General features: G+C 48.3%; 3 protein-coding genes across 6 annotated transcripts; 1 reads left to right on the top strand and 2 right to left on the bottom strand.

Moving 5' to 3' along the window:
* Positions 1-24,084: 24,084 nt before the first annotated feature.
* Positions 24,085-49,914, bottom strand: C11H19orf12 (chromosome 11 C19orf12 homolog). Of its 3 annotated transcripts, none has more exons than XM_083165347.1 (3): positions 49,487-49,914; positions 30,566-30,730; positions 24,085-27,834 (listed from the first exon to the last, which is right to left on the bottom strand). In XM_083165347.1, exons 2-3 carry the CDS (start codon positions 30,723-30,725, stop codon positions 27,569-27,571), a joined length of 426 nt encoding a protein of 141 aa, XP_083021473.1. In that variant the 5' UTR covers positions 30,726-30,730; positions 49,487-49,914; the 3' UTR covers positions 24,085-27,568. The 3 variants fall into 3 exon arrangements, with proteins under 3 accessions (XP_083021473.1, XP_083021472.1, XP_083021474.1); XM_083165346.1 differs by having other exon boundaries at positions 49,537-49,903; XM_083165348.1 differs by having other exon boundaries at positions 49,492-49,510.
* A 4,991-nt stretch (positions 49,915-54,905) lies between these two features.
* LOC146046052 (uncharacterized protein F13E9.13, mitochondrial-like) lies at positions 54,906-66,314 on the bottom strand. Of its 2 annotated transcripts, none has more exons than XM_083165222.1 (7): positions 66,266-66,314; positions 61,238-61,314; positions 61,076-61,158; positions 59,642-59,822; positions 57,176-57,326; positions 55,573-55,700; positions 54,906-55,441 (listed from the first exon to the last, which is right to left on the bottom strand). In XM_083165222.1, the coding sequence occupies exons 2-7, from the start codon at positions 61,308-61,310 to the stop codon at positions 55,251-55,253; spliced, it is 807 nt and encodes a 268-aa protein (XP_083021348.1). In that variant the 5' UTR covers positions 61,311-61,314; positions 66,266-66,314; the 3' UTR covers positions 54,906-55,250. The 2 variants fall into 2 exon arrangements, with proteins under 2 accessions (XP_083021348.1, XP_083021347.1); XM_083165221.1 differs by having other exon boundaries at positions 66,212-66,289.
* Positions 66,315-66,545: 231 nt separating this feature from the next.
* On the top strand, positions 66,546-76,333 carry CCNE1 (cyclin E1). Its single transcript, XM_083165223.1, has 12 exons — positions 66,546-66,632; positions 66,931-66,982; positions 67,073-67,166; positions 67,249-67,317; positions 67,995-68,146; positions 70,545-70,680; positions 71,980-72,126; positions 72,341-72,436; positions 73,354-73,488; positions 73,578-73,689; positions 73,981-74,141; positions 75,463-76,333. Exons 2-12 carry the CDS (start codon positions 66,969-66,971, stop codon positions 75,580-75,582), a joined length of 1,236 nt encoding a protein of 411 aa, XP_083021349.1. The 5' UTR covers positions 66,546-66,632; positions 66,931-66,968; the 3' UTR covers positions 75,583-76,333.
* Positions 76,334-144,179: the final 67,846 nt, after the last annotated feature.

The following is a 144,179-nucleotide window of genomic DNA, read 5'->3' as shown; positions in this document are numbered from 1 at the left end:
CACTTCCAGTCCCCCCCCCCCCCCACCAGTAAAACAGCAGCACTTCCAGTACCCCCCTCCAGTAGAACAGCAGCACTTCCAGTACCCCCCACCCATTCTCCAGTAGAAAAGCAGCACTTCCAGTAACCCACCCCCACCCCGTAGAATAGCTGCACTTTCAGTACCCTCCATTAGGACAGCAGCACTTCCAGTACCCCCTCCATTAGGACAGCAGCACTTCCAGTACCCCCAGTAGAACAACAGCAATTCCATTAACCCCCCCCCCCCCAGTAGGACAGCAGTCCTTTTAGTACCCCCAGTAGAACCGCAGCAATTCCAGTACCCCCTACCTCCAGTACCCCAGTAGAGCAGCAGCACTTCAAGTACCCCCTCAGTGGAACAGCAGCACTTCCAGTACCCCCCCCCCCCCCTTAGTGGAACAGCAGCACCCCAGTATGCGATAAATGAGTGAGTATGCGATCATTGAGACAAAAGACATTGCCACCCATGTGCAAGGAGTTTGGTTTCAAATGCGCCAAAACCGACTCATCTGCCACAGCTCACTGCGATGAAAGAGCGTCTCATTTGTCTGCATCTTCCGCTTATGCAAATATGGTCTCTCGCTTTGCCCACTCACTTTGCCTACTACGCTCGCCAATACCTCGATCGATCTCACATGTGCAATTTGGACATAGAAGTTCATCAATGTGTACAGTATCCTACTTTACTTCTCACCGGCCAATTGTACATAGGCTAGCTATTTCTGACAAACAATTCATATTGAACTATGTGTTTAATTCATTATCCGGTACCCTAACAAGACAGACATGTCTTACAATTTCTTCCTATACTGTCAATTTCTAGGAGGCATTAGAGAAATGGTAGACAGAATATGATTGGTTGCTATGGGCAACATCACCTCTTTTCATTTATTTACCTTTAGAACCCAGTCCTGCAATGTTTGTAGTGCAGTGTTAGCAGTAGGATGGGTCTTTATAAAGGGCTCGGTGATGCTCTCCCATCGGGAGTGGCTTTTTTGCCATGTCTGATCAATGTCTTCACAGCTATAGCTGCCCCAGCTACCTGTTAATGCACAGACTGCTGGTAGAAGGATAGCCTGCCCAGGCTATCGGCCAGATTCTCTAAACTTCAAAAGTGATAAAATGGAGAGTGATAAACAGCCAGCCAATCAGCTCCTACCTGCCATGTCACAGACTGTGTTTGAAAAATCTCAGGCAGGAGCTGATTGGCTGGCTGTTTATCACTCTCCATTTTATCACTTTTGAAGTTTAGAGAATCTGGCCCTATAGCTGGTTATATCAGGGTTTTTATTACCCTGAAACACATTGCAAGCTTCCTCAGCACACAATATCTCACCTCCTATTAAGGCGCCTGTCTTTTTTTGCTGGCAGCTACTCTCTGGTCTGGTGCGCTGACTGATCCACAACTATGGGTGGGATGTGGTAAGGGAAAAATGCTGTAAAAATCCCATTATTAGGGTTTTTACCATATTTTGATATGCAGGAAATCCCGCAAGCCGGGTTTTCGCTGCGGGGGTATTGCCAGCAAAAGATGGCAATACCCCATAGAAGCCTATTGGCTTCTTATCGTGACCCACGCCGCCCCACAAAGCCGCATGATGCCTTCCCCCTCAGTGACATCCTCCTCCCTAGCCCCTACATCCCCTTCCGGGTGCAGGGAGGAGGAGGTGGAGCCTTCCCCGCAGCAGCCGGATAAGGGAGGAGGGGGAACTGCCGGGGACCCGCTGCTACATCGCCGGCGCAACGCAAAGGGCAGCTCTTAACACAAGAACTGTCCTTTGTAATAATTATTACATATGTTAGTGCATATGTGCTAATTATCTATGCGAAAGCCAGCAATGTGCGTCAGAGGTGGGCTACGGATGATAGTGCATCCCACCCTAAGAGAAACTGGTACCACAGGGCAAGGGACACTTCAAGAGAGGAGGAGGCCTGTTTGCAGCCTCCTTCGGCCGGCCCCCCTCCTCTCTCTCCCGGCTGCAGAAAATACATGGTGTGGCCCAGGGACCCATTATATATATGCCACTGCAACACAACCCTTCCACCCCTTATACAGAAAGCTGTGGCCTCAGCTCTACTAAAATCACTGTGGCAGTGATGGCTTCAGGTGTTGGACCTGCAGTTTGCTTGCATTCAAAGCTGTAATAAAACACATTTAAACATGCTTCCACCCAGGTGTTCTATCTACAAGCAACAGACAATGGATGCAGTGCCGGATTAAGCCTTCGAGGGGCCGGGGCACTTTGGCAGTATAACCTTGGTCAATGGGTAACTGCAGAGGGGGATTAATATTATGTTTTTATTTTTATATATATATATATATATATATATATATATATATATATATATATATATATATATATATATATATATATTAAAATACAAGAAGAAAATGAAGTGCACAAAAAAAAAAAACCTTTAAAATGTCCACAAATGTAAATGTCTTTAACCCAAAATAGGGTGTCGTTTTTAATAAGCACTCTGGGATCGTTTAGCCCGGCAGCTCCACCAATACCTGAATTCCACAGGTAACAGAAGATCTAGAAAATAAATGAACAGGAGCGCTTCATAGTGCAGATATCAAAATGACATGTTTTTATTCCTTTAAAATCCACGCAGTAAAAGTACAAGGTCACGTACCACAGCAGGCGGTTTAACAGAGCCGCAATGTTAACAGCTTAGTGTATCCCTGAGGACAAGTTGATAGCGGCTGGGCTCATCTATTCCGTGAACAAGTAGCAAGATGACGACGCCAGGCCACGACCCTGCGCGTTTCGTCACTAGGACTTCATCAGAGGGCCTAGTGACGCCTAGTTTATTCTTTGTTCTACTCCTGATGAAAATTGTTTTATTACAATTGAAACGTTGAGAAATGCAACACCGCTGCGTGTCTGGTTTATTGAATACCTGTGACTGCCGCCGTGTTGAAGGTGTATATATGTCCAGCCATAGGCGCTCTATTAAACAAGCTTTTGAAAAAGGTCCAGTGGCCAGCCGGTGGCAAGGCACGTTTTGGAAGCCCGCCACACTATGCCTATGCTACGCTATATGATCATCGATCATATACCGGCATCTGTACGCAGGGGTGGTTATTTCTTCTTCTTTTGCATTATCACTTTATGTTTTTTTGCAACAAACAGTTACTTATTGTGCTATTTATTGATGGGGATTGTTATCATAAACATTTCCTGTTTATCATTGTTGCCATGGTGATTTGGGTCTGTTCTCATGCCCTGTGCGGCGTGGCGACGCTGACGCAGCTTAGTGTGCGACGGCGCTACTGATGTCGTCGCCCCGCCAGCGGGAATGGGCACGAACACTCTGATTTGGTGGGCGCACAAGGTGGTATGTATACATATTGCATTATTGTGTATGTCTGTTTATATCCTGATGACCCCTGTGCCCCCCCTTTAATCTGGCCCTGAATGGACGCATGCAGGAAGATGAAACGTTTGTCTAGAGAGGATGTGTGGCTTAATGCTGCACATAATTATAAGCCACAAAAGTACCGGTAAGAAGTCATGTGCATTTCATTACTTCCGTAGCTGAATCACCACGGTAGAACTGTCAGAATTGTGCCTCACATTTACAGATAGTCTAGAAATAAGGAGCCCATTTATAAACAAGTTTTAGCTATTTAAAACTCATTTTGTATGATAAATGGTGATCCAGCCAATCAGCTCCCCACTGTAATAAATAAAATAAAAATATATAAATAAAATGTAAACATGATGGTTGGAGCCAGTGGCGGTTTTTACCTATGGGCTGCAGTCAGGTAAAACCTGCCACTTTGTGAAACCAGATGCAGTCTGTGATCCTGCACTGGCTTCACTGTGACTGGCAGTGACTTCCTATTAGAAGTCCGACCAGTAGCGCACGCAGGGGGGTTTCTGAGTACCTAAAAAACCCCCCAGAAGTCTAAGGGCCCTAGGCTGAAAGCTGAGGGTCCCCTCTTTCCCTGGGTACAAGAATTTTAAAAATCGGCCCTTGGGAACCAGAGATATCTGACTTCAAAGCAGTGGTCCCCATCCAAGCCTGTTCATTGCTCTTCCCAGTCAGATATTTCAGGTTCTGTCTGACTTAGAGGTATATTCCAAAAGCTGGGACTCTCCCTCTTTGATGGACACTAGCAGCTTGTCTCTACTGTTCCCAGAACCAGAGATATCAGCCTTCCAGCAGCTGGTTACTACTCCAGCTCCACACACCTGGTATGTAGTTTTATATACTAGTTGGCAGATTGCTCTGCCTCCTGAACTCTGATCCCCTAGTCCCAAGCACCATTTGGTAAGAGGGATTCTCTAGTTTTTAATTCCATTAAAATCTAAGAAATCTATTTTCGGGAACTGGAGATATCGGCAGTCAAGCAAGCTGTCCTCCCACCAGAAAATTATGAATAATAAGCCCACTCCACTATATATATTTATTATTATTTATATACATTTGGTCTATCTATAATACTTTAACTGACCCGGCTTTGCTCCACCCCTCTGGAAACCCCCTTCTGAAAATCCTGCGTTTGCCCCTGGACCTGCCAGTCACCCAAGATAGTCCTATTGGGAGGTGGTCCCGCCCTCCGGGATGCCTCTATGGGCTGCTACGGCTGAAGCCCATAAAAATGGGTTCTGGACAGGGCCGGCGCCACCACTAGGCAAATCTAGGCATTTGCCTAGGGCGCCGGCCACTGGAGGGCGGCATTTCGCCCCCCCCCCCCCCCCCCCCCGTGCCACGGGGGTACTTGTCCTGCGGCTGTGTATAAAGCTTGCGGCGGCAGCGGGGGGTCCCTGCAGTCAATAAGAAATAGAGCGCTATCCGCCTAGCTACGCGGAAGCGCTTCTGTTGTGGAAACACTGGCCGCACGGCGCACGCTGATTGGCGCGCTCGTTATTTCTTGACTGCAGGGACCCCCGTTGCTGCTGCTGCAAGCTTTATATACACAGCCGCAGGACAGGTACACCCCCCCCCCCCCCCCCCCCGGCACCTGGGCGCCCCCACCCCGACTCGCCTGGGGCGCTCCGGTGCCTTGCACCGGCCCTGGTTCTGGAGAGTTCTGGATCTGTGAAAAAGCTTCCATGGACTGTTGCTAAAGCAGCCCATAGAGACTGGGGACCAGCGCATGCGCTGTACCAAAGAAGCTACTGCGCATGAACCAGTTCCGCAACTGCGATGCGAGTTAGGACAGGCAGGTGCCGGCATCGAGGACCAGCGGGCACCGAAGGCTGTGACCAGCAGCGGCATCGGGGGGAGGTGGGGGTGACATCATGGCCAGCAGCAGCCGCCCTCCTCCACAGAGGTAAGAACCACCACTGGTTGGAGCTGATTGGCTGGGGTGCCATTTATCATATGCAAGTTTTAAATAGCTAAAACTGATGGTTAAAACCCTATGGAACAAATTTAGTAAGATGTGTATTTTACTTCACATGGAATGTTGCTATGGGTAACCAATCAGAATCTACTTATTTATTTAGCACCCTCTAGAACAGGCATTCCCAACCATGGTCCTCAAGGCACACCAACAGTGCAGGTGTTAGTGATATCCAGGCTTCAGCACAAATGGTTTAATGAGAATCCCTCAGATACTAATTAAGTCACCTGTGCTCAAGCCTGGATATCTTCAAAACCTGCACTGTTGGTGTGCCTTGAGGACCGTGGTTGGGAATGCCTGCTCTAGAAGATAGTAGACAGGATCTGATTGGTTGCCCATAGCAACATTGCATGTGACGTAGAATAAACATCTTAGGAAATTTCCCCCTATGCTTGTTGTCTGAAATGTTTTTTGATTAACACACTCAGAAAATTTCTGTTGAGAAAGTGCCGTCTGTGAGATCCCGTTATTCTCCAAGATTCAAGAGAGTCAGTTACGGACAGTCCAGATAGGAACCTGCTGACTTGACGGTCTGTCCAGCTTTGAACCTTCTGCCAAATACTCTATAATAAAGATATATTGAAAAAAAAAAAAACATCTTACGTTGCCTGGCCTTAAATACAAATGTGTATGCTATTAATGAATTTACAGTATACCACAAGAAAGAAACCAGTTGTTGGTGAAAGCTGGATCACAGCTGACAAAGATAACCAAGAAATGTAAATTCAGCATAATGCAAGGAAACTCCTTCAATGCTACATATGTACTTGTCCTCTACAGAATGACTACTCTATTGTTTGTTGAAGTGCACCACCCCATGCATGCAGGAGGAAGCCATTTTGTTGTGGGCTTAATAAATATCAAAAGTGTCTCAGTGATGTTATTAGTCCTTAATGAATTCATAGGTTGCATCTACATGAACATTGCTTGCTGGGCCCCGCTCTCAAAAATACAGAGCAAAGGTCCATACTATGCAATTGCAATCTGATGCGGCATGTGGAGGAGAATTTGCTGGTGGTCTAGACCAGCGAGTGACCAGAGATTACTGGGCCCTTACCTCTAGGAATGACAGTAGCTGAACTTCCTAAAGTTTCCATACTAGTGTCCTTAGCAGACCCATGCCACTAGTAGCTCTTAGTAGCTACTGACCAACAACCCCCCCAGTGTCGGAACTTATGAGTGGTTGGCCCAGGTGCAAAACTACATTTTTGGGCCTTCCTTTTCTTCTCCAATATGCCACACAGCAGTTGGCGTCAGCAGCAGGCCCCTTAGTCCTCAGGGGCCCTGGTGCATTGCACCTGCTGCACCAATGGTAGTTCCGCCTCTGACCCCCCCCACCTACTTCAAGTAGGTAAGAGTCAGACGCCCCTTCAGCTTCAGGCTATCATTTATCAAGTACATTCTATACAACGAAACCCTGATGCGGTTTGCTTTCTATGAGCATCTTTGTACTCTATTCATGCCAAATTAAAAAAAAATACTTCCCAGGACAAGACGGGATAGGTGAGAGGGATGGGGTGGGGCATAGTGAATGACATCATTGCAGCCCCACCCTCTGTAATGTTTTCCCAGGTTTTCCAGCTTTGCGTAACTGGGTACGAGAGCAACAGACGCGTTTCGCTCTGAATCGCATAATTGCTATCCCTTGTTCGGCCAATGTCATTGGGAGGGCAGCGGGGTGAGTGTAGTGTTTGGGAAAGAGACCAACCTTTACAGGAGCTGGGAAAGCTGTTTCTTTCTTTTTTCTTTTTTTTTTACCAATAATAGATTTTTGTGGTTGTAATATAACTTGTGTTTATTTGTGTTTGAAATAACCCAACAGAATAATATTAATAAAAAAATATATTACACAGTTTTACGCAGTTTTATTACCACATGGAAGAGGGAGGTAAACAAACCAAATCTTCGTAACTCTCCATTATATTTGCTCAGTGTCATTGGTCCCGGCAGCGCCTGATTTTGCATATTCTAATTTAAAGCTGCTGACTTGGAGAAATAAGTCTAATTTTGAATTTCCGCGCTTTGCAATTATTTACAATGTGCTCAGTGTTTCATTGTTTGCGCTTTGCAGACATGCTGGGACTTGTAGTTCTACTGCAGCTGGCTTGTCACAAGTGGTTAAGGAGTAACTCTCGCCTTCAAAGGCCAAACCCAGACCTATTTTTACAGTAATCTTATCTGGATGACCTCCAAAATGTGCAAACGGGGTGTTACATACTGACAAAGGCCAGTTTATATCGGCTAAGCCAGTGTCCCGCAGAGAATCAGCCGATCCACCGCCTCTGGTTGAAATTCAGCCACATGACATGAGATTATGGCCTTATGTAATACGCCGCATAATGTTGCATAAGGCCCAATAAACATCGCTAGTTAGTAATTATTATTATTTAACCCTGTTATAGTATAAAGGGCAGTCAAAACTTCAGCAGTGTCTACGTAGTCACCAAATGGTCAACATGCATTAAGTCGACACAAGCAAGAGGTTGCTGTTGAAATGATCGACGCATTACAAAGTTAACTTTTTTATGTTTTTTTTTGTGTCAATTTGTAGATTTTAACACTTGGGACTCAAATACGTGCGCCACTTCACTCACCATGTTTCCGGCATACTCTACCCTATGCTGCGCCACTTCACTCGCCATGTTTCCGGCATACTCTATCATATGCTGCGCCACTTCATTTACCATGTTTCCGGCATACTCTACCATATGCTACGCCACTTCACTCGCCATGTTTCCGGCATACTCTACCATATGCTGCGCCACTTCACTCGCCATGTTTCAGGCATACTCTATGCTTCAGTCATACTCTACCATATGCTGCGCCGCTTCACTCGCCATGTTTCAGGCATACTCTACCATATGCTGCGCCGCTTCACTCGCCATGTTTCAGGCATACCCTACCATATGCTGCGCCGCTTCACTCGCCATGTTTCAGGCATACTCTACCATATACTGCGTCGCTACACTCTCCATGTTTCAGGCATACTCTACCATATGCTGCGCCGCTTCACTCGCCATGTTTCAGGCATACTCTACCATATGCTGCGCTGCTTCACTCGCCATGTTTCCGGCATACTCTACCATATGCTGCGCCACTTCACTCGCCATGTTTCAGGCATACTCTACCATATGCTGCACCGCTTCACTCGCCATGTTTCAGGCATACTCTACCATATGCTGCGCCGCTTCACTCGCCATGTTTCAGGCATACTCTGCCATATGTGGCGCCGCTTCACTCGCCATGTTTCAGGCATACTCTACCATATGCTGCGCCGCTCACTCGCCATGTTTCAGGCATACTCTACCATATGCTGCGCCGCTTCACTCGCCATGTTTCAGGCATACTCTACCATATGCTGCGCCGCTTCACTCGCCATGTTTCAGGCATACTCTACCATATGCTGCGCCGCTCACTCGCCATGTTTCAGGCATACTCTACCATATGCTGCGCCGCTTCACTCGCCATGTTTCAGGCATACTCTACCATATGCTGCGCCGCTTCACTCGCCATGTTTCAGGCATACTCTGCCATATGCTGCGCCGCTCACTCGCCATGTTTCAGGCATACTCTACCATATGCTGCGCCGCTCACTCGCCATGTTTCAGGCATACTCTACCATATACTGCGCCGCTTCACTCGCCATGTTTCAGGCATACTCTACCATATGCTGCGCCGCTTCACTCGCCATGTTTCAGGCATACCCTACCCTATGCTGCGCCGCTCACTCGCCATGTTTCAGGCATACTCTACCATATGCTGCGCCGCTTCACTCGCCATGTTTCAGGCATACTCTACCATATGCTGTGCCGCTCACTCGCCATGTTTCAGGCATACTCTACCATATGCTGCGCCGCTTCACTCGCCATGTTTCAGGCATACTCTGCCATATGCTGCGCCGCTTTACTCGCCATGTTTTCAGGCATACTCTACCATATGCTGCGCCGCTTCACTCGCCATGTTTCAGGCATACTCTACCATATGCTGCGCCGCTCACTCGCCATGTTTCAGGCATACTCTACCATATGCTGCGCCGCTCCACTCGCCATGTTTCAGGCATACTCTGCCATATGCTGCGCCGCTTCACTCGCCATGTTTTCAGGCATACTCTACCATATGCTGCGCCGCTTCACTCGCCATGTTTCAGGCATACTCTACCATATGCTGCGCCGCTTCACTCGCCATGTTTTCAGGCATACTCTACCATATGCTGCGCCGCTTCACTCGCCATGTTTCAGGCATACTCTGCCATATGCTGCGCCGCTTCACTCGCCATGTTTTCAGGCATACTCTACCATATGCTGCGCCGCTCATCTGTAAATTAACATTACAAACATGGTTTAATCGCATCGCATGCATCCAAGTGCACATTGCATAGCAAGCTGGAAGAAAAATTGTATAGAACCATTGTACAGTCAAAAACGCATAGCACAGTAAAATTGATGCATCTGTGGGCACCTTAAAGGAGATAAAGCAACAGCCAATCAACTCCCAACTGTCTTTTTCAAACACAGCTGATTGGCTGGTGCTTTATCTCCTTTTACCTTTTCTCTGCTTTATTTCCATTTTATCTCTTCTCCAAGCTTAATAAATCTGCCCCTTTATCACCCTTGCATTTATCTCTTGTTAAGTCTTAATACATCTGCCCCAATGCATGCTATCTCAGTGTTTTGGTATTTTTTATACGTGTCGTTGACTAAAGGTATTATCATATGCTCATTTCTGAGAAATGTGCCCAGGGCACCTGTATCCACAGCAACAGCTTCAATTGTAATTGCGTTTAAAGGGTTCCCCACACCTGTTAGATTGTTAATTTGTGGGTCTTAATTTCTCTATTGCTTCCTACAATACAGAATAAGATTGGTTGATATGGGCAACATCACCTTTTTTCAATTCTAGAACCTTTGGTAAATGTACAGCTTAATTTAGGATAACAGCATACCCTCCAACGTGACCCATTCTATTAGGTAAAAAGTGCTGCTCCTGGACTTCCTTGCCAGTGGCAGTTACAGATGTGAGCCTGCAGCACAGTCCAACATTCAAAAAGGGGAGCCACATCTACTGCCACCACAAACATCACTGTCCTGGGCTCACTGACAGTTGATGTGACCCCCCCCCCCCTCTTTGAATATTGGACTGTGCTGTAGTACAACCTCTGTAACTGCCACTGGCAGGGAAGTCCAGGAACAGGGCATTTTGTACCTAATGGAATGGGTCATGTTCAGTGGCGTAACTATAGCCCCGCAGCCCCCGCGGTGGCAGGGAGGCGCTGAGAAGGTGTGGGCACCTTCTCAGCGCCTCCCCACCACCGTGGGGTCTGCAGGGCTATGGTTCCCCGCTGCCGTCTGCCCCTGCCACCGGCGCTTCTGTCTGCGGGTCCCGGCTCCTGCTTCTAATAAAAAACAACCCCCACCCCATGCGGCACTTCTGTCAGGTCCCGGCTCTCCTGGGTCCTGCTGCTAATAAAAACTCTCAGACTGACTCTCAGAAAATGGCTGCCCCCACACAGCAGACCATTTTTAAGGTTGCTAGAAGAGGCCGCCGCCTCCTCTGGCATCCTCAAATACTGTCTGCATTATGGGGGTAGTCATTTGTTAACTCTATGGGGGGGGTTGTTAACCCTACTGGGGGGGGTTTCGCCCGAATTTGCGGGGGCGCAAATTTAATAGCTACGCCACTGGTCATGTTGAGGGTATGTAACAGTGGAGCTATGGAATAGTATAGGGGTGTATGAAGCACTGGTCGCACCCACACAGCACTGACCACACCTCCACCGCTCTGGCCACACCCACACAGGTTATCCGCTTCAGCCTAAGGGCGAGATGTATCAAACTGAAAATGCGGTAAAACCCCAGTTTTACCGCATTTTCCTATGTATCAAAACCCGGCCGCACCGATATCGCATTGTAGGGTATCCCCACCTTTGGGTGGCGATACTCTATAGAAGCCTATGAGCTTCTTTTCGCCGCCCGACGCAAACCCACCGCCTCGCCGACCCCCCCTCTGGCTTACCTTCCTGAAAGGTCCTCCTGGGCCCCGGAGGGTAAACCCCTCCTCCTCCTAGTGAAGCAGACGGACGTCCTTCCGGCTGCAGTAGGGAGGAGGAGGCGCCGGGGACAGCCTGCTTAGCTGTCCCTGGCGTGAGGGGAGCAGGAGGCGGCAGGAAGGTGACAGAGACCCCCCGCACACCACAGTACAGGTATCGCGGGGGACCTCTGTCACCGCACCGCGATGCCAGCCGCATATGTTAGTACATATGCAGTAGCATCGCGGCGGGCGGCGAAGGGCGGGATGTATTTTAATACATCCCGCCCTAAGGCCCATGTGACCCTTGTTCTGGCCCCTTGTGGTAAATGTGACATTCATGTTACTGGCAGACGGTTGCAGTACATGATGTGCAGATAGAATGATGTAAGGCTATTGGTAGAAATACCAGATTTACCTGCTCAGGTAGTGACAGCACAAATAGTCACATACAGCTTGCTTATATAACATGAACTGTCCACAAATGAACACACTGGTTCCTGTCTAACCACAGGGAATTCTAAGGGCTGTGCCAACGGAAATGCAACTCTGGGATATTCCAGAGGCTGGCAGGAAAACATTAGGGCAAACAGGGATGGCACTACTATTAGGCAGCTGCCTATGGGTTTCAGAATCTGGGAGGCATCACTGACTATCACAGAATGAAGGATTTACCACATTTACCAATAACCAGCTAATAAAGTGGGGTACTTGTTTCCTAGCACGGCCACAATCGCGGGCATCGGGTGTCATTTTTAGTGGTCTGCGACGCGACCGACGCGATGCCCCCGATTTTCCCATTGAAATGCATTGAAAAAAGTCAGAATCGCGCCGGTCGCGTCGTATGCGGCTAAAAAAGGCTTAAATGGTCCAGACGCGATGCCCCCGATTTCCCATAGGAAACAATGTTAAATGCCTCAATTTACCCGCGATGCCCCCGATTTCCCATAGGAAACAATGTTAAATGGCTCAATTTCACCAAATCCTCATAGGGAACAATGGTAAATGGGCCAGAAACCCCCCAAAACACCCCTGAACAGTGAAATGTCCCCACAAAAGTAGTTTACGCCACCCCACGTTCACCGCGAACCCGAAGCGTGGCGAGCGGCGGCGGTACGCGTCCTCCGACCTTTTCATACCCCCACTATCCACGTCGGCGTGGAGTTGAGAATAGAATAGTGTGGCGAACGCAGCGATCCACCGAGCCCGAAGCGTGGCGGCACCCGATTTGTGCATCGTACGATGATCGCATCGCATGCCATGTACCCGATGGCATGCGATGCGATACGATTTTGACCCCCTATACGATGAAAAATCGTATAAGCACCCTAATGGGTGCTTACAGTGTTAAATGCACCCCCACGCCACCCCCCCACTATAAACGTGAACCCGAAGCGTGGCGAGCGCAGCGGTACGCGTCCTACGACCTTTTCATACCCCCACTATCCACGTCGGCGTGAAGTTGAGAATAGATTAGTGTGGCGAGCGCAGCAAGCCACCGAGCCCGAAGCGTGGGGAGGGGACGCGGATACCTTCACAGGTAAACGCGTCCCTTCGCGGGCTTCACAGGTATCCACGTGCGCTCGCCACGCTTCGGGCTCGGTGGCTCGCTGCGCTTGCCACACTATTCTATTCTCAACTCCACGCCGACGTGGATAGTGGGGGTATGAAAAGGTCGGAGGACGCGTACCGCTGCGCTCGCCACGCTTCGGGTTCGCGTTGATCGTGGGGTGGCGTAAACTACTTTTGGGGGGACATTTCACTGTTCAGGGGTGTTTTGGGGGGTTTCTGGCCCATTTACCATTGTTCCCTATGATGATTTGGGTAAATTGAGCCATTTAACATTGTTTCCTATGGGAAATCGGGGGCATCGCGGGTAAATTGAGGCTTTTAACATTGTTTCCTATGGGGAAATTGCGGGCATCGCGTCGGTACCATCGCACCCGATTTTTTCTCGCGATGCCCACGATCATGATCGTTGTGGCCGTGCTAGGAAACAAGTACCTAAAGTTGCATTTTTTACCTGGTCTGATGCAATTAAGAGGGACATGAATTGAACCATCTAATAAGGTCTGGCATTATTGTATACACTGTTCAGGATAAAAGATAGCTAGAAGTAAATTTACTAAAGCTTCTAAAATATAAAAAGGTGATGTTGCCAATAGCAACCAGCTTCTTTTACACATTACAACAGGTAGAGCCCCTCATATACATTACACCAGGTAGAACTCCCGTCCCCCGTTACACATTACACCAGGTAGAACGGATTCAGTATTAAATCCCGGCGGTCGGGATCCCGGCGTTCAAAATCCCGACGCCGGAATCCTGAAATCCCAAAATCCCGACAAGGGGGGGTTGCCCCCCCTTACGGGCTTGCTGCGCTCGCCACGCAGCGGGCCTGGTGCCTCGCTACGCTCGGCACACTAATTTATTCTCCCTCCGAGGGTGTCGTGGGAGAAAGTGTCGGGATTTCGGCGGTCGGGATTTCGGCGGTCGGGATTCCGGCGTTGGGATTTTGAATGCCGGGATCCTGACCGCCGGGATTTACACTGCATCCCGGTAGAACCCCCTTATACACAATACACCAGGTAGAGACCCTTTTATATATAACACAGGTAGATCCCCCTTTACACATTAAACATTTACACATCCTAACCAGTCACCAACACGTCATCTGAGATGATATAATTGTCCCACAGACAGATTTCCCTGAGGAGAACCTCTGGTGTAAAAGGTATAATACTGAAGTATTTTAGTTGTTTCTGAACCCTAAAGTGGGTGACAGAGGAAATAAGAGAGCGCTGATTGTGCACTGCGTTGTACTAGGAAGCAATTTGCACTCTCTGAGATATAGGAAATGTCCAGGTGCCCCTTACACTATGATGCACACTGCACACGCTGACAAGTTGCACAATAAATACGTAGATCTGCTGAGCCGTGTGGTTTTGCAGGGAATTGGCCGGCGTTATATTTGTCACAAGACGCAGCCCTGTAAAAGAGATTTCTGGTAGTTTGGCTCAATGTTTGGGCCCCAGGCCAGGTCACAGTTACTCTGGGAATATAGGGGCAGCCCCCTCCTGAAACAACAACATATTGTAACAGCCGGCAAAGCAACACAGATGAATCCCACAGAGGTCTGAACAGAATAGAAATAGTTATAACTCCGTTGCCATATAAAGGCAGGAGATCAGAGGTCAATCAACCCATAATAACAGGCACGCAGTTCTACGATAACTTGTAATATCCATATCATCATCATCAGACTTTTATTCCTTATAGTAATGCATTGCTACTGCGTAATACACATGGCGCTACAAGGGTTGAACAAGACATAGCCTCTTTACGCCGTCTATAGACATTAAACATTGGTATTAAATAGGTAAACCTGGAATGCTATCTGTATTGTATACCTGTCTCTGGGATTATCCCTGTATTGTATTTCTGTTTCAGGAATGCGCTATGCATTGTATATGAGTTTCTAGAATGCCCTTTTGAGTATTGGTCACTATGGGGGAAATTTACTAAAGGAAATTTGTAAAAAAATAGGTGTATTTGTATCCAGAAATACACTTATTTTTGACATTTACTATCCCGAAAGTACGGCAATTCGTATTCGTATTGATAGCACATCAATACGAATACGAATTGCCGTATTTTCGGGATAGTAAATGTCAAAAATGAGTGTATTTCTAGATACAAATACACCTATTTTTTTACAAATTTCCTTTAGTAAATTTCCCCCTATGGTTTTAAGTTTTTTAGCTATCTGAAATGCTGCCCTTATTGTATTTCAGTCCTTGGAATACTGTAGTGTATTGTACTATGAAATGCTCACTGTATTGTGTGTCAGTCACTTTGATGCTCTCTATATTGTATACCAGTCCCTGGAAAGCTCTCTGTATTGTATATTGATTTTGGGATTTTTTTTTTATATTGCTCGAGGGAATACGCTGCATATTGTATATTTTCTGGAATGCTAAGTGAAATGTATATCGTTCTCTGGAATGCTCCATGTATTGTATATTTACTTCTGGAATGTACACTACAGTCTGTCACTGGGATTCTCCCACTGTTTTGTGTAGGTTCTTAAATTCCTGGTGTTGTTGCTACTGCATACATGACCACTGGTGGAGTGTGGGCTGTTACTGTGTACTTAGCCTAGGACGGCCAGCTCACCAAATCTGGCCTTGCACAGGATGTACAAATAAATATAGGATAGAATAAGTAACAGGTGGCATGGTAGTGCTGCGGAATAACCAGGCGCAGGTGAAATATTGTTCCTTTGTACGGCGCTGCAAAACACTTGTGGCGCCTTATAAATAAAATAATAATAATAATAATAATAAGGCATCAGATTTATCGCATCATTTCTTCCTGCACAGCCAATAGTTGCTCAATCGCAGTTCTTGGTATGTGGCAGAGAACACAAGCTGAAACGAGCACAATATTGACACAGTATGATTCATGTCACATGTATAATATGCATTAGTCCAGGACGATTGTAGGAACATTAAACAGATCGGAGGAATGTGATAATGAAATAGAGGATACGTTTGCATGAGACTTATAAGGGCAGATGTACTAAGCCTCTCTGAGAGATCAAGAGTCATAATGTTCCATCCAATCAGCTTCTGTTGTTTTTAAAACACACCGAAAAGGGGGCATGGCATCGTATGGAGGGAGATAAGGAGGAGAGAGATAATGTTCCATCCAATTAGCTCCTGGTTTTCTTTTTTAAACTGCAACAAGGGGGCGTGACATGGAGAGAAATAAAATTGCATCCAATAATCTCCAGGGTTAAAAAAAAAAACACAGTAAAAAGGGGTGTGTCGTTGTATGGAGAGAGATAAAGTTTGATCCAATCAGCTCCTGTTATATTTAAATAAGCTTTGCCGGAGGGCGGTGGCCTCGTAGTCCACACCCCGTGCGGCACCCGGGTCCTGTCACTGAGGACGAGACAGCATTTTCTAGCACATGGTAAAACAGTTGACATAAATGTAACGCTACCCTCGCCATACGTCGGGCACGGTGCCACTTGGAGCTCGACTCTCTCTCTATGGGACCAATTCAGAACTGATCGCACAGGACAGAATTCATCTCCCTCCCTGATGATAGGGGTCTGCGCATGCAGATAGTCACTCATGGGCAAGTGCAAACTCCCACAGCGAACGCCTTGAGCAGGTTTTACACTCGCCAGGGCGTTTGCAGATTGGTGGACAGGCAGGGGGCAGTCCATGCCCACGAAAACGGTGGGCGCACCTATAGAAACGCTGAGCGTTCACGGACCCAGATCTCATACCCGCTCGGGGTGGGCGGCTGATATCACATGACGTCAGCGCCTGCCCCCATTTCGGCCATTACCAAGTCCAGGCTTACTTTTATCTGCAAAGGAAGGAAAAAATCAGTCGATGGTGAGCGGCCATCGAATGATCTTTCCTCTGTGCAGCCGAATGATAGCGTACAGATCCGCTCGCATTGTGTCACGGGCATTTGGTCGGCGGTGGGGCGGCATTTACCTGCTCACTAGGCACACAAAATCAACACAAAAATGTAAAGCAGCGCTTGGACTGAATGATTACTATATAACCCAAGCATTCCAATAAAGCATAATTTTATAGCACATTAAAATGTACAAACTAACATTTGAAGAAATACATTGAAATATCACAAATCCAAAGATCGTGTGCAATTGGGATTGTGAATGGAGCTAGAAGAAAGAGAACGTAAAATCTGCACTGAAATGGACTGAATGTCCCATTTGGTGGAGTCCCGCACGAGTTTTGTAATCCTGGATCCCGCTGGAGGTGCGTGTCCTAATGGCTCTAGGTGTATATTTACCAAGTCCAGACAGCCTCAGGTTTCCAATGGCAAGGTACTTCCAGATGGTGGGTCAGTCGTAGATCCTTGTAGCAATGAATCCTGAGTCACCAACGCGTTTCGCTGAACACAGTCAGCTTTAACAAGGTGTCTCAATGGTGTACTAATCCACATATTTATACCTAACTTCCTGTTGGACCATTTGCATATTAGATTGATTCACTTGATTAATAAAGCTCATAATAAAATGACATACTCAGAGACAGAATCACACTTGATAACTAATATAGACAATCACAAAAATTACAAATATGAGACAAATTGATTAAGAAAGAATGCCTAGAAATATCGGTACTTGTGGGGCTCGCTACGCTATCTAAAATCAACTACATGCCAACGTGGATAGTGGAGGTACGAACTATCCACGTTGGCATGGAGTTTACAGCCCCGCAGCTGGACACAGATGCACGCCGCCATGCTGGCGCCATGAAACTACACAAGTACCAAAATATCTTCACAAACCCGATTACTTCCAGGTTAATCCCGGATTATGTGAACAGACTATACTTAAACTGTCTTTTCGGTGTATAAATTTAATATTCCCCCATATTAGTAAAAAACCTCCTGGAGGGATTCCAGTTCACTCTTATAGACTTTGAATTATAACACTTCATATCTAGTTTATTTTTATTGATATTGATAATATCGGATACCGGAAGTGACATTCCATTAGTGAGACCGGTCACAACACTTCCTGTCTGTCTCCAACATGTAAGACGCAGAAGTGTAGCTGGTTTGCGTTCCAATTAGGAGGTCGGGCAGTCCGCATCCTGTCCACTTCCTCTGAATGGAACGCGGAAGTCCAGTTGAAAACTTGTATATCCCGCGTTTCAACCAAAGAAATATGTGTAGCTGTTTTGGGATGTACGCATATGGTAATGAGCCCAAACAGCCCTTCACGCCCCTCTCCACCCCCTGTACGGATTGTTCTGACCGATCGTTTTCTGGACAGAATTCACGCCATATTCGGACGTGCGTGGCTTTCACACAAGCGCAGAAACACCTCTGCACATGCGCAAACACAACATCGGCCGTCCGACTCAATCAGAATTAGGGCCTTTATCCGCAAACTAGCTGAGGATGTCTGGACTTGGTAAATATACAACTAGAGCCATTAGGACACGCACCTCCAGCGGGATCCAGGATTACAAAACTCCTGCAGGACTCCACCAAATGGGACATTCAGTCCTTTTCAGTGCAGGTTTTACGTTCTCTTTCTTGTAGCTCCATTCACAATCCCAATTGCACACGATGTTAGGATTTGTGATATTTTAATGTATTTCTTCACATTTTAGTTTGTTCATTTTAATGTGCTATAAAATTATGCTTTATTGATTCGCTTGGGTTATATAGTAATCATTTAGTTCAAGCGCTGCTTTACATTTTGTGTTGTTTTTGTATCTTTGTTCTTTGGATCTGTGACTACTCCCTATAAGCAGCAGCTGAGATTAAGCAACTCATCATAAGCGCTCCAGTACTGACATCTTGTCAGTTCCCCTTTTTTTCCTTTTTTTTTTTTTCCATCAATAGATTTTTATTGGTGCAGAAAATTTATATGGGGTACAAAAAGAAAGAGGGGACATTCAAAGAAAAGAGAGGGGAGGGAGGGGGGGGGGGACATGGATAGCAAACGTAAGGGGGGTACAAATTAGAAATAAGTCATAACATATCACTGCGCAGAGTGACCCATGAAAACGGCATGAATGAGAACAATACAACACATGCAATAATTTTTATTATACAATACTGCCCTAAAGCCCATAGTTGGTGGACTCTCAGTCATACGAAGTGGAGGGAGCAGAGCTGTGGGACTGAACTTGGACTGGGGAGGCATCAGGAGGTTCAATCAGACTGAACTGTGGTGAACTCGGGGTAGTATCAGGGGGGAGGTAACCGGCACCATCTCCCTCCGAGGTGTATATGAACCAAGGCAGCCAGCGGGAGTGTGGGGGGGAGGGTCTGGCGGAGAGGGGTAGGGCATTGGTTTCCATAAGGTAATGGTGGTTAGTCTTCAGGATAACCTTAAGGAGGGATGGGGGGGGGGGGTTGCTTCCATTGCTGTGCCAAATTAGCTTGAGCAGCAATGAGAAAATATCCTAGGACATATGTTTTCTGTGTCGGGACATCCTGGGGATAGATATGAAACAGGGCGATACAAGGAGAGGGAGTGATAGGCGTCTGGAGGACTGTGGAGGCTAAGTTAAAGACCTCCTCCCAGTACTCCCGGAGTTTTGGGCAGGACCAAAAGATGTGGTATATGTTCCCTACACAGCCGCATTGCCTCCAGCACTTGTTAGAACAAGAAGGCCAAAAGGTATGGATGCGGTCAGGGGTTAGGTAAAGTCTATTAACGAGTTTGATATGCATCTCGGTGTGATTTAGGCAGCGGGACATTGTGTAGGAAGATAAAAATATTTGACGCCACTGGGCGGGCGACAGTGGTCCGCCAAGGTCCACCTCCCACTTCCTATGGGCTGAGGTTTTGGAAAATTCAGGAGGGGTCACCAAGACTTATATCCCCCTTAGAGTGCACCATGTTGGGCCTAGCGAGAGCTACTTGAGAGAGTGCATTTGGGGGGGGGAATAATTATGGAAGCTGGTTTTCCACCAGTGAGCAAGTTGCAGATAGTGGTAGTATTCCAATTTGGGGAGAGAGAATTGGTGTTCGAGGGAGGTGAAGGGGGTCACAGTTTGGGCTTCCAGGATATCACCTAGGGAGTTAATCCCACAGGCTCTCCAGATCGTCAGTCGGAGGTTGGGTATCAATTTTGCCACCGTGGTGATAGGCAAGGTGGCAATGAGGGAGTTCGGAGGGGGGAGCGTGGCAGTAAGTTGGTCCCACATGTGGAGGGAAGCTTTTGTGGATGGGAGCAGATTCGGGAGGGTGGGCCTAACATGTTTCGGGATCTTGAGGTCTGATAGAGGGATAAGGGGGGAGCGGGTTTGTTCGATGGTCACCCATGCCCTAGGGGAAGTAGGGTCAGTGTAGTGTTTAAATGGGGCTAGTAGGCATGCTGCTTGATATTGGAACAGGTCGGGGAGGTCAAGTCCCCCGAAGGCTCTTGGGATTGACATCCTGGTGCGAGCCATAGCCGGCGGTTTCGCTGCCCAGACATATTTTGTCAGGATGGAAGTGGCAAGTTGTAAAGACTTTTTAGGGAAGACATAGGGGATGGTACGAAACAGATACATTAATTTAGGGAGTAACGACATCTTAAAAGCTGCCATGCGTCCCAACCAGGAGATTTCAAATGATAGCCAGGATTTGGATAGGGCCGCAAGGGAGGTGAGGAGGGGGATAGGTTGACATCTTAGACGTTTGCCATGAGGGGTGTGATGTGAATGCCAAGGTATTTTATCGATTCGGTTTGCCAATTGTATTTGTATGTGGCTTTCAGTTGAGGCAGTGAGTTGGTGATGTTTATCGGGAGGGCATCAGTATTATTAGTGTTGAGCTTATAGTATGAGGCTGCGCTATATGAGGTCAGCGTTGAGTGAAGAAACTGAAGGGAGATAGTGGGGTTGGTCACAAAAAGAAGTACGTCGTCTGCAAATAGACTAAGTTTATGGTTAATGGATCCTGTTTGCAGACCTGGGAGGTTTGGGTTATTGCGAATGGAGATGGCCAAAGGTTCTATGGAAAGAACACAAATTAACGGAGAGAGGGGGCAGCCCTGTCTGGTACCGTTTGAGATCTTAAACGGGTCAGAAACAAAGCCGTTGGTGAACAGCCGGGCCGACGGGGAGCCATATAAAGACAGGATTGATGTAAGAATCCGATCCCTGAAGCCAAAGCGTGACAACACCTCCTCCATATATTTCCAATTTAATCTATCAAATGCTTTTTCAGCATCTAAAGATAGGAGGAGGAGGTCCTGCCCCTTTTTTTCCTTTTGAGCATCACAAGACACGCAGCCTAGCGAGCAAGTCTGAATGGGTTGGGAAAGTATCAACAAGCTGGTTTATATGTAATACTCCATAAACTGCAGTGAAACTTATTGAGGATTACTAAGTTTTTCCGTTTAGTGGGGATGGGTTTGGCGTCCCCGGCAGGGGTTAATTATAAAAATGCTAATTTGAGATTTAAAAAAAAAAGGAAACTGAGCCCCTCATCTGCTGCGCTCATGAAGAGAGCAGAAGACATCAGCTCGTAAATGACAAAGAAACAGATGGCTGTGTTTTATAAACAGTGCGCGGACTTTCCTGGGGGCGGCGACCATGCTGCGGTCGGCGCTTTCTGCCCGTTTCCAAGGCGATGACTGTAGCACGCAATCAGCTTGGGCACGTAACAGCTGGGAGACTATTTAGGAGCTGTCTGTTCGCAGCGCCGGAGCTGGGATCACACTGCGGATTGCTGCAGGCAGATGCTCCGCAGGCAGAGACCAGCGCATGATAAATGTTTGCAGATTGCATTTTCATGGAAACTTTGTTTTTATTTGTGTGTCGTTCACAAGGGAAGAGACTTCCGACACATACTGGAAGAACCCAGATATCAATTTTAACCTTTCGGATACTGGTGCTAATTACATGTTCATGTAATACTAGACTAGATTTTACTCCATGTTGAGGGACGGGAGTTTCTGCGCTGATTGGTGCGATTTCGGGGTCGGTAGAACACATTAAAAAAATATAAAAAATTTGGTATATTAGTATTGACTTTGTTAACAATGTGTTTTTGTGGCAATAATGTCAACTTTTTTTTTTATTAGGAAATTGAAATAAATTCCTCGGAATTGGCTTCCCTATGCGTGATTGGCAAATGTGACCGTAATTACAGCAAAGTCTATTACACATGTGTGACAATGTTGCTTCATTTTACAATATTTCACAAAGCGAATATCGGGCCTTATTCAGGTTTGTTACCAAAGCAAAAAAGCACACAGCTGAGCAAAACCAGGATGCACTGCAGGCAGGACTGGTGTAACAAAGAAGGGCAACTAAACTGGTGCATGGCCTACATCACAAAACGTACCAGGGAAGACTAAAAGATCTTAATATGTATACTTTGGAGCAGAGAAGGAAAAGGGGGGACATGATAGAAACTTTCAAATATATCAAGGGCTTTAACAAGGTACAGGTGGGAGACATTCTTCACAGGAAGAGGAGCAGCAGAACACGAGGACATGCACTGACACTAGAGGGAGGAAGATTCAGGGGAAATTTGAGGAAGAATTAGATAAGTAGTAGATGAGTGGAATAGCCTCCCATCAGAGGTGGTAGAGGCAAATACAGTAGTACAATTTAAACATGCTTGGGATAGGCATATTGATATCCTTAAAGAAATAAGGATCAAATAGGGTTTGAGGTAACATTTTTAAAAAAGGGGCAGACTAGATGGGCCAAGTGGTTCTTATCTGCCGTCGCATCCTATGTTTCTATGCAACATGTCCAGAGAGATTTAGGGCTACATTTGCTAAGCTGGGAGTCTATTAAAGATGGGATGTTGCCCATAGCAACCATATTCTACTTCTTAAATATTTTGCACCTTCTAGAAGATAGATAGGATAAGATTGGTTGCTATGGGCAACATTCCATCTTCAATAGAACTCCCATTTCCCACACACAGAGCAATATGATGATTGCTGGCAATATATTGCTCAGTGTTTCCTTTTCATCAGCGACCAGAGATGGTTGCTGATAAAATAAGATACTGCTGGGGGAAGCCTCAAGGGGACACAGCTGTTTGCCGGGAAGCCACTGGTCGCAGGGGCATACTCCTGCAACCATTACAGGGCTGGTCATGGGAACACACTCCTGGTAACAGTTGCCCCGTACGCATGGGGATATGGTCGCTCAGTCGACCATATCACCGGTGATTCTTGCTAGAATCGCACAGTGTGTACGGGGCATAAGAGGCGGAGGCCGTCACTCCAGTAAGGCCCCCCTTATAGACTAGGCCGAGGTATCGCATGCGCTTACGCAGCAAGTGACCCTGCAGCTCCCCAGTGGCTGGATAACATGCGATATATTGTATGTGTGCTTTCAAATATGATCTATCACATACGATCCAAGCACGGGCTGTGGATCCGATAAATCTATAGTACAAGACATATGATCTCTGGCTCAGATCTAATGCAAACGGAACTGTGCATTGGATCGGAATCAGAGTTGAAACACGTGCGATTTGACACTTCATTTGATTTGTCGTTCTGATCCGTCGGAATAAATTGCCCTAGTGTACGGCCAGCTTCGTCTCAGTCACCAGAGGCACCACACCATTTTGCGCAGTGCACCCCTTAATGTTGCTTCCTATATTGAGACAATACAGGACTTATGGAGCCGACACACGGGGTGATTTCAGGGCATTTTCAAAGTGATCTTATTTACAAAATGCCCCTACATCGTTTCGTGTTTAGGGTCCATAGTAATAGAGATGCGCAGCCCGCACGTCGCTATCACCCGGCGATAAAAATCCAGCATGCTGGATAAGTCTAGTGACATGGCCGGTCAGGGCCAGTGTTCTCACCGGAGAACACTGACCATGACAGATCGCTGAGCACACAGCGCTGACACATCTCTGTATGCTGAGCAATCTAGCATTGCTCAGAACATCTGCCCGTGTGTAGGCCCCTTTACTATGCGCCTATCAAATCCTGGTTGATCCCGCATGATACAGAACGAGTGGCAACCCTAACACACAACTCTACGTCACCCACACACATAAATTGTGATTTTATACTATAAATAGAGAGAAATTGGAAATGAACGGTCATTATAATTTCATCTGATTTATGAAGCTTTTTAAGTGCCGATCACAAAACCATTTTCGTTAGTCAACCACACATAAACAATTTTCTTTAAACTGCATTTATTGATTTATCAAATGATACAAAACAACATTATTCACCAAACATCATAAAATAAAATATATTTTCTACCAGTATATCTAAAGCACAAAAAAAAATAAAAAATCAATTTATGACATTCTTGGTTGAGACAAAAAATAATACAGAGGTCAACAGCAAACCTGAGTCTACATGAGTCAAAAAATGAGAACTGAATTATTTGTATTGCCCAACTGATAACATGCATTTGCAAATCAATATATCATTATGTTTTATTCTGCTGCCTTCTGTTTGAAATACAGGACTTACTAAAGCTGCGTTTAAATACAACTGCTTCTAATGAAAGGACCAGTGAACCGATTCACTTTGCTAAACTGCAGTAATATATTTTTTTGCAATAAAATCTCACCACATTGGCCAATAACGTGGATATAGATGATGTATAAAAATATAGTTTAAATTGCTCATGTACCATCCCGCAAAAGACAAAAGTTAATTTAATCTAGCAGAACCAACCAGACTGATATATCGTTCCCATGGGGATGCCTGGTATGCATAGTCAAAACGATTGTGTCTAATAGAGCACGCGCTTCAATGGATCGAGATGGAAATTTGGGGGACTGCAAATGTATATAAAAATTGAATACACAATTGGTCTCTTAAAGGCAATTAAAAACAAATCAGTATGACCAGAGTTTAGCACCAGTCCCAATTCGTTCATTATCAAGACCATTGCACAATGACTTCTAAACCTGGGGTCAATCCCTAAAGAGTTTGCACCTACAATTCCCAAAGAACAAGTAGCAGAGTACTAATTCCAGCGAGCGGGTAAACGCCACCCTGCATATGTGGTCTTTAGATAATTTGCAGTCGTGCAAATGGGTCTGAACCAGGCCCAAGCTGTGATCACACCGTTCAGACCAGATTCTGTTAATGAATAGCAAAAGGAATTCCTGTATTTCAGTCATAAGGCAGAATAAAATGTAATGGTGATTTCCAAATGATTTATTGAGGGGAATTGAAATAAATATGGATAAAGCAGCATTCTCATCAACAATACTTCAACGTTACCTGCCTATAACTTCACAGTCTAATTAGTGACCCCCAAATCATCCTCGTCATCGGCAACTCTACCCAAGATTGTAGTCACTGTATTTTGGTTATACTGATATGTATGTAGGGATTTGCACGTGACGCATGGGTTTGTAGGACACAGACAAACTTCAGGCAGAAAGCTTCTAAATCCTAAATGAAGACAATGTGCTAATTATGATTTGTAAACGATGATCAGATGGTTTGTGCTTGTACAAAGGCAGAATTTCCCAAACTCAGTCCTCAAAGCACCCAAGGTTGCAAGGATATCCATGTTCATGCACAGATAATACAATCAAACTGACTGAGGTGCTAGTGAAGTCACCTGTGACATCCTGAAGCCCTGGATTGTTAGGGTGGTGGAATGCAGAGTTTGGGAACCACAGCGCTAAAGGAATATGGGGGCGGGGTAGGGGGGGGGGCAGCATCACTCAATCACACAGTATAAAAGTTCCAGCTCTATTGGGTGGATGTACAGGCAGATCTGGTATTCCGTAGGTTAAAGCACAGTAGGTTATGGGAATATTTATATTGTCACATAAGTATATTGGTAACGTGCGGAGAAGACTTTAAAGGCTCAACCATGGGGACTATATGGTTTTAGGACTGACATTTATTATGCTCAGGGCCATGGTCATGTATACATAGATATACCAGAGGCATCGTCTGACCGGTCAGTGTATCCCAAGTGTCCTGATCAGTGACTGGACTGTGGCACTAGTGTGGGATCATGTGACGGTGATACATGGCAGTGTATTTTATTTGGTTTATATGAATTTGAGCAAGCTGGGTGTTTGAGTGATATCACATCAGGAGAGAGGCGCCTGGGTGCGTGAATAGTGTGGGACCTACAAGGCAAGTCCGCTATCAGAGTGCAAAGCTTGCTCCTGGCTGGCTGTCCCCAAGCCTCACCTCTCTCCTGCTGGGTGTGTGGGCTGGAGGACGACGGGCCAGGAAGACGCAATCGCTCATAAATGGCTCTGTGGGTTCAATAATTTCTCCAGAGTGAATGGGCTTCTGGGGGGGAACATCAACATTCATTTTGCGACCTCCATAGGAGTACAAAGTGCACCCGGGCGATGGGTTCTCCTGGACCACAGGTTCTCAGACTCGGTCCTCAGGACCCTACACAGTGCATGGTTTGCAGGTCTCCTCAAAGAATCAAGTGAAATAATTAGCTCCACCTGTGGATCTTTTAAAATGTGTCAGTGAGTAATGAATGCACCTGCACACCTGTCGGGTGACCTGGAAAATGTGAACTGTAAGGGTTCCTGAGGACCGAATTTGAGAACCACTGTCCAGGACTGATCACCAAGGACACGGTGTGCTGTCAGTGATGCAGTCTGGGAACTAAAATTTCCAGTTATTTAAAAACAAAAAGGAAAATATCTATTTAGCACATTAGCACCCAAACAAAAGGATCAACAATATCAACCGGCCCCTCACTATAGGTGTAGTTAGATGAAGGGTAGGTCAGTAGAAGCACCAAATCCCCCTCTCAGGCCACACCTTACCCAGCAACCCTCTGCAGAGGTAGCCCTGACCCACAGGCCAGAGGTGGCAAAACAAGATTTTTTTTGTGGCCCCTTTCCAGCCATAACCTATCCCACAGGCACTAATGTTTGAATTGTATTAATAGCATTGGACCTTAACTTAACCTAATCCCCCTCTGGAGGCAGCCATTTTTGTTATCTCAGGCAATTATCAGAGTGAGAGATATCTGGGAACCAGCCAGTGATTTCCTAGAGGAATGCCAAAAAACAATAGTCTTTAGACACTGGTTGCTGAGGAAACCCTGACATCATTGAGGCACTAATAGGATTGGTTCATATAAAAAAAAGGAGGGCACTGGGCCACAACATGGCCGCCTTATCCACATAGCAGATAATGGCTGAACTTCAAAACAAGTTTTCTTTTTTTTGTTTGTTTTCCTCAAAACTTTTTTTCATTGATGAATATTATTACATTAACCTTATCAGTTTATATTCAAATGTCTTTAATAAGAAATTTTACGAACCATAATCGATTCTAGGGGTTCAATGAAGGCAGAGATTACTGCGTAGTATCCATGATTTATGAATTAATTGCACTTTTTAATTTGTCAGTTATACAGAATTGCATATATATAGTATTGGCTACTACTCTGCTCCGGACACAACGTCTGTTTGGCAGGGTAAATAATTGTTGCAGGTGTTTGGAGGGATATAAGTGCATTCTGGGAAATAAGTGTCAGTATTAAGTCATTATGGTCAGTTTCTGTTCTAAACTTTCTACAGCAACTTCCGTCTAAAGAGCACGTTACAAGGACATCAGTCAGCCTTGAGCTTATGCTCTCCTTATATATTTCCGCACAGCTAGAGCTTCAGCCCCCAGTACAAGTGCGGTAATGAGATCGGATTAGCAGTAGTCTAGTCTCCATACTGGATTTCTGATTTCAGCTCGTTAGTCACAAAGCCGATGAGCGCTGCTGCCACCTTCTGCTGTAAAGCGGCATTGCCTGTTACAAGCATGACCAGCTGTGTTGCATCAGTCCAGTCCAGATTTCGGATAATTGCGTAGACGGAGTCACAGAGCTGCTGCTGCTGCATGGACGGCATCTCCAAGAGAATCTGAGGAATAGGCTTAAACTGTCCGCTCGACATCCAAGCCCCCATCATTCCCCCAACCGCACCTCCTAGAAAAGAGTATACCAGCAGGAAATGGGTTAATAGGGCATTAATAACAAACCAGGCGATATTATAGACGTTATCGCTCACTTTGGCCCTTCTGAGTGATAGCATTTATAATATAGCTTAGGGCGTACGCTCAATATAGTTAACGTTACACCCCCCCCCCCCCCCCGTACATGCAGTTCAAATATCGTTTAGTGTGTGTGCACTTTAGCCTTCGCCTGGGAGCTCCGACGATATCATTAATCATTAACAACGGAGCTTATTATCTAGTGTAGGCATGTTCAACCTGCCGCCCTCCAGCTGTTGTGAAACTACAAGTCCCATCATGCCTTGCCACAGTTTTGCAATTAGGGAATGCGAAAACTATGGCAAGGCATGCTGGGATGTGTAGTTTCACAACAGCTGGAGGGCCATAGTTTGGATATGCCTGGTTTAGTGCATTAGGCATCACTCCTTGTGGGGAAATAAGTAAAGCCCCATACACACCAGACTAGGTATTCCCAACCTCGCTCCTCAAGGGCACACTAATACCCCTTTGACATTGCAAATACCGGGTTGAACCTATTATTTGAACACGGGTCCGTCCCGGGAGCGACCCGGAATTTGCAGTGTGTAGCTGCTCAAGGAGACCCGGCTTATTGCCAGGTCGCTGACGTCATCCGGGGGGCGGGATGGAGCAGTGGCACGTCAGACGGTGGCAGAACTGAAGTGACACTGCTGCTTTCTTCCATAGAAGGGAACTGGACCCAGTTTACCTGTTCACACTGCCCAGCAAACTGTGTCCAACCTGGGAATAACACCTTTTTTATCTCGGGTCAGATTGCCGGGTTGCTGGACCTGAGATATTCGAAAGGGCCCTTTCACACCACACACCGACCCAGGTCGACCAGGCACTGACCCGGATTATTTGTGTGGTGTGAAACGGGTATAACAGTGCGGGTTTTAGTGATATCTAGGCTTCAGCACAGGTGTTTAAATCAAAATAGCTGAAGTACTAATTAAGTCACCTGTGCAGAAGCCTGGATATCACTAAAACCTGGACCATTAAGGTACGTCCACACAGTGTGTACCATCGATTTATCTGTGAACGCCGTAATTCACAGATGTATCGTGTCGCTGTGCAACACCAATGATTAGGGGTCTGTACATGCGCGGATTTCATACCTCCTCCTTGGCGAAGAGCAACGAATGGAATATAATGGAAATCACTTATTTATCAAAGCCTACCAGCACCCCCTTAGGGGTCATGGATGGCCCACCCGAGTGAATGCAATGGTAGGGGCCCACTGAAAGGTGGAAACACCCCACTGAAAGGATTTCATCTACCGCCTAATGGTGCCAGGCAGGTGACACGGGTATCATATTGGCTGGTGCGAGGGCTCTCCCCCAACCCACTCACTCCGCAAATGCAGAGTAAGGTGAAGCAGGATGGCTCCTAACTGTCCCTGCAGTGGGGAACAAGTCCTGACAGAGTGAGGTAGTGTCCCAGTTTGGGGGCTGCCCTGCCAATATCGCTTACTCTCTCTGCTACCTGTAATTGCCGTTTGTCTGGAATGTTTTGGGCGCTGCCCTCATCTGTAGACACCGCGGTCCCCACAGTACAACCAAAGGCCCGAGGCAGAAAAGAGTATAGGCAGCAGCACAGAGGAAATAACATAGGGTTGACTTTCTAGACAAGAGAACCTTTTGTGGATATATGGTTTCCCAATAAACCCTCCCTTCCCTTGGAAGCTTGGAGAAGGTGGGTCCCAGGTGTGTGGAGAGGGTTACCGCAAAGCCATCTCTATGTACTATTTGCATCTTTCCCAATCTGGTGCTTCCTATTGGACAATTGTCTAGATAGGCCGCATGTTCACACTGGTTTATGAAATACAATAGACACGCCAGGTGGAGCACTCATTGGCTGAATCATCTGACTTCTGTCAAGGGCCCTTGGAAAAGGTTAGTGGATATCAGTAAAACAAAACTAAGCAACCATCCCAGCAGACCTGGGGTTACACATGTGAAATAACTTGTGAGAATGTAAATGTTTGATCAGTATCCGGTAAATAGTAATCTTTAGCGAAACACACTGTGCACTGCAATCAGACACAGCATACCTCCCAACCGTCCCGGATTCGGCGGGACATTCACGATTTACGGCCGATGTCCCGTCGTCCCGGTACTGCTTACCGCAGTCCCGGCTTCCCGAGACGGTTGGGAGATATAAACCACGCCCCCATGCTCTCTAGGACGTCACTGTGCCTCCAGCGTATGTGCGCAAGCTGCTGGGCGGTCACAGTGATGTCCTCTTCCTATCCAGCAGCTGCCATCTCTGCGCGGAGTGGAGCATCCGAGCATGAAGTCCTGCAGAGCCAGCGAGCGGTAAGTACGGACAGACGGGCGGGCGGGGGGGGGGTTGGTTGGTGTGTGTGGGGGGGGGGAATTGCCAGTGTCTCCTAAGAAGCGACGAGGCTGAAGTTATATTACGACGAGCGGTGAAAATGGGGCGTGGGCGGATTTCGCGTCACCCCGTGAGGCCACGCCCCCTTTCCACGAGACCACGCCCCTTTTCGACCTCCCAACTTCAAAAGTTGGGAGGTATGGACACAGCACTCCGGCAAAATGAGGTACCTCTGCGTACAATGGAAGCATGTGCAGCACCCACTAAGGTAACACATAGGTGTAGATGAAGAGTGCTGAGAACCTAAGGGTTCAGGCACCAATCTCAAGTCATTAAAAGTTGGATATTACCTGCTGCTATTCCGATAGGTCCTCCCACCAAGCCCCCGAGGAAGGCTCCAGCTCCTGCGACCACGGCCCCCCTCGCAGAGTGTTTCACAGCAGCTTTCATCTTCTGCTTGTCAGAAATGTGGCACAAAAGGTGCATAATGTCCTCCAGGTATATCGGCATCTTTACTGGGACAGGAGAAATAAAACAGGTGTGATACAGGATAAGAAGGAAACCTCCACAAGGATAACTTTATCATTGTTCCACCCTTCATCCCTGTATAGGTGCAAGGGAGAGGGGGACTGATTTTTGTTTTTCTCAGATTTCCTTCCAGACCTTTCCACAGGGCTGGGAGTGCCACCCAATTTTCAGGAGCATGCTGGCCGTACCGGGAGGCAGTAATGGGTGAGATAGAGGTTAGGGCTAGCAATACGCACTGCCTGAAGCAACAGAGGAATGCAGTAACGCGTCAGGATGTCAACGGCAGATCCAGAAATCGCTGCCAGAGCCGCTGTGGCAGGTAAGTCACCCCTAGACCTCTAGGTCATTTTGTCAACATTCTAAATCGTGTCGACTTCATCAGTATCGACAAGATGAATGTTGACACAGATGACGTTGACATGCCAAGCACATCAACGTTAAAGCCAAGATTCTCATGTTGATAGAAATATAGCATAAGCGGTGGGAATACTGGAATAGCTAATCACTGGTTAATGCACATGCGCAAACCCGGACCATCGGGACTGGGGCCAAATTCGGATTGCTACGAGCGATGCTGCATCGGCCCCTTTATTAATAAGAAGGGCAACAGGTGTTTGATCTCTGTGAGTTCATCTTTTTTATTGACTTTGTCTCATGTGACAGTTACTATATATGTGACATATGTTATGTAGGTTTCCTGCTTCCCTGTTATCGTGGTTTGGCTTATACTCATTAACCACCTGTTTTGGCTGTTGTGGTTTATTATATACACTGCCGCCACTCCCAGCAAGGCTGTAGGGTGTAGCGGACATGCCTTTACCGGCACAATGTATTGCAGCACTAGAACTATAAAACAGTGGTCATATATTTTTTATGAAATATATATTTTTTGTTTCCAGGTGTTTACTAATGCTGGGTACACACCAGGACGACTAGGGCCCGATCCCCTCAATCTAGATCCAATTCCGACCAATTGGATGTAGATTGTGTGCTGATTGGGCCCTTTTCTGTCCTAGTGTGGACCGATACCGATCCGATGCGCGGTCCCGCGGGTCGGTCGTTATTGAGATCCTACCTGCTGCAGGTAGGATCTGAATGACGACCATACAGCCGGGTGCGGGTCGCCATCGGATCGGACCCGCTCACGATGCACATCGTGAGCGGGTCGTGCCCCCCCGCGTCACCGTGAGCGGGTCGGACGAGACACTGACGACCCGCTCACGATGCACGTCGTGGTGTGTACCCTGCATAACTAGTAGGTTACAAAAACATTATTCAGCATTGAGTTACATAGGACACCACAATAATATTCGCCTCGTATCCATGCTGATACTCTCAGCCTGGTTTCTACCATCCGAAATGCTCTGTACTGCTAGCGACATTCTAGTATTCTGACTATATGTACATCATTTCTTGCTCCCCCTTACGCTTACATGTAACAAAATGAAACAATAAGAGTAATCACAAGGCTGAAGTTCAATTTGTGCAATAATTATTGCAAGATAATTCTGTTCCCGATGCATCACTCAATGATGTCTCCCAGGAGATTGTCAGAGTGTGCCCAAGTGCAATTAAATAGGTGTGTCCCGTGAGGCATGCTTTAAAATAGGATTTTAATACCTACCGGTACATCCTTTTCTCTTATGGGATACAGGGAAGTCGTTCAAGACGATGGGGAAAAGAGGATATTTGTTGGAGACAGGCACATATAAAACTTTATACAGGGTGTACTGGCTCCTCCCCTCTGCTCCCCTCCCATCTAGCCAGTTAATAGAAAACTGTGGAAAGGAGAAGAACAATATGAGAGGAATATGTGTAATATTTAACGTGGTGAGATTCATCCAGCACACCCAGACATAACTTTCAACAAACCAGAGGCCACTGTAGCGAACACAGAACACGTGGAAGCCTCAGGGCCTTATGAATAGGTCAACTATTGACAACATTTGTAAATCTTTTGTGTCCCAACTGGGACAACTTGATAAGAAATGTCACCTAAGTGACAACATACACTCGTGAATAACTGAGATACACGAGGTGAATGATAAAGGTTACCTTGGTAACCTCCACCCTTGTGACCCCAAGGGGACACAGGGTAATGGAAGAACCCAGTAGTGGTCCACGGCTCACCTGAGTGAGACAGGCAGAAACTCCGCACAGAGGCGGGCGCCCTGTATCCCATAAGAACTCAGAGAAAAGGATTTACCGGTAGGTATTAAAATCCTATTTTCTCTTACATTCTTATGGGATACAGGGAAGTCGTTCAAGACGATGGGGATATACCAAAGACATCAGAACGGGCGGGATTGTGCGGAGATTGCCGCAGCACCGCTTGCCCAAACTGAGTATCCTCAGTGGCCAAAGCGTCAAATTTGTAAAATTTTACAAAGGTATGTTGACCTGACCATGTAGCGGCCCTACACAATTGTAAGGCCAACACTCCTCGGGCAGCCGCCCAGGAGGTCCCCACTGAAAGAGTTGAGTGGGCTTTCACCCCAGCAGGCATAGGAAGCTTCGCCACCACATAAGCCTGTTTAATGGTTGCACAGATCCAGCGTGCAATAGACTGCTTGGAAGCAGGATGCCCGATTTTTTGGGCATCATATAAGACAAAAAGTCCTTCAGTCTTACGAATTCTTGCCGTTCTCCGGATATAAACAAGGAGAACCCGAACCACATCCAAGGATGTCGGAACCTCAGACTGAGGGCCACTAGCATGAACCACAATTGCCTGGTTCAAGTGGAATGCCGAAACCACCTTAGGGAGAAAACGCGGATTAGTGCGTAATTCTGCCCTGTCTTCATAGAAGATCAGATAAGGGCTCTTGCAGGTTAACGCCCTCAGCTCAGAGACCCGCCTAGCCAAAGCTAAGGCTAATAAGACCACGTAAGATGTTTCAAATCTATTTCCTCCAGTGGTTCGAACCAGGAGGATCGCAGGAACATCAGAACAACATCCCAGTCCCATGGTGGAGTAGGGGCTACAAAAGGAGGCTGTATGTGCAAGACGCCTTGAAGTAATGTATGCACTTCAGGGATATTAGCCACCTTCAAAGAGCCTAACCTTAGGCCCAGATCCAAGCCAGATTGAAGAAATATGAGGCATCGTTCAAGTTTAAACTCCGCTGGAGCAAACTTCCATTGTTCACACCATCCTACATATCTCCTCCAAATATGGCGATAATGTGCTGCCGTGACCGGCTTCCTAGCACTCGTCATGGTCTTGATGACAGATGTGTGAAATCCTTTCTCTGTTAGGATCTGCCGCTCAAGGTAGGCATCCTTCACATCCAAAGATGCCAAGAACTCCCCTTCCTCCGTCTATCACGGCCCGCAAGGACTCCATCTTGAACTTGGTTACAGTCAAGAATGGGTTCAGGGATTTTAGGTTCAGTATTGGGCGAACCGACCCGTCAAGTTTTGGGACTACAAATAAATTTGAATAATAACCCTGCCCCCTTTCTAGGGGAGGGATCGGGGTTATTACTCTGGCCTGCACCAGTTTTTGGATTGCTTGCTGTAATACCATTCGGTCCACTGGAGACGTTGAAAGGCCTGATTTTAAAACCTGTGAGGTGGTTGTTTTGCAAACTGCAGCTTGTAGCCGTGCAAAATAAGACCCCATACCCAAGAATTGAGGCACGAGGCTTCCCAAACATGGCCGGAGAACGCCAGTCTGGCACCCACCTCGACCGGAGCTATTGGTGGAGCCCCACCGTCATGCTGCAGGTTTACTTGCAGCTGCCCCGGATGGCCGCTCTGTGGTGGCCGAAGCAGAAGGCTTCCTGAATTTAGCTCTGAAGCCTCTGGCTGCATTTGAACCACCCCTGGCTTTTGGGCGAAATTTGCCAGTCCGAAAGGACTGCTGGGCGTGAGAAGGAAAAGGACGCTTGGGCGCCTGTGGGGTCGAGGGCAGGAAGGTGGACTTCCCTTAAAAGTATTCTCCAAGTCAGTCTGCTCAGGGAAGACAACCTGCTGTTTTTTCTGAGTGGCAAAGAAAGAATCCCCTTCAGAGGACGCAGCTATGGGATGGTCAAGCACCTCACTGATTGCCATAATTAATGGCTCTGTGCCCCGGAGTAGTGACTGTGAAGCATCAGACTCCTCATCCTCCATGTCTGCTTCTTCATCCTCATCCTCGTCCTCTGCACCAGACTCAGGGGTTTGGGAGGGTGCACCTCTCTTACGAGACACCCCAGGAGTAGGAGTTATAATATCAACTCTAGCAGAAAGGATTGCAAGCTCCCTCTGCATACTCTGGGTCTGTGCTGCTGTAGCAGCTAACTGTGTAGTTACAGTTTCTAGCATGGATTTCATCCCTGCTGCCCAGGCAGGCTCCTGTGAGCTGTCCTGTGTGCTACTTTGCTGTCCTGAAAGCTGTGGGGGAACCCCACTACTTTGAGGGGAAATGCATGGCCCACAAGTAACTTGAGAGGAAGAAGCAGGCACAAACTTATCACTGCACACATACATGTATGTTTCCTCACCACTGTGACAAACAAACAATCTGCCCCCACACACAGAGCCAACACAGTGGATATGCAGTGTGATTTAGACCCAGATAATTACTATGTGTAGTACTATCTGCACAGTCTGTAGCTTAACAAGCTAGTGGGGTAGTGTACAGAGGGTAATGGAGGGGACCAATACACCATACAACCTTAGCTCTCCAATTTTAAGAGCTGGTATACAGTACAGTAATCTAACAGTACTTTGCAGTGTATGCAGGCAAGTGCACAAGTACACAAGCGCTGAAAACCTGATGCTGTCGCTGCTAGCAGATTCCCTCCGTTCCAAACCGCTGAGGAGTGTCTGGAGCAGTACAATGGCGTTTCCAGGGAAGAAGCAGGAAGCAGGTTTTGGCACCCTCACAGAGCTATGGTCCCGCTCTGGGTAAGCTCCGCCCAGCGTAATGGCGCCGGAGCTTACCTGCATTTTTATACTGGGACTGACATCGAAAAATGTCCAACCCATGGTAAACTGCCCTGGCCAGTACAGAAGGCAGTACCCTGTCCCAGTGTAGGCAGGGGGTTGCGCAGTCCCTGTGCAGGGCACCGCCGATACCGCCGCCGCCATCTTGCCGCACCCCGGGGTAGTACTCAACACACGACGTCTTCAGATTGGACTTGGGGTGTGCAGCATGCCAGGGGTATGCGCACTGCAGAGCAATGCCCGCGGTAACATCACCCACGCAGGACAGTGGTCCTGTGGCAGGGACAGCTCGGTACTATGAAGTGGCCTGCAGCTGAAACCTTCCCCCAGTCTCCCACGACGCAGGACTGCTGTTGAATTCAAAACAGCAGCCCCAAAATATTAAAGAAAATAAACAGAAGACAAACTCTCTGGAGCTCTTCCTGATGCGTGCTTCTCCTGAGGCACATTTCTTAAACTGACTAGAGGGAGGGGAGCAGAGGGGAGGAGCCAGTACACCCTGTATAAAGTTTTATATGTGCCTGTCTCCTACGGATACCCTCTTTTCCCCATCGTCTTGAACGACTTCCCTGTATCCCATAAGAATGTAAGAGAAATAAAGTTTATGAATACAAGGGGCCTGCTTCAGATGTAGCAGTTAAGTGCATGCGCCCCATAATTATCTGCGGACTGCTCATGCGCGTATAGAAAGCATCTGTGATCACACAGGGAGATGAGCATTCTGAGTGATGTTAGAATGTTCGGAATGCTCAGCACACAGCACGGCACAGCAATGTGCTGCTGAGTGATCTGGAAGGGCCAGTGTTCTGCGGTGAGAACTTGGCCCTGAACCTGGCTTAGGGCTCCGCATCACTATTGCTATGGCCCCTACACACGGAGCAATGTTGGGGCATTTTCTAAGCAATCTAATGAGACTGTTTACAAAATGCCCAGGGATTGCTACGTGTGTAAGGCCCCAATAGGCTGAAAGAGGGGGTGTGGCACTAGGGGAAGGGTTAGGCTGTGCGGGAGGTCATGGTTAGGTACGGTTAGACACTAGGGGGATGGTAACAATTAGGCTATGGGAGGGGGTAGTTAGCACTATGGGTAGGGATGACCCATAGTGAAGCTGTGGGAGGGGATGGTTAGGTTTAGGCACTAGGGAAAGGGTTAGCCCGTGGGGGGCGATACTTTCCCAGCCCCCTTCAAGATTCTAATCATCGGGATGCCACTGTTGGTCGTCTGACTGCTGGTATCCCTGGCCACCCATAAATACAATTGAGCTTGCAAGTTGCCTCTCATTCCCATATGATATAACACATTTATAACAGTTTACCTGCTCTGCCCCCTCATAGCCAGGCCCGGTGCAAGGTCTTCCAGCATTTTAGGCAAAGCTTCAGCTCACTGCTTCATCCACACACCAATACCACCACCCGCTACACACCAATACTACCCCCTAACACACCTAACCACCACAAGCACACCAATATCACTACCCACACACCAATACCACCACCCGCTACACACCAATACTACCCCCTAACACACCTAACCACCACAAGCACACCAATACCACCACCACCTGCACACCAATACCCGCACACCAATACCCACTGTACAGTTCCACAGCTGGAAGTGGTGTCTTAAAGTTAAGGCCCCCATACATTAGGCCGACTTGTCCTAGGGACAAGTCGGACCCAATTTACCTGCGAGCCGCCCGGCAGCTCCCCGGGAGGCTCACATACAATTTGGCACTTGATGTGCCATTTTTTACATGGGATAAATCGCATGCGATTTATTCCATGTAAAAAAAAAACCCGGGAAGCTGCAGGGCGGTGAGTAGTAGTGGGGGCGGGCAGCGGCGGCGGAGGGGGCGGGCATCGGCGGCCAGCGGTGGTGGGGGCGGGCGGCGGGTGCGGTGAGCGCTGCTGACCTGGCCGGGCAGTGTACTTACGCATAGCAGCAGCGGGGACGGGACGCGTAGTGGCGGCTATTAGATTTTTAAAATATTTGTCAAATGACCGGCCGCTCTCTGATTGGCCGGAGAGCTCTCAGCCAATCAGAGAGCGGCCGGTCATTTGACAAGTATTTTAAAAATATAATAGCCGCCACTGCGCTGCCCGTCCCCGCTGCTGCTATGTATGAATGGGCAGCCTGTGATTGGCTGAGCGCTCTCTCAGCCAATTGCTGACTGGCTGAGAGAGCGCTCAGCCAATCACAGGCCGCCCATTCATTGTATGGGCTTTTTTTTTTAATTCCGTACTGACAGCTCCCGCCGGCTCCCCCTGCCCGGCTCTATGCCGCCTGTGTCCCCCGCAGCGTCCCCAGCCCCCCCTGCTCCCTCTACCGCCGCGCCGCCCCACTAGGTCCCAAGTCGGGTGGTCGGACGTGCAGCAGGTCCGACCACCCGACGCAGATCCGATGCGCACGGGACCGCGCATCGGATCTGAGGGGACATCAAAACTAGCCGATTTTGGTCCGATTTCGGCCAGATCCGACTGATCTGGCTGAAATCTGACCAAAATCGGCTAGTGTATGGGGGCTTTTAGACAAGGGTGCAAAATGTGTCCTCCTTACATTCCACCAACGACAGCCTGCTACATTCTTTCCCTTTAACACACCCACACCACCAGGCTGCCACCCTATACCCCTAACACACCCACACCACCAGCCTGCCACCCCCTAACACACCCACACCACTAGCCTGCCACCCTCTACCACCTAACACACCCACACCACCAGCCTGCCACCCTCTACCCCTAACACACCCACACCACCAGCCTGCCACCCTCTACCCCCTAACACCACAAGCCTGCCACCCTCTACCCCCTAACACACCCACACCACCAGCCTGCCATCCTCTACCCCCTAACACACCCTCACCACCAGCCTGCCACCCTCTGCCCCCTAACACACCCACACCACCAGCCTGCCACCCTCTACCATCAGCCTGCCACCCCCTAACACACCCACACCACCAGCCTGCCACCCTCTACCCCCTAACACAGCCACACCACCAGCCTGCCACCTTCTACCACACCCACACCACCAGCCTGCCACCCTCTACCCCCTAACACACCCACACCACCAGCCTGCCAGCCACTACCCCCTAACACACCCTCACCACCAACCTGCCACCCTCTACCCCCTAACACACCCACACCACCAGCCTGCCACCCTCTACCCCCTAACACACCCACATCATCAGCCTGCCACCTTCTACCCCCTAACACACCCACACCACCAGGCTGCCACCCTCTACCACACCCATACCACCAGCCTGCCACCTTCATCCCCCTAACACACCCACACCATCAGCCTGCCACCTTCTACCCCCTAACACACCCACACCACCAGCCTGCCACTCTTTACCCCCTAACACACCCACACCACCAGCCTGCCACCCTCTACCCCCTAACACACCCACACCACCAGCCTGCCACCCTCTACCCCCTAACACACCCACACCATCAGCCTGCCACCTTCTACCCCCTAACACACCCACACCGCCAGCCTGCCACTCTCTACCCCCTAACACACCCACACCACCAGCCTGTCACCCTCTACCCCCTAACACACCCTCACCACCAGCCTGCCACCCTCTACCCCCTAACACACCCACACCACCAGCCTGCCACCCTCTACCCCCTAACACACCCACACCATCAGCCTGCCACCTTCTACCCCCTAACACACCCACACCGCCAGCCTGCCACTCTCTACCCCCTAACACACCCACACCACCAGCCTGTCACCTTCTACCCCCTAACACACCCACACCACCAGCCTGCCACCCTCTACCCCCTAACACACCCACACCACCAGCCTGTCACCCTCTACCCCCTAACACACCCACACCACCAGCCTGCCACCTTCTACCCCCTAACACACCCACACCACCAGGCTGCCACCCTCTACCACACCCACACCACCAGCCTGCCACCCTCTACCACACCCACACCACCAGCCTGTCACCTTCTACCCCCTAACACACCCACACCATCAGCCTGCCACCTTCTACCCCCTAACACACTTACACCACCAGCCTGCCACTCTCTACCCCCTAACACACCCACACCACCAGCCTGTCACCTTCTACCCCCTTACACACCCACACCACCAGCCTGCCACCCCCTAACACACCCACACCACCAGCCTGCCACCCTCTACCCCCTAACACCCCCACACCCCCAGCCTGCCACCCTCTACCCCCTAACACACCCTCACCACCAGCCTGCCACCCTCTACCCCCTAACACACCCACACCACCAGCCTGCCACCCTCTACCCCCTAACACACCCACACCACCAGCCTGTCACCTTCTACCCCCTAACACACCCACACCACCAGCCTTCCACCCCCTAACACACCCACACCACCAGCCTGCCACCCTCTACCCCCTAACACACCCACACCACCAGCCTGCCACCCTCTACCCCCTAACACACCCACACCACCAGCCTGCCACCCTCTACCCCCTAACACACCCACACCACCAGCCTGCCACCCTCTACCCCCTAACACACCCACACCACCAGCCTGCCACCCTCTACCCCCTAACACACCCACACCACCAGCCTGCCACCCTCTACCCCCTAACACACCCACACCACCAGCCTGCCACCCTCTACCCCCTAACACACCCACACCACCAGCCTGCCATCTTCTACCCCCTAACACACCCACACCACCAGGCTGCCACCCTCTACCACACCCACACCACCAGCCTGCCACCCTCTACCCCCTAACACACCCACACCACCAGCCTGCCACCCTCTACCCCCTAACACACCCACACCACCAGCCTGTCACCTTCTACCCCCTAACACACCCACACCACCAGCCTGTCACCTTCTACCCCCTAACACACCCACACCACCAGACTGCCACGCTCTACCACACCCACACCCTGCCACCTTCTACCCCCTAACATACCCACACCACCAATCTGCCACCCTCTACCCCCTAACACACCCATACCACCAGCCTGCCACACTCTAATACACCCACAGCCTGCCATCCTCTACCCCCGAATACACCCACACCACCAGGCTGCCACCCTCTGCCACACCCACACCACCAGCCTGCCACCCTCTACCACACCCACACCACCAGCCTGCCACCTTCTACCCCCTAACACACCCACACCATCAGCCTGCCACCTTCTACCCCCTAACACACCCACACCACCAGCCTGCCACTCTCTACCCCCTAACACACCCACACCACCAGCCTGTCACCTTCTACCCCCTAACACACCCACACCACCAGCCTGCCACCCCCAAACACACCCACACCACCAGCCTGCCAGCCTCTACCCCCTAACACACCCACACCTTCAGCCTGCCACCTTCTACCCCCTAACACACCCACACCGCCAGCCTGTCACATTCTATTCCCTAACACACCCACACCACCAGCCTGCCACCCCCTAAGACACCCACACCACTAGCCTGCCACCCTCTACCCCCTAACACACACACACACACCACCAGCCGCCCAACCTCTACCCCCTAACACACCCACACCACCAGCCTGCCACCTTCTACCCACTAACACACCCACACCACCAGGCTGCCACCCTCTACCACACCCACACCACCAGCCTGCCACCTTCTACCCCCTAACACACCCACACCACCAGGCTGCCACCCTCTACCACACCACTAGCCTGCCACCCTCTACCACCTAACACACCCACACCACCAGCCTGCCACCCTCTACCCCCTAACACACCCACACCACCAGCCTGTCACCTTCTACCCCCTAACACACCCACACCACCAGGCTGCCACCCTCTACCACACCCACACCCTGCCACCTTCTACCCCCTAACACACCCACACCACCAATCTGCCACCCTCTACCCCCTAACACACCCATACCACCAGCCTGCCACCCTCTAATACACCCACAGCCTGCCATCCTTTACCCCCGAATACACCCACACCACCAGCCTGCCACCCTCTAACACACCCACACCACCAGCCTGCCACCCTCTACCCCCTAACACACCCACACCCCCAGCCTGCCACCCCCTAACACACCCTCAACACCAGCCTGCCACCCTCTACCCCTAACACACTAACACCACCAGCTGCCCAACCTCTACCCCCTAACACACCCACACCGCCAGCCTGCCACTCTCTACCCCCTAACACACCCACACCATCAGCCTGCCACCCCCTAACACACCCACACCACCAGCCTGCCACCATCTACCCCCTAACACACCCACACCACCAGCCTGCCACCCTCTACCCCCTAACACACCCACACCACCAGGCTGTCACCCTCTACCACACCCACACCACCAGCCTGCCACCTTCTACCCCATAACACACCCACACCACCAGGCTGCCACACCCACACCGCCACCCTCTACCCCCTAACACACCCACACCACCAGCCTGCCACCCTCTACCCCCTAACACACCCACACCACCAGCCTAACACACCCACACCACCAGGCTGCCACCCTCTTCCACACCCTGCCACCTTCTACCCCCTAACACACCCACACCACAAATCTGCCACCCTCTACCCCCTAACACACCCATACCACCAGCCTGCCACACTCTAATACACCCACAGCCTGCCATCCTCTAACCCCGAATACACCCACACCACCAGGCTGCCACCCTCTGCCACACCCACACCACCAGCCTGCCACCCTCTACCACACCCACACCACCAGCCAGCCACCCTCTACCACACCCACACCACCAGCCTGTCACCTTCTACCCCCTAACACACCCACACCATCAGCCTGCCACCTTCTACCCCCTAACACACCCACACCACCAGCCTGCCACTCTCTACCCCCTAACACACCCACACCACCAGCCTGTCACCTTCTACCCCCTAACACACCCACACCACCAGCCTGCCACCCCCTAACACACCCACACCACCAGCCTGCCATCCTCTACCCCCTAACACACCCACACCACCAGCCTGCCACCTTCTACCCCCTAACACACCCACACCACCAGGCTGCCACCCCCTAACACACCCACACCACCAGCCTGTCACCTTCTACCCCCTAACACACCCACACCACCAGCCTGTCACCTTCTACCCCCTAACACACCCACACCACCAGACTGCCACGCTCTACCACACCCACACCCTGCCACCTTCTACCCCCTAACATACCCACACCACCAATCTGCCACCCTCTACCCCCTAACACACCCATACCACCAGCCTGCCACACTCTAATACACCCACAGCCTGCCATCCTCTACCCCCGAATACACCCACACCACCAGGCTGCCACCCTCTGCCACACCCACACCACCAGCCTGCCACCCTCTACCACACCCACACCACCAGCCTGCCACCTTCTACCCCCTAACACACCCACACCATCAGCCTGCCACCTTCTACCCCCTAACACACCCACACCACCAGCCTGCCACTCTCTACCCCCTAACACACCCACACCACCAGTCTGTCACCTTCTACCCCCTAACACACCCACACCACCAGCCTGCCACCCCCAAACACACCCACACCACCAGCCTGCCATCCTCTACCCCCTAACACACCCACACCTTCAGCCTGCCACCTTCTACCCCCTAACACACCCACACCGCCAGCCTGTCACATTCTATTCCCTAACACACCCACACCGCCAGCCTGCCACTCTCTACCCCCTAACACACCCACACCACCAGCCTGTCACCTTCTACCCCCTAACACACCCACACCATCAGCCTGCCACCCCCTAACACACCCACACCACCAGCCTGCCACCATCTACCCCCTAACACACCCACACCACCAGCCTGCCACCCTCTACCCCCTAACACACCCACACCACCAGGCTGCCACCCTCTACCACACCCACACCACCAGCCTGCCACCTTCTACCCCATAACACACCCACACCACCAGCCTAACACACCCACACCACCAGGCTGCCACCCTCTTCCACACCCTGCCACCTTCTACCCCCTAACACACCCACACCACAAATCTGCCACCCTCTACCCCCTAACACACCCATACCACCAGCCTGCCACACTCTAATACACCCACAGCCTGCCATCCTCTAACCCCGAATACACCCACACCACCAGGCTGCCACCCTCTGCCACACCCACACCACCAGCCTGCCACCCTCTACCACACCCACACCACCAGCCTGCCACCCTCTACCACACCCACACCACCAGCCTGTCACCTTCTACCCCCTAACACACCCACACCATCAGCCTGCCACCTTCTACCCCCTAACACACCCACACCACCAGCCTGCCACTCTCTACCCCCTAACACACCCACACCACCAGCCTGTCACCTTCTACCCCCTAACACACCCACACCACCAGCCTGCCACCCCCTAACACACCCACACCACCAGCCTGCCATCCTCTACCCCCTAACACACCCACACCTTCAGCCTGCCACCTTCTACCCCCTAACACACCCACACCGCCAGCCTGTCACATTCTATTCCCTAACACACCCACACCACCAGCCTGCCACCCCCTAAGACACCCACACCACTAGCCTGCCACCCTCTACCCCCTAACACACCCACACCACCAGCCTGCCACCCTCTACCCCCTAACACACCCACACCACCAGCCTAACACACCCACACCACCAGGCTGCCACCCTCTTCCACACCCTGCCACCTTCTACCCCCTAACACACCCACACCACCAATCTGCCACCCTCTACCCCCTAACACACCCATACCACCAGCCTGCCACCCTCTAATACACCCACACCAACAGCCTGCCATCCTCTACCCCTGAATACACCCACACCACCAGCCTGCCACCCTCTAATACACCCACACCACCAGCCTGCCACCATCTACCCTCTAACACACCCACACCACCTTCCCTGTGACTGTTATTGCCAATCCACTTCTGCTCCTGTTGTCTGCAAGTGTGTGAGCAGGGTGCTATTACTCATTTTACCATTTGCGGCCAACTGTAAGGTGCCGCGGAATATGCTGAAACGGGATGCAGTCAAAATCCCGACATTTAAAATCACAACATTTAACATCCCGACAAGGTCAAAATACTGACATATAGAATGTACAGGTGAAATAGTCAACATGACTTTTGGTCAACAGGTCGCGAGGTCGACATGGGTTTTTTTCACTGTTTTTTGAGTCGACATGTGCCGACAGGCGGTATTTCATGCCCTACCATCCACTAGGGCGTGGTGGGAGAATAAAATAGTGTGCCGAGCGCAGCATCGCGAGTGAAGGGAGCGATGCGAGGGGCTGCGGTTCACTTCCGACTGTGTCGACATTCGGGTCAAAAACCAGTGAAAAAACCCATGTCGACCTCGCGACCTTTCGAACAAAAGTCATGTTCACTTTTTCACCTGTACATTCTATATGTCGGTATTTTGACCTTGTCGGGATTTTAAATGTCAGGATTTTGTCCTTGTCGGGATTTTGACCGTCGGGATTTCATACCAAATCCGCTGAAACTATACTACTAGAGGTTAATAATGCAGCATATATCGCTCACCTCTATAGGTTAAGAATATATTAGCTGCAATTATTTAGTTATTTATTTACAGTTTATTATATAGCGCAGCAGATTCCGTTGCGCTTTACAATAGTAGACAGTGATAGAACAAACTGGGTAACAACAGACAGACTTGGAGGTAGGAGGGCCCTGCTGCAAGCTTACAATCTATAGTGACATAGGAGGGAAACACAAGGACAGGCACCAGTAATAGCATAGCAGTCCCACCAAGTTACAAGTCCAGAAGGGAAGCTAAATAATACATAAGTGCCTCAGAGGGTTATGCGTGTAGAACTTAAATATGATAGGGTTGCCTGAAGAGGTGAGTTTTCAGGGAACACTTGTGTGAGATACGGTCGTATTTTGGATATGTTTTTTAGATGCATTTAACATGATTTGAAGACAGATTGAATGTGGGGAAGAAAGGACAGTTCAGAGTCGAGGATGACCCCTAAGCAACGAGCTTGTGGGGTAGGGTAGATTGTCGAGTTGTCAACAGCGATGGAGATATCAGGATGGTAACTGTTCTTAGTTGGCGGGAATATAAGTAATTCCATTTTGGAAATATTGAGTTTGAGTTGGCGAGAAGACATCCAAAATGAGATCGCAGAGACATTCAGAGACTCGGCCCAAAACCACTGGTGACAACTCTGGGGTTGATAGATAGATTTGAGTATCATCCGCATACAAGTGATACTGAAATCCGAAAGAGCTGATTAGTTTGCCAAGAGAGGAAGTATAGATTGAGAAAAGCAGAGGACCTAAGACTGAGCCTTGCGGAACTCCAACTGACAGGTAGTGAAGAGGAAGTAGAGTCAGAGAAGTGAACACTGAAAGAGCGATCAGATAGGTAAGATGTGAACCAGGAAAGGGCTGTATCATTAAGACCTAGGGAGTGTAGTGTTTGTAGGAGAAGAGTGTGATCCACAGTGTCAAATGCAGCAGAAAGATCTAGAAGAATAAGTAGTGAGTAATGGCCTTTAGACATAGCAATTACCAGATCATTCAACACTTTAGTCAGTGCTGTCTCAGTGGAGAGTTATGGTGGGCATACATCAACCCGATTTGGACCGATTTCTGCCGATTGCGATCAATCGGTCCGATAAATCGGCCCAAATCGGTTCTTCATGACATGGGGTCGGGTCCGATGCGCGGTCCCGTGCGTATCGGACCCGGCCCCAGGGGTCGGACCGGCGGAACATCCGATGTAGGTCAGTCGGGGCGGTGAGGAGCAGTGGGGGGGCGGCTGGGGAGGAAGAAGCAGTGGGGCAGCAGCGCGTTACCAGATTGGGGCGGGCGGCGGTGACCATCAGTGACAGTGTCACTCTCCACTGTCCAGCGCTAGCGGGCGGGCAGCCGCGGCTATTACATCTTTAAAATAACGTGTCAAATGACTGCCCGGCTAATGATTGGCTGAGATAGAGCACTCTCAGCCAATCAGCGGCCGCGAAGGGAGGCCACTGATTGGCTGAGAGTGCTCTATCTCAGCCAATCATTAGACGGGCAGTCATTTGACACGTTATTTTAAAGATGTAATAGCCGCGGCTGCCCGCCCGCTAGCGCTGGACAGTGGAGAGTGACACTGTCACTGATGGTCACCGCCGCCCGCCCCAATCTGGTAACGCGCTGCTGCCCCACTGCTTCTTCCTCCCCAGACGCCCGCCCCCACTGCTCCTCACCGCCCTGCAGCTCACTGATATTTTTTATACATGTGATAAATCGCATGCGATTTATCACATGAAAAATGGCACATCAAAGTCCTCATCGTAGGTGAGCCTCCCGGGGAGCTGCCGGGCGGCTCGGAGGAGAATAGGGTCCGACTTGTCCTTAGGACAAGTCGGCTCTATGTATGGGGGCCTTTAGGGTCAGAATTGTGTTTTTTTCAGAATGGGAGTAATCACTGAATGTTTGAGCAGAGAAGGAAAAGTACCAGTAGCAAGAGAGAGATTGCAGATTTTAATTAAGGTTGGAATAAGCACAGGAGATAGATTTTTAATGACTTGTGCAGGTACTGGATCAAGATGGGAGTAGAGTAGGAGAATAAGAAGAGTGTGGATACTTCCTTTTCATTTGTGGGCTCAAATGAAGAGAAAGTGCCAGAGAGTTCACGTGGGGAAGAAAGAGGGTTAGAGATTGTGGAAGAGCATACCATTTTTATATCGGATGTTATCTATCCTGTCCTTAAAGTAGGAGGCAAGTTCTTGTGCACTGATGGTAGCTGGTGGGGGAGGAGGTGGGGGGTACAGAAGAGATTTAATTGTGTTAAAAAGTGGCTTAGGGTTGGTGGCAGAAGAAGAGATGAGAGATTGGTAGTATGTTTGTTTGGCAGTGTCCAAAGCATTGCAGTAGGAGTGGTAGCTACAATGTATCAGTTCTATGATAATAAACAGGACACAATAATAGTTACAATGTATTAGTGCTCTCCTCAATATAATAGAACAGTGCAACTAGTATAGTTACATTACAGTGTATCAGTCATGTATCCTGCATGATATTACGTATATAACAGAACAGTATAAACTAGTATAGATACATTGTACTGTATTTCTCTCCCCTATAATATTACAGTATATAATATAACACTATATAGTATAGTTACATTGTACTGTACAGGTTGAGTACCCCTTATCCAAATATCCGTTATCCAAATAATTCCGAAAACCATAGCCTCCAAAATATATTTATTTTTTGCTAAAAGCCTACTGGCTTCATCTGTAACTGGCACTAAATATGTGCAAGGACATGATTGCTTGGCATTCAACTTCAGTGTCCGAGATAGTACACAAACTTTGTTTCATGTTTTAAAACCTTGTTTCATGCACAAATAAAATATATTTGTGTGTATTTCATGTGCTTATACAACATAAATGAAAGATACCTTAAGATACCTCATTCAAACTCATAAAAATATTCCAAATACGGAATAATCCGTTATCCAAAATTCTTCTGGTCCCGAGCATTTTGGATAAGGGATACTCAACCTGGATCTCTCTCCCCTATGATATAACAGTATATATATATATATATATATATATATATATATATATATATATATATATATATATAATGTCCAGTCGGCGGCACTCCCCAAATAAAGATATTCTCATAGGCAGAATTCAACGTTTCGAACCTTTTTATTAGCGGTTCTTCATCAGGATGTACATCCTGATGAAGAACCGCTAATAAAAAGGTTCGAAACGTTGAATTCTGCCTATGAGAATATCTTTATTTGGGGAGTGCCGCCGACTGGACCTATATGCTGACCCTGAGGGGTTATGGATGGCACCCTGACTTATTTGATTGGTTGAGGAAGTGCTGCTCTCATCTGGACATATATATATATATATATATATATATATATATATATATGCAATGTAACTATACTATATACTGATATATATATATATATAATATATATATATATATATATATATATATATATATATCAGTATATAGTATAGTTACATTGCACTGTATCTCTCTCCCCTATAATATTACACTATATATAGTATAGTTACATTGCACTGTATCTATCTTCCCCATAATAGAACAGTATATAATATAACAGTATATAGTATAGTTACATTGCACTGTACCTCTCACCCTATAATATTACAGTATATAACATTATATAGTATAGTTACATTGCACTGTATCTCTCTCTCCTATATTACAGTATATAATAACATTATATAGTATAGTTACATTGCACTGTATCTCTCCCCTATAATAGAACAGTACATATAGTATAGTTACATTGCACTGTATCTCTCTTCCCCATAATAGAAGAGTATATAACAGTATATCGTATAGTTACATTGCACTGTATTTCTCCCCCTTTAATACAACAGTATATAGTGTAGTTACATTGCACTATCTCTCTCCCCTATAATATTACAGTATATAATATAAAAGGTATATAGTATAGTTACATTACACTGTACCTCTCACCCTATATTACAGTATATAACATTATATAGTATAGTTACATTACACTGTATCTCTCACCCTATAATATTACAGTATATAACATTATATAGTATAGTTACATTGCACTGTATCTCTCTCTCCTATATTACAGTATATAATAACATTATATAGTATAGTTACATTGCACTGTATCTCTCCCCTATAATAGAACAGTACATATAGTATAGTTACATTGCACTGTATCTCTCCCCTATAATAGAACATTACATATAGTATAGTTACATTTCACTGTATTTCTCCCCCTTTAATACAACAGTATATAGTGTAGTTACATTACACTGTATCTCTCTCCCCTATAATATTACAGTATATAATATAAAAGGTATATAGTATAGTTACATTACACTGTATCTCTCTCCCCTATAACAGTATATATAGTATATAGTTACAATGAAGTGTATCTCCCCTCTTGTAAGTCCCCCTCAGTCACTCTCCAACTTGGCAGGTGACAGTTGCACAGCTCAGCCCATGTGATAGATCAAGGGGACGGGGCACCGCGGTATAAGATTCCATTGGCGGTCAGCTGGTCACATGTTAATGACATAGATGTCGGAGCGCAAATATGATGTCACCGGCCGGGACCGCTGCGCATGCGCTCTTCAGTCCGGGACACCTGAACCCCGAGTTCCTCCTGCAGGAGCAGCGGCGGTCCAGTTTCGGTTTCCGTTCACCCATACGACGCACCCGGCATTTCCTCAGTTATCGTGTGCTTGCGGCGGGCAGGGTAGTGATGTTGCCAGGGCCGCTGCTGCCGCGGGGGAGCACGTGACTGCCAACCTGCCTGTTGACTCTTTGTTGTACGCCGCCGCCCGTACAGAAGTTTCTATGTCACCTGCTGCTGCTGTCTCCTGTGTTGTACATTATCTGGGACACACTTGCCATTATTATCTGTTGCTCTGGAGGGAATGTGCACAAAGTAGTGTTCCCCACCTGTAATTCAGTAGATTTGTGTTGATCCCATGCTTTTGCACCTGAGTCAGATACAGCAATGCTAATTTGTGACCAGTGACGTGCGGTGAGGTCATTGCCTGGGGAGGACAGTCCTGTAGTGATAGCCACGTCTGTCAGCATGTCCCACTCAGACCACCCCAGCAGCAACGGGGTTAATTTCCATAGCCTGGCTGGAAATGAAGCGTCTGGGATGGAAGGCACAGGGTAGTCTCATACGTACATTTCTCTGTTTAAAGCACTGCAGGTGTCTGAGTCCCCCGAATTAACCCCGTTGCTGCTGGGGTGGTCTGAGTGGGACATGCTGACAGATGCGGCTGTGGCTATCACTACAGGACCCCCCCCCCGCCGCCGGTACACGCGCGTCGAATTAACCCCGTTGCTGCTGGGGTGGTCTGAGTGGGACATGCTGACAGATGCGGCTGTGGCTATCACTACAGGACCCCCCCCCCCCCCCCCCCGGTACACGCGCGTCGAATTAACCCCGTTGCTGCTGGGGTGGTCTGAGTGGGACATGCTGACAGACGTGGCTGTGGCTATCACTACAGGACCCCCCGCCGCCGGTACACGCGCGCCCCACCTGCCCTCCCTCCACCCGGCGAACTCACCTGTCTTCTCGGCGGTGACGGCGGCTGGTCCTCTCCACGGCGGTGACGGCGGCAGTCCATCTTCCAACAGGCGCCGGACTCCCCGCTGCCCGCGCCCTGCTGCATCGTCTCACGGGTCCTGCATGTGTGATTGGACAGCGGATCCAGCACTGGATCTGCTGGCCCAATCACATCTGGGGGAGTGCGTTTATACTGGTGCCGCTGTCATTGCGGCACCAGTATAAGTGCCGCTTCCCCATTCATTTTCAATGGGCTTTTACAGCCCATTGCTGCACCCTTCCCACCCCTTCCCGCCCCCCGCTGCCCGGTGTTTCAATGTAAACAGCGGGAGGCACCTCTCCCGCTGCCTCCCACCCTCACATGCAGCAGTGTAAGAGGGTGGGAGGCAGCCTGAGAGGGAGAAATGATGAAAATAATAAAAGAAGATATATAAATATCTTCTTTTTATTATTTTCATCATTATGACAGGGGAGGCTCTGCCTCCCCTGCCTGCACGTCCCTGTTTGTGACTTATACCCCTTTCACATCGCACTTTTAAAACGGTATATTGCCGTTTTTTTCCCTTTTTAAAACGTTTAAGGGTGCACTGTGAATGCACCACAGGCAATTTACCGTTTTAAATTAACTGGCATTTCGAACCGTGTAAAAAGCAGAGTCCTACACGGTTCCTTGCCGTTTTTTGTGCAATGTGAATGTGTACAGTTTGTCTGAAACGGTATTTCAGGCAAACAACACAAGCACAAGCACTGATATCCACTCACTCGGCACTTACTTCCCAGTGATGAACTCCAGCTTTACTCCAGCTTTTCTCCAGCTTTACTCCGTCGAGACTTGGCAGCAACAGCAGCCGGAGGTGAGAGGACACACTCCTCCTCCCAGCAGCAGCAAGGGGACAACCGCAGCCTGTGCCCGGCCAGCCTCCGCTCCCTCTGTCATCCCCCTAGTAGCTGCGTTTTCACCTTGCTGCCTTTGAAGTGGGAGCGCTCCATCTAAAATCACCGTAGCACTTTCACCTCACTTGCACACTCTCCTCCCCCCCCGTGCTGCCGCCGCCGCCGCCACATCGCACATCCCCCCGCCCCCCGTGAAGATACTCAGCGGCAGCAGCAGCACGGCCACCGGCAGCAAAAGGAGGTGAGTGTACACTCTCCTCCCCCCCCGTGCTGCCGCCGCCGCCACATCGCACATCCCCCCGCCCCCCGTGAAGATACTCAGCGGCAGCAGCAGCACGGCCACCGGCAGCAAAAGGAGGTGAGTGTACACTCTCCTCCCCCCCGTGCTGCCGCCGCCGCCACATCGCACATCCCCCCGCCCCCCGTGAAGATACTCAGCGGCAGCAGCAGCACGGCCACCGGCAGCAAAAGGAGGTGAGTGTACACTCTCCTCCCCCCCGTGCTGCCGCCGCCGCCACATCGCACATCCCCCCGCCACCCGTGGAGATACTGCCCATGGAGCAGGTGAGCGCCGGGGAGCCCCCCCCCCGCCTAGGGCGCTCCGGTGCTTAGCACCGGCCCTGCCCAGCACAGGTATCCGGTCACATAATGACAGGCAATGGTCACACTCTGCATTGAAACGTGTTCAGAATGAAACGTTTCAACTGCAATGTGAATGACCTGAAACCTGCATTTAAAACGGTAATGTGGCCACTATTAAGGCTCTGACCCGTTTTAATTACCGGTTTAAAATACCGGTTTTTAAAACGGGTCTGCGATGTGAAAGTGGTATAAGGTGCCAATTTTTTACTGCTTACATATACAATGCGATCTGGGCGGAATATTACCGCTCAGGATCGTATTGTAATATGCGATCACTCAGCTGGGCGCCTGTGCATGAGTGTTTAGAATGAATGACGGTAGCCCAGGGACCCACTGCAATGCTGTCTGATGTTGATACATCGGGCAGCATCGAATCCCCCATAGAAACCTATAGGGGTGTACACATGGTGCAGTGTACTTTCTATTCAATCCCGATCGTATTGCTTGGTGTTTGATGAGGCTATATAGTACAGATCTGTACTATATAGTCTTGCCTGCACAGTGTAGTTTTCTATTTAATTTCAATGCCGTGGGGCTGGGCATCAGGATCGAATAGAAATTGAACACTTTAACCACTTGAGTGCTATTCCTGGAAATTTTCCAGGCTCAGCTGCGCTGCCGCAGCGGCCTGTCCCGGAAAATTTCTGCGGCAGGGCCCGGGAGCTCCGTCGTATAATGAGCGACGGTGGGGTGGCCCTACGCTCTGTGGTGGGTTTTGCTGGAGCAGTACAAACCTGCCCTGGTAGGTTTATCCTGCCCCAGAAAAACCAACCACTCAAGGGGTTAAAATAGAACTGTGTGTACACCACATATGGGGATGTGGCCAGTGGCGGTACAGGAGGGATTGGAGATTCCTGCTAAGGTCCCACCTGATACTTTCAGGTGATAATATTTGCGGCTAACCCCCCAAACAGGGATTTAGCAGCAAATATAAAATTATAAATGGTCCCCTAAATGTGAATGGAGCTACACACTACTTCCCTTGTGTACATCCACATTTAGCATCTGCACGCTGTAATAGTTGTCAGTGTATCTATATACACTGCCGTCAGTAGCAGCAGCCTTATGGTACTGGAGGTGCAGTCCGGGCCAGCAACAGAAAACTTAGGCCCCATCCCATCGTGTGGCTCACTCAGCCACGCCCCCATTGTGTGTCTCATGCCCCTTTGAGACAGCACTTAAAAAACGGTATTTTGCAGTTTTTTTTACGGATTTAAAACGGTAATCTGTGCGGTCTGAAAAGTGCATAACCCATTTACCTTTTTAAACAGGTTTTCCTATGGGGAAGCCATTTTCCGAAAGTCACAGCAGGAGCCGGGATCCGCAGCGCAGAAGGTACTGGCCTCACGGGGGGTTTCTTAAACACATTGGGGGGGGGGGGGGGGGGGCTCCAGGGGGTGAAATGCCTATGAATATTTAATGAGCGCTCATTAAATATTCACATTCACTGCATTGGGTCCGCTCACTGGCTGGGTCCTAAATACCAGTTCAGACCCGCAAAAATACCGGGTCTGAGCGGGTAGGACCCTCCAATTTAACCGTTTAGCATAAACTGCTTTTCGTATGGGGGCAGCCATTTTCCGAAAGTCACTTTTTTTTTATAAGCAGCGGGAACCGGGATCTGCAACGCAGGAGGCCCATAGTGCTTACACCTTGGATATATACGGGTTTGGTATGATTCACCGACTACCTGGTCTCAGACAGCGCAACAAAGCCCCTTGCGGGCTCGCTGCGCTCGCCAGGCTGCCTCTATTCTATTCTCCCTCTATTCTATTCTCCCTCTATGGGGGTCGTGGACCCCCATGAGGGAAAAAAGCCGACGGCCGTCGGGAACCCGGCCGTCAGTGTTTTAACAGTTGGGATCCCGACGTCGGGTTAATGACTGTCGGGACCCCGTCCGGCACCCGTATATACAGTACATTTTATTGATCAGATTCTGGTCAGAATCCTCAAAATCAATTACAAATATAGTCCAGTGTATTGCAGACTGGGATGACCAGGGAATGACATCACCTACCTGCCAGGCCTGCTCTGACCCCTCACATGGGGTTATTTTGGTACAGAATGTTCTGCTGTTTGCATTTACTGGATATTGGAGCTGTCCATAGTGTGCAGGCTGTCAGACACATCAGTCATCCAGGGAGTGACAGGAAGCCACGTGTTTCCCTGCAGTGACAATACTTCAGTGCTGTCCGCTTCCATCAGAATTTGACAGAAAACACTAAATGCAGTTGTCTGGTGTAAAATGAGCTTCAAAGTGACTTTCCGACACAAAAATGTGTGCCCTAAACTAGTATATTTTGTCCAATATGAGTCAGTGTACGGTGGAATGTGTGCGCATTTGAGAAAAATGTATGTTACACTGGCCGAATTTCCAGCTGTTGTGGAACCACACATCCCAGCATGCCGTGCCAGTTTTGCTGTAGGGCATGCTATCGTGTAGTTCCGCAGCAGCTGGAGGTCGCACATTGAATACTCCTGCATTGCATCAGTCATTTCTTGGTACAAGCATAGGCATTCTGTTAGGTTAGACTGATCGGCTCTTACGTGTATATAGATTTTCTAAACTTCTAAAACTAAAATGCAGCGGTGTTGCCCATAGCAACCATATTTTAGTTATTATTTCTCTTTCATCCTAGAAAATGAATCCCCACCATAGAACATAAAAACAGACACAATATTCAGGTTTACTTTCCTGCTTATAAATCGAATAAATAGAAACAATAAAGAGATTATACAGTAGTCCCGGTAAGGGCAGGGGTGGCAGATCACAGTGTAGTAATTCCAGTGTAGTAATTCAGCCCTTATCTGGGCAGTGCCCTTATGTTTTCGTTCTGAATTGTTAATGCTGTGCCATCCTGTGTGTTTGTATAACACCATCTTGTACCCCCGATGCCACCATTATGAAGGCCTTCTGTGGTGTAAAGATATATATCATAATATAAGTGGAAGACTGATTGGCAGTGGGAGCCGGGATGGGGGCTCTGTACGGAGAACGTTCTCATCCTACGCTCACGTTCTCAGCTTATTGATCTTCTCCATAAACAACACGACTTTATCATAATCCACATTGCCTCTCCAATCACCGCCCTTTTTAAAATAGGACCCGATGATTAAGGCACTGGCATCAACGTATTTTTCCACATTTTCCAATGTGACCCCAGATCCGATAAGTATTGGTATTCGGACGGAGCGCTGAACCTCTAGGACAAGGAGAACAACAGTGGTTAGAACAATCCTGCTCAATATATACACTGTATATCTTCTGTTGCCACAGGGTTCCATACTGGATGACAATTATAGTGCACGGTCTGTTACATGTATTCTATTATACCTCTGAGCTCTCTTGGATCGGCCTCTTGTCCTGTAGCGACTCCTGTCAGTATAACACCATCTGCTAGGAAGAATTCTGCCGCTTTTGCGGTTTCGGACACAGAAACATCTGCGGTTAACGCGTGGGAGCTGAGGGCAACAACATTCATTCACTTAGGTTGTAATAGGCAGCTTCTTAGTCATGTCTTTGCACAAGTTTTCAATTCGTTAAACACTGAGGGGTAGATGTATTAAGCCTGGTGAAGTGATAAAGTGGAAGGTAATAAAACACCAGCCAATCAACTCCTAACTCATTTTTTAAACACAGCTGATTGGCTGGTGCATTATCACCTTCCACTTTATCAGGCTTAATACATCTGCTCCTGAGTGCCATGAAGCTCACTACGCACATTAAAAGCAGCAATATAAGAGGGGCTTATTAGTTCTGCCTGAAATTCCGATAATCACGCAAAGAGTAGATACTGTATGAGGCCCACAATATTGGCAAATGTATGCAATCCTGGACACATTATAGCGATTCGAAGATACTGATCAATGAACTCCAGCTCATGTGTTTCGGCCAGTTTTGGTTTTCATCAGAGAAAACATAAGCCTATACGATCACATCACATTACCTAACTTCTACGTAATATAATTCTGTAGTTGTATGAATATATTATATAAGGCAAAAGTGTCAGGATAATATAGCAGCCACATACATTATTTATAAGCTACTGATGGGAGGTGTTAAATTGCTCAGCCAAGAAGAACAATCTGCCCATCATCAACAGCGCACATGTTGCACTAGGAGTCAGCCACCGGCTAAAACAGGGAATGTGACCTGTGGCAGTCCATGCTACACATCCCAGCATGCCCTGCAGCAGCTTTGCAGTCAGGCCATGCTAACACTGATACAGGGCCTGCGGTGATGCCCCGCGTTGTCTATCTTTGCACCTGATAAGAGCATATGCGTCCAGGTATATCGTGGCAGCATTTTTACGGAACCAGCCTTACGGTAGGCGATCTGTATTGCACTCTCCGCCCCTACTTATATAATGCGGTCTCTCCTGTCCTATGACATCACACATAACTATAAGCGACAATAAATTAAACTAGTATTACCAAATGCTAACAATGCCCGGCTTGCAGCCCTTTGTTCTCCAGGCCACAGTGTTTCGAATTTTGGAGGGGAACCAGGATTGCCCCAACAGTCACCATGCTGTCATTGGGCAAGCAGCGGAATATTGGAGCTTGTCCAATCAGAAGTACCCTTGCAAGTGTGGAGTCTAGGCACATCAAATCTAGCAGGGCTATGCTGGGAGATGTATTAAGCCTGGTGAAGTGATAAAGTGTATGGTGATAATGTAGCAGCCAATCAGCTAATATCTGTCATGTTACAGGCTGGGTTTAAAAATTAGTTAGGAGCTGATTGGTTGGTGTGTTATCACCACCCACTTTATCACTTCACCAGGCTTAATACTTCTGTTTGAAAAAGGACAGTTAGAAGCTGACTGGTCAGTTTAATCCATCGTCCCCATTTTATGGTTGTGTTAGATAATGAGGATAAAGACCAAAATGATCGAGCCCTGTAAGTAAATAACAGATCTGGGGAAGCACACACTTACCTGTGCTTCTTTTTAATATCAGCAAAGATCTGAATGTGCTCGGCGCCGACTGACTTGCGAAACCTCAGCAGATCCCCTGCACAGGCGTTCACGATGCCTTCGTCAGCCACATGGGAGAAGACAAAGCCCTCGGCTCGGATGAAGTCCAGGCCTGCACCACACAACACACATCACTGTGACTATTACTTAACCCTACACTCTGTCCCATTGCCTCTGCCTGCTGTAACGCTACACATAGGAAGTGCGGTGTCTCTCTACATGAACAGGAGAGCCATCTGCTGGCCAGACCAAGCTACTGCCAGCTGAAAATTCTGTAAGACCCAACTGTACAGTGCTATGAAATATGTGTGCGCTATATAAATACTGTTAATAATCGCTTTTCGGACTTTTGGATAAGATCAAGTGTAGATACCCATGAAAGCTGGTGGGATTGAGGGCACCCCCAGTAGGGGATGGGCCATTACGTGATCCTCTGGCCAAGAGGCCGTCAGCCAGAAGCCTGAGGTGCTATGTGTTGGCTCCTGAGCCTGGGGTACCTGAGCATGCACTGATGTTGGGCACCACCTGTGCATTCCTATGGCATTTTGTACTGCCCTTTGTTTTTCAGGCTGCACTATTATTCCCTCAGCATTTCGTCCAACCTCCGGGCTGGGGCATATTTATTTCACATTTTTGTATACACTCCCCCCCCCCCCCCCCAGTGGGCATGGCTCCCAGAGATGAATTTCGAACTTGAAGATGTGGGTCTGTTTCCCTTGTGTTGTAGGCTTTATCAGTTTAATGATGCCTAATTGCAATCTCCTACTGCTGCAAAACTTACCAAATGGGTGTAAGTGGGATTTAAGTGTCTGTGACATGTTCCCGCATAGACCTGATGCATATGCTACGGTTGCCAACCGGAAAGCATCTTAACTCCACAGATGGCTGTTGAGACATTCTGCTGCCCAGGTGACAAGAGGGGGCGTGGTCACATCTGAAAGGCGTGGCCTTCCCAATTAGAAAAGAATGAATGGGAAATACTATATACACACTGCAGAGGGGGGACATTTCTCTTTCTCTACAGCTCTGCGTATAATAGCACCTATCCCTCCTTCATCAGCTCCCATGGCTTTGCAGATGGATGGAAATGACACTATTCGTGCATGCGGTCTGCATCTTGCACCAGAGTCTTATAAAGCTAAATCTACGCACGGACTGAGCCGCACGGACAGACCACTGCATGGTTATGCAATGCCGTCACAGAAACTTTAATGTGTCTGTTACAAGCCCATCTGAAGTTTGGCTGACTGCAATTCTTTAGTACATATTACACATTTCTCCTACAGCTGGTCCTTGCATGTATGTGCGTATTTGGCATATTATCTCCCCTTCCACCTTACCCTCTGCTGTACATGTATCATCACCATAACCCAAGCATTGCTCTATTCATACAAACATTTACAGGATTGAGGTCAGACCAGAGAAACGGGTTCTTTAAGCGAATTAGAGACAATCAGTTTAGTTTTAGGTTGAGTCCAAAACAGACAAGCTCTTGACCATGAACTGTGGCAATGAAGTTATGTGTCTGGACCTGATCGGTATATGTGGGTGGGATTGTGTTCTGTAAATATAGAGACTTTTCAAATCAACACCCCTCAACACCCCTGGTATGTCTTGTTCTAAGGGGTGTGCTTCTGTAAAGTTCACCATTTTTTCCCCCCGATATGGCTTAACCCCTTGAGTGGTGGGGTTTTGCTGGGACAGGACAAACCTATCAGGGCAGGTTTATCCTGCCCCAGCAAAACCCACCACAGGAAGTTATAAGCCCCCCCTCCCTCACCTCTGCTCCGGCATTAGTACGTTCAGCAATGACGTTGGCGGCAGGCTGGGGGATGTTCGCGGCGGCTCGGGAGGACTCAGGTGCCTGAGCGCTCCCGAGCCGCGCCGACCATACCCGAGCCTGTCGCTGACGTCACTGTAAGATGAGTGACGGCTGGCTGGCGGGTCAGGGGTGCTCCCGAGTGCCGATCACCGGAGCAAAGGTGATGGGGGGGGACTCCATGGTTGTAACGGGGGTTGGCTCTAGAGGTGCTGCGCCAGTGGTGCACACCTGGACACCACTGGCGCGCACCTATTGTATATTAGTGGTATGCCCGGAAATTTTCCGGGACAGCCCGCTGCACCACTCAAGGGTTAATAAATATGGAATCAGCTGTCTCAACCTCCCCACCTGCGTAGTTATCGGTCCACAGCACTAACTGGACCCTGTGGAAGTGGACTGGCCGACAAATACTGTACAGCATGGCTGAAGTAGAACAGACTTGAAGCCTGACGCTGATGGCAGCCGCCCGCCCCGAGCAGGCATCGTCACGCCTGGACAGATCTTGCAAGCAGCAATGGGTGCATCACTCTTGCATACCCATGAGTGACAGACGCACAGGTTAGGGAGGGATGCAGAAGACATTGGTGCTGTCCAGTGGAACTTACCTGCTGCAAGGGCCACCGCCAGCGCCTGCTGATTGGCACAAGCCAGCACCTGAACCCCTAGAGGGAGGCCAGGACAAGTCTGCCGGACAGCAGCACATATAGCTGCCATTGCCGCCGTAATCTCCGGTCCAACGTGAAGGCCGTACGGGATGTCATTCATGTTCTCTACTATTAGGCCGTCCTGACAACAGACAAAGCACCGGAATCAGCAGTTTCTGTAACAATCCAAAGTGCATGTCACTGGCTGTACAAAGTCACGGTCACAGCCCCGGTGCAGGACAGGGGCTCAGCAAACAGATCCAGACTGAGCTCAGTGCCTTTCTATGGACCGTCTAACCCAGAGTGTGACTGGGGCTTTCGCCTTATCCTCACACGGCCTGAGATAAGGGTCATCAGGCTGCAATGGGGACTCATAGCTGTAATCATTGTTTAACCCTTACAGCAGTAGAACTGGGTATGAGTATGTCGGAGAGATACCTTGGGCCTAATTCAGACCTGATCGCACAACTGCATATGTGCAGCGGCCAGCGATTAGGAAGATGTCAGGCCACTATAGTTGAATCCCCCCTTGCAAATTAATGTGCACACTGTGCTCACCGCACACATCGGCGACACTCCCACAAACCGGCCAGTTACCACCCTCAGACGCCAGCTTCCTGTCAATCACCTTGGGAACGGCCAGCAAAGGGAAAAAAAGAAGCAGGATTCCTTCACTAGGTGTCACGCACATGCATTGCGGCACGCACACAATATTAGGGATATGGTTGCATCGATAGTAACAAACTATGTGATGGATGACCATTGATAGTTTTACCTATCGATGGTCATTCATTCTCTTTGACTGACTGGCCCGTGGTCCAATCAGTATGTGGGGGCAGGGCTTCAGGGTTATCAGGGGGTGGAGCTATGCTGTGTCCCGGCACCTTGAAAAAAAGAAAACATCGGTTTTGCTGTGCCATTGATGGAGGGAAACCATTAATGGCAAAACTATTCAACATCAGCCATAAGCCATCTATGATTTCAAATTATCCATGGTCAATGGCCATCCCTAGTTTGTATTAGGCCACTTGTTCCTAATATTAGGGTAATATAGAACACTTATAAAGGTCACATACCAGAAAGTGTTATAAGTATTAGGGCGACATGTACTAAGCCTGGACAAGTGATAAAATGGAGAGTGATAAACCACCAACCAATCAGCTCCTGTCATTTTTCAAACACAGTCTGTAACATGGCAGTTTCGAGCTGATTGGCTGGTGGTTTATCACTTTCCATTTTATCACTTTTTAAGCTTAGTACATCTGGCCCTTATTCTGATTTATACTAGGCATAAGCATCCGGTATCTCTCAGGCAGTTTAGTGAACTACAAGGCCCAGCATGCCATGCATATGGAGGATCCATCATTCCTGCTGATTATATGCATTAACCCTTACAATGCCAGCTTTCCTGTAGACTTCGGCTTCCCGGCAAGCCTCCTCCAGAATCTGTGCCACCGGCAGCACCGAGCGTGGCGTGCCTAAATAGTCCACAGAAAAGGAGGATAAGTCGGACAATAGTGCTGATGTTATTGATTGGTAATACAGACCTGCACCTACCGGGCAATGCTTTCAGGTGCACCATGCCAATCACAGCCGACTTCACACTTCCAAAGAGCTGCAGAAACTTCATGGCACTAAAAGAAAAGACTAATTAGGAACTGACAAAAAATCCAGGGGGAGGGGGGCTACCACTACACATCCCAGCATGCCCTGCCACAGTTTCAGCATGGCCTATTAGTAAAACTGCAGCAAAGCATGCTGGGATGTGTAGTTCCACAGCAGCTGGAGGACTACATGTTGAATATCCCTGCATTAGAAGCCTTTCCTGCAGTGATTATGTCAGTAACGTCAGCTGAGCGGCCGTCCCTTAACCATAGTGAGGGGAGTTGGGGCACTGGTATCATCGTCAGCACCACACGTGTACATAATGCCCATGCACACTGGGACGAGGAGGGAGGCTGCACTACAGCAGGATGACTGACATAAGGACATCACCACACAACCACTGCAACACACAGAAACGTTTCCACCCCTTGATGGAACCTGAGTTGTTTGGCATCTTATTTACAGTTCCTATACAGTGGAGTTCAAGCAACACTTTGCTGTTATCAGCCATTTCAGCGAGAGATTACAGCGACTATCCAACCTGGGTGGGGCACATGCTGAGGCCTCACTCAACACACTTTATCCTGCCAGGCCTCACCCTCTGATAATCCTGACGGTCTACCCCAGACTCCTTTCCAGTGTCGTTTTACACTTATCCCAGACTGCATAAAAAAACACTCAAAAATGGGTGAGGAGCATCAATTGACATGGCTATATGACTAGGCCTCTACTCTGACAGGCCCTGGCCGCATGGAAACACGGCCACCCTGAGTAACCTAAGGGACACCGATTACGGATGGCCATCAAGGATTCAAAATCATCGTTTTCAATGACCGATGTAGAAAAGTTTTGCCATTCATTGGGAGAAACAGAGGGTTTCCCTCCATCAATGTCAAAGCATAACACAATAGTTGTTTTTTTCTTAGCCCCTATAACTCCACCCCAACACCCGTAAAGCTCCACCCCCAGGTTCTGATTGGCCCAAGGGGTCACGCAGTCAAATAAAAGAGATGGCCATCGATAGTTAAATCCATTATTGGTCATATATCACATTGTATGCTACCAACAATGGTGGTTTGCACTATCGCCATCGATGGCAATAGTGTTGATGGCCATCACTAACACTGATGTACATGCAGGGAATTACATGCTGTATATAGGTGCAGTGACAGATACAGTGTCACGCCAACCCATGTTGCTAATATTCTCCCTATAGGAAATGCCTGACACGTGGCTGTCTGTCTTTCTAGGCCAGACGGTCTTTGTTGCCTGCAAACACTGAAGGTGGACATTTTGTGACCATTGCAATGGACTTGAACTTAAATTAAGGCATACGAGGGCACAAGGTAGCTAGGGACAGCTTTTGATTACACCCGTGTGGGCAAAATGCTTCTAGAACACTAATCAGACCACACAACTAGATAACATGAACACTTAAGATCCCCCCCCCCCCCCCCCCCCCCCCCCCCCCCCCGCCTACACCCATTATACCCCTTTTCCACAAGGTTGGATCAAGGTTTTGCACATGGTTCCAACCCAGGTCCAAACCCATTTAAACTGCTCGCTTGACCCAGATTATTCTTTGGGTCAGTCCTTTGGGACAAGCAAAGAAAGAATTTAGGGCCTTATTTTGGTTCATTCTTTCTGACAAAATCCTTCTTAGATGGACAAAACCATGTGCACTGCAGGGGGGGGCAGATGTAACATGTGCAGATAGAATTATATTTGGGTGAGTAATTTTGTTTCTGTGCAGGGAAAATACTGACTGCTTTATTTTTACACTGCAATATAGATCTCACTTTGAAGTAAAACCCCACCCAAATCTAATTCTCTCTGCACATGTTACATCTGCCCCACCTGCAGTGCACATGGTTTTGCCCATCTAAGAAGGATTTTGTCAGAAAGAATGAACCAAAATAAGGCCCTTAGGGGGTTATTCTAGTCCATTCTTTCTGACAAAATCCTTCTTAGATGGACAAAACCATGTGCACTGCGGGTGGGGCAGATGTAACTTGTGCAGAGAGAATTAGATTTGGGTGGGGTTTTTCTTCAAAGTGAGATCTATATTGAAGTGTAAAATCATGCAGTCAGTATTTTCCCTGCACAGAAACAAAATAACTCACCCAAATCTAATTCTCTCTGCACATGTTACATCTACCCCCCTGCAGTGCACATGGTTTTGTCCATCTAAGAAGGATTTTGTCAGAAAGAATGAACTAGAATAAACCCCTTAGTGAGGAATATAATCAGGCAGGGGCTGAGATTCTAAATAAAGCAGCTGCTTAATGAGGGGGTAGTCAGTCCCCGGAAAAATATATACAATCACGTAAAAAGCATGTAAGCAGCGCTGATCACATATACATAAACAATTATTGTCGCAAGTGTTGGATAATAGGTAATAATTCTTTACTGATATACACAGTTAATATACACAAAGTATACAACAATCAGAATAAAGGTAAAAATAGTAAAACCACTTTCTCAGGAAGCGAGTTGGGGAATTTGATAATAGCCCATGTGGAAATAAGTCACAGATGTAAGTGCACTTTACCAATTAGTATAGACCAGGGCTGGGCAACACCGGCCCTCCAGATGTTAATGAACTACACATCCCAGCATGCCTCGCATCAGTTTCAGCATGGCCACATAGCAAAACTAATGCAAAGCATCCTGGGATGTGTAGTTCATTAACATCTGGAGGGCCGGTGTTGCCCAGCCCTGGTATAGACCACCGCTGGCTGGTGGACTCCGGTCCCCAAGTGATTGCAGTCCGCACTAAATATACGGAGCTCCTTGGCCGCCGCTGGAGGTAGATGGATAAAGCTGCAGTTGGCAGTGAAACGCGTTAGGTGCCTTCCCTAAACCCTCAGGATCTAACTTTGGGATATACAAGCCTTTGTGCACAATTCAGAAACTCTACTCCGGTTTTATCGGAGGACGCAAGTCCAACTGACGGGCACTTATTCCATCTACCTCCACCGGCGGCCAAGGAGCTCCTTATATTTAGTGAGGACTGCAATCACTTGGGGACCGAGTCCACCAGCCAGCGGTGGTCTATACTAATTGGTAAAGTGCACTTACATCTGTATTTCCACATGGGCTTTTATCAAATTCCCCAACTCGCTTCCTGAGAAAGTGAAAGTGGATTTAATCATTCTATTCTTTTTATTCCTATTTTTACGTTTATTCTGATTGTTGTATACTTTATGTGTATTAACTGTGTATATCAGTAAAGATTTATTACCTATTATCCTTTGGGTCAAGCGCCTTTGATCTGGGGAACCCTAGGATTTAAGCAGGACCAGGATCAGATGATCCAGGCCCATCATTACCCCTTTTACACACAGTTTTTGACCAGGGTTAATCCAGGAATACAACTAGGAAGGAGGAGCAGTGTTAACAGATAACCCAGGTTGTCTGACCTGACCAAAATTGAGAGATCTGGCAGAGGAGAAACCCGGTTCGGGACGCGATGTGAAAGGGGTATTACACTGCGCTGTTACCCAGGACCTTCCCAGATTATGACTCTGGAGGCTACCTGGCTAGGATTCCCAGGTAACTAGACACACACAAACACTTGTGCGGGCACATGCAGACACCTGGACACGGACACACACACAGTGATACAGAAGGACATACACAGGGGTTCACATTCACACATGGATAAACACACAGGGATACATATTCACACACACATATTGGGCGGTATTCAATGCTCTTTGGCGAGCAGTGCCGATAGCTCGCCGGTCACTATTCAACCGATCCCCCTACACTCGCTGTGGAATGACAAGTGCGGCCTTCAAAACGGCGAGGCTTGTGGCTAAATGCAGCCGGCTCGCTGCATTAGCGGTGAACCTTGCCTTTGGGGGAATCCTCGCCGTCCTGACGGAGAGAAGTCCCCCGGAACGTTGAATAGGGCAAGCGGCCAGCACAGGGGTTAAACGGAGGTTCCCACCGAAAACAAGCCACCCTTGCCACAGACCCCCCTCGCTGGCGGCATTGAATACCGTCCATAGGGATACATAGAGACACACATACAGGGAGGGTATGGGTCATCCCAATTTAGGTCGACAGGTCAACACAAGCATTAGGTCAACAATGGGAAGGTCAAAAGGTCGACATGAGTTATTCATGTTTTTGTCCCGAATATCAACATGGACAAACCGCTGTGTACCGCTGCGCTCTCCATGCTTTTGCGCACGGTGTCTGGCTGCGCTCGGAACACTATTTTATTCTCCCACCATGCCATAGCGGATGGTACGTCATGAAATACCACCTGCCAGCACGTGTTGGCTCAAAAAAAAAAAAAAGTGAAAAACTGATGTCGAAGCTAATACTTGTGTCGACCTTAACAATGTCAACCTTCAGTGGTGTATTCAATGCATGTCGACCTAGTGACACTGGGCTAGATTCTCTAAGCTTCAAAAGTGATAAAATGGAGAGTGATAAACAGCCAGCCTATCAGCTCCTACCTGCCATGTCACAGACTGTGTTTGAAAAATGTCAGACAGGAGCTGATTGGCTGGCTGTTTATCACTCTCCCGTACCTCACAACTTCTGTAGCTGGGAGGTCGGGCCGCGCATGCTCCCGAAAAGGGGGCGCGACCTCGAGAAAAGGGGGTGTGGCCTCGCAGGATTACGCGTCCTCCTGCCACAGCGTCTATTCATGGCAGGCTGGGGGGGCTCCCAACTGTCCCCCCCACCGCGGGACAATAGCGGCCCCGGGCGGTGGGGGGGGACGTTCCCGCGGTAAGCGGGACAGTTGTGAGGTATGCTCTCCATTTTATCACTTTTGAAGCTTAGAGAATCTGGCCCATATCCCCACAGGGATACACTCTGACACACACAGTCAGGGGACTATATTCACAAAGAAGGACACACACGTTGAAAAACAGTGTCAGTGACACTGTTAGCTTCCTTCCTCACCCCCCGGGTCCCGAGTCCCGAGTCCGACAGCGGCTTCGTAATATTTTCACTCACCAGGCTCCAGCGCCTCACGTGCCCGCGCTTCCGGCTGACACATTCTCCCGCCCTCCGTCGCCCGGCCCCGCCTATCACCAGGAGGCCGCGCCCCGCAGCAGTAGGCCCCGCCCTGGGCGCCAGTCCCGCCCTCCTCTCCTCGCTCCCCAGTCCCGGCTGGCGGCGGCTGCAGCAGTGCTTATAACCGGGCTGGCGGCGGCGGTGGGGGATCGCTGCACACACACACGGGCCGGAGCACTATACCACAGCTCCGTCACCTCCCCGCCAGCTGAGGCATGAGGCTCCAGTGCCTCTGACCTCCCCCCTGTATATAGGATTACCCCCCCATATACCTGGCTGTGCTGCCCCCTCCCGGCCACTCTCCAGGGTAAGTGTCTGCTGCCATAGGGGATCCCCCTGCTCCTGCAGTCGGGATTAACCCCTCACACGCTGCAGCCCTGACTGGGACACAGCAGTGTAGGGGTTAATGTCCCTGGGGACAGTATCCGGGGTGGTAGGTGAGCATGGGGGTTGCCCTAGGACCAGGCTGGGGGATGGAAAGCACCTCCCCCACCTACCCACCTCCTGTGCGGCCATTTCCCAAACCTTGGCCCTCATTCATTGTAGGGGGGCTCTCATTCCAAATGTCTGCCCCTCACCCTGCTCTCATCTTCTCTCCATTCCAGCTGCTGCACCCCAACCTTCAGCCCCAGGAGCCCCTGACATGCCCATTATGAGGTAGGTACTGCCAGGCAGGGTGGCAGCCCCATTGCACCCACCCACCCCCTGCAATATCTCTATATAATGTGCATTTTCCTGTATATGCAGCAATTGCAGAGCCCAAAGCCAGCAGCAGGCACAGAGGGACAGGGCAGAGAGCTGTGCCCCGCACTGCAGGAAGAGAAAGGCAGATGTAGCCATTGTAAGTCAGCACAAAGGGCCATGTGTGGGGTGGGAGCTGGGCTGCAGACCCCATACTCACCATTATCCTTATACTTCTGCAGTTTCTGCCTGACCCAGATGAGAGCCTGGAGCTTATTGAGATGACCAAGAAGAAGCAGTGTGAGCACAGGGTAAGTATTGCTAATGCCTGAAATACTCTGTTACGCTGACTTTATCAGTGTGTACTGTGGGTTGCAGATTTGCATGGGTACAAATGTTTCTCTGGTAGTATATTGACCTGTGTGCCTAGAAAATCCAATTGCATTTTGTGTATTATCCAGCTCGCTGTATGTGTGCAGGTTGCAGTAGTGAGGCTTGGGCCTGCCCTATGTCTAGTAACTCTCAGCCTGTTCTATGACTATATAAGGTTTAAGCCTGTGTGTTATTATTATAAGGTAACCTAATTAGTGCTAGGACAAATGTGCTGCTATTGTGTGAGTAGGGATCTGTTATACAATGCAAATGTGGGTTTTAATCACCTGATGAGTTTCGTATGTGACCAAACTGCACCGTTCTTCACAGATCACTGTTATTGGGGTCCCATATGGATAGACCAGGCCTCCCGGCCACTTAGGGGAATGTATCTTTCTCTCTGGGCAGTGGGCTGGCTAAAACCTGAATTCCACCCTACTCAGTCATTTGGAAGGGGGCAGCAGTTCCCTGCTCTTCCTGTTACAATGCTAATCAACACTTCAATCAAGTGTGAAATGCTAATTCATCTTCTAGGGAGTAAAACTACGGAAGACTGTTTATTTGCTGTTTTTATGTCTGTTCAGACGACTCCAATAATCTCTCAACTCCCTTCTAGGCGATTCTGAACAGTGAGCGTGTGTACAAGAGTCTCTACAAGTCTATTCCTACACCGGAGAAGGAGGAAGAGCTGCCGGCAGCCGCAATGTACCCGGAATATGCCCGCCTGAAGTTCCCGTCTAGCACCGCTTCTCCTCTGCCACAGCTGAGGTAACTCGTCATTGGAGGGATCTTGTTATCTTTACACCTGTAATCTATCAATATACAACACGCTACACAGTCCGTCATTCGCCACTGCAATTTGTTTACAGGTTCTTATATAGCGCAGCATATTCCGTTGCGCTTTACAATTGGAAACTGATCAGACAAACTGGGTAGTAACAGACCGATATAGAGGTAGGAGGGCCCTGCTCACAAACTTACAATCATCCAGCAGCCGTGCAGCACTTTAGGTGGAACGTTGCAATAGGTTACATGTGTAAATGATTTGGCGACAGTACCGAGGTTACATGATGTATCATTTAGTGCAGGGGTGAAAAACTAGTGGACTTCCTGCTGTTGTGGGACTACACATCCCAGCATGCCCTGACACAGTTTTAGCACTCTGTAATGGGAAATCTGTGGCAAGGAATGCTGGGATGTGTAGTTCCATAAAAGCTGGAGCGCAGCTCGTTTGACACTTTTGAAGTTTGTATCCACCTTAACACCATAAAGGTCTTCATGCCTTCTTTGTGGTGATTTTTGTGCACCCTGCAGTATTTTTATAAATACCTATAAACCTTTTTCAAGGTGTTTTGGCGCACCCGGGGCCCAATTCAGAACTGTTTGGCTGCATATATTCAACTTTTTTCAACAACTTATGGTGGAGGCAGGGGGCACTTTGGCTGGATGCACCCCTCTCCCTCATCGGAGGAGGTGAGTGGCATGTCAGGGGACTGGATGAGTTTAGCAGTGTCAGCATTTCCAGATGCACCCCGCCCCCTGCTGCACTGACAGCTTGCTAAACTCCTCTGATGTGAGCGACTCTCAGCTCTTCCAGCCACGTTCTGTCCCCTGCTGCTTTCAGCCTGTCAGGAGGGCGGCAGTGCCTCCGGTACTGCTGCTTAGAAACTTAATGCCACCAGTAGTGCACCTTTCACAATGCACCCAAAAGTGCCACTTAAATTTTGTTGCCCGGCATCCGCTGCCTTTACTGCTGCTGTGATGTGCTGCAGTGATAGGGAGCGGAGGCAGCTTCCATCTTTATGGTGGCAGGAAGGTTAGTGCGGAAACAGACTGCTGGCTGGGAATGCTGCCCCTACTCTGGCCCGCACTGGTTCCTACCGCCTGTGCACACTAGCAATGGTTCCTCCTGCTCAGAGGCTCCACCAGTCTATGTACAGGGAGGGGGGCAGCGCACTCACGTTGGGCACATCATTAAAAAAAATAAGAGCCGGCCGCTGCTGACACTGTTGTGGGCGTGCCCCAAATACGGAGGAGCTAGGCTTCCTTCTCCCAAGCTCTGCATTCACACACGCTGGCCGACTGTTTTAACAGGGAGCTGGTAAACAGACAGGGCACGATTTGCCCTGCTGAAACAGCCTAGCGTGAATACGAAGTAGGTAAGTGCCAAATACACGGCCACCCAAATTCCCGTGCTACACTGCAAGCGGATGTGTATGCTTACACATTAACTCGCATGCAGGCGCACAGATTTTAAGTAAGCCAGGACTTTTCATTTGAAAGGGTCCCAGGATATTGGGGGGGGGGGGGGGGTTGGCACTGACATCATGGGACGTCGACAGCCTGCCCTGAGCAGACAGGGGCATGCCTGTGCTCTGACAGGCCCAGAGTTTTCTATGGGCATGCCTAGTGTTTCTAAAGCGCTTGCTGCGGGGGTTTGCACATGCTCATTATCGTGTTGGCACAGACCCACACCATCGGTGTTCGAATTCTGACCTTTGGGAACAGGTCTTAGTTGGGCCCACTGGGGCTAATGCACCGCAGGCAAGGTTATTGGAGAACTGGTTAATAAAGGTGTAGTAAGTGCGTGTGTGACATCTTATCTTGCGTACAGATATCGGCACACTCATTGTTGCTGCCCCACGGCCGCTTCAGCCTGTTTGTTGCGCCTGTGGAGCAGAAGTGTTACACAATCACCGGTCAATGCGTTTCGCAGCGCTCGAGTGAAATGGATACACGAGGGTGGCAGGATCAAGCCATGTATGTTGCTCGTAGCAATTAGCGTGGCAGCGATGATTGTGGCTAAATCTGAGTCTCTGGCCGCGCCCCCCCCCCCCTCCCCTCCTTGTTTAATAGTAAATATGAATTTCCTTGCTAGATAAACATGTGCTTCAGGCTGTGAAATACTCCAGCAAGTTTCTGCTCTCTAAAAATGGAAAACTTTTTTTTTTTTTTTGTCCTATGTTAATTGTGGTGTAGTCCCCTTTACCGCTCTATCGCCATAGTAACAGTCTGGGCTTTGCATCAAATCTCATAAAAATGCAGTATGAAAGGCTGGCACGGTAAATGAGGCCTAATAATCCTGACTTTCATTAACGACACCACAAACTCCTAGAGATCCCTGCACTCTGCTCACTGCATCTGTTCCCATCTGTGACTCTTGCAGCTGGGCCAATCAGGATGACGTCTGGCGGAACATGCTTCATAAAGACCGGACCTATCCCAGGGATAAGAATCTGTTCCGGAGGCATCCCGCGCTGCAGCAGAGCATGAGGGGTATACTGCTGGACTGGCTCATGGAGGTTGGTTAAGTGTCCATTGGCCATGCTGTATCTGTTCTTAGATAACATGATTAAACCGCTTGCGTGGCGTTCTGTGAGATATTTAGTTTAACACCTGAATCTTGTGCTTTTTATGGTGTGTACACACGTTGTGCCTTAAGATCCTATCCACGATCTGATCAGATAGGATCGTGGATAGGATCTTAAGGCACATCCGATTTGCATCCTATCTTGACTATATAGTGCAGATCTGCACTATATAGACAGGGCAGCCAAGACTTTCTGGCTTCCGATACGTGAACGCGGATCGGGATCGCAAGGGTTAAAACTCATGTGATCTGCATCCGATGTTGATCCGATGCCGACTATATCGTCAACATCGGAAAGGAAATCGGACAGTGTGTACACAGCATTAGTCCTGTTCTCCTGAGTGAGTGCAGTTGTTGGCTAGGAAGTTTTGTGGTGTTTATTAGGGCAGTTAAATGTCCTATATGATGCTTGCAATGCATGGCTGAAAAGCACGGAAGGAATCTTGGGTATGCGTCTGTTTTATAAGTTGAGGAGGCAGAACATTCCAGGTTATTTGGGATGACCAGGTTTTAAATTGAGCATGGTACTTGGGTATCTTGTATAGATCACCTTTAAAGGGGAGTACACACTACAAGATATTCATTAACAAGATGATTGTGCATATCCTTCAGTAGCATGACTGTGCGCTCCCACAGATAACTTACAATAACCCTTATCTGAACATGATATGGAATCTGACAATATCAGTGGGTGCATGTTCAGCGCGGACCTGGTGACCTCACTGGATGATATCATTTGGGGGGAGGCGGCATCTGAGCTATGAGCGGGTTGATGGAGATGGTCAGAGCTTTTGTCTTGCTTATGTTGTGTTCATTGAAGTGGGAGCTGCCATGTGCCTGCTCCAGTGTCAATGAAATGTCCATAACCCCACTGACCGAGGATTCCACCATTGGCCCAATAGCTGGATATTTGCTGACCTTCTCTTGGCAATATTCTACTGTTGCCAACTTTACTGATCTAGTAGTAATTAAACCTTGTGCAGTTAGGTTAGTGGTGTACTGGATGTAGCTGAAAGCAGTTCTCTGTGTACTGCCCTAGAGAACGTGTTGATGCTATATAACCATACCATGAAGAGGCAGATGGTTGCATGGAGACTCTAGAACGCTATCCTGAGGGGGTTGCCTCTTGCGCAGTACAGGGGAGAACCCACGGTACCTCCTGCTTATTGTCTCCCGTAAATTACTTGCCAGCCCCGGTTTTGCCTTACAGCTGTTCTCTTTTCTGTTTCAGGTTTGTGAAGTCTATAAGCTGCACCGTGAGACCTTCTATCTGGCACAAGACCTCTTTGACCGCTTTATGGCCACCCAAGAAAACGTCATGAAGAGCCGTCTGCAGCTCATTGGGATCAGCTCCTTATTCATTGCTGCAAAGCTGGAGGTGTGTAATCCTGTCCGCTTGCATGGTCTCCTCCAGTGTAGGTGGCCATTTTGTTGGCTACACGAAGCACCCCAGCTGGATTACTATAGGACCAGTTAGTAGTTGATCATTCAACTACTAACTGGTCCTATAGTAATCTAGGTGGGGTTCTTTAGTATCAAGCTTTATAAGACCTTTGTGGTGGTTTAACTCTGTAAAACATTTTTCATTCCAGGAAATTTACCCTCCCAAACTTCATCAGTTCGCCTACATTACGGATAGTGCCTGTACGGAGGAGGAGATTATGAGCATGGAGCTGATTATCGTGAAGGTAGAGGAGCAGCGATGTAACGGATACTTGAGCTGGTTTTTACTATAACCTTTACTATTATCACATATTGGGCAGATGTACTAAACCTTGGAGAGATACAGTATCGGCTAATCTGGACATTGTGCCATGGTACAGGCTATTTTAGCAAAATGACAGTGATAGTGTCACACACAGCCTGTAACATGGCATGAAGCCATGATTGGTTGACTGGTACTTCTGGTATCTGTAATGGTGCCCCATACACTTGTGTGATCAGATGCAATTTCCCATCTCACCCGATCCCCTCTTAAGTGCTTTTTTTTTTTTTTTTCTCTTCAGCACCCGATGTTGCATGCCACCTGTGATGACAAATTGGCTGGTGGCAAAGGGGCTGATGTATTAAGCCTGGAGAACCTGGAGATAAAGCACCAGCCAATGAACTGTCTGAAACAGACAGTTGGGAGTTGATTGGCTGGTGCTTTACCTCCTTTCACTTTATCTATAGTTTATCGATTCTCCAGGCTTAATAAATCTACCCCAGAATTTGAAGGAAAAAATCTCAAGACCAGGCAAGCCACTGGATGAGCTTTCTCAGCCAATCAGAAGGCTACCCAGTCTTTTGAAAATTGTTTTCAAATTCTGCCTGCCTGCCGCCAGCTCTGCTACACTGCAGGTGGTTAAACCACATGTGATTGCACATGCCATGTGATATATAATGTGCAGCAATGCAAGAATCAACCGGTGGGCCCGCACATCGTATCGGTTGACACATGCGATTTGTCTATCGCATGCCATATCTCACATGTAAGGGCACCATAAGTCTTGGTACATCTGCTCCAGTCACATATGTGAAGTCTTCTGTTCTATAGGTTGTAATGTGATCTTTCCCTGTGACCTTGATTTGTGTGGTCTCCTAACCCATGCCATGTTCTGTCTAGGCACTTAAGTGGTGTTTAACTCCAATGACCATGATCGCATGGCTGAATGTCTACCTACAAGTCGCCTACATCAAAGAGCTGCAGCAATTCCTGCGCCCACAGTACCCTCAGCAGACCTACATACAAGTGGTAGAGGTACGATGCAACTCGCGGGTCTGACCTTCTCTTTTTTTATTTAATGTTTGTATGTCAGCCTACACAGACTAACTCAGCTCTCATTCTAGCTGTTGGACTTGTGCGTCCTGGACATTGGGTGTCTGGAATATCCATACAGCATGGTGGCTGCCTCTGCGCTATACCACTTCTCCAACGCGGAGCTGGTGGAAAAGGTGTCCGGTACGTCTGTTATGTGGCAGAAAGCTATAACATAGAGTAACCAGGAACTTCACTAATCCAGATGTAATGATTCCATCCAGCGGCGGCTGCAGTGCTGACAATAGCACATATGAACCTATTGTGCTAGTACTGTATGTAGCATGTGCAAGCAGGTTGTCATGGAGCGGTTGCTGTGCGGCACCTGGGAACACACACACACACACACACACATTTCTAGATGTAACAATCTACTGTTATTGGGAGTGTGGCTTGTGACACACCTGATGCTGACTTGCAATCATTTACCTGCAGGCTATGAATGGAAGGAACTTGAAGGCTGCATTAAACATCTGGTGCCTTTTGCGATGGCCATAAGGGATACAGGCAAGCAAACAAAATTAAAGTACTTCAAAGGTGTGGAGCCGGAGGACATGCACAATATCCAGACACACACGGGCAGCTTGGAGCTTCTGGTAAGAGCCTTTAACTGCGTATATCCTGGATAACCTCAATGGGTATAGGTCATTGGGTCGACCAATTTTAGGTCGAAGTGCCTAACTAGACGGGGTTGGCAGGTCAACACAAGCATTAGGGCAACAATGGCTAGGTCGACTGTCAAAAGGTGAACATGAGTTTCTTCACCCCCTCTTATGTCCTGAATGTGTAAATTGTCAGTCGCATGGCTTTCTCTGCTCTCCATGCTTTGGGCACAGCGCCTCCCTACGCTTAGAACACTATTTTATTCTGGTAGTGTGTAAAATACTACCTGATGTCAAAAAACAAATGAATAAATCATGTCAACCCAATGATCGAATACCACATCAATCCACCCAGATCCCTGCTCTGTTTAACCCTGTCCCCCTCTTTCCACTGCTATGTACCGTATAGCTATGCTTGCCCTTTCCAGATTGCGACCACACACACACACACACACACACACACACACACACACACACACACACACACTCTACCAACCATCTTTTATAGAAGCAGTCACACTAGATATTCTGGTATTTTGGGGCTCATGTCTGTAATAAGATCATGCTTGGCAAACTAACTATAACTATAGCGAAGGACTGTTCTGCTCACACAGGCCTGCCATGCTGATTTCTGTTCCGAACTGAGGCTCTTCAGCTGTTCTGAAGCCATAGGTGCAAGTACGGATGGTGTAATGGTTAGCATTACTGCCTCACAGCGCTGAGGTCATGGGTTCGATTCCCACCATGGCTCTAACTGTGCGGAGTTTGTATATTCTCCCCGCACTTGCGTGGGTTTCCTCCGGGTACTCCGGTTTCCTCCCACAATCCAAAAATATACTGGTAGGTGAATTGGCTCCAGACAAATTATCCCTTGAACGTCTGTGTGCGTGCACATGTGGTAGGGAATATAGATTGTAAGCTCCACTGGGGCAGGGACTGATGTGAATGTTCAAATATTCTCAGTAAAGCGCTGCGGAATATGTGTGGGCTATATAAAACTTAATAATAAAAATAGTTTTAGTAAAACTGTAGCAGGGCATACTGGGACTTGTAGTTACACAACAGCTGGGGAGCCACAGGTTGTCCTGCTATATATGATAAAGAACTAGCACATAGCAGAGTGAGCGGAACCGGCGTTCCTATGTAACATAGTCCATTACATCCCCATATGAAACAGATGCATTTATATTTATATCACATGCCAGTGTAATCTGTGGCAGGCAATTGGGTGTGGGATGGGTTAGCTGTATATGGTAAAATGAAATCTATGGGCCGGTATTCCAGTCATGTTCCAATATTTCTGTTTTTATTTTAGGAAAAGGCTCAAATAAAGAGAGAATTGTTGGAGGAACAGCATCGGGTCTCTCCGGTACCAAGTGGCGTCCTGACGCCCCCACAGAGTGACAAGAAGCTAAGGATTCCTGACTCGGACTGATGTTGCCATGGATTGGACTAATGATTTGGCAGCAGATGCCATACAGATTGGCAAGGCATACGCTTTACAAACTTTCCGGGTGTTGCCCGCCCCAGCGCACGTCTTCTGTCAAATCAAACTCTACTTTTATTGTATTTTAACAAACGGCGATGGAAAAGCCCGAGTTCTATTTTGTTGCTGCTATGAAAATGCTGCTCGATGCCAAGGAAAGCGAGGGTTTAGGGGGGGGTCACTACTCTGCGGTCCTGCTGGGGTGTCTGTCAGTGTGCAATCTCTCCTATCTCTGTTTTTACAATCTGTCCCTGTCATTTTTTTTTTCTTTTTATAAACTTTTCTAGAGATGCTGCTATATCTTTTAAATAAAGACGCTGTCTTGGAGACTGCAACGTTTTAAAGAAAAAAATCTAAAATGAAGAGCTTTTCTGTGTTTGGCGGGTTTGGATCCGTACCTGCGGAAGTTTAATGGATTCAGTGGCCACTGAAACATCATGGATAGGACCCAATGGACTTGGTGTAATTTTTGTCCGTGTCCTGTGACTCTCGCCTCAGTGTTCATGTCGACATTTAAAAAAAAAAAAAAAAAACAGACACTGTCAGTCTACTGCATCCCATTGGCACAGTATTTGATTCTCCCAGCATGCCCTAGTGGATGGTAAGGAATGAAATACCACCTGTTACATGTTCTCCCAACCTGTTCATTCCCCCACTTGCCACGTCGGCTTGGAGTTGATTTTATAAAGTGTGGCGAGTGGACGCAGATTACACATCACGTAATCCGCATCCCCTCGCGGGGCTTGCCACACTTTATAAAAGCAACTCCGCCCACGTGGATAGTGGGGGTATGAACAGGTCTGAAGGACACTTAACACGTCCCCCCGCGGAGCTTACTGCCCTCACCACACTTCGGTCTGCCGTGGATACTGGGGGTGTTTTATGAACACATTCACACCTGTCATGTCAGGCAGGTTAAAATGGTCAATGGTTCCCGCACAATGTAATTAGTGCTGACTGACTACTAACTGCGTAAGCTCCGGTTAGCCATGAACGGGTGGTAACATGACCCTGATACTGACAGGGCCGCTGACCGCGGGAACACTGCTGATTCTGACAGGGATGCTGCGTTGACTACGTAACTGCCGCTGTGAAACTACACAAGTACCCAGTATTATAGTCCTATTCTATTTCTGCTTGGTTAGTAAGGTAAACTACCTGTGTTTGTTTTTTTTGAGAGGGGAAAAAAAAGTGACACGCGTGTCGACCTATTGACTTTTTTTTTTTTTTTTTTAGACTGACTGCGTCACGTATATATAGGCAAAACCATTGTTAGTGGCTTCCCATCACAAACTATGTGGACAAACAATCCTGTCTCTCACCACATAACTGATTATTAAGGTGACCTAGAAACATAATTTACTTTACTTTAATATTTTTTTTTCCTGAATTGCTCCATAAGAAAGTTCTGGCATAGGGGTGCCATGAAAGCAACTGATACTCTATTGTGCTATTATTGGAATAAGGTTCTCAATGCTATGCTGTTTGTGCACACGTTTCACCTCAGATCAATTTTATATGTCGCCTGTAATTGGTAAAATGCTTGATGCCTTTCTAAGGCTGTGTTACTTACTACAGTGCTTTACTGTACTAGTTCATAGGCCAATGTGTTGCTGGCAGACTTGTTTACTACAGTGAGGACCCTAATACAGAGGGGGGGGGGGGTAGGGGGTTACTCTTTATACAGGCGGCACTAGTTACGGACTCCTGTGCTATCTGCACAAATAGTAAGGCTTGTGCATAAGGGAAAGGCCTTGTGCCACAGTTTCCAGAAGTGTGTTGGTGTATATAAACAGTGCTAGTATTACAATAAGTGTAATAATGAGGTGTAAGAGATGGAATTGTACAGCTTGGAATTGTGCTTAAAGGAGTATATGGGGCTACTGCCTTGGCACCAGTTGGAAAGCTGCCCTTATACTTGGGTCAAAGTGACTACATCTATGTAGTAACTGTGCTATCAGCTGACCAGGATCCAGATGACTCAGACTCTAGTTAGATCAGGGGTGGGGAACCTTTGGCCCCTCCAGCTGCTGTTCAACACATCCCAGCATGCACTGCTAAAACTGTTGCAGGGCATGCTTGGATGTGTAGTTCAAGAACAGCTGGAGGGCCGAAAGTTCCCCATCCCTGAGGTGGATGGTCAATAGTGACACAAGTTTTTTCATTTTAATCAAATCCCCCATGTGTTTGGACTATTTCATGCTTAACCATCCTGGTGGACCTTGAATGGGAATTAGCCTGAAGCCAGACGACAGAACGTGCTATACTAATTGGATGTCGACATTGACATCAAAAGCAAAACACTTATGTCAATTGTCGTGTTGACCTATTGACTCAAACTGAAGCATGGGCCTAATTCAGTTTGGCTCGCTAAGAAGTGGTTGTTCGCTGCCTAGCGAGCGCATAAATGCCACCCGACTGAACGCATGCCCCACCCCTCCTGCAAGGGGATGTTCACGCGAAAACACCCCATTGCATGCGGCCAAAATGGGGAGAGAAATCATATGATGGTAATAAGTAAAAGGGGACAGGCGCTGATGTCATGTGATGTTATCTGCCTGCCCCAAGCCAGCATTGGCCCTCCTGTGTTCCCTGCACTTGGCGTTACCTTGCTGCTGCCCCCTACACACCCCTGGCCCTCCCATGCCCACAGCGAACAGAGCAGCTGAAGACGTTCGCTGCGGGGGTATGCACATGTGCAAACCCCGACCATCGGGTGTGAGTTTGGTCCGCAACGAGCTGTTTGTGAGCTGTACCCCAACCCCTAGAACCTGTGCCTTCAATAATGGTGTATACCTGATGCACAGCCATCCAGGACACCACTGTGGCAGGAAAATAATGAAATTGAAATCGTCATGTGCAACATTTAACACTAAGGTCACGTTCTTAAACAGTCATATTAAACTACTTTAGGCTTATATTCCATTTAGTATTCACAGTCATTCAGTGAAATGCAAGAGGGTCCAAGTTTGTGGCGGGCCAGGAGAGCCTGTATTTTTAAAGTGGCAATCATTAACCAGGCAGAACCAACCTGGCTTTCCCTTGTAAATGATTGCCCTTATATCCTGGACCTCGGCAAACTTATTATGGGTCATTGGATAGACCACAATTTAGGTCAACGTGCAACATATCGACTGAAGGTCGACAGGGCTTAGGTCAACACCTGAAATAGGTTGACATGGCTATGGTCGACAGGGTTGAAATGTCAACACTAGCATTAGGTCAATAATGGCAAGGTCAAAAGGTCGACATTTTTTTCCCCCGCCTACTTTTTGTTCTGAATGTCGACATGGACACGTCTAAGTCGGCACTATGCTGTAGTGGATGGTAGGGCATGAGATACCGCCTGTTGGCACATGTTGGCTCAAATCAAAGTGAAAACTCATGTTGACCTTTTGACTGCCGACCTTGCCATTGTCAACCTAATGCTTGTGTCGACATTCCAACCCTGTTGACCTTAGCCATGTCGACCACTTTCCAGTGTCGACCTAAGCCCTGTCAACCTTCAGTGGTTGGCCCAATGTATGTTGACCTAAATAGGGTTGAACTAGTACCGGTTTCCCTAAATCGTCCCCTATTACATCTCACTCAGGGGTGAATTTATGAAGCTTGGAGAAGTGTTATCTATCCCCATAAAGAACGTTATGAGCAGGGTGATAATGGTTCAGCCAATCAGCTACAATATGTAAATTGACAGGTAAGAGCTGATTGGCTGAACCATTATCACCTTGCTCATTTATTTAATGTGCACTAACACAATGGCCCTTATTCAGATCTGAGCTCAGTACAAATTTGTTCTCAAAATGGGGCAAAACCATGCTGCACGGCAGGTGGGTCAGATGTAACATGTGCAGAGATAGTTAGATTTGTGTGAGTTATTTTGTTTCTGTGCAGGGTAAATACCATCTGCATTATTTATAGACTGCAATTTAGATTTCAGTTTCAACACACCCCACCCAAATGTAACTGTCTGCACATGTTACATCTGCCCCATCTACAGTGCACATGGTTTTGCCCATTTTGAGAACAAACTTGCACTGCGATCAGATCTGAATAAGGGCCAATGCGTGATGTATTTATGTGTTATGCTGCAAAACGCAGGATGTTCAGTTGATCTTTAGTTTGTTTTGATGTAATGCGTATGTCTAAGCGGTTACACCTTTAGATGTGTCTACGCTTTTGCTTGTGGTGGTGAGAAATGTCTGCGCTGACGTTGTACCCGTTGATTAACTAAGCTGACGTGTGGCTTATTGTTCTGCGCTGTTTTCTTAATAGAGCTCTTAATCTTCTGAGAAGGTAATTAACACAGAAACAGCGCGCTAGGACCATCCTTCATGCATGTTGCTCGTGGTTTTTTTTTTCTAGGTAGATGTCACCATTAACCTTTGACCTGTAATGTGACAGAACTCGGATGCATGTAGCGACCTGGGGAATTATGGAACCGTTTCATTACAAAGAGCGATTGCTGGGATAGTCGCCGTCTTATTGACTCTGGGTGCGCGCTCCGATGTTAGACAGGGAGTATAATCACTCGGCTGCAGAATTAATGCAGCATCGCTTCCGCCTTGCCTCCTCTGACCTGTCCGATTATTATCTGTCAGACGCTGACGCTGATTTATCTGCGCTGCTGCTGATACATCGGCATGGAAAACAATGCAAGATATGTTCAGGTATCGTTCAATATGTATTTCATAACTAGCCACCAAAACTAAATATTAAATATTCTTTAAGGGGTTGTGTAAATGTAGCAGCATGGGAACTGTTATACCAGAGGGCAGTGTTGGTGCCTCTACCAGGCAGGGGTGTGACATAAAAAAAAAAGGGAATGTGGATTGCGCTAAATTGATGGCAGAACAAGGTTAATAGTAAAAGTAAAAATTATTTAGTTCATACATATAAGGCTGCTTCCAGTTATTGTAACATCACCTTGATGAGAGTCCACAGTTGGTAATAGAAGGGGGAGAAATGGATGGTGGAATGTTCCTCCAGACTATTTGGTGTGGTGTCCCTTGCAGAGCTTCCTCCAAGCAATTGGTGGGGGTGGCGTTCCTCCCGGTTAAAATATCTGAAGCTGTGGGTAATCCACTGGGTGACCAGGGTTGGTACTTTAGAGAGGTGGCTTGCCTTTAAATTGGTGGTACCATACTCCGGTGTCACAGGAAAGGATGATAGTGGTCTGGTTCTCCGTTTGGCTCTCAAGTGGAATTTCCCAAGAGTGGTGGGTGATGTCTGGAACAGCAGTGAAGGGGGTGGAGTGGCTGTTTGCCTGTTCCAACACGTTTCGCTGCTGGGTGCAGTTTTTCCAAGGTAGGTGTACCTTGAAAAAGCTGCACCCATTAGTCACCAACCAATAACATGATCCTGGAGCCAGTCCCTGCCATGTCTAAAAAATTACATGATTGCAAATGTGATCACTTTACTTCTCCATTCATTACTTCTTCATGTATCCATTAATCAGACTGTGTATGTGAGAGTGGACCGTATTGTGTGTGTGTGTGGGGATCCCAGGTATCCCTCTCCTGGGAAGTTTTGTAGCCCCTCCCATTATGTCTAAATGCCCAGAGGGAATGGCGATCCTGAAGCCTTGGTTCCCCAGAAGTTTGCCGGTACAGTACCGTTTTTTAACAGTCTGTACCGGCAAATCCAGTATGTACCGAATGTACCGATTTTTCAATCACAGCGGGTGCGCCGTGAAATCATTTCTGGAGCTCCCGGGCCCCGCTCCGGCGTGTGCTGCTTGGTCCGCCGTCTCTCCCCTCCCTCCCGTTCCCATGAGTGCATTGCGGGCCGGGCCGCGCCGGCACCGCGCACTCAGGGGGAAGGCGGCAGGCCGTCTCTGCCCTCACTGTTTGTCTGGACGCCAATCTCTGTGGGGGAGAGGGGTGCGGTGGGCAGCTGAGCCGCGGCACGCATGAGGGGTTATCCATCCCACAGATCCGACTTCACAGCGGACCGTCCAAAGCCTCAGCCGGTGCCACACATCACCTACAGCGCAGAGCAAGTAGGTGGCTCTGCTCAGCAGGCTGCACTTTGAAAATCACTCCAGTCTTGTCTATCCAGGCCTGCAGCTCATGTTACATGTGGTTTGGTGGGCTGCTGGCATATTAAATAAGTATACTTATTTATTAACTAAGTATATTTTATTTAATATACTTAGTTAATAAATAAGTAAACTTATTTAATATGCCAGCAGCCCACCAAACCACATGTGACATGAGCTGTATCAGGTGCTGTGGCAGGGTGGCTGGGGACATGACCACGCCCACTTTTACTCAAGGACACACCCACTTTACCCATGGTCAGGCCCCTTCCTAAATGTGTACCGATTTCTGCCCTTCAAATGTTGGAGGGTATGCAACTACTCAACATTGTGACCATGATTCTTCCACTGCATAAGGGATTTTATGAAGACTGGAAATGGGGATCCTTTTTTCCTGTAGGAACCAAAATGTGTAAGCCAAAAGATCGATATGAGATCACCGATTGGCAAACTCTAAGTCGGCTAGACTACCCCATTGGAGCTTTGCTTCCTGGGTGCTAGTCCCTCCCCCCAGGACCGGCCAATCACTGTATTACAGATGGAAGTTCTAGACTTCAAACAGGCTCAGCAACTAGATGACCTCCCCTGATGTGACCTTGCTCCTGGCCTGATGTTCTACAAGCAGAAGAGACCACGCAGGAAACAAATGCTGCATATGTGAAACCTGGCGCATCAGTCTCCTTATTCTATACAATAGAAAAGGAGGAGGATACTGTGGTGTTATGTAATAGGTTGTGAGAATACAGCCGGCCAACCATGTCTCAGGTCACAGTGGCAGCATGTGATATCATGCAGCAGCCACAGCCCTCCAACAGAACGGTTTGGACACGCCTGCATTGGCAATGACCCAGGACGCTCCTTCGGCACACTCTGCTGGTTGCATTTCAGGGCTCGTGCATGCGTAGAAGTGCGGAAATCACCAAATAGTGATTTCCGCACTTCAGTATAGTAAGTTGAATCGGGCCCTAAATACAGTGACCAACCGTGACACTGAAGAAAGTCAAATCATCCTTGAACTTTTTAAGAGCAGCCTATGTATTGAGGAATCCGGTACAGGAAGCCACGCCCCTACTCATGAGGCCTTGCCCCTACTCTCACGACCACTCCTCCTTTTTGCAGCACACGCCTTGTCTGCAGAGGTAGATATGCTGCAGGTACTCTCTAATATTTAAAACTCAAAGTTAAATAATCCATAACGGCAAATCCAACGTTAAGACATTTGATGTTTTGATCCCCTAAGGATCCTTATTAACCACTTAAGTGGTATGCCCGGGCTCAGCTGTGCTGCCGCAGCGGGCTGTCCCGGAAAATTTCCGGGCATACCACTATGTAGGAGGTGCGCGCCAGTGGTGCCTCCATCGGAGCACCACTGGCACAGTACCTTTAGGGGTCCCCCCCCCTCCGTCACCCCCACCCCTCCTATTGTTCCCCCCGGGTCCCTCTGCTCCGGAGTACCCGGCGATTGTACGCCGGAGCTCCCCCGCTGCCAGCCGACAATCATCCTTCTGTAGTGACGTAGGTGGCAGGCTCAGGGCGGCTCGGCGGGACTCGTGAGAGTTCAGGCACCCGAGTCCCCCCGAGCCGCCACGAAACATCCCCGAGCCTGCCGCCTGTCTGATAACTGACAGACTGCTGGGGAGCTCCGGCGTGGCGTACTAACGCCGGAGCGAAGGTGAGGGGGGTGGAGAGGATGGCGACGGCTTCTTATGATCTGTGGTGGGTTTTGCTGGGGCAGGACAAACCTTCCCTGGTAGGTTTGTCCTGCCCTAGCAAAACACACCAATCAAGGGTTTAAGAACCAACAGGAAGAAACACCGGGTTTTACAGCCTTAAATCCTGGACTGTCACGGTACCTTGAGAACCAAGGGCCTGATTCAGACTTGATCGCTCATCTGCAAAGTTGTAGAGTAGATAACCTCCACCCAGACAGAATGAAGAATGCCCTGTGCAAATCTTATGCTGCCCATACACTAGGGCGATATGCATACAATCCTTCTATTTCAACCGCATCTGTGCAATAAATCGAAGGATTGTATGTTGCACATAATATTAATTGAATTGCATGAGTGAATGCATATTGTTAACCACATGTGATTGCTTGCAATGTGATTGGTGGCGGGTTAGGGGAGCGGGGGGCCGGAGAGCATCAGTGGTGGAGTGCATCGCTGTGAAGGAGTCCTGGCGGCAGGGCTCAGCGGTGGCAGCAGAATTTGAAAAAAACTGTTTAAAATATTGTGCGACTGAGAGAGCTGAGAGAGCTGCGAGACCTCTGATTGGCCTAGTGTTTTAAATTGTTCTTTTTTCAGAGCTACTTCACAGCACTGTGCTCCACAGCCCTCTTCCAGCACCTGATAGATGGCATGTGGCATCGGGTGCTGGAAGAGGAAACTAGGATGCGATCGGATGCAATTGCAATGTTGCATTGCATCCGATTGCATAAGTGTATGGACACCATAAGAATAAATTGCAAAATCATTGCAGATCGCCATCCACCCCCAAATCCATACGCAATTCCGGAACCAATGGATGATTTTCTCAGTCTGTGCAAGTGTGCTTAAATCTGACCCTTCCACAACTTCGCGAAGGAGCCAGGCTGATCGCGGCCAGCGCTAATGTCACACCACTCGCTGAAAACACCTGGTCGCGCCTGCGTTCTCTCTGATACTTCCAGAAAACGTCCGGCTTCCTGTCAGTCAGACTGCAGGGGGATTGCGGTTATGAGCGATCCACATTTTCTGCCGCTATTTCCTCTCGTACAGTACGCATTAACCTATACCATTTAGAGGAGGCAGTAGGGTAAAGTGCTGATGCAATGTGAGACTAGGGGCCGATGTAATGGCAAGTACCAGAGCCAGATATGCACACAATATATGAGCCATGGGGTACATACCAGCATTATACACATGTGCAGCAGTATACACTGCTGGAGATTCGCTGAGTTTTGATAAAAGATGTAAAAGGTAGCCAGGTGAGGCACTGCCTCACCTACCATAGACTTTCTAATCCAGAGTTTTGACTATAAAAATCATTAGAATAATAAAAATAATACATTTTTTATATATTCTTTGTATTTTTGACATACTTTATAAATTCAAAACTCCGGAATATACGTTAGCATGACAGGAAAGGCTGTGCCTCACCTGCCTCACCCCACCGCACACCACTGTTAAATAGCCAGTGGTGGGTACATCTTACGTGCCTAGGGGTGCCACCTTGTGGGGGGGATGCCAAGGTAGGCCGTCCACCACCTGCACCGGAGCTGTGAAAAGGTAGTAAGTGTCGATTTGCATGCATGAGGTAAACTAAAGGGGGCTGTCTAATAATAGTTTGCCTAGGGACTTCTTGAGCCCCAAATTCGCCTCGGAGGCCAGGCTGTATATTATAATTACATGTGTGAGTGCAACTCTCTCTCTTCCATCTGGCAGAAGACGGGGCGTCACTAGGAATTATTCTAAGAAGCTATTTGTGGCTTATCCATTGGCGGTTATTATGTACAAGGAAGGGCTGGCTTATATACCGGCAGAATCACTTCACTTCTAATTTGTATTTGTATAGTTCCGTGAGGTCACGCGTCTCACTTTGTATAGACTTGTTGCCGGGGAAACCGTGCCCAATTTGGGAGCAGCTGTCGAGAGGGAGATTCTTTGGCAAAATGACAATAACCATTCAGAGACTTGTGATCAGCAGGTGTTACCTCCCGCTTCAAAGGGAGTCACGCGGGGTACTGCAACTTCCCGAATCACTGCTGTCTGCCCAGAGTAACTTCCATGTATCTGTCTGTCTGTCTGTCTATCTATCTATCTTTTAACGTAACTTCCATGTATGTATGTATGTATGTATGTATGTATGTATCTATCTATCTATCTATCTATCTATCTATCTATCTAACATAACTTCCATGTATGTATGTATGTATGTATGTAGATATCTATCTATCTATCTATCTAAACTTTTATCTATCTATCTCATACTTGCCTACTTTTGAAAACTAGTTTCAGGGAGATTATAGTTGGTAGAAGAATTTAGCAAAGCGCCTCATTGAGCGGGTGTGTCATGCTCCTCCCAAAGGGCGTGTCTAGTTCCATATATTGTGAAAAGAGATTGTGAACGTGGCACCTAGAAGCAGGGACGTGCAGTCAGGGGAGGCAGGGGAGGCAGTGCCTCACCTGTCATAAATGATTAAAAGAAAATTACAAAACTATTTATAACACATATAGTGTGTTATAAATATCTTAATTTTCTTTTATTATTTATGAGGTGGCACACTGTGGGAGTCTAGGAGGCAGCGGGAGCTGTGCCTCCCGCTGACAATTGGAAAATGTCAGCAGCGGGGGGCAGGACTAAGCCGCGGGAAGAAAACAGGCTGAAAAGCCCATTAAAAATCAATGAGAAAGCGGCATCTACACATCTGCCTCAGTGACAGGGACGCAACTAGAGCTCCGGCATCAGCATTTCAGGGTGGCCTTATTCACCTCCCTCCTGCCGCCACCGTGGCACCCGGCTGCCGCCGCTGCTAGAGCCCTAGCTCACCTCTATCCTCCCGCCGCCGCGTGACAGGCTCCCCTGCATAGGCGTGCGCACGGGGGGGTGCACAGGCACCTCCTAAAGAACAGAAGTGGCCAGCCGCCATAGATGGGGTCGAGAACGAGAAGTAATGTCCTGCGCTAGACGCCGGGGCACTTGTCCCCCAGTGGCAGCTGTTACAGCCGCCGGGGTGGGCTGTGACAGCAGACAGCTGACTTCCATGTGCGAAGTTTCAGCCTGCGCAGGGAGCTGTTAAACAGCAGCACGCATGCTGCAATGAATGAGATGGAAGTCACGGCAGTCGGGGTACTTTACCTTCTCTGCCCACCCCACTGCCTATCTACTGCATCCCGCACGCCTGCTACCTGCCGCCCACCCCATCTTCCGGTTGCTGTCTGCCCAGAGTCCAGGGTTAGGTAAGGGGCAGATATATATATATATATATATGTCAATGCCTTAAGTGTCTTAATGTAAGTATTAAAGTGTAAAAAAAGTCCTACAACGGACTGTGTATGATTTCTGGCTGTGTGCACTCTTTCATAAGTGTACATCTATATGGACCAGTGTAATGTGCTGCCAAAGTGAGGAAACAATTTTTTTTTTTAAACTTTAAAACCACACAAATGTGTAACTACTTGATTCTCCCCTGTCTTTTGATATGTGGTTAGCTTATACTGTACTGTAAGTAATTATATAGGAACATGTTCACATTACTAATGTGCTGTCTCATAAAGTCTCAAGGGAGCACCTTGTTGGGCTGTGCTCCGGATTGCTTTCCAGGAGTGGGATATATGTTGTACAATATCATACCACGATGAGAGTGGGGAATATATATCTATATATATATATATATATAGATATAGATATAGATAGATATAGATAGATATAGATATATATAGATATATATTATGTAAGTACCATACAGGGGGGACAGGGGTACAGAGAAGTGAAAAAGGGATAGGGAGACAGAAAGGAGAAGGGACGGAGGACAGGGGGTTGGAGAGGTGCAGGAGGGACAGGGGGATGGAGAGGTGCATGTGGGGCAGAGGGATGGAGAGGTGCACAGAGGACGAAGAGGTACATGGGGGACATATAGGTGCAAGGAGGATGGAGAGAGCTACTGAGGGACATAGAGACAGAGAGGTGTAGGTGCAGGGGGATCGGGGTCAGAGAGGTACAGGTAGCACAGGGGCCGGGGAGGTTCATGGGGGATGGAGAGGTACAGAGAAGGGGGAAGTGAGAGATGTAAGGGTGACAGGGGAACGGAGAGGTGGATATAAGTTGAGAGTAAGAGGTGACATGATGGAGAAGTACAGGGGAACAGGGAGGTGCAGGGTTACAAGGAGATAGAGAGGTACAAGGAAGGAGGAAATGAGAGGATAGGAGGACAGAGAGATGTAGGGAAGGAGGGAGAGGTCACGGGAATGGAGAAATGCAGGGAAGGATGAAGTGAGAGGTGCATCCAGTCCCAGTGTGCCCAGTCTTCTGCCCCAGTATGTCAATAGCAAGTGCACTGCTACTGTGCTACAGCCCTGTTTGTGCTGTCCCAGAGTCCACCTGAGCCCTCCAAGCATGTCATCCCCCATGGCATGAAGGCCCTAGTATCGAACATTAACGCCCTGGCATCAAGCATGAAACCCCTAGCAATTAACATGTAGGTAAACTATTCTTATATAGCATCATATGTAATAGCCATTACGGTGTGTCGTAGAATATGTAATGGGCATTATGACGTGTGGCATAGTGTGTAATGGGCATCACATGTGTCAAATAATGTGTAATGGGCATCAGTTTTTGGCATAATGTGTACTGGGCATCATGGTGTGTGGCATAATGTGTAATGAGCATCATTGTGTGAGGTGTAATGGGCATCATGGTGTGAGGTATAATGGGTATGATGGTCTGAGGCGTAAAGTGTAATTGGCACCATGGTGTAATGGGCATTACGGTGTGTGAGATAATGGCATAATGGGCATTACGGTGTGTGGCATAATGTGTAGTGGGCATTACAGTGTGTAGCATAATGTGTCATTACGGTGTTATATATTTTATAGGACTCATTCATATTTCACAAAAGTGCCTGCCTCACCTGACAATAAGCTCACCGCACGTCACTGTACGGCACACTTTGCATCACCCCTGGACTAATACAGCACACTTGGCAGCACCCCATGAACAGGGGCTGATTGGGGATTAAAACCAGCCCAGGAAATATGCATGCCTCCCAACATCGGGTGTATTTAAAAAAGGGACCTATTGCGCCCCTAAGGCGTGCCCGTTTTTTGGGGGGTGTGGCCTAGTGGTATGGGTGCGTGGTCTATTTAAGCAAGGTCACACCCCATTTTTGCCACTGTGGGGGCATGGGTCGCGGCTCTCTGAGCTACTGGCTATGTGCCCAGCCCATCAGGCTGCAGAATAGATGCTGGGGAGAAGGGACGAAGGTGGCAGAGGAAACAGGGTGAGAGGAGGAACGAAGGTGGCGGAGTAAGCAGGGTGGGAGGAGGGTCGAAGGTGGCAGAGGAAGCAGGTTGGGAGGGGGATGCAGGGTGCAGAGGACTTTGTGGAGGAGATGGGAGCATAAACATACTGAGCTACCATCAAGTCCAGCAGTGGCAAGAAATGGACATCCCACAAAGGCCCGGCGGCGGCTGGGAAGGGACCGGGAGCACCCCACCTGAGCGCCTGGTGGCGGCAAGGAAGGGACCCTGGTGCACCCCACCTGGGTGCCAGGTGGCGTAAGGGAAGAGATACAGGTGCTCTCTGTTGGGGCACTCAGCGGCAGCTGGAAGAGACACAGGCGCTTCCCCCGCTTGGGCGCCCAGCAGCAGCTGGAAGACACCCGGGTGCAGCGGTTTAGGATAGAAGCAGCTCACTGGCCCACATAGAGCACTGTGTGTGTGTGTATATATATTTTACACACACACATAGATAGATCAACATGAACATTAACAGTGATACACACTGTGCCGCGCGCCGTGGCTGATAACGTGGATTGGAAGGGCTGGGTATCTGGATGGATGCAGGGCCTACTCTGTGAGTGCCGCCTGAACTTTCTTGGCTACAAAGGGACTGTTTGTGCAACTATGTCATGCCCGCAAGTGTGCCCACTTATTGAGTCTGTGAAACTTGTAGTTCCATGACAGCTGAGGAGGCACACGTTAACTGTGTAATACAACATCATAATGTTAACAGCCTTAGGGGCGGGATGTTCTAACATCCGCTGCCCTGTATCGCCCCCCTGCGCCGGCCACCGCATTCTGAATGATCGCATATTCTCTAACATATGCGGTCATTAACGCAATGGGCAGCTTTCTGATTGTATGCTGTATTTGATTGACAGATGGAAGTTTGCAGCTGATTGGCTGTCTAGCCTAAAGTGCTTTACATACCTCCCTGATGGTACCACTGGCTAAGACTCCACCTCAGCGGTCCATTGTGACAGCACAAGGGACCCACTGTGACATCACAAGCGACCCACTGTGACATCACAAGCGACCCACTGTGACATCACAAGCGGTCCACTGTGACATCACAAGCGGCCCACTGTGACATCACAAGCGGCCCACTGTGACATCACAAGCGGCCCACTGTGACATCACAAGCGGCCCACTGTGACATCACAAGAGGCCCACTGGGACATCACAAGAGGCCCACTGGGACATCACAAGAGGCCCACTGTGACATCACAAGAGGCCCACTGTGACATCACAAGCGGCCCATTGTGACATCACAAGCGGCCCAAAAAATCTTTTTTTTTTTCGTCTGCAAGAAACTGTACTTTTTTGTATTGCATTTGTTGCATTGTTTATATTTTTTATATATTTTTGCATATATTTGCTTCATAAATAAAGTTGTATTTTTAAGAAAAAGAAGAAATTTCTGGAATAACTCTTTACCTTCTGAAATCCTGCAAATCCCACATATATTGCATATTTACCCCGCGCTGCAGATTATCCCTACTTTGCATAAAAATCGTTTATTGAAATAACCTCAGGTTGAATATTTCTACTTGGGATCCAGCAGCTGCAGGGGGGAGAGCGCTGGAGACTGGGTGGACTGACCCGTGTTTATAGAGGCGGTATTTCATGCCCTACCATCCACTAGGGCGTGGTGGGAGAATAAAGTAGTGTGCCCGAAGCATCGCGAGCAAAGTGAGCGATGCGAGGGGCTGCGGTTTACATACAACTGTGTCCATGTCGATTGTGCCGACATTCGGGTAAAAAAACTGCAAAAAAAACCATGTCGACCTTCCGAACTGTCAACCTAACACATGTCGACCAAACGCTGTTTCGACCTAAACCCACGTCGACATTGACCCATGTCGACCTTGCCACCTGTCGACCTTCACCTATGTTAACCTAGACACTTGTCGACCTTCCCAACTGTCGACCCAACGGTGTCGACCTAATGACTGTCGACCTAAGTGTGGTCGACAATACAATCCACACCCGATAAATCAAAGCAAGGGGTTCTATGCACCTAGATTGTACGGTATGCTTATATTAAAAATGTGAGGAGATATTTGGAGGTAATTAAATTGGGAATTAACTGTAGTCTGGGATTTCCGGGTAGATTCTTCTTTGTGGGGGAGAATTGCTATCAGCAAACCATGGGGATGATTCTGGTTCACTTGCAAAAGCTAAATCTCTCTCTAATGGACAAAACCATGTGCACTGCAGGTGGGGCAGAGAGAGTTAGATTTGGGTGTGTTATTTTGTTTCTGTGCAGGATAAATACTGGCTGCTTTATTTTTACACTGCAATATAGAAGTCAGATTGAAGTACAAACCCAACCCAAATCTAACTCTCTGTGCACATGAGATGTCAGACTCATTTTGCATTTGGCGAGTTAAAGATGCACTCCATGACATTTCCCTAATTCCTATGGATATGAACAGTAGTGGTGGAATGGAGAGCGCAATTGATTAAGAGGGTGCTGCCCATTATAACATAAAAGGGGGTACCCCGTCCCCCAATGGACAAACATATGATATAATGAATAGTGTGGCGCAACCTTCTTAAAAAATGTTCACACTGGTATTTGTGAAAAAACAACATTTATTTGAACATATATTTGCATTCAAGTAATGTGCGTCCAGTAAAAGTGTTCTAGTGCCAAGGTGCAGAATTTTCAGTAGTCCAGAGGCATAGATGTAGCAGCAACGCATTTCGGAGACCTCAATGTCTCTTTTTTCAAGCTGGGTTTGAAATGAAATGGTCCCTGTTCTCCTTTCGTACCGATTTCCTGGGTAGTGGACCAATCATGTTACCACTATTTTTGAGGTCTGGAAGTGCCCTGCGGTCTACCCGGCACTTCCGGTTGCGTTCCACCTCACGATCGCGCATTCCGCTTCCGGTTTTGTTAATTTCGGTGACAGTTTAATTTCTTCATTATTCTTCCTCTCCAACAATAACCAGTAAGGCACAGATGAGGGCAAATCATTTATCCGTATTTCTGGAGGTGTTTATGCGGAATGGCTGCTCCTCTAAATACCTTTCTGTGCCATACTTTAGTATTCCGGAACTGTCCATCCCTGTTTCCCGGGAGCGCCACCCCAATAACAATCCATATTCATCAGATGGGACAATATCAGGAATACACGTGAGGAGAGAAGAATATATAATAAATACAAATTAATTAAAAAATACAGTAAAAAAGTGTAATAATGATAAAAGCATCTACTGTACATCATGAGCTTTTTAAGGTAATCTTGTAAAAACCATTTGAGCTCAAAATCAGAGTTATGACCATTGGGAACAAGTGTGTTTTACATAAACATCCATTTCATCTCATTCTGGGACAGTTTGGTTTTTAGATCTCTATTCTTCCAAGTCAGGGGCGGATTGGGGATTAAAACCAGCCCGGGAAATATCTTGAAGCAGCCCTAATGGGGGGGGGGGGGGGGGGGGGGAGGGGCTATATTATGTCATAATAATGGCACTGAGGGTTTAAAAGCAGAGCTCAGCCAGATAAGAAAGAAAATGCAAATGCACCTGAAGTACAGAGACCAATAACATTAACATGGGGGACATTGAGGTTCTTAGCACAATAATGTGAGCCCACCTACCACGTCAAGGTGACCTCATCAGGTGGGTGGAGGGGAGGGGATTTTTTATAATTTTTTTTTTCTTTTTCTTTTTTATTATTTGGAGGAGGAGGGGGAGACTGTGCTGGGCTATTCTATGCTGTACTTAGCTAAGCTTTACTAAGACCATGAGGGTTTAAAAGCAGAGCTCAGCCAGAAAGGAAAGCAAACGCACATGAAGTACAGAGACCAATAACAGTAACATGGGGGACATTGAGGTTCTTAGCACATTAATGTGAGCCCACCTACCACGTCAAGGTGACCTCATCAGGTGGGGGGGAGGGGCGGGTATTTTTTTTTTATTTTTTTTTTATTATTTTTTTTATTTTTTTATAATTTTATAATGTTTTTTTTTTTTTTTTTTTTTTTTTTTTTTTGGGAGGAGAGGGAGACTGTGCTGGGCTATTCTGTGCTGTGCTTAGCTAAGCTATACTAAGACCATAGTCTTAGCATAGCATAGCTAAGCATAGCATAGCATAGAATAGCATAGCATAGATAGATTTAGCTAAGATTATGTTAAAACTATGCTAATCTATGCTGTACTTAGCTATGCTATACTAAGAACATGGTCTTAGCATAGCATAACTGAGCATAGCATAGATTAGCACAGTCTTAGCATAATCTTAGCTAAGAATATCTCTGATATTCTATGCTGTGCTTAGCTAAGCTATACTAAGACCATAGTCTTAGCATAGCATAACATAGCATAGCATAGCATAGATAGATTTAGCTAAGATTATGTTAAAACTATGCTAATCTATGCTGTGCTTAGCTATGCTATACTAAGACCATGGTCTTAGCATAACATAACTAAGCATAGCATAGATTAGCACAGTCTTAGCATAATCTTAGCTAAGAATATCTCTGATATTCTATGCTGTGCTTAGCTAAGCTATACTAAGAACATGTTCTTAGCATAGCATAGCTAAGCACAGCATAGAATTTCATAGTAGTCTCACCAAGTTGGTTGGGGGAGGGAGGGGGGGGGGGTTAATCTGAGTCAGTTGTCACCCTACAGCATGCACGTCTCATCATTTTGGAGACCCTTGACCTGAGCGAGCGAGGTTTCATCTGCTCGGCTGGGGAAGCAGGTGTGCATGCGGCAGCATCAGTTTTCATCTCTTCCGGCATGGGCAGGAGCATGACTGATGGCTTTGGCAGGAGCATGACTGATGGCTTTGGCAGGAGCATGACTGATGGCTTTGGCAGGAGCATGACTGATGGCTTTGGCAGGAGCATGACTGATGGCTTTGGCAGGAGCATGACTGATGGCTTTGGCAGGACCATGTCTGATGGCTTGGGCAGGACCTCATCTGATGGCTTGGGCAGGAATCCCGTCTCCGGCTTGACCGGGACTGCCATCTTCAGCTTGACCGGGACTGCCGGCTTCGGCATCACCGGGACTGCCGGCTTCGGCATCACCGGGACTGCCGGCTTCGGCATCACCGGGACTGCCGGCTTCGTCATCGCCCGGACTGCTGGCTTCGGCATCGTTGGGACTGCCGGCTTGGCCCTGCCCTGGGTCACTGGCTTGCCCCTGGCCTGGGTCACTGGCTTGGACTTGCCCTGGGTCACTGGCTTGACCGGGACTGCCATCTTCAGCTTGACCGGGACTGCCGGCTTCGGCATCACCGGGACTGCCGGCTTCGGCATCACCGGGACTGCCGGCTTCGGCATCACCGGGACTGCCGGCTTCGGCATCACCGGGACTGCCGGCTTCGGCATCACCGGGACTGCCGGCTTCGGCATCACCGGGACTGCCGGCTTCGTCATCGCCCGGACTGCCGGCTTCGTCATCGCCCGGACTGCTGGCTTCGGCATCGTTGGGACTGCCGGCTTGGCCCTGCCCTGGGTCACTGGCTTGCCCCTGGCCTGGGTCACTGGCTTGATCTTGGCTGGCGTTAGATCTGAAAATACAGAGACCGGCCCATGTTTGGGTACCACAGGCCGAAACTGAGGCCGATGTGGTTTTGCTGACAGTTCAGCAGGCATAACAACTGACTCTTCTGCTTTCAGCTCTCTAAGGTGTGACTTGTCTTCTCAAGAGGCTGCAGCAGAATGAGGACAGTAACTCTGGGCACTCCTATTTATAGGCTCGCCATTGCAGAATTCTAAAATAGAATGTTGGCAGCAGCAGAATTCTAAAATAGAATGTTGGCAGCAGCAGAATTCTAAAATAGAATGTTGGCAGCGGCAGAATTCTAAAATAGAATGTTGAAAACACAGTATTGATCCTTGCACTTACCGTATATACTCGAGTATAAGTCGACCCGAATATAAGCAGAGGCACCTAATTTTACGACAAGAAACTGGGAAAACTTATTGACTCAAGTGGGGCCTTCACTCGAGTATAAGCCGAGGTGGGCTTTTTCAACATAAAAACTGTTCTGAAAAAGTAGGCTTATACTCAAGTATATATGGTACTTGTAACTAAGGGCCTTATTTTGGTTCATTCTTTCTGACAAAATCCTTCTTAGATGGGCAAAACCATGTGCACTGCATGTGGGGCAGATGTAACATGTGCAGAGAGAATTAGATTTGGGTGGGGTTTTACTTCAAAGTGAGATCTATATTGCAGTGTAAAAATAAAGCAGTCAGTATTTTCCCTGCACAGAAACAAAATTACTCATCCAAATCTAATTCTGCATATAAAACTGCAAAAAAAACATGTTGACCTTCCGACCTGTCGACCTAACCCATGTCGACCAAACGCTGTTTCGAACTAAACCCATGTCGACATTGTCCCATGTCGACCTTGCCACCTGTCGACCTTCACCTGTGTCAACCTAGACACTTGTCGACCTTCCCAACTGTCGACCCAACGGTGTCGACCTAATGACTGTCGACCTAAGTGTGGTCGACAATACAATCCACACCCGATAAATCAAAGCAAGGGGTTCTATGCACCTAGATTGTACGGTATGCTTATATTAAAAATGTGAGGAGATATTTGGAGGTAATTAAATTGGGAATTAACTGTAGTCTGGGATTTCCGGGTAGATTCTTCTTTGTGGGGGAGAATTGCTATCAGCAAACCATGGGGATGATTCTGGTTCACTTGCAAAAGCTAAATCTCTCTCTAATGGACAAAACCATGTGCACTGCAGGTGGGGCAGATGTAACATGGGCAGAGAGAGTTAGATTTGGGTGCGTTATTTTGTTTCTGTGCAGGATATATACTGGCTGCTTTATTTTTACACTGCAATATAGATGTGAGATTGAAGTACAAACCCAACCCAAATCTAACTCTCTGTGCACATAAGATGTCAGACTCATTTTGCATTTGGAGAGTTAAAGATGCACTCCATGACATTTCCCTAATTCCTATGGATATGAACAGTAGTGGTGGAATGGAGAGCGCAATTGATTAAGAGGGTGCTGCCCATTATAACATAAAAGGGGGTACACCGTCCCCCAATGGACAAACATATGATATAATGAATAGTGTGGCGCAACCTTCTTAAAAGATGTTCACACTGGTATTTGTGAAAAGACAACATTTATATGAACATAAAAATGCATGCAAAAAAGCAGAAAAAGGTACTTTGTGAATACAAATACTACTTGGATGATGTGCTCTGATCCTGGATATAATCAATGATAAACTTAATGGTATCTCACCATGTAGACATACTGCGGTGGACTATGCCTGGTGGACAAGTCACCACCGCAGTCGGCATTGGTAGGTGAAGTCACAGGCAGAGAAGTGCAAGCGCATCCAAGTAAAGTGCGTCCAGTAAAAGTGTTCTAGTGCCAAGGTGCAGAATTTTCAGTAGTTCAGAGGCATAGATGTAGCAGCAACGCATTTCGGAGACCTCAATGTCTCTTTTTTCAAGCTGGGTTTGAAATGAAATGGTCCCTGTTCTCCTTTCGTACCGATTTCCTGGGTAGAGGACCAATTATGTTACCGCTATGTTTGAGGTCCGGAAGTGCCGTGCAGTCTACCCGGCACTTCCGGTTGCGTTCCACCTCACGATTGCGCATTCCGCTGATATGTGGTTAGCTTATACTGTACTGTAAGTAATTATATAGGAACATATTCACATTACTAATGTGCTGTCTCATAAAGTCTCAAGGGGGCACCTTGTTGGGCTGTGCTCCGGATTGCTTTCCAGGAGTGGGATATATGTTGTACAATATCATACCACGATGAGAGTGGGGAATATATATCTATATATATATATATATATATATATATATAGATAGATATATATAGATATATATTATGTAAGTACCATACAGGGGGGACAGGGGTACAGAGAAGTGAAAATGGGATAGGGAGACAGAAAGGAGAAGGGACGGAGGACAGGGGGTTGGAGAGGTGCAGGAGGGACAGGGGGATGGAGAGGTGCATGGGGGGCAGAGGGATGGAGAGGTGCACAGAGGACGAAGAGGTACATGGGGGACATATAGGTGCAAGGAGGATGGAGAGAGCTACTGAGGGACATAGAGACAGAGAGGTGTAGGTGCAGGGGGATCGGGGTCAGAGAGGTACAGGTAGCACAGGGGGCGGTGAGGTTCATGGGGGATGGAGAGGTACAGAGAAGGGGGAAGTGAGAGATGTAAGGGTGACAGGGGAACGGAGAGGTGGATATAAGTTGAGAGTAAGAGGTGACATGATGGAGAAGTACAGGGGAACAGGGAGGTGCAGGGTTACAAGGAGATAGAGAGGTACAAGGAAGGAGGAAATGAGAGGATAGGAGGACAGAGAGATGTAGGGAAGGAGGGAGAGGTCACGGGAACGGAGATATGCAGGGAAGGATGAAGTGAGAGGTGCATCCAGTCCCAGTGTGCCCAGTCTGCTGCCCCAGTATGTCAATAGCAAGTGCACTGCTACTGTGCTACAGCCCTGTTTGTGCTGTCCCAGAGTCCACCTGAGCCCTCCAAGCATGTCATCCCCCATGGCATGAAGGCCCTAGTATCGAACATTAACGCCCTGGCATCAAGCATGAAACCCCTAGCAATTAACATGTAGGTAAACTATTCTTATATAGCATCATATGTAATAGCCATTACGGTGTGTCGTAGAATATGTAATGGGCATTATGACGTGTGGCATAGTGTGTAATGGGCATCACATGTGTCAAATAATGTGTAATGGGCATCAGTTTTTGGCATAATGTGTACTGGGCATCATGGTGTGTGGCATAATGTGTAATGAGCATCATTGTGTGAGGTGTAATGGGCATCATGGTGTGAGGTATAATGGGTATGATGGTCTGAGGCGTAAAGTGTAATTGGCACCATGGTGTAATGGGCATTACGGTGTGTGAGATAATGGCATAATGGGCATTACGGTGTGTGGCATAATGTGTAGTGGGCATTACAGTGTGTAGCATCATGTGTCATTACGGTGTTATATATTTTATAGGACTCATTCATATTTCACAAAAGTGCCTGCCTCACCTGACAATAAGCTCACCGCACGTCACTGCCTAGAAGCATGGGTGTGTACTGCTACATCTGAGCGGAATCTTGTGAAATGACTTATATCCAAGTGTAGATGAGCCCCAAGGCAGTTAGTAATAGATAATATACTTGGTAAAGTGCTGGGAAATGGTGCTGATGATTCAATGTAAATCAGGGTTGCCGACCCTCCCGGAATTTCCGGGAGTCTCCCGAAAATCGGGGCCCCCTCCCGGCCCCCCGGAAGGGTGGGCAACCTTCCCGGATTCAGGGGGGACCCTCGCTGTCCCCCGGATCGCGGCATTAAAATGCCGCAATCCTCGGGTCTCAGAGGAGGGGGCGGAGCTAAAATGACACAATCGCGTCATTTTAGCCCCGCCCCCTCCACGGAGATACCTGAATTCGCTGGTTTAACAGCATGGGGGCGGGGCTAAGTGATGCCACGCTTAAGCCCCGCCCCCTGAGCGGCTACTGAATCTCTCCTCTCCGGGCTTCTCCCGGAGAGGAGAATAAGAAAGTCGGCAACCCTGATGTAAATGTATCTGTCTCTCATTCCTTTTTTCCTCAAACATGTAACAGTGTAATGTAGGCTAGGCGACATGAGGGAGATTGGTAGACTAATGAGAGAGAGAGGGAGATTGCTGCTATTTCAGGGAGTATCCTGCAGAATGCAGGAGGGTAGGTAACTATGCTCTATCTATCTATCTATCATAACTTTCATGTATTCTACAGGAGAAGTATATTTATATTTATTTATTTCTCGCATCATCACAAGCATGTTCTACACACTATAACAGTCCTTCCTGCGGGTTGTGATGCCTTTTATTGGCACAATTCTACTTATTTATTTACAAATCCAGTGAAAGTTTAATGTTATTGTTTTGTTCCATGAAAGTGTTTGAATAAATAAATAAAAAATTCTTCTCTGTTTGTCAAAAGGCAAAAAGAAAGGAAATGTATTGGTATTGAGAAAAAAGAAGAATTCTTCATTTTTTGGACTTTTTCATACTTTGGCAAACTTTACCCCCACGTGGATGTTAAATGCAGCGGTAGCTGGCCCATACCATGGCGAGTGAAATGCTACCATGACATACCATGTCAACAGGTGTCCACATTGACACAAAAAAAGTTCAAAAAGTCAACCTTTTCATGTCGACCTTTTTGCATGTTAACATTTTGACAGTCGACCTAGTACATGTCGACCTTTTGGAATTGGCCTATTCACTGTCTACCTAGACTAGGCCTGGCGAATCCATGGCTCTCTGGCTTTTGTGAAATGTGACAGTAATGACTGCACCTGTGCACCAGCTAGGTGGTCGGGGAAATGTGACAGTAATGACTACACCTGTGCACCAGCTAAGTGGTCTTGGGAATGTTACAGTAATGACTGCACCTGTGTACCAGCTAGGTGATATGGGAATGTGACAGTAATGACTGCACCTGTGCACCAGCTAGGTGGTCTAGGAAATGTGACAGTAAGTAATGACTGCACCTGTGCACCAGCTAGGTGGTCGGGGAAATGTGACAGTAATGCCTGCACCTGTGCACCAGCTAGGTGATATGGGAATGTGACAGTAATGACTGCACCGGTGCACCAGCTAGGTGGTCGGGGAAATGTGACAGTAATGCCCGCACCAGTACACCAGCTAAGTGGTCGGGGAAATGTGACAGTAATGCCTGCACCTGTGCACCAGCTAGGTGGTCGGGGAAATGTGACAGTAATGCCCGCACCAGTACACCAGCTAAGTGGTCGGGGAAATGTGACAGTAATGCCTGCACCTCTGCACCAGCTAGGTAGTCGGGGAAGTGTGACAGTAATGACTGCACCTGTGCACCAGCTAGATCATGGGTCCTCAAACTGCGGCCCTCCAGATGTTGTGAAACTACAAATCCCAGCATGCCTTGCCACAGTTTTAACACTTTATTATAGCAAAACTGTGGCAAGGCATGATGGGATTTGTAGTTTCTCAACATCTGGAGGGCCGCAGTTTGAGGACCCATGAGCTAGATGGTCAGGGAACTGTGACAGTAATGCCTTCACCTGTGCACCTGCTAGGTGGTCAGGGAACTGTGACAGTAATGCCTGCACCTATGCACCAGCTAGGTGGTCTTGGGAATTTTACAGTAATGACTGCAACTGTGCACCAGCTAGGTGATATGGGGCCCTGGCCTACCTGCCCCCTCTCCATGAGGGACACAATGCTCTGTTCCTTGACTTTTATGGTAATGTATAATTGCCATCACCTGTGGTAACACCGTTCTTATCAATTATCTAGCTCCCCACAGGTAATGGCAATCCTACATTAACAGGGTAGTCCAGGAACAGAGCATTTTTTCCCTCATGGAGAGGGGCGGGTAGATAAGTATGATTGGGGGGTGATAACCGGCCATTTTCTGAGGGTGTCAGGGAAAACATAGGCGTGCCCAGGTGTTTGATGGGAAGTCATGTGACGTCAGCACCATCTCCGATCAGCCTGATTCTATCACACCCAGGGCCGGTGCAAGGCACCGGAGCGCCCCAGGCGAGTCGGGGTGGGGGCGCCCCGGTGCCGGGGGGGGGGTACCTGTCCTGCGGCGCTGTGTATTTCAATCTGGCGGCGGCAGCAGCGGGGGTCCCTGCAGTCCATTAGAAATCACGAGCGCTATCCGCCGGGCTATGCGGAAGCGCTTCTAGTGTGAAAACACTGGCAGCACGCTGATTGGCTGAGATCAGCGTGCGCCGTGCTGCCAGAGTTTTCACACTAGAAGCGCTTCCGCATAGCCCGGCGGATAGCGCTCGTGATTTCTAATGGGCTGCAGGGACCCCCGCTGCTGCCGCCGCCAGATTTAAATACACAGCACCGTAGGACAGGTACCCGGGCAGCACAAAATGCCGCCCTCCAGTGGCCGGCGCCCTAGATTTGCCTAGTGGTGGCGCCGGCCCTGATCACACCCTATTAAGTCCTGAGCTACGCACAATGGGGAAATTATTTTATGGTGAGCATCTTACTATTGGATTTGCAGCTAATACTTATCACAAATATTTCCTCATCCAATTAGGTTGTGCAATTTTTACATATACATTTGTGTATGTATGTGTTATATTAGTAGCGCTGTGAGTTTTAGAAATAATGCTCTTTCAGTACATCCTACAGATGTGTTACTTACTAGGTAAATAGATCTTTACGGTCCCCTTCCTTCTGACAGCATCCCTTGGTTTTCTGCTAGGGATGAATAGGGGTGCTGGAGGAGGGGTGTTTTAGGAAAATATTTTTATATTATATTACACCCTCTCCAGGAGGGAAACAATGCTCTGCTCCTGAACTTCCCTCTCAGGCTCTCATTCTGATCGATTTGCCCCGTTGTGAATTTGCAACAGGGACCAATGTAGTGCGCATGGGCATAAGCGAATATGCCTATGTGCAGGTCTTCTCTGCGGCCGCCCTCGGAGACTTGTGCAGGAGGCGGGCTGGGGGCGTCTGCATGCGAACGCCCTGTGTTTCCTGGGCATACCGGCGAACGGCGCTACAAGGCTCGCAAAGTAAAAATAACACTGCTTTGCAAACCAACCAGAATGAGGGCCTTAATGCATGAATCCTGTCACCTGTGCTGAACAGGGTAGTTGAGAAGGTGTCAGCACTGGTGATGTCAATCATACATTAGGAGGGAAGTCCAGGAGTGGAGCATTGTGTCCCTCCTGGAGAGGGCCATGGGAGGTAAGTTATATGTTATTATAGGTAAGCTCTGAACACTAAGGGTCATAGTTATCATTATCGGGTTTAATGTGATCAGTTTTCTGGTTCTGGACTGACCCTGCGAGCAGCGAGCGATGGCTGGGCTTCACTCGTCAGTTTGGAAGGATGGCTTGCGCATGCATGGTCATCTGATAATTGCTCGGGCTGTGACTTTGCAGCCCAGAGGATGGGTCTGAATCAGGCCCTTTATCTGTTCCTCTCTTCCACATGAAATATCACATGCAAACATACATTGCCTACACCTACAGGGTTAAGGGCCAGACACAAAAATGCTCTACTATTATCATGTCATTACACTGAGTGTCCAGCAGGGGGCCATTCATGTATACACAACCATACAACCATACCCAGACATCTGAGAACATTTATCACATTGTTCTCTGAATGAAACACACATGTAAGAAAATGGCTGGTAAATGTTACAGTCCTAGGGATTATTGGTTCATTACTTAAATCAATGTGTTGCTTAAACATATACCAGTTATTAAGACAGCACTAGCAAAAAAAAAACAACCCTTGTCCTCACAACCCCCCTCCAGTCACAACCCCCCTCCACCCACCTATGTGCAGAAGCGGCGGGAGGCGGGGATCCGGGCAGTGACGGGTGGAGGGAATCCTGGCAGCGGCGGGTGGAGGGGATCCTGGCAGCGGCGGGTGGAGGGGTCCGTCCAGGAAGCGGCGACTCAGACCTTGATGTAGTGCTGTTTGCTACCGGGAGGGAAGCACTGCAGGTTTTTGAAATACTGGCCGGACGCTGATTGGCTGAGCGTCCGGCCAATCAGCTTCTGACCAGTCTTTTCAAAATCATCTGCGCTTCCCACCCAGCGGCAAACAGCACTACATCAAGGTCTGAGTCGCCGCTTCCTGGACAATCTCCACCACACGCCGCTGCCCAGATTCCCTCCACACGCCGCGGCCCGGATCCCCTCCACATGCCGCTGCTCGGATCCCCGCCACATGCCACTGCCCGGATCCCCACACCCAGCTGCTGCCCAGATCCCATCCACAAGCCGCTGCCCTTATCCTCTCCACACGCCGCTGCCCGGATCCCCTCCACCCGCTGCTGCCCGGATCCCTGCCACACGTTGCCTGCTGCCTTTCCCCAAGACAGTGCCGTCTTCCCCATTGGGGTGGACCCCTATTATCATTGGGCCCCTGGGCAACTGCCCATTAAGCCCAATGGGAAAGACGGCCCTGCTCCTGATATAATCTGTGCTGTTGGGGACCCTGCTCCTCCCACTCTATAACTCTCAGTCTGTGACTTCCTGCTGCCTCCATTACCCTCCTCACATCATATCACTGCCCGTCACATACAGCTCTGTCTTCACTGACACATGACTCCTCTCCTAACATAGGAACATAGAATTTGATGGCAGATAAGAACCACTTAGCCCATCAAGTCTGCCCCTGATCATATATTCTGTGCTGCTGCGAACCCTGCTCCTCCCACTATATAACTCTCAGTCTCAAACCTTGAGGCATGTCGACCTAATGCTTGTAGACCTAGTGACCGTATCCCCATGTCACTGCCCCTGTCACATGCAGCTGTCCTCACTGACACCTCACCCATCTCCTGATATACTTTGTGCTGCTGGGGACCCTGCTCCTTCCACTATATAACTCTCAGTCTGTGGTTTCCTGCTGCCTCCATTCCCATCCTCACATCATGTCACTGCCCCTGTCACCATGCAGCCCTGTCCTCACTGACACACCACTCATCTCCTGATATACTCTGTGCTGCAGGGGACCCTGCTCCTTCCACTATATAACTCTCAGTCTGTGGCTTCCTGCTGCCTCCATTCCCATCCTCACATCATGTCACTGCAGAAAGGGGGGACACTCCTGCGCACACCTCTACCGTACAACAATATAATACACTAGACTTTCTAGGTATGCAATTAAATATTTTATTGAGGAAAAATAAAAATAAATAACAGGTTCAACAGTTCATGTACATAAAAAAGTCTATGCAATAAAAATAGTAATAAATGGTCAATTAATCCATGTGTATATAAATATATAAAACAAGGGTTATTTAAGAAAGCTCAAAAGAAGTATAAGTAGCAGTACGTATAGGGTTAAAAACTATGTATATAAGAGAGGGCAGTGGGGGTGTGTCCTAATACCGGTATCGTATTAGGACACCCCCCCCCCCACTGTCCTGTCCTCACTGACACCTCACCCATCTCCTGATATACTCTGTGCTGCTGGTGACCCTGCTCCTTCCACTATATAACTCTCAGTGTGTGGCATCATCACCCATAGTCAGGCCTTGTTGCCCATGCCATCCCACAAGTTGGAATATAGCCTGATCTGCTGCAGCTTCCCTATAATGTTATTATATTATAGAACGCCACTGAAAAACAGACATTGAGATAAAACTATATATTATTTGACACGTAATTACCCCGCGGGGCTGCTCACCAGGTCTGCAACACACTGCTCCCTACCCACGTATAGGGGCTGGTCAGGGGCACTGGCACGTGCTCAGCCCGGAGACTCTGCAAGGTAAATGGGATTATTATCATTTTATTTGTAGTTGTCCTTCACATAATGAGGGCGGCCGGTGGGTGTATGTACATTGGGCAAATGATACGCAGGTCACCGGCTAGCAGCTGGATTAGGGCATCCTTTATTAGTGGTTTCGGCTAATAGATTTACAGTGTCTAGACCAGCGGTTCTCAAACTGTGGGTCCTGAGCCCAAAGTGGGTCCCAACCTTCTCAGCATGGGGTGGCGACTCCATGTTGCTGACCATCAGGCTGATGACTTTTCTAATCCAGTCAGTGATTCAAGGAGTATGAAAAATCTGTTGAATCGTCTGTTATTTAGTCTCCTCCCATCAGGTTGTGCCTCCACACTGCTGCCATGTATGTGCTGTCTGCTGACTACACATGTGATGTGATGGGTTATGGTATATCAGACTCCTCCCATCACTCTGTGCCTCCACAATGCTGCCATATATGTGCTGTCTGCTGACTACACATGTGATGTGATGACCTTCTACAGTTACTTCCTGGGGTCCTGTCATTATTTGTATTGTCTGATGGGGTCCCAGAGCAAAATAGCTTGAGGACCCCTGGTCTAGACAGTCAATAGGTCTACCTCAAAAGGTCAAAATGCATTAGGTCGACACAGACAAAATGTCGACATGCAATATGTAAAAGTAAAGCATACCGAGCGCAACAGTAGCGGACCAAGGTTCCTGTCCCGAAGCATGGCAGGGGTACATGCTACAATAATTGGGGTTCCATGTCGACAAGTGCCAACATTGACCCAAAAATGTGAAAAACTCATATTGACCTTTTTTTCATGTGGACCTTTTCTTGTGTCAACCTTTTATCAATCATTTGTGAATGTCCACCTACTGAATGTCAACCTTTTGGTGTCGACCTAAACACTGAAGACTATTTAATCCACACCGCCTCAGCCAGGCTCCTAATAAGACACCGTCCTTATGCAAAAGCTGCGGCAAGACATCCACTGTGTGTGTGGCTATGCTGGAACTACAAGTCCCAGCATAGCCTACTAGCAGCCTGCTATGCGTAATACTCTGGATGGTCAGACATTAGTCATATAATAATCCGAAATAATATAAAACAATCTAATAGGTAGTAATAAGATACTAATATAACATTGTACAATAATTAAATATTATACCCAATACAGTAAAATAATATAATATAATAATTACATATAATAATACAAATAATAACAATATAATATAGCAATAAGGAAGCACTATCTAGCAGTGAAAGCAGCTGTCACACTTTCCTTTTCTCTGATTGGCGTTCATAGTTTCCTGGTTTTCGATTGGCTGCTCTAACCCCTCCCGCGGCCTGGACGCGACTCCATGTGCTCAGAGAGTGGCCACGTGCTTCTGTTTACTCACGTGACCCCGCAATCTCACTGACACCTGATGACAGGGTGTCCCAGAAACCACGCCCTCCCGCCCAGTGACGCGGAAGAGGGGGCGCGACATGAGGCACACAGATATATAAACCCGTGGCGCGGGCGTGAAGGCCAGTTTTTTATGGATTGCAGACAGGGTCGAGCCTGCTGCGACGGGAGAGGGCGCCAGCTCGCAAGGCGATTCATTTTTTTGTTTTCTTGCTCTTGGCGCGCATCAAAAGCGGCGTGGGCGGGAGGAATATTTTTCTCATTGCTGCTGTGTCTGTGTGTGTGAGAGAGACCAGAGGGAGCATCACACAGAAGCAGGGTATTATATTATTACACCAATTCTCGGGGGGAGGGGAGGAATCACACAGCGGAGCAGCCCAGGTGGTGTAGAGGGATATAACACAGCTGTGCAGGCTGCAGCCCAGAGAGGAGGGCATAACTCCAGGGTTGCCTACCTGACCCTCTCCTTCAGGGAGAAAATGCTCTGTTCCTGGACTTCCCTGGTAATGTATGATTGTCAGCAACTGTGGTGACACCTTTCTTATCAATTACCTAGGTCACCACAGGTGATGGTACTCATACATTACCAGGGAAGTCCAGGAACAGAGCATTTTCTCCCTGAAGGAGAGGGTCAGCCAGGTAGGCAACCCTGCATAACTCCCAACATGATCCTCTCCAGGAGGGACACAATGCTCTGTTTCTGGACTTCCCTCTGAGTGTAGCCCAAAGGGACAAGGATCACACAGCAATGCAGCCCAGAGGCTGTGGTACCACATAGCAGTGCAGCCCAGAGGAGAGGGTATCGCACAGCAGTGCAGCTCTAAGGGAGCGGGGGGTATCGCACAGCAGTGCAGCCCAGAGGGGTTGGTATCACACAGCAGTGCAGCCCAGAGGAGAGGGTATCGCACAGCAGTGCAGCCAGAGGGGGGCACCACAAAGCAGTGCAGCCTAGGGGGGTGGGGTGTTATCACACAACAGTAAGCTTGGGGGGATGGTATCACACAGCAGTGCAGCCCAAAGGGGGGGCATCACACAGCAGTGCAGCCCAAAGGGTGGGCATCACACAGCAGTGCAGCTAAAGGGAGGGGGGCATCACACAGCAGTGCAGCCCAGAGGGGAGGGTATCAGACAGCAGTGCAGATCAGGGAGCTTGGTATCACAGCAAAGCAGCCCAGAGAAGAGGGTATCACACAGAAGTGGGGGGGTGGGGGGTGGGTGTTGGTAAAACACAGCAGTGCAGCACAGGGGGGGTTTGGTATCACACAGCCGTGCAGCCCAGAGGGGAGGGTATCACACAGCAGTGCAGCCCAGAGGGGAGGGTATCACACAGAAGTGCAGCCCAGGGGGGTTGGTATCGCACAGCAGTGCAGCCCAAAGGGACAAGTATCACACAGCAGTGCAGCCCAGAGGGGTTGGTATCACACAGCCGTGCAGCCCAGAGGGGTTGGTATCACACAGCAGTGCAGCCCAGAGGAGAGGGTATCGCACAGCAGTGCAGCCCAAGGGGGGGGGGATCACACAACTGTGCAGCCTGGGGGGGTATCACCCAGCAGTGCAGCCCAGGGGGGGGGGGGGGGGGGACCACGCATCAGTGCAGACCAAGGGAGGTATCACACAGCAGTGCAGCCCAAGGGGGGGGGGGGGGGGTTATCACACAGCAGTGCAGCCCAAGGGGGGGGGGGGTAGTATCACACAACAGTGCATTCTGGGGGTGGGGGGTTATCAGACAGCAGTACAGCCCAGAGGGAGGGGCATCACACAGCAGTGCAGCCCGGGGGGGGGGGGGGGTGTATCACACAGCAGTGTAGCCCAAGGGATGGGGGGGATCATTCAGTAGTGCAGCCCAGGGGGACGAGTATCACACAGCAATGCAGCCCAAAGGGAGGGGCATCACACAGCAATGCAGCCCAAGGCGGGGATATCGCACAGCAGTGCAGCCCAGAGGGGAGGGTATCACACAGCAGTGCAGATCAGGGAGGTTGGTATCACAGCAAAGCAGCCCAGAGAAGAGGGTATCACACAGAAGTGCGGGGGGGGGGGGTGTTGGTAAAACACAGCAGTGCAGCACAGGGGGGGTTTGGTATCACACAGCCGTGCAGCCCAGAGGGGAGGGTATCACACAGCAGTGCAGCCCAGAGGGGAGGGTATCACACAGAAGTGCAGCCCAGGGGGGTTGGTATCGCACAGCAGTGCAGCCCAAAGGGACAAGTATCACACAGCAGTGCAGCCCAGAGGGGTTGGTATCACACAGCAGTGCAGCCCAGAGGGGTTGGTATCACACAGCAGTGCAGCCCAGAGGAGAGGGTATCGCACAGCAGTGCAGCCCAAGGGGGGGGGATCACACAACTGTGCAGCCTGGGGGGGGGTATCACCCAGCAGTGCAGCCCAGGGGGGGGGGGGGGGGGAACCACGCATCAGTGCAGACCAAGGGAGGTATCACACAGCAGTGCAGCCCAAGGGGGGGGGTTATCACACAGCAGTGCAGCCCAAGGGGGGGGGGGTAGTATCACACAGCAGTGCAGCCCGGGGGGGGGGGGGGTGTATCACACAGCAGTGTAGCCCAAGGGATGGGGGGGATCATTCAGTAGTGCAGCCCAGGGGGACGAGTACCACACAGCAATGCAGCCCAAAGGGAGGGGCATCACACAGCAATGCAGCCCAAGGCGAAGATATCACACAGCAGTGCAGCCCAGAGGGGAGGGTATCACACAGCAGTGCAGATCAGGGGTGTTGGTATCACAGCAATGCAGCCCAGAGAAGAGGGTATCACACGGAAGTGCAGCCTAGAGGAGAGGGTATCACACGGGGGGGGGGGGGGGGGTTGGTAACACACAGCAGTGTAGCACAGGGTGAGGGGTATCATGCAGCAGTGCAGCCTGGGTGGGTGTGGTTTGGTATCACACAGAAGTGCAGTCTAGAGGGGAGGGTATCACACAGCAGTGCGGGGGGGGGGGTGGTGGTAACACACAGCAGTGCAGCACAGGGGTGTTTGCTATTACACAGCAGTGCAGCCCAGAGGAGAGGGTATCGCACAGCAGTGCAGCCCAGGGGGGTTGGTATCACACAGCAGTGCAGCCCAGAGGAGAGGTATCACACAGTAGTGCAGCCCAGAGGGGAGGGTATCACACACACGGGGGGGGGGGGGGGGGGGTTGGTAACACACAGCAGTGCAGCACAGGGTGAGGGGTATCAAGCAGCAGTGCAGCCGGGGAGTGGTTTGGTATCACACAGACGTGCAGCCTAGAGGGGAGGGCATCATGCAGCAGAGTGGGGGGGGGGGGTATCACACAGCAGTGCAGCACAGGGGGGTTTGGTATCACACAGCAGTGCAGCTCAGAGGAGAGTGTATCACACAGAAGTGCAGCCTAGAGGGAAGGGTATCACACAGCCGGGGGGGGCTGTTGGTAACACACAGCAGTGCAGCCTGGGGGGGTTGGTTTGGTATCACACAGCAGTGCAGCCCAGGGGGGTTGGTATCACATAGCAGCATATCAGTGCAACCGGGAGGTTGGGTATCACACAGCAGTGCAGCCCAGAGGAGAGGGTATCACAGAGCAGTGCATCCCAAAAGGCTATTCTTCGAGTCAGGTGTGTGTCGTCCATTCATGTCCGTGAACTTCGTGGCATCAACTGGGCAAAATAAAAATGTGCTTAAAAAAACCCAGAGGGAAAATTGCTAGACAACACAAAGTATATAGTACAAATGATAAAGGGCTTGCATCATCCAATCATCATCTATCTGAGGTTACACCTCTACTTACTGACAGCACTATGGGCCTGATTCAGAGGTGGATGCAGTTCTGGTGGTGTTCTGCATCCACCTCTGAATCAGTGCTACTATGAGTACATGCTGCTATAAAGCCTTTCCCTGGACATCCATGCGTATGCATGTGCTAGGGCTGAGACGCCCACTTTGAGCCTCTGTAGACCCTAAAACCCGGTTTGTGCGTCTTCAGACACCACCATCGGTACAACCATCTAAATTTGCAGCAGCTCTTTGGCAGGTACATTTCCTTCCTCTGAGTATGGTCTTATATGTGAATAATGAAGCGCCTGTGTACGCAACCACGATCAGCGACATAATGCACCCTTCAGATGGACAAATTTGGCATGTATTATATTTGTCACCCTCCAGCACTTTTCCATGAATTCCCTCACCCAGGATGCTTCTAGGACCTTCATCCACTCACTGGTCATCTCCAGACTGGACTACTGTAATCTCCCACTCCTGCCTCCAAGATTTCTCACGTGGTGCACCCTTTCTCTGGAACTCTCTACCTCTCAGACTCTCCACCTCGCTACAAAACTTCAAACAGGCTCTCAGGACCCACTTCTTCCCCAAACCCCAAAGCGGTCACGAGCATATAAATAAAGAATACTAATAATAGCAACAACAACATCATATACTATAAAGAGATTAGTTTATTTCTGAAGATAAACTTCAATGAAGTGTTTATATTAAAAGTTGTGCTCAGATATTGAAGCATCCCCTTGAAATATTCAGGTGCAGAAGTGTATAGGGATGGTCATCAAATAGTGTCAGCATAGCCTCCATGGCAAGGTATCCGTTGATGGACCATGCACAATTACCTTTGGTGATGTTCCTAGAATGCTTGAAAATGTCACCAGCTACTAGGAGGTTGTGATGGTTCTGCAAACATAACATTGGGGGGCTCTGTGTTAGCTACCCTGACATTTTCCTCCATATTCTTTGAAGATCATCCTGGTCATATAACAAACCTAAGTAGATGGGGTCTCCTCATGAAATGGTGGTAGGAGTTTAAACTGACAATGGTGGTTGGGGTCCCCTCATAAAATGGCGTTAGAGAATTCATCTCAAAACGGTGGCAATGAGCTGATCATATAATGGTGGTAGGGTTCTTATTATAAAATGGTGGGATCTCCTCTAATAATGATTGCAGTGAACTCATTATATAATGGTGGTAGGGGTGTCATCATAATAGTGGTATGGGGTATCATCATAAAAGGAGGGTAGATAATTCATCTTAAAATATTGGTAGTGATCCCATCATATAATGGTGGTGGCTTTGGTGGAGGAACTTCATAAAATTGTGGTGGTTGAGAGGTCTTCATATAATAATGGTGGTGGTGGTGGGGTCATCATATAATCGTGGTGGTGGAGGGGTCATCATATAATGGTGATGGCGGGTAGGGGGGGTCATCATATAATGGTGGTGGCAGGGGGTCATCATTTAATGGTGGTGGGGGGTTTATCATAATGGTGGTGGCGGGGGGGGGTCAGGAAATAATGCTGGTGGCGGAGGGGGGGGGAGTCTTCATATAATAGTGGAAGTCTGCTATGTATGGTACAGATGCGCAGTCATTCGTTAATTGCTCGTATTTGCGAATTCGCTGATTAGCTATCCATACTGAATTAGCCCCTATGTGCGTCAGCACCGCTCGGACACACTATTAATCAGGCTGTGACCCAGGAGCTGTTGTGGCCCCAGGTTTGGTAGCCACACACATGTTCTAGTTATGGGGAGAGTGGTTTATGAAATGCATTTAGGAGAAGACGTCCTTTGAGCCTGTAGCGTTTGGCAATGAGGCATACGCTGCAGACGGGAGGCATAGGGAAGGAAACCAGACTCTGTGCCCATGTCCCCTTCCGGCAGTAATTCATCCCTTATGTACGGGTCTCCGGTGATAATGAAAGTTTTCACCTAGGCCATTCATCTCACTTGTGAGGTGCTGCGCCCTCTCCGCGTCGCCTCCGCTCTGAATCATTTACTTGTCTCTTTGCCGCAATGATAGAACTGAACAGCAGCTTATCTGAGCCAAGCAATTAGGCAGCAGACTGATGAGAGTGTTGATAATTAATGTTCAAGAGCTTTATTGTAGATTGCAATTGGTTTTGAATGTGGAAATATAAACTTGGTCTGCTCCATTACCTTTATGGCCAGTTCCAAACTCTGTACATTTCCCTGCAGCCGTCATAATCCGCGTGGAAAGACATTGAGAGCGATATTAGCCGCATTCTTACACAAAGTGCAACAGTGCGTCCGCTGTCACTGAGCATGACTTGTGACTGCATTACCCCTGCGCCGCCTCTTATCCCAGGGAGCCGGAGATGGAAACGCCGCACACCATAAAGTCCTACATCACCAAAGTTAGGACTAGATCATTCACAATCTCTTGTTATAAATGCCTTTCAAAGAAATATATATTTTGACTTCTAACCAATCTACTTGTGAGCTGAAGATTTCAGTTGATGGATTTGAAGCAGAGGCGTAGCTACCGTAAGGCAGCCACCGCGGCTGCTTGGGGGAGCAAGCGCCAGCGGGGCGCCCCCGGTGCCCGGGCACTCTGATCAGACCCCCCCTTACCCCTCCGCATGCCGCCGCCACCGCATTCAGTCCGGCACCGCAGATAGCCTCCGGGCTCCGTCTCCTGCAGTAATGAAAAATGACACGACAAAATGGCTGCCCCTGAATAGCAGACAGTTTTTAAGGATGCTAGAGGAGGCCGCCGCCTCCTCTAACATCCCTAAAAAAACTGTCTGCTGTACAGGGGCAGCCATTTTGTCGTGTCATTTTTCATTACTGCAGGAGACGGAGCCCGGAGGCTATCTGCGGTGCCGGACTGAATGCGGGGCCGGCGGCGGCATGCGGAGGGGTAAGGTAATTTTTTGGCGGGGGGGCGCCACAATATTAGTTACGCCTCTAATTTGAAGTATGAAAATACAGTAGACCGTAACATTTACAGAAGAATAATGTGTCACAGCCTCCTCTACTGAGGTAGACAGGAAATGATGATGCTCAGAAGGGTATCTGGATGATCGGTCGACGGTGTCTATGTTGACGGTCAATATGTTGACACTTAAAGGTCAACACGCACTAGGTCAACATTTACAAAAGGTTGACACAAGCAATGGCACATGGCAATGGTTGACACATGAACATGTCGACATAAGTTTTGGTATTTTGTTGGGATCCTGACCTCATCACTCTTTTATCAACACCCCTGAACCCTTATTTTTTCATGATGCGATCTGGACTTTGGGTCAGCCACTATTGGTAGACATGCATTAAACTGACATGGGCAATAGGCCAACACAAAAACAATGTCCACATGGTCTACATGAAAATGTTGACATTAGTTCTTTACAGCAGAGTCCGGCACCTGGCCAGCAGCATGGTGAACAAAGGGGTCATACAAGAAGACGCTGCATACTAGTTGGGGGTCCACATGTCCTACAAATTTACATCCAAAAAAAACCCTGTGAAAATCCGGTGTCGACCTTTTCACGTGTCCACCATTTTCGTGTCTACCTTTTTGACATGTTGACCATGTGCATGTCAATAACTAATTACTGTTGACCTAATGATTTTGTCACTCTGGTGTAACGTTACTGGGCATGGGTCATAGGGTCGACACTATGAAGGTCGAAAATTGAAATAGGTTGACATGGCTAAGGTCGACACAAACATTAGGTCAACAATGGGAAGGTCCACATGAGTTTTTCACGTTTTTATGTCTCAAATTTTGCCGTAAGTCGACATGGACACTGTATCACTGTACTGCATCCCCTCGCATGAGTTGTGGTGTGGTGGTATATCTGCGGTGCCGGACTGAATGCGGGGCCGGCGGCGGCATGCGGAGGGGTAAGGTAATTTTTTGGCGGGGGGGCGCCACAATATTAGTTACGCCTCTAATTTGAAGTATGAAAATACAGTAGACCGTAACATTTACAGAAGAATAATGTGTCACAGCCTCCTCTACTGAGGTAGACAGGAAATGATGATGCTCAGAAGGGTATCTGGATGATCGGTCGACGGTGTCTATGTTGACGGTCAATATGTTGACACTTAAAGGTCAACACGCACTAGGTCAACATTTACAAAAGGTTGACACAAGCAATGGCACATGGCAATGGTTGACACATGAACATGTCGACATAAGTTTTGGTATTTTGTTGGGATCCTGACCTCATCACTCTTTTATCAACACCCCTGAACCCTTATTTTTTCATGATGCGATCTGGACTTTGGGTCAGCCACTATTGGTAGACATGCATTAAACTGACATGGGCAATAGGCCAACACAAAAACAATGTCCACATGGTCTACATGAAAATGTTGACATTAGTTCTTTACAGCAGAGTCCGGCACCTGGCCAGCAGCATGGTGAACAAAGGGGTCATACAAGAAGACGCTGCATACTAGTTGGGGGTCCACATGTCCTACAAATTTACATCCAAAAAAAACCCTGTGAAAATCCGGTGTCGACCTTTTCACGTGTCCACCATTTTCGTGTCTACCTTTTTGACATGTTGACCATGTGCATGTCAATAACTAATTACTGTTGACCTAATGATTTTGTCACTCTGGTGTAACGTTACTGGGCATGGGTCATAGGGTCGACACTATGAAGGTCGAAAATTGAAATAGGTTGACATGGCTAAGGTCGACACAAACATTAGGTCAACAATGGGAAGGTCCACATGAGTTTTTCACGTTTTTATGTCTCAAATTTTGCCGTAAGTCGACATGGACACTGTATCACTGTACTGCATCCCCTCGCATGAGTTGTGGTGTGGTGGTATTCAATTGTTATATTGCACCAGATCTCCTGTCTTAGGGCCCCCATACATTAGGCCGACTTGTCCTTAGGACAAGTCGGACCCAATTCTCCTGTGAGCCGCCCGGGAGCTCCCTGGGAGGCTCACATACAATTTGGCACTTGATGAGCCAAACTTGACATGTGATAAATCGCTTGCGATTTATCACATGTCGGGGAGCAGGGGGCGGGCAGTGATGTGCAGGGGGGCGGCGGTGATCCTCATCAGGGGGAGCAGTGGGCGGGCAGCGGGTCTCTGAGCGCATAGCTGCCGGCGAGTGCTGACCTGGCCGGGGCGTTGTGATGATCACAGTCTCTCATTCAGTAGCGCTGCGGGACTGGACGGGACGCACAGTGGCGGGTATTAGATTTTTAAAAAACCTGTCAAATGACTGGCCGTTCTCTGATTGACTGAGAGCTCTCAGCCAATCAGAGAACAGCCAGTCATTTGACAGGTATTTTAATAATCTAATACCCGCCACTGCGCGTCCCACAGCGCTGTGCCGCTGAATGAGAGACTGTGATCATCACACCGCCCCGGCCAGGTCAGCACTCGCCGGCGCTGCCAGCTAAGCGCTCAGAGACCCGCTGCCCGTCCCACTGCTCCCCCGGTTGTCTGTATGCATATGCCTGTCAGGTGGGCAGGCATATGCATACAGGGAGGTCGGACGTGATCGTACATGCTGACCGTCCAACCTCCCCGATCCGATGCACACGGGACCGCGCATCGGATCGGATCAGATATCACACACCTGCGATTTTGGGCCGATTTCACCTGGTTATCGGCCCAAAGTGCCGAAATCGGATGAAATCGTCCCAAAATCGCATAGTGTATGGGGGCCTTTAAGGTACATACACATGGAACCATTTGCCAAACGATCCAATCTCGTTAACGATTTCCTCAGAACTCCTGGACAAATGATTTTGCATCAAATAGTAAACGATTACACATGAACGATTATTATTATTATCAGATTCTTATATAGCGCACACATATTCCTCAACGCTTTACAGAGAATAGTTGAACACTCACATCAGTCCCTGCCCCAGTGGAGCTTACAATCTATATTCCCTACCACATGTACACGCACACACACACATTCTAAGGTTCATTTTCTTAGGACCCAAATAACCTACCTGTATATTTTTGGATTGTGGGAGGAAAGCGGAGTACCCGGAGGAAACCCACACAAGCATGGGGGGAATACACAAACTCTGCACAGTTAAGGCCATGGTGGGCATCTAACCCATGACCTGAGCGCTGTGAGGCAGTAATGCTAACCATTATACCGTCCATGCTGCCCCAACGATTGATCTTTAATGATGGTGGAGGGGAGTGGGAGCCAGTCAATCAGCTTTACCAAATCGTTCATCGTGCATACACATAAAACTATTTGAACACATTGCAAAAGATTGGTGCTCTATAAAGATCTATGATCATATACCTCACTTAACGAGCATCGGGTACGCGCATTAGCATCAGTATCGTTCATACAGATACATTCATTTGGTCTACAGCATGATGGTCAACAAGCATTGGGTCGGCATGGAGATAGGTCGACATTGTTCTAGGTTAACATGGGTCTAGGTCGACAGGTCATTAGGTCGACAGTCATAAGGTCGACATGGGGTTTTTCACTGTTTTTTGAGACGACATGTGCCGGCAGGCGGTATTTCATGCCCTACCATCCACTAGGGCGTGGTGGCAGTGCCGTCTTTCCCATTGGGCACGATGGGCAGTTGCCCGGGGGCCCTAGGACCTAGGGGCCCCCGGCCCAGCCCAATGGGAAAGATGGTGGCCGGGGTCCGGGAATCCGCTCACCCTCGCTGGGGGATCCGGGCAGGGGGATCAGGGCGGTGGCGGTAGCTAGAAGCCTGATTCGGCGAAGCTCTATTTGCCGGCGGGGCGGGAAGCGCTGTTGCATTTGAATAGACTGGCCGGACGCTGATTGGCTGAATTCAGAAAATCAGCATCCGGCCAGTCTTTGAAAAGGCAACAGCGCTTCCCACCCCGCCGGCAAATAGCGCTTCACCTCCTAGCTAGCAGTGAATTTAATTTCGGGGGTCCGTGTGCCGGGGTTCTGATCACCCTCACTGGGTGATCCGGCAGGGGGATCAGGGCATCGGTGGCGGTAGCTAGGAGCCCGAAGCGGCGAAGCGCTATTTGCCGGCAGGGGGGGCGAGAAGCGCTGCTGCATTTAAAATGACTGGCTGAATGCTGATTGGCTGAATTCAGCCAATCAGCATCCGGCCAGTCTTTTCAAATTCAACAGCGCTTCCCGCCCCCGCCGACAAATAGTGCTTCGCCGCTTCGGGCTCCTAGCTACCGCCACCGCCGCCCTGATCCCCTTCCCCAGCGAGGATGGTCGGATCCCCGCCACCCGGCCACCATCTTTCCCATTAGCGCTATTTGCCGGTGGGGCGGGAAGCGCTGCTGCATTTGAAAAGACTGGCCAAACGCTGATTGGCTGAATTCAGCCAATCAGCGTCTGGCAGTGGCCAGTCTTTTCAAATGCAACAGCGCTTCCCACCCCGCCAGTTAATAGCGCTTTGCCACTTCAGGGCAGGCTCCTAGCTACCGCCGCTGCCCTGATCCCGCTGCCCGGATCCCCCAGCGAAGATGATCGGATCCCCGGCCGCCGGAAGCTGACTGGCTGCCGCACGGAGCCAGAGAGGTGAGGGTTGGGGAGGTGACTGTGGGCTCCTGGGCAAACTAATTTGGGGGGGGGTCCAGTGAACTAGGTTGCCATGGGGCCCTTCCTAATGTTAAGACAGCCCTGCGTGGTGGGAGAATAAAACAGTGTGCCGAGTTCAGCGAGGCACCGTGCGCGAAGCATCGCAAGGCACCGTGCGAGGGGATGCGGTGCACTTAAAAATGTGTTCATATTGACTGTCTTCGACATTCGGGTATAAAAAACAGTGAAAAACCCCATTTTGACCTTTTGACTGTCGACCTAATGCTTGTGTCGACCTAAACCCATGTTGTCCCATATCGGGAACACCCACATTCTATGCCAAATCGTTCTGTGTATGCACCTTTAAACGACAGGAGATCACAGGGCGATATTCAATTGATATATTTATTTGCACATATCACGCTCATTATGGTCAGGTTCAGTAACCCATTCACACATTTCAGCTCACCATGCCCGGGGACAGTGAGCTGAAATGATGGTGAAAAACAATTGAATACCTCCCTTGATGTTGTCCATAGCAACCAATCATGTTTATCATTTCTCTGTTGCAGGATGCACCTGTCTAGGATAGACAATGGTAGACAGAATCTGACTGGTTGCTATGAGCAACATTTACCTCATATATTGCAAATGAAACCTATAATCACGCTCTCCCCCCTGAGTGCTCAGCAGCCGTCGTTGAAGGGCGTAAGCCGCTATTGTGAAATACATTCTACTGGCGGTGGTATCTGGATAAGCGGCTCCTCCGTTTCAGCATGTTTTAAGGAGCTGTTTCGGTCATATTCCTGCAATGGGCAAGATAAGTGTTTTTATTCCGGGCTGTAAATCCTGCTTTATTGGACAATGTAAATATGTATATCTGGATGCAATATGCTTACTTGCACAAAACACTGTGCGCTTAGCTTAGAATGGGCCCTTCAGCGTGGAAGGAAAATATATTGTAATAGAAATAAGCTCATTTCCACAAGGGTTAGCCGGCCGGTAAGCGATGCTGCTTGCAGCGGGATCCGGGGGAATTTGTATAACGCTAATAACGCAATACAAAGGTATTTGTTACTGCACAGTGTGGGATTGATTTATTAACAATTCTGTGTAAAACTAAGATCTTTCTATTGAAGCTTCAATGATCAGGGGCAGATTTATTTGGCGGACAAAATCCCTGCGTGAGAGTTAACTCTTCCCCAGGAGCATTGTTGCCTACCCTCCTGCATTCTGCAGGAGACTCCCTGAAATAGCAGCAATCTCCCTCTCTCCCTCATTAGTCTACCAATCTCCCTCATTTCACCTAACCCACATTACACTTACATTTTTGTGGAAAAAAGGAATGAGAGACAGATACATGTACATTGAATCATCCGCACCATTTCCCAGCACATTACCAAGTATAGTATAGTAGCTCTTACTAACTGATTTGAGGCTCATCTACATTTGGATATAAGTCATTTTAAAAGATTCCTCTCAGATGTAGGAGTACACACCCACGCTTCTAGGTGCCACGTTCACAATCTCTTTTCACAATCTCTCCATATAAGGAAATAGACACGCCCTTTAGGTGGAGCATGACACGCCCCCTAAATTCTATTACCAACTATAATGTCCCTGAAACTAGTTTTCAAAAGTAGGCAAGTATGCCCAGGAACTGTAAGTGCACCCACAAAATGGCATCTTCTTTAGCCTCATACAAACCACTAGATGACTTGTGAGTACTGTAACAACAGAATGCATTAAACATGGAACATAAATTGTCATTCTTCTTAACGGAACACTGTTAATATTGCTGCTTTCCCAAAATTTGCTGCATGAGATGGTAACCTCGTTATAGGAGAACCTGCCATGTGACTATTGGGTGCAGGACCAGGTTGTGTGGTGTGGGCCCCCCTGGCCCCCAGGGAGAATGGGCACCACATACATTGCACAATTGCGCATTACCTATGACGCTGCCAACCGTTTAATCCAAGGCCCTTATTCAGATCTGATTGTGGTACAAATTTGTTCTAAAAATGCACAAAATCATGTGCACTGCAGGTGGGGCAGATGGAACATGTTTAAAGAGAGTTACATTTGGGTGGGGTGTGTTGAAACTGAAATCTAAATTGCAGTGTAAAAATAATGCAGCCAGTATTTACCCTGCACAGAAACTATATAACTCACACAAATGTAACTCTCTCTATACATGTTACATCTGCCCCACCTGCAGTGCACATGGTTTTGCCCATTTTAAGAACAAATTTGTACCACAATCAGATCTGAATAAGGGCCCATATCCGATCACACTAGGACTCGTACTTTGGTCCAGATGCACTGGCCTAACTACCGGGGAAGCAGCTTCTTTGGAGCCCCGCTAATGCTTGCGCCAAAACTCACCACTCCCCCCAGGTGAGAGTGTCTGCTGCCACTGCACCGCCCTCCGGCCCCTGCAAGGTGCTGAGGATGTAGTGGTGCCCTCCCCAACCCACTGAGTAAAAAATGAAGTTATTTTTACCTCTGTCTATCTGTTCTCTTTTTCTTTCTCTGTAACCTCTATTCTTTTCTTTCCCATGTCCTAGTGAATTCGTTCAGCACAATGTACCCCATGCACTCCCTCATATAGAGACCAGATACCCTCTGTCTCTACTGTTCACCATCTGCCTCTCATACTGTCACTTACTGCCTCTCCCTTTCACCAATTGCCCACCCTCTATCTCTCCACATCACCCTCTGCCTCTCATACTGACTCTCACTGCCTCTCACTTACACCCACTGTCCACCTTCTGCTTCTCCCTGTCACCCTCTGCCTCTCCACATCACCCTCTGCTTTTCCCTGTCACCCTTTGCCTCTCCACATCACCCTCTGCCTCTCCACATCACCCTCTGTCTCTCCCTGTCATCCTCTGCTTCTCCCTGTCACCCACTGCTTATCCGTGTCACCTTCTGTCTCTGCATATCACCCTCTGATTCTCCACATCACCCCTCTGTCTCTCCCTGTCACCCTCTGCCTCTCCACATCACCCTCTGTTTCTCCCTGTCACCCACTGCTTATAATCATTTCTCTGTCACCCTCTAACTCTCCCTTTCACCGAATCCTGTCACCCTCTGCCTCTCCCTGTCATCCTCTGCTTCTCCCTGTCACCCACTGCTTATCCCTGTCACCTTCTGTCTCTGCATATCACCCTCTGCTTCTCCACATCACCCCTCTGTCTCTCCCTGTCACCCTCTGCCTCTCCACATCACCCTCTGTTTCTCCCTGTCACCCACTGCTTATAATAATTTCTCTGTCACCCTCTAACTCTCCCTTTCACCGAATCCTGTCACCCTCTGCCTCTCCCTGTTACGCACTGTTTCTTCCTGTCACGTCTCCCTCTCCCTGTTACACTCTATTTGTCCTCCACAGCTCATTAGTCACCCCCTGCTTGTCATCCTCTCCCCCCATTACTACCTTCGCCATCCACCATCCCGTGAGGCCACACTGTTTGCAGAGAAGCCACACCCTTTTTCTATGAGTGCGTGCACCCTGACACCACTAACCCCTGTCCCCTATTACAATGCCCCCCCCCCCCCCTAATATAATTTCCCCTGGCGGGGCTTGAAGCTGATCCCCATAAGAGCTGTTGATAATATGACGTTTTCATATACTCCAGTGTGTTCTTTATGGGCACATCTGACATTTTATATTTTCCGCTACCATCAGAATTTGCATCCTTCATGAGGAACAGGGGTTTCTAAAACACCCAGAGAGAACTAAATAAAGCAAAATAGCCCATTAAGTTGAAATCCCCCAAGTCCTCCAAGTAGGGGGTATAAATTACTGCTCATTAAACTGGTGAAGCGCCCTGAGTGGAGACTGCTCCGTGAGCACTCAATTAACGTCTAATTTAAACAGTAGAGTTCTGCAGTTCAGCGTCAGCTCGTCCTCACCCGGATAAACCGCAGATAATGACTTGTACATAGAGATAAGAATGTTATTTGCTGATGCCAAATATTCATTTTCTATTTCCTTTATTTGCAGTTAGCCGAGCCGTCACTGTGCTAATTGGACGAGTAATTAGTCTGGACCTGTCATTCCCACATAAAATCATGTTATGATTTAAAATCAAATACGATAGGATGGTTTCGGGGGGACAGCGACACCTGAGCTTACCAGGGATGGAATACGGGGATATCTGTGCAGTGCAGGAGCAGCTCTGGAGGGAATTCCAGTGCAATGTAATGTATAGCTCACTATTATAATCACTGAATGCCTAAGTGGTGGGGAGTGTGACTTCATACAGGGCAGAAGTCATCACCATGGTGACATTCAAAAAGCGGTCAATCGTAATGTCCACAAGTCGTTAGTTACGCCTACATTGTTGTAATGTCAACTACATATGCAAAATGTTGACATGTTCAGGATATCGTTATGTGAAACTGACATTCTGTAGGGAGCAAAGGTTTAGGCTATGAGACGGGATCAATAGAGTTAGGCTCTGCGGGGGGAGGGTTAGAGTTAGGCTGTGGGAAGGGAGGGTTAGGGTAAGGCCCTAGTGGGTGGGTCAGGCTGCAGGAGGAGAGATTAGGGTTAGGCACAAAGAGGAGGTTTAGGGCTAGGAAATGTTAGGGAAGGGTTAGTGTAAGGCACTAGGCAAAGATTAGGGTTAGGCTGAGGGAGAGAACGGTTAGGGTTAGGTATTAGGGGGAGTGTTAGAGTTAGGCTACAGGATGGGAGAGTTAGGCTGTGGGATGAATGTTAGTATTAGTCACTAAGAGGATGGTTAGGGTTAGGCTGCGAGAGAGGAGTGTTAGTGTTGTGCACTAAGAGGACGGTTAGAGTAATACGGCCTACACACATGCCGATATTAAGGCATTTTCTAAGCGATTTTGCTTAGTTTGGCAAAGTCGCTTAGCAAATGCCCTTACATCGGTTTATGTGTGGGGGCTGTATCGGCATCCGTGCGCGTCCCCGCGCGTCTTTATCGCTGGCCGAGATTGATGGACAGTGTCCATCAATCTCGGCATCGGCAGTGTTCTCCCATAGGAGAACACTGGCGCTATCTGCTCCCTTAGCAGCTGACAGCTCGCTCTGTGTGTGGGCTGTCAGCTCTGTGTGCTAGGCGATAGCTGCGCAGCACAGCCCGACCTAGCATAGCTAGGTCGCCCTACACACATCGGCATGTGTGTAGGGCCCATTAGGCTGCGGGAGGATTAGGGTTAAGCTACAAGAGTATTGGGCACTAAGAGGACAGTTAGGGTTAGGCTGTGGGATGGGAGTGGTAGCGTTGTGCACTAATACCCCTTTCACAGCAGCCAAAATTCCCGGGTTGGCCTCGGGAACAACCCGCGACTAGCGCTTGTGTGCAAGATTCCCGGGCCAAATTCCTGGGAAAATTTTCCGGGATTTCAACCCAGCTAGCTAGCAGGGTTGCTCCCGCGACCAGCCCGGGTTACTGGCTGGTGTGAATGCTACTTACCCGGGTCCGGTCAACGGGGTCTGGGCAGCGGGGTCCAGACTGCAGAGATCCAGGCAGTGGTGTCTGTGTGCTTCTAGCACTATTTGCCGGGAAGCACTGGATTTGAAAAATATTGAAAAGACTGGCCGGACGCTGATTGGCTGATAGAGTTAAGGCCCCCATACACTAGGGCGACTTGTCCTAAGGACAAGTCGCCCCCGACTTCCCCCTGAGCTTCCCCGGCTGCTCCCCGGGGGAGCTTGATTAGATTGGCACTTGATGTGCCATTTTTTACATGTGATAAATCGTCTCGATTTATCACATGTAAAAAACCCGGGGAGCAGGGGGGGCTGGGGACGCTGCGGGGGACACGTCTGTGTCCCCCGCTGCTGGGGACAGCGTCTGTGCGGCGAGAAGGTAGAGGGAGCAGGGGGGGCTGGAGACGCTGCGGGGGACACGTCTGTGTCCCCCGCTGCTGGGGACGCTGCGGGGGACAGCGTCTGTGCGGCGAGAAGGTATAGGGAGCAGGGGGGGCTGGAGACGCTGCGGAGGACACAGGCTGCATAGAGCCGGGCAGGGGGAGCCGGCCGGGAGCTGTCAGTCATGAATAAAAAAAAAAAGCCCATACAATGAATGGGCGGCCTGTGATTGGCTGAGCGCTCTCTCAGCCAGTCAGCAATTGGCTGAGAGAGCGCTCAGCAGCCAATCACAGGCTGCCCATTCATTGTATGGGCTTTTTTTTTTTATTCATTACTGACAGCTCCCGGCTGGCTCCCCCTGCCCGGCTCTATGCAGCCTGTGTCCCCCGCAGCGCCTCCAGCCCCCCCTGCTCCCTCTACCTTCTCGCCGCACAGACGCTGTCCCCCGCAGCGTCCCCAGCAGCGGGGGACACAGACGTGTCCCCCGCAGCGTCCCCAGCCCCCCCTGCTCCCTCCACCGCCCACTAGGTCCCAAGTCGGGTGGTCGGACGTGCAGCAGGTCCGACCACCCGACGCAGATCCGATGCGCACGGGACCGCGCATCGGATCTGAGGGGACATCAAAACTAGCCGATTTTGGTCCGATTTCGGCCAGATCCGACTGATCTGGCTGAAATCTGACCAAAATCGGCTAGTGTATGGGGGCCTTTAGGCACATGGGGGTGGGTTAGGCACTAGGGCAGTGGTTCCCAACCCTGGTCCTCAAGTACCCCCAACAGTGCACGTTTTTCAGGTCACCCGGAAGGTGCACTCATTATTCAGGCACATTTGAAAAGATCCACAGGTGGAGCTAATTATGTCACCTGTGATTCTGTGTGGAGACCTGCAAAACATGCACTGTTGGGGGTACTTGAGGACCAGGGTTGGGAACCACTGCACTAGGGGGAGGGCTAGAGATAGACACTAGGGGGAGGGTTAGGGATAGACACTAGGGGGAGGGTTAGGGATAGACACTAGGGGGAGGGTTAGGGTTAGGCTAGGGCTAGGGTTAGTGTGTTGGCGTTAGGGGGAAGTGCATGGTGGTGGCTGGAACTACTAGATGTCAACAGGATAAATGTCTACAAAATGTACCCAACGACAAACCATGCGCACGTTACAAAAAAAAGAAGATATCGGAGTGCGCAAGACTTAATAATAATATACTACCACCCAACAATACAATAAAATATTCTTTAAAATACAATATAAGTAACTCTTCATGTGTCCAAAGTCCGCATATGTTTGAAATACGATGCAAGATCCATTCTCGGATATAGCCATTTATTTAGAAAATTAACCAGCGTGTTTTTTAAGAATGACTTCATCAGGGGCATAGCTAGGGGTGGTACAGAAGGAAAAAAAGGGGCTTTAAGCATAAAATATATATACATTTAAAACATTATATATAGTACATACCAAAGCAAGGATCTTATAATTAGATAGGGACAGGGTTGGATTCAGGGGGGGGGGCACCTGGGCACGTGCCCCCCCTGTCATTTCATTTTGTAGCTGAGGACCAGGGCTTTCCAACGAGCCCAGCCCCGTGTCTCTAGCCCCTCAGGAACCAAAGATATCGCCTGGCAAAGCTGTAAAGTTTTTTCCCCATAGGATAATATGGGACCCGGCAATTCCGACCCCCACCTAGTTCCGACGGCTGCCAGTTCCCTCACTGGCATCACAGAAGCTTGTGGTTGATCTCATTTAATTCCAAATCGCTGGGCCTTCAATATGATACCAGGCTGGTCCATATCGGTCAATCTGTTCCAGAGATATTGCATGTAAACTGATTTTTTTATTTTTGAAATATAATTTCATGGCTGTTCATGTTCTTTGAGGGCAGATTACTCTGGAACCAAATGTTTCAGTTTCACAGGACCAAAATCATTCAAAGCCCACTCAAATCAATATGATACTTGTCTCATGTAAATGGGTCAGTTGGTTCCGAAGATATAGCCGGTTAAATGAGATAACTGGTTAAAGAGGGGGAGGGGTGGTTTTCTCTCCCCCTCACACCAGAAAATGCAGGGACTAGGCTGGTGTAAAGGGGGCCAACCTGGGAATGCATTTTCTGGTGTGAAAGGGGTATTATTTCAAATAGCCGGGACCTGCAGTGCTCTGAATACAGCCAGGCTCTGCCACTATCAGTGGCTATCACTTCTGCCTGGCGGCGGCTGTCCCCCATTTACCGCGAGCATGTATTCTCCCTTGGCAATGAGCATGTAATCCCACATGGCAATGAGCATGGAACCTCTGGCAATGAGCATGGAACCCTTGGCAATGAGCATGTAGATAAGCAGCACTTATGTAGCATAATTTTTAATAGGCATTATGGTGTTTGGCATAATACATAATGGACATAATGGCGTGTAACTTAACGTGTAATGGACATTATGGTGTAAATGTTTAATGCGCGCCTTTGATGGACAATGTCCCTGTTTATGGAGTGTATTGTGAATTTTGGCTTAATCTGTGTGGCATTATGTGAATTCTGGCTCAATGCGTGTGGCATTATGTGAATTTTGGCTCAATCCTTGTGGCATTATGTGAATTTTGGCTCAATCCGTGTGGCATTTTTTGAATTTGGCTCAATCTGTGTGGCATTATGTGAATTTTGACACAATCCATGTGGCATTATGTGAATTTTGGCTCAATCCATTTGGCATTATGTGAATTTTGGCTCAATCCATGTGGCATTATGTGAATTTTGGCTCAATCCATGTGGCATTATGTGAATTTTGGCTCAATCCATGTGTTATTATGTGAATTTTGGCTCATTCCGTGTGGCATTATGTGAATTTTGGCTAAATCCATGTGGCATTATGTGAATTTTGGCTCATTCCATTTGGCATCATGTGTAGGGGCAAGTATAGTGGGGTCTAGTATTTTGTTGCATAATGTGTAGAAGTTGTATATGGTGTTGTACACTACACTCAAGGACATGCCCCTTGTTGAGTGGCCACACCCCCCTTTTCCAGAGCGCGCCTTCGGCGCGCGCACAACTGCATCCTTCAATTTTGTCACTATGGGGAGCCTGCATACTTGAAATGCCAGGGCCTATTTTTAATCCCATTCCCACCCTCTCTCTGCCGCTCTCTTAGCATGTACACTGGTATTACTAACACCGCCCCTCCCCCACCTAAACCTTCTTTTATCATGGTGCCCCCCCTGTCATTTTATCCTGGATCCGCCCCTGTATAGGGACACCAAAGAATATTCTTTATGGTACATATAGTTACAGATAAAATCTGGAAAAATATATACATACTGTACATAAGTACTTAATTAGAGGAGTGAGCAAGCATATAGATGATCCAAGAGCACACACGTAATAATATAATTTGTATCCTCCGTTGCCAACTTCCAAATATACCGTATATACTCGAGTATAAGTCGACCGAATATAAACCGAGGCACCTAATTTTACAACAAAAAACTGGGAAAACTTATTGACTCAAGTGGGATCCTCACTGGAGTATAAGCCGAGGGGGGCTTTTTCAGCATAAAAAATGTTCTGAAAAAGTAGGTTTATACTCGAGTATATATGGTAATAACTACAGTAAGGAAACCTGCAGATTGAGGGAAGGTCTGAGCCATTGCAGGAGTATAATCTTATTCCGCAGTGCGATTCTATATCTTATCGGTAGTCCATTAATGGACAGCATTACTACCCTGCGGCATTGAGTTCAAATCCAGACCAAGGTCGTATCTGCGAGGAGTTTGTATGTTCTTCTGCAGATGCTTTAGTTTCCCACCCCATATCAAAATACGACTTATGACATAATATTTATACCCTGGTGTGTATATGTGTCCATATGGTGCGGAATATAGATTGTAAGCTCCACTGGGACAGGGACTGATGTGAATGAGTGACTACATACAGCGCTGTGGAATATGTGTGCGCTGGATAAATAACTTCAGAAATAAATATGCTCAAATATTTTACTTCATAAAACTACTAATTGTGTTTTTTTAACGAGTAGTGAACCTGAGTCCTTCATGGATTATTCCCTTTATACGGAGAGTCGATTGACAAGCTCTGTTCAGTGTACCCGGATGCTGATGACCTTTCACCCCACTCACACAAACCTTGACCTCTGTCCGCCCCTCTGCCAAGAAAATACATGTTATTTCACTCTAGTTTTTTTTCTTCCAGAAGTCATATGTTACGGAATGAACGTCAGACATACATCTTCTGTCAGATGAAAACCACTTTAATTTTCACAGCAAATCTCACAAGGTTAATTAGTTCTCTTAAAATATACATGGGAAAGATTGAATCATTAGGAGGGAAGGCTGACATACAATGAAGCCAAATTGCCTTCAGAGACACAAATTTATTACAAGAATCCTTTTTTTTTTGGCCTGAAGAATTGAGAACAATTGAATATTATGAATGATCCAGGTGAATCTGCGGCGATAAATGCTGCTCGCCATTATATGAGACCTTCACATAGGCCTAGGTATGGTGGGGAATACAAAAACTGTGTTTATAAATCTTTAGGGAGTTCATTTAATTAATTTAGTAACAATTTGTTGTAATCCGGTGTCTTAATAAAAAAAAAATTGTTAAAAAAAATGTAATAAATAATTTAGGCTAGAGAGGCGCTGAACGTGGGTGGGGAATTTTGCATTTCTCTGGTGATCCATGTGGAATTGTTGCCATTGATATTGTTGGTTCTGCTTCTACGCATTTTGCTCAATGAAATCTGATTCAATATATGCTGTAAAAGCATAGTTGCCTACCCTCCTGCATTCTGCAGGAGACTCCCTGAAATAACAGCAATCTCCCTCTCTCCCTCATTAGTCTAGCAATCTCCCTTATTTCACCTAGCCCACATTACACTATTACATCATAGTTACCTCCCGTCCTGCATTCTGCAGTAGGCTCCCTGACATTCTAGCAATCTCCCTCCATCATTAGTCTAGCAATCTCCCTCATTTCACCTAGCCCCCATTACACTATTACATCATAGTTACCTCCCCTCCTGCATTCTGCAGGAAGCTCCCTGACATAGCAATCTTCCTCTCTCCCACATTAGTCTAGCAATCTACCTCATTTCACCTAGCCCACATTACACTGTTACAAGGTGCAGTGACATTCGCAAGTCAAGGGGAAAATGCATTATGGAGAAATAAAAAGTGTGAAAAGAGGACTTATAAGTGTTCTATTTACCGTCCCGCCAAATGACCCGACAATATGGCAGTAATATCGGCACCATCAGCTGTGCGTGCTTGACCAGTGCAACACTTGAATTGCTCCTTCAGGTGCCATGTAGTATGGGCGATGTGCAAAACATTTGAATTCCCATAACCCCTGGCAACAAGCAAGAAACACCTGACCCCTGGCTGGCACCATGTTTCCGGAGACCTACTCATGCATAGAAGACTTTGGCACGATGTCAGCACATTCTGCACCACTGAGAGGTGGGGGCCCAACCAGTGTGCACATAGGGGGCCTCCTCTGTTAAAACGCCCCTGGCCAACTGTGTGGATATGAGTGCACAGCCACACACAGCCATGACCCACCTGGGGAACCAGTCAGATTATTTTCTATTGTTTCTCTATTGCATCCGAGAAAATGATAGACCAAATCTGATTGGTTGCTATGGGAAACATCAATTTTAGAAACTTTTGTGAATTTAACCTTGACACATTCCAAACCTACTGCCTATTTTTTTACTGCGGTGATGAATCCTGACTTTTTTTTTTACACCAATAATTTATTTATTACTAGTTATTATATAGCGCACACATATTCCGCAGCACTGTACAGAGAATATTTGAACATTCACATCAGTCCCTGCCCCAGTGGAGCTTACAATCTATGTCAGGGTTGCCGACCCTCCCGGAATTTGTGGGAGTCTCCCGAAAATCGGGTCCCCCTCCCGGCCCTCGGAAGGGTGGGCAACCCTCTCGGAATCAGGGGGACCCCCACTGAGCCCCCTCCCCGATCGCGGCATTTAAATGCCGCAATCCACGAGTCTCAGAGGAGGGGGCGGAGCTAAAATGGCACAATCGTGTCATTTTAGCCCCGCCCCCTCCATGGAGATCAGTTATTTCGGCTATTTGTCGTAATGGGGCATGGCTTAATGACGTCACTGTTAAGCCCCGCCCCCAAACTCGTAATGAAAGATTCCTCTCCGGGCTTCTCCCGGCAACCCTGATCTATGTTCCCTACCACATGTACATGCACACACAGACATTCTAGGGTTAATTTTTTGGGAGCCAATTGGCCTACCCGTATATTTTTGGATTGTGGGAAGAAACCGGAGTACCCTGAGTAAACCCACAAATGCACGCGGAGTTTATACAAACTCTGCACAGTTAGGGACATGGTGGGAATCGAACCCATGACCTCAGTGCTTTGAGGCAGTAATGCTAACCATTACACCATCCGTACAACAATAAGTGCACTTTAATGTGTTTCTGTAGGCTCTCCTGTCTCTACCCTATATACAGGCAATCTATAATGCATGTTTATTAAGAAAGAAGCACTGAACCAGAAATATACCAGTCTTTTTATTTTAGCTGCAACAAATTCTTATGTAAAATCTTTTTTTCAATCTGTAATATGAACAGTAGGTGGCGATAAAGAGCTGATTCTCCCTCTACATTCTCAAGTTTAAACTTTACAGTTGTAGTTTTATTTATAGTTATTTCTGATCTATATTTAATTAATTAATTAATGAAATATTTATATCAGGCGTTGTCGACGTTAAAAAAAAACTATTTTAACAAAAGTATCTTAGAAATGGCTGTATCCAAATCCCAATTTCGTCAACTCCATTTATTTGATAGTCAATGTAGTTGCTCATTTAGCGATAATATAATTAGATTGTAAATTCTTCTGAACACTAGCTGTTCAGAATTTGCATACACTAGGTCCCAGTCACTAAACTCGTTCCTTGAGGTCCCCTTACAGCCCAAGTTTTAAGGATATCCATGCTTGAAGACAGTTAAACCAAAATGGTCACCTGTGCTCAGGCATACCTGTCCTTAAAACCTGGACCAGGAATCACTGAGGGGGTTATTCACACCTGATCGCTTCTCTGTTCATCTGCAGAGCCCTGCGATCAGATAGCCGTCGCCCTGCCAAAAAGAATTCCCATTCTGCACAAGGCTGCGATTAGCTGCAAATACATTCGCAACGCACTCGCCATCGAATGATTTTTCCAGTGTGCGCAGTCTGTGCGTAGCCCAGGACTTACTTGGACAGTGCGACAGAATCAGGCTGTATGTGCACGCCTGCGTTTCCTTGACACTACCAAAAAAATGCCAGTTACCATCACCAAACGCCGACTTCCTGTCAATCAACTTGCGTACAGCTTGCGATAAAAAAAAGACACTGGATTTTATTGCGGGATGGCCTCATGCATGCGTGCTACCATCTATACGCAAGAGCAGTCAATCAATTATCGGCTGGCTGCAAACCCACAGCTGTGCGATCCAGTCTGAGTTTGGAATGCAATGGTAGATGCAGTGCCTGGTATACCGGCAGAGCAAAGCTGCTGCACCAGGAGCATAGGCAGGCGATACCCAAAGGACAGCCTGATTCCCTTGTGAAGTAATTGTTCTATCTGTAGAGCTTTAATCAACAGAAGGGTAAGCCTGCGGGGGGATTTATATGCCTGGAGCCCCCGCTGTCGCCTCCTGCACTCACTGTCACAGCCACAGACATTAACATTTCAGCTAATAGACTTGTCAGTCTTGTTTAGAGTTTATAAGATCATTAAGGAGACAGCAGCCGGTCCTCGAGTGAAAGTGCAGCTGACCCGGTTTTAATCTGCCTCCTGATAACTAGTAGTGAACCGCGGCACTTCTGCTCGCCCGGCGAGTAGTCACCCCCCGATACTGCTCTACCAGGGAACCAGCACGGACCTGGGTAATACATTATATTATGTTAAATGGACGCATGCTTATATGTGCATCAAATAGAAGTTGCAATTATGGGTATCGCATATCTCCTACTGATGGATTCACTATAGTGCCAAAGTCCCAGGAACACCCCAACCAAGTGGTGGGGGATATGGTCATTAGGTTGACCCTATTAAGGTCAACATGCATTGGGTCGACTACTGAAGGTCTACACAAGCATTAGTTTGACGATGGGAAGGTTGACAGTCAAAAGGCCAAAATGAGTTTTTCACATTTTTTTTTCCGACATGTGCCGACAGGCGGTATTTCATGCCCTACCTTCCACTACAGCGTGGTGGCAGAATAAAATAGTATGGGGACGCGCAGCGAGCCATGTGACGGGACGCGGTACACTTAGACGTGTCAATGTCAATGTCGATCTTCAGTGTTCGACCCGATGCATGTTGACCTAAATTGGCTCGACTCAATGACCCATACCCAGCGGTGGACAATCGGTACATTAGCTAAAGCTTCTAAAAATGAAAAGAAGTGATGTCGCCCATAGCAACCAATCCGATCCTTTCTATCATGTTCTAGGATTTTGTCATTGCAATTTTTTTTTCTTAATATGTTATTTTGCAGCTGTCAGGAGTTGGACAATGGGTCCTGGAGGTAATTCTGGGCGAGGTCTCAATTCATCTGGACTGGCACCGAAATTAGGGGGGCAGTGACATGATGAGGCAGGTGCAGTCAATAATGTGCCAAGGGCTGGTCTAACCCCTAAATCCGCTCCTGGGTCCCAGTGTTCCAGTGACATGGGATTAGGAGCGGTGGTATGGTCAGAGTCGCCAACTCCCCCCCTCACCTCCACCCCCACTCAGATCCTCCCTAATGCAAACAGGAGGGGGTTTATTTCCTAAGATGTGAGTTCTACTGAAGATGGGATGGTGCTAAATAAGTAAAGTATTGTGCACACCAGAACGATTTGGCCCCAATTCACCCAATTTTGATGCAATCCTGACTGATTGTATGTAAATTGGGCATGTTTTGGGCCAAATCCAATCCGATTCCGATCCGAGTCTCCGCGCAGGATCTGTAAACGACCATTCAGCTGGGTACAGGTCGTGATCAGATCAGATTCAGATTATATGCAGATCGTGTGCTTCAACAGATCATGAGCCGATCGTACGATCATCTTACAATCTGCTCATGACCTGCATCGTTCTGATGTGTACCAGGCATAAGAACTAGAATCTGATTGGTTGCCGATAGCAACATCCTGGCTTCAATAACATTCCCATGCTAGTAAATTAACCCTAAGATGTCTATCGCTAATAACGTCTCCTACTACGCTAGAACATACTTGCCTACTGTCAGCATAATGTCTGGGGGCAGGGCCTGATGTAGACGTCAGGCGTTATTTGCATATTTAGCCACGCACCTCCCTGCGAATAGCCGCGAATAGCTGTCATTCAACGATACGGAGGGTGAGGCAGAATCCCGGAAGATTGCCCACCTTTTCAGGGGGCTGGGAAGACAATCCTGCGCTAGAAAACACAGATTTGCACCGCTGTATCCTTCCATGACTCATGCCCTAAATTGGGCAGACCTCCAGGAACAGCTGGGCATAGAACAATCTATTTCCTGTATTGTGCTATAATCTATTAATAGGGGGAAATGATGTTGCAGATACAGTATCTTGTATTGCATTGTTGTCCTGTACATTCTTCTAATCATTGTACTGCCATCTTGTGGGTATTACTGTCCTTATTCAAGTGTAACAAAATGATGTTAGACAAAACAAGGCCTGCATAGGCATGAGTGCATTTAAGAGCCTGTGAATTTAGTAATTGTTTAATAAAGTTATGTAGAAGAAGAGATTACCCAGTTCATACTTGCCTACTTTTGAAAACTAGTTTCAGGGAGATTGAGGGGAAGTGTCAGTGGCGTAACAATAAATATTGCGCCCCCCCGCCGGGAAAAATGTTGCGCCCCCCTTCCCCCCCCCCCCCCCGTTAAAACACCCCCCTAGGGTGCGGGCAGGGGGACCCGTGCGGCGCAGGTGTACCTGCGGCGCTGTCAAGAAGCTGCAGTGAGAAGATTCCCTTCGTCGCTGTGTACTGAGTTGGCGCCGGGTGACCGGGTCCCTGCAGTGTCTTGGAAATAAGAATAGAAAGAAGAGAGTGAACCTCGAAGCCAATTAAAGCTGCTGTATGCGGGAGGGTGTAAGTCTCCCCATATAGAAATATAGAACAAAAAAGGGGGGTATACAGCGCTGGGTTTTTCTGAATGATGACAATTAAACACTTGGTCAGGATGATGAAGACGTCCTGAAGACGTCGAAACGCGTTGAGCCTAGCCACATCCAAGATCCTGAGATCTATCCAAGTTCATCCCCTGACTTGGACCTTCAATTAGCCTGAACCACCTTGCACCAGGCTCCATCACAGCAAACCGATTCCGGACCAGCCATTACCATCTTGGGCCATTAGCCCCTTTCTCCCTGGGCAGTGATCTACGGCGGTGTTATACCATTCTTCACCACCACTCCTGCCTCAATCCATCGGAGAGCCAGGTCCACACCTCCCGGACAGAGATTCACGGCGGTGGCCACTCCATCCTCCACCCACCATTACTGTTCCACAAACATCTAGAGATAGTTGGACCTACCGGCTGGGAATTAACCGGTACCTCCTCAGGTCCCCAGATGAGATCCTGACACTTCCCGATCCACCGGTGGTAATTATAACCATACATTGGCATACGAACTGTCTTCATCATTTTTTCTTGGAGCCCAGTGCATGCATTACTCCCATTTTTCATCTTCATTACCCCCTTCCCATTTTAACACATTGCGCAATTTTTTAACATATGTATTTTTTCTTATTTTATGTTTAGAGAGTACACTCTTAATTGTTATATTGTATAATAAATGTATTTTGTAATTTCTTAAACCAAGTGTTTAATTGTCATCATTCAGAAAAACCCAGCGCTGTATAGCCCCCTTTTTTGTTCTTGGAAATAAGAAGTCTGCCGGGCGGCGGCGCGGGAAGCGCTTCTGACTTTGAAACCAATGTCCGCACGCTGATTGGCTGAATCTCAGTCAATCAGCGTGCGCCCAGTGTTTTCAAAATCAGAAGCGCTTCCCGCGCCGCCGCCCGGCAGACTTCTTATTTCCAAGACACTGCAGGGACCCGGTCACCCCAGTAGCGCACGCAGGGGGGGTTTCTGAGTACCCAGAAACCCCCCTGGGAATCTAAGGACCATAGTCTGAAAGCTGAGGGTCCCCTCTTTCCATGGGTACAAGAATTTAAAAAATCGGCCCTAGGGAACCAGAGATATCTAACTTCAAAGCAGTGGTCCCCATCCAAGCCTGTTAATTGCTCTTCCCAGTCAGATATTTCAGTTTCTTTCTGACTTAGAGTTTCACTGAGGGTATATTCCAAAAGCTGGGACTCTTCCCCTTAGATGGACTCTAGCATCGTATCTCTACTATGCCCAGAACCAGAGATATCAGCCTTCCAGCAGCTGGTTACCGCACCAGCTCCACACACCTGGTATGTAGTTTTATATACTCGTTGGCAGATTGCTCTGCCTCCTGAACTCTGATCCCCTAGTCCCCAATACCATTTGGTAGGTGGGATGCTCTAGTTTTTAATTCCGGGAATCTATTTCCGGGAACTGGAGATATCTGCAGTCAAGTAAGCTATCCTCCCACCAGAAAATTATGAATAATAAGCCCACTCCACTATACACCCCGTCTCTGCATATTAAACATCCTCTACCACCCTGGAAGTTATGTATCAGGGCCCCTACTTTCAGCCCAATGCCCCCTTCTCCCACCTCATCTCCCACCATCTGTGCAGTAAAGGGGTAATTAGTGGAAATTACTGATACAGGCCCTACATGCTGAGCGGTTGATATAATACCCCCTACCACCCGCGGGACATCAAAGCTTTCCCCACCCCTACCGCTCGAGGATCGGTAGGGGCCCCAATACATTGCTATGCTCAGGGGTCTACACTGCTGTTATATATATATATAATTATTATTATTATTTATATACATTTGGTTTATCTATAATACTTTAACTGACCCGGCATATACTGGGTCACCTAAATGTCTGTCTCCGTGCTTTGCTCCGCCCCTCTCTGGAAACCCCCTTCTGAAAATCCTGCGTTTGCCCCTGCACCCGGCGCCAACTCAGTACACAGCGACGAAGGGAATCTTTTCACCGCAGCTTCTTGACACTTTGACACCCGCACGGCCCCCCCTGCCTGCACCCTGCTGCCCGCACCCACAAGGAGGGGGGAGCTGGGGGCGTAACAATAGTGCTATAGTTACGCCACAGTCCCTCCCTCCAGTATTACAGATGCAGCAGGGAGGGAGCACACACCGGAATGAGATCCTGCCTCTCCGTGCGGGAGCCGGCGCCCATGCAGCCCCAGCTTCCCCAAGCAGTGGCGGGGGCTGCCTTACACAAGCTACACCACTGGGAAGTGTCATGCTCCTCCCAAACGGCGTGTCTAGTTCCATATATGGAGAGATTGTGAAAAGAGATTGTGAAAGTGGAACCTAGAAGCGTGGGCGCGTAATTTAATATGACTTATATACAAATGTAGATGAGTTCCAAAGCAGTTAGTAAGAACTACTATACTTGGTAAAGTGCTGGGAAATGGTGCTGATGATTCAATGTAAATGTATCTGTCTCATTCCTTTTTCCCCAAAAATATAACAGTAATATGGGCTTGGAGAAATGAGGGAGATTGCTAGACTAATGAGGGAGAGAGGGAGATTGCTGCTATTTCAGGGAGGTAGGCAACTATGACCTAGTTTTGTTGTGTGACAAGTGTTTCGCCCAGGTGCTGCAATCAGGCTGCAGTGTTCACACACAGAACTGTTTGGAACAGAGGAAGGCAGAGCAAAACCATCAGGATTTCACAAGCAGGTGCACATGTTTTATCAATCATTATGGGTATATATACCCCTACCCTCAGCCTAACAAAGCTACCTTGAAAAAGCTGCTCTTAAGCAGTGAAACGCGTTGGCACAGGCAACCAGCCACCCCCCTCCACCATTTGCTGCTGTTCCAGATATAACCCTTCCAGCCAGGAAATCTTCCTTTTGAATTTACCAGCGGAGAACCAGACCAGGACCAACCACCTACAATCCATTCCACCATGGTACCAACCATCTGAAGGAACGCCACCTATCTAAGGTACCCATCTATGGTCATAAGTGGAACCCCTACGGCTTCAGATATTCCAACTAAGAGGAACATCATCCCCTCAATTTTGATTGGAGGAAGCTTTACAAGGGCAATCACGTCCTGGTGTCTGGAGGACAATTCCATCGTCCCATCTCCCACTTTCCACCCACATGTGAATAAGGTGATATAATCCAATACTGGACTCAGCTTTTTCAATAATTCATCCATATACCCACATCCATTTTAATTACCCCATTGCAATTGCACCTATTTTAGTGTGTTATATTTATTTAATAAATTGTTATTGTTATTATTTTTAAAACTTGTTCTGCCATCAATTTAGCGCAATCTATACCCATACATTTTTCTTTCAGCCAATTAGGTAGCCAAGGAGTGGTAGGTTAGAGAGGGGTATATTAGGAGGAGTCTGATGATGCTGCTTCCGCTTTGAGTCTGGAACCCCACCCTCCCTCTTCCCTTGCTCTCTCATGTGCTACCTGGCCTTTTGGCTGTCACCTAATTCGGTTTAATATAAATGTAATCAAATCGTTGAGAAGGCACTCTCGACCAGCGGTCAGGTCAGGTGAGGTGTCAGGTGGTCACTGTGCGGTATTGCCCCCCTTTGGCAGGATGCCTGGTGAGTCCTGTCTCCGCAGGGGGATGTTGGCCACTTCATGGAAGTGTCCTCAACATGCCATAGAAGGGGTGGTGAGACAGTCACAGCGTGGGCTGTACCTTACGATAGGGTGTGTTATGGATTGGGGCATTTAGTCACCGCCATGATTAGCACCCTTGACCGGAGCTGGTCTCCAAGCGCTTTTGGGATACGGTCATTTGGTCTACAGCAAGTTGGTTGACAATCATTAGGTCGACATGGTTCTAGGTTGACATGGCTTTAGGTCGACAGGTCATTAGGTCAACACAAGCATTAATGACCATCGTGGTATGCCCAGAAATCTCCAGGGCTGAGTTACGCTGCTGTTCTCTGGGCTACACAACTTTCCAATCCCCTGGGGGCCACCAGCGCTGATCGCGGTACCTGGGAATCAGCATAATGCATTACACACTTAAACCCGCACTTTAAACTCCTGTATTAGCTGGGGGAGGGACTTAACTGTGTAGTGCATTATGCTGATTCCCGGACGCAGCGAGGAGGCTGTGAATCAGCACTAATACTGGGGATCCCTGCTGGCGGTCAACGCTTATTATCCCTGGAAAATCCCCCCTGCAATCTCTTCCTGCACCCCCCTGGCACAATTTAAAAGACCCCCCCAAAGGTGTTTTTTATTTATTTTTATTTTAACCCACCACTGAAGGGGTTAGGGCGGGATGTACTAAAGGGAAAATGCGGTAAAACGGGGGTTTTACCACATTTTCCTATGTACCAATACCAGTGCCGAATTTCCCATTAGGCACATGAGGCACGTGCCTAGGGGCGGCACATGTTTGGGGGCGGCACCTGGATACATGTGATAGTACTGTCAGCCTGAAATGTAACAGTAACTGCAAAATATTCACTGTACTGTACTATATTCCATCTTCAATAGAGTGTAAATGGATAGGACATGCAGATACTGTCCCTGTAAGTTGACCTACTTAGTAAATATGTATACATAGTAAAATGTTACAGTTGTTGGCTTTTTTATTATTATATTAAATGGGCAATCATTAAATGAGGGTTTATTATTAATCAATAAAAATAATACAATTAGGACGGTGGCGGCCATTATTGTTGTGCCTACGGGTGCCCTCACCCCTAAATCCGCCCTTGACCAATACCCGTCCGCCCCGTCTTTGCCTGGCAGGGTATCGCCACCCTCTGGGTGGCGATACCCTATAGAAGCCTGTAGGCTTCTATCGCCGCCCGCCGTCCGGGTGCCCCTCCTCCCGTCCCCCTTTGTTCTCCTCCTCCCCCAGCAGGTGTCACAGCCGGGAGGACATCCGGCTGCAGGGGGGAGAAGGAGACGCAGGGGGACACTGGCAGCCGCCGGGATGTGACGGAGACCCCCGCAGACCACATCACAGGTATCGCGGGGGTCTCCGTCACTGCAACCCGATGCTAGTCGCATATGTTAGTACATATGCGTCAGCATCACGGCGGCTGTCAGGCGAAGGGCGGCGATGTATATTAATACATCCCGCCCTTAATCCCAATACCTTGCCACTTTTGTCAGACGAAACCACATTGGTTGTAATAGGATAGCACGCTAGGGCTCGGTACGCACTGGGGGGGGGGGGGGGGGGTCTGATTCACTCTCAGATGGACAAAACCATGTGCACTGCAGGTGGGACAGATGTAACGTACAGAGAGAGAGATACATTTGGGAGGGGTTTGTACTTCAAACTGATACCTATATTGCAGCGTAAAAATAAAGCAGCCAATATTTACCCTGCACAGAAACAAAATAACTCATCCAAATGTAACTCTCTCTGCACATGTTACATCTGCCCCCCTGCAGTGCACATGGTTTTGTCCATTAGAGAGCGAATTTGCGTGTGAAGCAGAATAACCCCCCAGACCCGTTATCACGCCTACAGAGCTGCGGATTCAGGTAAGCATTCATACTTAACGATTGGCCATTCGATATGTCTGTCTTCTCATCCAGCTGGGCCGGCATTGAATTTGCCCACCCAGCTGTGATGTCATCCCCTGCAGCAAAGGTATGCACAGTAGGCAACCCGCCGTACACAAGGCCAGATACACTGATGCATCTTTCACTATATCAGCCATGGGCAGTGCTGCGCAGCCGACATGCTATGTCTGTGAATGAGGTCATTTATAGACATATATCGAGGTGTACACACCTTTCAACAGGCTCGCTGAATATCGCGCCATTTGCTTGGACAGCCGATATATCGCCTTACTGTCACTTTGCAGGCGGTGTTTGATAAATGTCAGAAACTAATTGGTTGGTACTTTATCTCTCTCCAAGTTTTGTCGGTGTTATCCGGTAAAAGCAGCCAGGAATCACTTGTCTTTCAGTTCTAACGCAGCCGCCTGCTTGAGCGCCAGCCTCTCCTAGCGGCCCAGCCAGCCCCTGACGGCTGCGTGGCTACTACAAGACAAGGGGAAACACTTGACTCGGTGTGTTTTAGGTAAGTACAGAGACCTTTTATAGCCGAAGCTGCCCGCTGATGCCTCATTACAGTCCTTCTGGTGATGGGCAGCTTTTGAACTACAGCAAATGAGGCCAATCAAGATTACTTTCATTTCATTAATTCAAGAGCATACTTATATTTCCACCAGTGCCTCTAATTCCCCTCTGGTCTTGAATTATTCTGTACCGATTATACACAGTCTATTTTTTTCCTAATGGATGCCGGGAGCCTGGCTCAGTGTAAAACCTTTAATGTCGGAGGCTTGGAGCACTGATATAGAAGCCGCGTATGATATGGGAGTTTTGGAGGGAGTAGGCGCACTTAAAACACCGTATAACAAACTACCAGTAGCCATGTGTGCCACCACTACGAGACCGGGACTTTGAGTCAGCATGCATGAGGTCGGCAGCTGAGACGTATTTAGAACTCATGGGTCCCTAGGCACTAGGTTTGGGGCCCCCCTCCCTCAAACTATTAATAGCACTGTATTTTCATTCCTGATTTACATTATGCACACACCGTAATGCACCTTACACATCCTGACACACACCGCAATCCCCCTTACACATTATGCCACACACCGCAATGCCCCTTTCACATTATGCACACACCATGGTGGGTTTGGTGGACTCGCAAGGCTGCAAATTCGCAGCCTTGCAAATCAACCAGAATAATCCCCTATATCACACACCGTAATGCCCATTCTATATGATAACACACACCGTAATGCCCATTTCATATTATACCACACATTTTAATGCACCTTACACATTCTGCCACACACCATAATGCCCCTTACACACTGTGTCATACACCACAATGCCCATTACACATTAGATTACACATCGTAATGCCCATTACATATTACACCGTAATGCACCTCACACATTCTGCATCACACCATAATGCCCCTTACTTATTATTTCACACACACACACACACACACACACACACACACACCGCAATGCCCATTACATATTTTACCACACACCATAATGCCCATTACATATTATACCACACATTGTAACGTACCTTACACATTCTGCTGCACACAATAATGCCCCTTACACATTATGACATACACCACAATGCCCATTACACATTAGATCACACACCATAATTCCTATTACATATTATACCACACACCGTAATGCCCATTACATATTATGCCACACACAGAAATGCCCATTACACATTACGCCACGCAGTGTAATGCTCTTTACACATTATGCCACACACCATAATACCCCTTACGGATGGTGATTCCGTGACTGATAATTACTTTATTCCAGCACTTTCTGCTGTATACATACTGTTCCTTTCTGTTGTACCAATGTTCCTGGCTGATTGCAGTCAGTGGGATGTGTATTTGGCAAATCACCTTTAAAGCACTGTAAAATATAACCAATACCTTACTATAATACCTGTGTGTTTCCACGGTTTGCTGTAATTCCTCCATAACACAAGAATGCAGCGAGTTGTAGAATCAGATAATGGAGGCCTGCGCCCTGCTGTAATCTGAGGTAATGTGATGTCCCAGACGCTCATTGATTATGATAATGCTGCTGTTATTTTCCAACCAAAATTTTAATTGGAAAAATGCAAAATATAGTCTGAGAGCTGGTGTTTTCCCTCAGTAAAAGCTGTGCGCCCCACCGAGGTACCCGCCTAGGGTCACACATCGAAACAGCTACACTGGGGTACTTCATCATAAACTGAGCACGTTAATTTGCTGCATGTGTCATTTTTAATGTCCCGCGTCCCCATTTTCAATGCATAAATGGCACATTAACCATGGACCAAGAGAGTGGTATTTAGTGATAATGGAGTTCTGCAGCACAGCGGAGGAGGGTGCGAAGAGTGGTCTTAAAGGGACAACTTTCCTATGTCCAAAATACAATGTCTGTCCCAGCTTAATGGCAGATGTGCTTTCATGTTGTTGAGGTTCCTGAGAAACTGGTTGTGTTAAGTTACACACTGGGCGATTTATGGCACTGCCGATATCGTTAACGATATCGGCGGTGCCATGGGACCAACAATTATATATATATCTATATAGAAGTAATAGCAGTGGCGGCACTCTCAGGGCTTGTAATAAAGAGGACAGCAGACACAAGTGGGTAATTAACTAAGAATACGAAAAATCGTATTTGTATTCTTAATACGAATCAATACGACTGCATACGGCTGTTTAAGCCGTATGCAAAGTCGTGTTCCGGAGGGGAATTTACAAAGCAGTCAAATTTTGTAACCCTCCGATGGCGTAATGATTCGTATTAGCGGCTGTATATACGAATTTGTACAGGCAGTCTGCACGGATCAGTCAGATCCGTGCAGGCTGCAATGTGTAAAAAAAATTAGAAAAATAGGTATTTTGGTATAGTGTATTTTGGCGGCGCCCATCGCATCGCATACCATAACGCATACGATGGTATGCGATGCAACGCGATATCGTACCCAAATAGGTGCTTAAAATATTAAATGCACCCCCACGCCACCCCCCCACTATAAACGTGAACCCGAAGCGTCCTACGACCTTTTCATACCCCCACTATCCCCGTCGGCGTGGAGTTGAGAATAGCGGGCCCTTTAATGCCCCGCATGCTGGGACTTGTGGTTCTCCAAGTCCCAGCTTGCAGGGGAGGCTTGCTGGGACTCATAGTTCCACAGTATTAAACAGTTAATTCTTTATTTTACACTGAATCAGCCCGGTGACCACTGCACAGGGTCACCAGGGACAGCACCAGGCTTCAGCCTGGTCAAGTAAGTCCTAGAGGGGGGGGCTTTATTGGGGGGGTACCCACTCCCCCAGGAGCCCTGGCCAGGCTGACTGGTTGGTAGGGTGAATGTTTTGGCTTCGGGACCTTATCTAATAAGTGTCCCCTGGCTGTGACATTACCCTGCTGTCTGGTTTGGCCTGGGGCTGGTTCTTAAAATACGGGGGACCCCTATTCATTTTGTCCCCCCTATTTTGGGAACCAGCCCCGGACCTGGGGCTGGTTTAAAAAAATTGGGGAACCCCTATATGCCGGGTTCCCTGATTTTTTATTACCAGCCCGGCTCTTTCAGCCTGGTGCTGGTTACGGCTGTGGGGGGGGCCCCACGCCGTTTTTTTAAATTTATTTATTTTCCTATTGTTTTCACACTGAAGCCTGCACGGATCTGACTGATCCGTGCAGGCTAAAGCCAAATACAACAGGAAAATAAAGTGTATTTTCCTGCCGTATTTGGCCGGCCATTCGCGGCCGTTTTACGCTAATTAGCGGCCGTATTATCAGTACGGCTGCTTAGTAAATCAGGAACCACCATTCTTCTGAATGGTGATTCCTGTCGTATTCTATCGATGGTGTATTCATTCGTATTTGTAAATACAAATACGAATGTCCCATCAATACGAATACGAAAATTCGTATTTTTGGCATAGTAAATGCCAAAAATACGTATACGTACACCCAAAACAGCTCTTTATCAGACATAAATAGAGACTTTTTTTTTTTTTTGGTGGGGGGATAGTTTGAATTTAGCGATTTTGAAAATCACTTAAACTAACATTTTGAAAATTATTTCTAACTTTAAAAAAAATATATATAGAAATAGTTTTGATCTGTCAAAATAGCCTAGGTACTGTATATGTTATTTCCCTGTCAAATGTTATAGAGTTAGGCTGCGGGGAGAAAGTTAAGGCAGCCACCCACTTGTGCGATATGGCTGCTTTTTATGCGATTCAGACGCGGGATACGGTCATTAGGTCGACAAGCATTGGGTCAACACCATAAGGTCGACATGCAGAAAGGTCGACATGGGTCTAGGTCGACATGAAATTAGGTCGACACAAGCATTAGGTCGACAGTCAAACGGTCGACATGGGTTTTTTTCACCGTTTTTTGAGCCGACATGTGCCGACAGATGGTATTTCATGCCGTACCATGGGTATCTGTCCAGGGGTGCCCACATGTGTTCCTTTTCAGTCCACGGGTGCTCGCATGTGTCCCATATCAGTCCAGGGGTGCCCACATGTGTGCCGGATAATACCATGGGTGCCCCCATGTGTCCAGTATCAGTACAGGGGTGCCCGCTTGTGTGCTATATAATACCACGGGTGCCCCCATGTGTCCCGTATCTGTCCAGGGGTGCCCACATGTGTGCCGGATAATACCATGGGTGCCCCCATGTGTCCAGTATCAATACAGGGGTGCCCGCTTGTGTGCTATATAATACCACGGGTGCCCCCATGTGTCCCGTATCTGTCCAGGGGCGCCCACATGTGTTCCTTATCAGTCCATGGGTGCCCGCATGTCTCCCATATCAGTCCAGGGGTGCCCGCATGTGTGCTGTATAATACCATGGGTGCCCCCATGTGTCCCGTATCAGTCCAGGGGTGCCCACATGTGTGCTGTATAATACCATGGGTGCCCCCATGTGTCCCGTATCAGTCCAGGGGTGCCCGCTTGTGTGCTATATAATACCATGGGTGCCCCCATGTGTCCCATATCAGTCCAGGGGTGCCCGCATGTGTGCTGTATAATTCCATGGGTGCCGCCATGTGTCCCGTATCTGTCCAGGGGTGCCCACATGTGTGCCGTATAATACCATGGGTGCCCCCATGTGTCCAGTATCAGTCCAGGGGTGCCCGCTTGTGTGCGATATAATACCATGGGTGCCCCTATGTGTCCCGTATCTGTCCAGGGGTGCCCACATGTGTTCCTTATCAGTCTACGGGTGCCCAGAATGGGTCCCATATCAGTCCAGGGGTGCCCGCATGTGTCCCGTATCAGTCCAGGGGTGCACGCATGTGTGCCGTATAATACCATGGGTGCCCCCATGTGTCCCGTATCAGTCCAGGGGTGCCCGCATGTGTCCCTTATCAGTCCAGGGTTGCCCACATGTGTGCTCTATAATTCCAGGTGTGTCTCCATGTGTCCCGTATCAGTCCAGGGGTGCCCGCATCTGTGCCGTATAATTCCAGGTGTGCCCCCATGTGTCCCGTTGCAGACCAGGGGAGCTGCCCTTTTTTTAATATTTTTTTTTTTTTACTGCAAGGGCTGTTAAGTGTGCTGTATCAGTCCAGGGGTGAGCAAAGTGTGCTGTATAATTAATGGGGTGTTGCTAAGTTCTGCCGTATATTATTCCAGGTGTGCTGCTCTTTTTTTGAATTAAAAGAATAAAAGGTTTTCTACATTTTCTACTGCAGGAATGTCGCCATGTCAGCCGTATAATTCCATGTCTGCCGCCATGTGTGCCATATCAGACCAGGGGTGCCGCCATCTGTGCCGTATAATTCAATGTGTGCTGTAGCAGGTCAGGGGTGCCCGCATGTGTGACGCATAATTTATCCCTATAGATTGTAAGCTTGCAGCAGGGCTCTCCTACCTCCAAGTCTGTCTGTTGTTACCCAGTTTTTTTTATCACTGTTGAGGAAGTCTAGTTACACACACGCCATTTTAGGATAGTATGGCCGCCATTTTGGTTCGCAGAGTTGCGCAAATAAAGTTTCCATACCCGAGTATGTGTGACAAAGTGGACCAGAAGAGTAGCCATACTATCACACATAAATTCATAAT

The sequence above is a fragment of the Crinia signifera genome, chromosome 11, assembly GCF_055691185.1.
Source record: "Crinia signifera chromosome 11, ASM5569118v1, whole genome shotgun sequence".
NCBI lineage: Eukaryota > Metazoa > Chordata > Amphibia > Anura > Myobatrachidae > Crinia > Crinia signifera.
Note: the sequence above shows the minus strand (reverse complement) of the source record. Positions and strands in the feature narration are given on the sequence as shown.

Bases quoted from the DNA above. Each gene is read 5' to 3' on its own strand.
- C11H19orf12 (XM_083165347.1), bottom strand. From the start codon at position 30,725: ATGCCGATATACCTGGAGGACATTATGCACCTTTTGTGCCACATTTCT. The intron at 27,835-30,565 runs GTAATATCCAAC...ACTCTTTTCTAG, and splicing joins ACCTATCGGAATAGCAGCAG to GAGGTGCGGTTGGGGGAATG.
- LOC146046052 (XM_083165222.1), bottom strand. From the start codon at position 61,310: ATGAAGTTTCTGCAGCTCTTTGGAAGTGTGAAGTCGGCTGTGATTGGC. The intron at 59,823-61,075 runs GTAAGGGTTAAT...GTCTGTTGTCAG, and splicing joins TCTACAGGAAAGCTGGCATT to GACGGCCTAATAGTAGAGAA. The intron at 57,327-59,641 runs GTAAGTTCCACT...TGTGTGGTGCAG, and splicing joins GGCGGTGGCCCTTGCAGCAG to GCCTGGACTTCATCCGAGCC.
- CCNE1 (XM_083165223.1), top strand. The intron at 67,318-67,994 runs GTAAGTATTGCT...ACTCCCTTCTAG, and splicing joins AGAAGCAGTGTGAGCACAGG to GCGATTCTGAACAGTGAGCG. The intron at 72,127-72,340 runs GTGTGTAATCCT...TTTTCATTCCAG, and splicing joins TCATTGCTGCAAAGCTGGAG to GAAATTTACCCTCCCAAACT.